This window comes from Podarcis melisellensis, assembly GCF_964234715.1.
Source record: "Podarcis melisellensis genome assembly, chromosome: 14".
NCBI lineage: Eukaryota > Metazoa > Chordata > Lepidosauria > Squamata > Lacertidae > Podarcis > Podarcis melisellensis.
In genome coordinates, this window is record NC_138546.1 from 19,022,037 (window position 1) to 19,124,157 (window position 102,121).

At 44.4% G+C, this 102,121-nt stretch overlaps 2 protein-coding genes across 4 annotated transcripts; both read left to right on the forward strand.

Moving 5' to 3' along the window:
* The first annotated feature begins 462 nt into the window (after positions 1-462).
* Positions 463-59,173, forward strand: LOC309356658 (syntaxin-binding protein 4-like). 2 transcript variants are annotated; one of them, XM_081888217.1, is made up of 22 exons: positions 463-925; positions 21,775-21,848; positions 32,349-32,444; positions 32,912-32,981; positions 33,178-33,252; positions 39,246-39,331; positions 40,108-40,234; positions 41,719-41,860; positions 42,556-42,662; positions 43,144-43,297; positions 45,012-45,084; positions 46,548-46,645; positions 46,887-46,983; positions 48,452-48,579; positions 49,061-49,153; positions 49,458-49,523; positions 50,834-51,022; positions 51,303-51,419; positions 51,927-51,976; positions 52,426-52,565; positions 55,145-55,202; positions 58,286-59,173. In XM_081888217.1, the coding sequence occupies exons 1-22, from the start codon at positions 861-863 to the stop codon at positions 58,392-58,394; spliced, it is 2,214 nt and encodes a 737-aa protein (XP_081744343.1). In that variant the 5' UTR covers positions 463-860; the 3' UTR covers positions 58,395-59,173. The 2 variants fall into 2 exon arrangements, with proteins under 2 accessions (XP_081744343.1, XP_081744344.1); XM_081888218.1 differs by lacking the exon at positions 463-925 and adding an exon at positions 20,976-21,091.
* A 2,936-nt stretch (positions 59,174-62,109) lies between these two features.
* SEC14L5 (SEC14 like lipid binding 5) lies at positions 62,110-101,338 on the forward strand. Of its 2 annotated transcripts, XM_081888181.1 has the most exons (17): positions 62,110-62,311; positions 72,044-72,178; positions 73,193-73,268; positions 84,884-85,033; positions 85,142-85,273; positions 87,637-87,765; positions 89,471-89,687; positions 90,719-90,831; positions 91,794-91,983; positions 92,432-92,520; positions 93,027-93,097; positions 93,917-94,088; positions 95,163-95,297; positions 96,971-97,108; positions 97,731-97,976; positions 99,085-99,263; positions 99,860-101,338. In XM_081888181.1, exons 3-17 carry the CDS (start codon positions 73,206-73,208, stop codon positions 99,963-99,965), a joined length of 2,130 nt encoding a protein of 709 aa, XP_081744307.1. In that variant the 5' UTR covers positions 62,110-62,311; positions 72,044-72,178; positions 73,193-73,205; the 3' UTR covers positions 99,966-101,338. The 2 variants fall into 2 exon arrangements, with proteins under 2 accessions (XP_081744307.1, XP_081744308.1); XM_081888182.1 differs by lacking the exon at positions 72,044-72,178.
* Positions 101,339-102,121: the final 783 nt, after the last annotated feature.

A 102,121-nucleotide genomic window follows, 5' to 3' on the forward strand; every position in this document is an offset into this window, starting at 1 on the left:
ATAAAATCTTCTTTTCCTTGATCTGCTCTTGGGCAAAGGATATTTTATCAACTGAGTGGAAGGGAAGGGCTGCCGACTTGATTGGCAGCATCTGTAAGTCTGGAACGCGGGGAGCAATGAAAAGGCTTCGTGCCAATCTGCCGTTTATTGCGTCCCCAGTGTGATTCCCAAGGATACCTTGCAGAGAGCTCCTGGTGCGCCTTGCTTGTCTCCCCAACGCATGAAACAGATTCATGACCCACTAACAGCAGCATCCACGATGCTCCCGGGAGCTCTCCTTCATGCAGGAGGGAAAAGGAGACAGGGAGGGGGGGTTCCTCTGATCCTAGCTGTCCCTTCCAGGAGGTTTTTACAGCCACCCTCTTGTTGTTATGTCTGGAGCCAGAGCTAAAACCTTTGGAAGCCCTTCGGAATGATTCTGCCCTTGACGGACCTGCCACTTAGGATTAACAAAGAGTCACAACATCTGTTCCTCGCACGCTGTGCCCGAAAGGCTGCCAGAATGAAATGCTCAGGCCAAGACCGCGGCGCCAGCCCACCTTTGTTAGCCGACGCAGGAGGGAGTTGAGGGCATTGCCCTTTTGCAAATTATTCCTCAAATCAATTTGCACTGAGAGCCAAGAGGCCTCCAACTCTGGGGAGCCCGTCGCATGTCGCGTATTTTCCTTGGAATTAGAGGCATCGGATCCCACCCCTCAAACGTTCCTGTGATTCTGTAGGTGTTTGGATTGTCGGGGAAAGTGCTTGCCGTCGGGTCGCTGACATATGGCTTTGCAACTGAGCGACCAGATTTGTTGCACGGTCTTATTCCATCGCTGGGGACAATAGGAGGGAGCCAGGCATTCCGGGGCCACGAGAGAATGTCCTATCTTAAGCCGACTGGCAGGGAACTTGAACGCTTTGACGGACTCTCTCTGATTTATTGGTAAGAGGGGCTGCTTGTGGTCTGGGGAGTGGGGAGGAAGCTTAAGTGTCTTCCTGCACAACTGCTTGTCTTTTGCACATCAGTGGAGATGTTTCGGGGTTTTTAGAAGCATGAGCAGAACCCTGCCAAGGCAGGGCGGGGGTGTGTGTTTTTGTGTGGTGTTGTGTACTTTGGAATGTTCGCCCAAGAGATTTGTGAGGCCGGACCAAGTTGCAGATCAGAATGTCTTTTCATAAAGCTTCTTGAAAGGAGGGTAAATGCCAAGATGCTGGTACACAGCCAAAAGACTGAATCAGAGGATACCCTGTTTTGGGAAAGGCGAGGATGTTCCTGGGCAGGTTTCCTTGGCATAAAATACTTGCAGGGAGATATAGTGAAGTTCCAAGCCTGTTAATGGACAAATTGGGAACCAGCTATCCTTTGAAAGCCACTCTTCTGAGAATTTTGCGGTGTAATTCTCCAGCTTAAAAATGGGCACAAACATGCATGCACTGGGGGGGGGGGTGTTATTTATAAAAATGCTCATATTAGTAGAAAATGACCCAGATTAAAACCATTATATTATGGGGAAATTATTGCGAAAATTTGTGTAGGAAGCAACGTTGCATGCAAGAAGTGTGTAGTTTAGAAGAAGCATTTACCGTAAATGCTGACAAATTAAATGCTGATGCAGAAATATGGTGAACAAGACTAGGGAAATGAGAAGTAGGGGGAGAAACAATTTTCACCCATCTTTACCTCTTCCAGTGTTGCATTGGTACCTCAGTCCACATATCCTTACACCATTCAAAGTGTGTGGCACGTGATGGGCTCGCACAAGAATTCATTGCACACGATGGCCCCAGATATGATTTCTGGTGGGTTGCCAGGTGGGGGAGAAGCAGCTTAGGGAACTCAGTACGTTTAAAGGGTTGTCTGGGTGACCAAAACATCAACAAAAAATCTTGAGGAACATTCCTCTCTAGGGACTCGTATCTAAAGATCTGTGGGAGAAATCAGTAATGTCTGGATTACAGTGCAGACATCTCTTTTAGATTGAACATTGGTTTGGGACAATGTTTTGAACCTTGTTGGCATCCCAAGGGAGACAAAATCCTTAAGTTCCCCTTGGCAATGCAGTTGTGGTACTTGCAGCCTACAGGTCAAGCCTAATCTGCGTGGAGCGTGTCCACCACCCACATGCCAACATCTTTAGGCAAGGCGTGGCTGTGTACGTATAGCACGGGCAACTAACTTGTATCCTTCCATGCATATGTATCCTCTTTTGTGCACACAGAGTTTCAGCAAGCGAGCCACGTGTGGGAGGGGAAAACGTTTTGTGCACACAATGGCCCCAGTTTGCATTCATGATTTTTTCCCCCCATGGGGCGTCTCCTCTGTTACATTGCAAGATACTTTTGTAGGAGAAGGAAAGCCCTGATGTGCACACATAACCCACTTTTGCATGTAGACATGACTGAAGGCTATCCTGGCTGATGGCTATTTTGCCTGTAGATTTGGGTATGTCCTGGATGGATGGGGTCTGCTTGGGAATATTGTTCATGCCTACCTGAATGCCTTTCAGTGATGTGCATGCAGTTGTAAAAACCCTGGGTCAGTCTACTTGACATGTTCGGTATGTGTTCCTTGAGTCTGTGTTTGCATAGATGCATTAGCCGTGGTTCGTGCAAGCTGAATGTAGAATGTGCACAAACACTGGCCGTTGCACAAGTTCCTGCAAATATATTGAACACGTAGTATTAACAGGGGATATTTTGCGGTCTCCAAGTGTAACTGGAGATTCTGCAGAAACAGACGTCAGTCAGGTAGTATGGACATCACTCTGATATTCTGAGCCTGACCAATAACTATTAATGGATTTTGTCTAAAGCAAGGGTGAAGAACTTAAGGTCTGGGATCCAAATGTCACCCCCTAGACCTCTTGATCTGGCTCTCAAGACTCTCCCTGGGGCACGCCCCCTCCCAGACCCCACACACCTCTGAAGGCAACCTCCCGCATTAGTCCTCCCTGCTCCTTGATCAGCATGCATGAATGCAGACATGTGTGTGGCATGTAAAACCCTGCCCCCCTCCTCCATGTGTTAAGATATTTGCCTAGTACACCTGGTAGAGACTGATATGCATAGGGTTGCCAACTGGAATTTCCCGGACATAGCCTGAATACGGCAGTCAGAAGTAGTGTCTGGGTGGAAATCCAAACATATGGCAACCCATATCAAAAGTCTAGATTTTGCTGAATTTCCTTTAGCTCAAAAACTTCTCTTTTTTTGAGATTTTGCAAAAGCGGTTTTGTGCCTGGGTTTTCACCTTTTGTTATATGGCACCCCTAGAGATGCAGGTACAATGGAGTCTGTGCGTTTGCTGCTTTTTGGTGGTAGCACAGTGTGGAAGGAGAAGGTTGGTGGTAGTCAGTTGTAGTAGGTTGTAAAAGGGAGCTGCTGTGCTGTAGTGGTTAGAGCAGGGGTCAGCAAACTTTTTCAGCAGGGGCCAGTCCACTGTCCCTCAGAACTGGTGGGGGGCCAGACTTTTTTGGGGGGGGAGAGAATGAACGAATTCCTATGCCCCACAAATAACCCAGAGATGCATTTGAAATAAAAGCACACATTCTACTCATGTAAAAACATGCTGATTCCCGGACTGTCCACAGGCCAGATTTAGAAGGCAATTGGGCCAGATCTGGCCCCTGGGCCTTAGTTTGCCTACCCATGGGTTAGAGTGTTGGACAGGGACCTGGGACACCAGGGTTCAAATCTGCCCTCAGCCATGAAGTTCATTAGGTGACCTCAGGCCAGTCACTGTCTTTCAGCTTAGCCTACTTCACAGGGTTGTCATGAGGATAAAAAGGGGGACATGGACTGATGAGCCAGTGTGATGAGCAGCAGGCTGTGAAAAGATCCAGAAGCAAAGGAATGACACCAGCCTACAGAAGAAATGGGAGGGAAACATCCAAAAGTATGGTTACCAGATGTCCCCGTTTCCCGGGGACAGTCCCCGAATTTACAAATATGTCCCCGGACAAAATCCGTCCCCGGAATGTCCCTGGATTAAATTTAATGTCCCCGGATTTATATTTTAAGTGTTGTAGATTTATTAGTAGGGAATGAATGTTGTGTGATTGGTTCAACGGCACAAGACACATCATATGGGGACTTCTGGCGAGGCAAAATGGCGGGTGCCATGCCAGCGAGCAGCTCCTGAAGCCAGCAAGAGCCAACTGCACTACCAGGCTGTCTCCGGGCTGCTGAGACTGCCACTGCTGAGGAGGAACTGGGGATGACCAGCGCATCAACTGGGGGAACCGCTGACCCTCCCAATGACCCAAATTGAGCCAGGTGCGAGAGCACCCGGCCACCTGGTTGACTGTCCAGCGGCGCTCCAGGGCCAGTAAAAACCCCAGAACCGACTCAGAGAAGGAGGAAAGGAGAAGGAGAAGGAGGAAAGAAGGAGAAGGAGAAGGAAGAGAGAGAAAGAGGAAACAGAAAAAAGAGGGGAGCCCCGACCTTGCCGTGCTGCTACTGCCACTGCTGCTGAGGAGGAGAGGTAGGAGAGCACTGGGAGGGCAAGGACATATGCCCGAGCTCAGGCCCGACCCAAGCCTACTCCACAGCAGGTAGCACTCCAAGAGATCAGGCCGGGGCCCAGAGGAAGGCCATGTGACAGAGGAGACGCAGAAGAGAAGATATTACTTCTTAATTTATTTATTTTTTAAAGTGTCCCCGGATTCTTTTGGGAAAAAATCTGGTAACCTTATCCAAAAGTGCTGCAAAAGAATATTATCCGGTGCATTGCTGCTCTTTTCAAGGGTATTATGTTTTTGCAGGAAAGGGATTCCTTTTACCTGTTGATTAGATCAGGGGTGGGGAGCCTCAGAACTGGGAGCCAAGAGCAGCCCTCCAAGCCTCTCTGTCTAGCATTCAAAACTCTCCCTACACCACAGCCCCTTCCCAACCACACTCCTTCTCCCCAAGCCACGCCCCTCAAAAATCCTGGTTTAAACACCCACTTGAGTGTTTTTGCCTGGATGGACTGTGCCCTTGAACTCTGATAATGCCTCTTGGTTGTCTGGATGGAGGACAGAGAGACTGCACTTGTTTGGTGCATTGCATGTTAATAACTGCATAAGTGTACAGCTCAGCTATCTGTGTCCGTACGTACACAGATTGTACACTTGTTGTGTGAATGCCCCATGGGAATAACAATCCAAGTGTACCGCTCAACTATTAGTGTATATAGACACACTGATTGTACACTCATTGAATGTAACATGTGAACACCTCTAGAATGTGCACAGTCTCAATGCTTTGGATGGGCAGCATGTTCACAGCCGCTGTCCCCAATCTCAACTCCCTTGCTTTGAGTGACTCTAGAATGCACAGGGCCTTTAGCTTGTCTGTGTACAGGCACTGCACCCAAACTTAATTCTGTACCCTGCAAAATGCAGCAACCCCAACGGCATTATGTGCTGGAGCTACAAGTGAGATCAGCAGGTGCAATATCTGTTCTCGCTCTGGGCAATGAGCCTACACAGTCTAAATATGTGGAAATAATTCCTGCCCCCTTAACTTACTTTCTGTCTTTGTATCAAAAGGAATATATTATTATACTATCTGATGACTGGGCAGGAGGACTCTCCCAGACAGTCTGTTTATTGAGTGTCTCTCCTCATTTGTTTGTACAAGATTTGCATGGTAGTCACACAAAGTTGCTGTCCATTGGGTGCTCGTTGCAATTGGTTCGTGCGGAGGTTATTAGTGAGCTGCTCAGCATCGACATTATCCCACCCTTTCCCAGGGCATTTGCGCATCGCTATCCTTGAGGCAAAAAAACCTTGAATTTTGCGCAGTCTAAATATGCTGGTATAAAATGGAATCATACCTGGAAAAGTCTGGAGGCAGCTGGAGTCTGAGTTTGGACAGAGAATAACCAATGGGTCTGAAGTGCCTTTTAAAAAGTGCATTACTAGCCATTTATACTACTGCCAACCACATCATTGGTTAGGGAAATTACAACTATAATGGGGCCAGAAGAGTAGAAAGTAGCTACTAGTAACATGGCGGGGTGGTGATGCTTGCCTGAGATCTCTGCAGCTTATCAGGAGAGAGATTGGGAGGGATGGCACAGCAGCAATGCACCAGCAGAGCCAAAATAGTGCTCCCACCAAGGTGTCTACAGCACACTGAACTCACTAACACCTTGACCCTCTTCTGCCCAGTTAGCTGCTGTGATACTGCTGATGGGAGGTCAGGTAAACACCCCCTGCAACACTTACTACTTTGGGTAGCTGCTAGAGATGCTTCTGAAAAGGGGGAGCTTTCCTTAGAGTTGGTCTCCTAGGCTGCAAAGGTGGGGATGTGCTATCTTCACACTCACAGGGGTGGGGCAGGAGAAATCCAGATGACTTTCGCAGTCAAAAGATCATTGCATAGTTGAAGATCTCTCCCCCCCCCCCCAAGCTCCTCCTTAGTTGCTTGCCTGAAACAGTTTTTGCCACAATTTTCCTGTTACACCTGCATTCCTCATGTATTTCAGATGACCTGCAGTTTAGGGAACATACTTTTTTGCAGTCAGAGACCTGTGATGGGGAAGAAGTTGGCTTCGGATTGTGTTGTAATGCAGACCTGTTTAATTCACAATCCATGAATCTATTTGTGAACTGAAGCACAACTATCCTTTGAAGTTCGCTCTTCTCTAAATTTTGCAGTGAAATTCTCTGATCCCCAAATTCTTATATTAGGAGAAAGTGTGTACAAGAATGCATGCATTGGTGAACATAACAGGCAAAAAAATGCGTCTTCTTGCACAAAAATGCATACAAAACTGTGAATATTAGGAGAAAATCAGATCAAGATGTTGGTGAACTTTCATGAGGACTTTAAAAATATATATATATTAGAAAAATGAGAAACTGAAGAAACTGAAATGGACAGATTCTTGGAAAATGAGAAAGTGAAGTAGGCAGATTCTTTGAAAATGAGAAACCAACATTGACGGGTTCCTCCATCCCTATTAGAGACAGTAGCATAGTCACCAGCTTCTTCTTTTTAAACTTCCCCTCCATCTTTCCTTTTAAACAGTTTAGGCTGCCACTTTCCCAGGGCATCAGTGACCTGTTCTGAAAAATGTGTGTATTATTTACTAACTCCTTGAAGGAGAAAAACAATCTGCTGGTAAACAGCTTCCTTCAGCTGCTCCTCCAGCTGCTGCCCTGTGGGTGCAGCAGTGTGGTAATGGTGCTGGTGGCAACCAGCAATGGCGGCTGCTGCAGTCGGCAGTGGGGGCAGCTGGCAGTGGCAATGCTAGCAGCTGGTCATGGCCTGCCACCTGAGGCAACCACCCATCTATGCATCATGAACACACCAGCCCTGCCAGATGTTTTGTGGGACAGATGCCACAGGTGCTGGCCCCAGCCTTGGCTGATTCCCTGTTTCCCTGGTCCCTGTTGTGGACCCCTTCCTGCTGTACTAGACCTCCAGGCCCCCTAGGCACAGTGCATGGAGCAGATGCCCCACTGTCTCAACTACTTCTTCCATCACCATGGCCAGCACCTTCCCCTTTCTCTTCAAACCTCTTCCAGCTGGTGCAGAGTGCCCGAATCACTGCTGCTGGCACAATGAGCATCAGGGAAAGGGCTGCAGCTCAGTGGCAGCACACCTGCTTTGCCTGCAGAAGGTCCCTGGTACTTCCAGGTACAGCTCTGAAACCCCGGAGAGTCACTGTGTAGACAATACTGGACTAGATGAACCAGTGGTCTGACTCAGTATAAGCCCCTTCATGTTCTTCTAGGAGAAGAGCTGCAGCTCAGCGCTAGTGCATCTGCCTTGCATGCAGAAGGCACCGGGTTCAATCCCAAGCATCCCCAGCTAGGGCTGGGAGGGGCACCTGCCCAAAATCCTGGAGAGCCCCTGCCTGATGGCACTGAACTAAATGGGCCAATGGGCTGACTTGGTGTAAAGTAGCTTGCTATGTTGCACTGCATCATGGCATAACAACAACAACAACAACAACAACAATTTATTATTTATACCCCGCCCATCTGGGCCGCTTCCACAAAACACTAAAATACAATAACCTATTAAACATTAAAAGCTTTCCTAAACAGGGCTGCCTTCAGATGTCTTCTAAAAGTCTGGTAGTTGTTCTTCTCTTTGACATCTGGTGGGAGGGCATTCCACAGGGTGGGTGCCACTACCGCGAAGGCCCTCTGCCTGGTTCCCTTTAACTTGGCTTCTCGCAGCAAGGGAACCGTCAGAAGGCCCTCAGCGTTAGAACCTGAGTGTCTGGGCAGAACAATGGGGGTGGAGACGCTCTTTCAGGTATACTGGACCAAGGCTGTTTAGGGCTTTAAAGGTCAGCATCAACACTTTGAATTGCACTTGGAAACGTACTGGGAGCCAGTGTAGGTCTCTCAAGACCGGCGTTATATGGTCTTGGCAGCCGCTCCCAGTCACCAGTCTAGCTGCCACATTCAGAATTAGTTGTAGTTTCTGGGTCACCTTCAAAGGTAGCCCCATATAGAGCTCATTGCAGTAGTCCAAGCGAGAGATAACTAGAGCATGCACCACTCTGGCAAGACAGTCCGCGACCAGGTAGGGTCTTAGCCTGCGTACCAGATGAAGCTTATAAACAGCTGCCCTGGACACAGATTTGACCTGTGCCTCCATGGACAGCTGTGAGTCCAGAATGACTCCCAGGCTGCGCACCTGGTCCTTCAGGGGCACAATTACCCCATTCAGGACCACGGAGTCCTCCACACCCGCCTACCTCCTGTCCCCCAGAAACAGTACTTCTGTCTTGTCAGGATTCAACCTCAATCTGTTAGCCGCTTTGTGGTCTTTAAGGCCTTCTAGCAAGGAGAAGGTACACACTTACACTGCATTGAGACTATGTAGTCTTTAATGCCACTCAGCACCGGGTGGTTCTGGGAGGTGCTGGGAAGGGTGAAGGAAATCTTAGCGGACTCAGCAGCTTGCCTGCTTCTGGGGGGGAAAGCAGGGGGCAGCCATGGTTGACAGTGAGCCTTCTGTCAGAGTGTGGACCCCAGCAGATGCCAGGCCCATTCCAACCCTAGCCAGAAAAAGAGAATAAGAAATGGCAGCCCTCCCGGCAGAGGCTGCTCTGTTTGTTCTCCAATATGGGGATGATTAGTTCTGGTGACGCATCAGCGGCAAGTTGCCCGCCCTGAGCAAAAGCCGGAGCTCTATGGCCAGAGCGGCCCCCTGCGTGTGAAAAGGGCCAGCTGTGCGGCCTGATGTTCAGCTGTCCTTACACTTTTATTAGGATTTTGTCCAGCAAGCCAGCTTTGGAGGGCAGCAAACAGATGGCCGGGGAGATAATGTGTCCCCATCACTTTGATAAATATGGCCCAACTCAGTGACTGATTAAAAGATTAATTTGTTAGAGAGTTTGGGGATGTGAGGGGGAGGAGGAGAAGGAGATGGAGAAACAGAAGGAGAAGGAGAAGGAGAAGGAGAAAGAGAAGAAGGAACAAGATCTGGCCTGGTACTTTTCCAGCCTCCACATGTGGCAGAATTTGATACGGAAAGGTAGGAGATAATGCCCCATTATCCTCTCTTTCTCTCTCTCCCCAGAAGGGAGCGTGCCGAGCCAAGTTCTCCTCCGCCTTCTCCTCACCATTTCAAATAAACAAGGAAATTCAAGGATCCAATATGATGCCATTATATACTGTATGGTGCATTTTTACAATAGGGCAAAAAATGTTGTACGGATGAATATTATCATGGATTCCGATGATGATAATGATGATGATGTAAATGCATAGGATTGCATCCAATGTTAATTTTACTCGGAGTAGGTTCATTGAAATGAATGAACATGACTTAGGTCTATTATTCTCAATGGGGTTTTTTGTGTAGCAAACAGGGATGGGGGAGAAATTTGGCCCAGTTCACATTTAAAGGCCAATCTACGCAATTCTTGCCTTTTGAAACTATAAGTGAACCAAAACATAGCCATCCTGCAAAAATTCTCATTTTTCTGAATTTTGCAACAGTTTTCCAGCCAAGTTGTGCACCTTCACTAGGGTATTAGAATCTAAAAGAATATAAAAATGCATTATATTAGAGGAAATTGCTTTGCAAAAAAATTGTGTACATTAGGAAAAATTGGATACAAAGATGAGTAGAGAAATTCGCAATAAATGCAAATAAATTTCATGAGGGGGCACACACAGACACACTGCCAACTGAAAAATGAGAAACAAAGATATACACCAAAATTGACATATTCACCCATCCCTAATAGCAAGTGACTAAACCACTCTATTGTTGTGGTGGTGGTGGTGGTGATGTTATGACTTCCTTAATCTTAATTGCACAAGGAGTACTTTTTTTACTCTGTGGTAAGAAAGAAATACACTCTGTACATGCTCAGCATCTTCCGCTCCTCTCACATCACTTCTCATTTCCTGCAAGGGCTCTGGAAACAAGGTTCGGGTCTTAGGCCTAGTTAAAATTAAGCCCTGTTTAAAATGGATCTAAAATGGACAGCGAGTAAGACTAAAGCTTGCCAGGAACAAAAGCCATCATCACAGAAAAGTTCTTCCCCCCATTCTCAGATGGGAAATGCACTCTGCACATGTTTACAGATACCTTTGTCTTGCTTATTATGTCAGATGTTCCTAATTGAGCCAAGGGGGCATGATTACTACATGTCTTCTAATGCTAACATTTGGAGAGGGGCGGAATGAAGGTGTACTTCTTTAAGCCAAGTCTGTGCTAAAGTGGCTGGTTTTCCTTCCTTGTGCTTTTGGAAAGACAAATATATCATATGCTCCAACATTCTAGGACATTTTAGCGATTTCTGCCTGGACACTGTTTCTGACTTCCATATTCCGACTATGTCCAGGAAATTCAGGAGGTATGGCAACCCTATTACACCCACCCACACCACCACACCAACCACACCACCCATCTGACTGGGTTGCCACAGCCACTCTAGGCAGCTTCCAACATATATAAAAAAAATACAGTCATACCTCGGGTTGAAGTAGCTTCAAATTAAGTATTTTCAGATTGCGCTCCGCAGCGACCCAGAAGTAACAGAGCGCGTTACTTCCGGGTTTCGACACTCGCGCATGCACAGATGCTCAAAATGATGTCATGCGCATGCGTGGAAGCAGCAAAACGTGACCTGCGCACGTGCAGACGCACAGTCACATGTTACGTTTACTTCAGGATGTAAACAGGACTCCGGAACGGATCCCATTCATATCCAGAGGTACCACTGTAATAAAACTTGAAACATTTTTAAAAACTCCCCTATACAAAGCTACCTTCAGATGTCTTCTAAAGGCTGCTTAATTGCTTATCTCCTTGGTTCAGGGGCTGCATAACTCCATGCCCTTTGATAAAATTAGGGACATCCTACCATACCCACCAACATTTCTCCAATGAAAATAGGGACGTCCTAAGGCAAAGCTGGACATTCTAGGATCAAATCAGAAACCGGGACAGCTTCTCTAAATCTGAGGCTGTCCCTGGAGAATAGGGACACTTGGAGGGGCAGATCTATCTCTCTCCCTTTGCATTGCCAGCTTAAAAATTTTCAGTTGAACTACCTCAAATTTTGGGGAGAAGGGACAGCTAAGAACACAGTCAGTGAATTAGTCATTTTTCTTATTGTTACTTATTAAAAATATAAACAGAGTGCTACTCACTCAGGTTCCATGGTGTGTTTTTAGGAAATGTAACGTAACAGTGAAATGTTACTTTCACAATTCTGTTTTGAAATCACATTTTTGTTCATATCAGGGAGAAATGGCATGGAAGCCTATTCTTTCTTTTTAAGAGTGTGTTAAAACTGTCCATTTTTATTTTTGACCCCTGATCCAAAACATGCTTCCACTCCCAGTATGGATCACAGGGCCGTGTGCCAATTTTCTTCTGAAAATAACCTCTTCTGACAGCTATTTCCCCCCCCCCCCGAAGGTGATGCCTGTTGCAAGCTGAATCTTCAGAAGCAAATGGTGGGGGGTGGAGTGGGGGGTGGACATGATCCTGGGTGAGAAAAAAATGTGGGGCTTTAACCCAGATTGATTCACTCTCCATGCTACCCAAGTGCCAACTTTGGTGATGCTGCCATTCTGTTTAGAAGTCAAAATTGATGGGTTCAAAAGTAATCAGATGTCTACTGGGTCTGGAGCTTTCTCTAGCAAACAATAATATTCTTGTAATTCAAATCAAGATCAATTAGGAGTCGATTTGTGCACAAATGCATTGAGCATGGCTAACTCAAGGGCTGACTTCCTGTCTTTTTCCCAAGTGACTGGTTTGGTGCCACCAAGTAGGAATTCGCCTGTGCTCAGTGGGTTGCCTCAAACTCAGAGCAGGCCACTGGAATTAACAGGCCTGTTGTTGTTGTCCGACTCTTCGTGACCCCATGGACCAGAGCACGCCAGGCACTCCTGTCTTCCACTGCCTCCCGCAGTTTGGTCAAACTCATGCTGGTAGCTTCGAGAACACTATCCAACCATCTCGTCCTCTGTCGTCCCCTTCTCCTTGTGACCTCAATCTTTCCCAAAATCAGGGTCTTTTCCAGGGAATCTTCTCTTCTCTTGGGGTGGCCAAAGTATTGTCAATGCCTCTACTTTCAGCAGGACTAGCAATGAATGCATGGGGCATATATTGAGCCCATGATAGTCTCCTAAGGCCACCATTCCCAAAGAAACACTTTCTAGGGAATAAATCCCATGGAAACAGAGGGATTTAATTCCAATCGCACACACATGCCCTTCCTCCCAGGGCTATCTGCTCAAATACAGCAGCAACACGTAGCTAATGAATGTAATAAATGTATTATTACTGGTAGCAGAATGTCATCCAAAATTAATGATTTCCAAGTAATATATATGGCAGTCCATAACCAAAGAGTAGTCAACCTAATGAGTTACTGGCGAGGAAGACCACGATGCAGGCAGGATGCCTTTCAATGTCCAAGAAGTATTGTAGTGGGTGCTCCAATGTAACGAATTCAATTGCAATCAGCAAACAGGCAGAACAGTATAACTGGATTGGATCAACTGTTTCGAAGATGAATCTTCGTCAGCAAGTAATTTTTTAGAATATCCATACAGTTTATAAGTTCTTACATTGGTTTTATCAGCATCCATAAGCTACACTGGTTCATGAGCTCTGATCCACAAGTATTATATGTACCTGTATGGATATTCTAAAAATCACTTGTGTTCCTCGCCAGTAACTCATTACGTTGACTACTCTTTGGTTATGGACTGACATATGTATTATTTGGATATTATTCGGAAATTGTTAATTTTGGATGACATTCTGCTACCAATACAGTGGTACCTTGGGATACATACGCTTCAGGTTACAGACGCTTCAGGTTACAGACTCTGTTAACCCAGAAATACTACCTTGGGTTAAGAACTTTGCTTCAGGATGAGAACAGAAATCATGTTCCAGCGGCGCGGTGGCAGTGGGAGGCCCCATTAGCTAAAGTGGTGCTTCAGGTTAAGAATAGTTTCAGGTTAAGAACGGACCTCTGCAACGAATTAAGTACTTAACCCGAGGTACCACTGTACATTTATTACATTCATTAGCTATGTGTTGCAGCTGTATTTGAGCAGATATCTCTGTATTGCAACACAGGGGTTTGTTTTTCTTCCTTCCAGGGTGGCAAACAACAAAATCACAAAACAATGCATACATTAAAAACATTTTTTTAAGCTACCTAAACTAAAGTACCCATGGATGGGAGGAGGGAAGTCTGAGATTCGGAAGAACTCTGTGTGATTATGTGTGTGAACGAATTTGTAAAATCAAATAGAAAATATTTTAATTTTTTTCAAAAAAATTTTTAGAGGCATTAAACATGTAGAAACATCAAAGCACAGCCATATGTCCTCATAACTAATAATTTCAAGGTTGCCAAGAACAGTAGCTTTCATCTATGAAAGGCCTGGCTGAAAATGAATGTTCACCAGAGAGGGTGTTCCACAAATGTGGAAGCAATACCAAGAAGGCCCTGCCATAGGGTCAGTATCGACTGAGAGCCAGGGTGGTGTAGTGGTTAAGAGCGTTAGTCTCATAATCTGGGGAACCGGGTTCGCATCTCCGATCCTCCACATGCAGCTGCTGGGTGACCTTGGGCTAGTCACACTTCTCTGAAGTCTCTCAGCCCCACTCACCTCACAGAGTGTTTCTTGTGGGGGAAGAAGGGAAAGGAGAATGTTAGCTGCTTTGAGACTCCTTAGGGTAGTGATAAAGTGGGATATCAAATCCAAACTCTTCTTCTTCTCCTCCTTCTTCTTCTTCAGCAACAGCAGGGCTGGATCCTCTCCTATGTAAAGAACACCCTGCATTTAGAAAACTATCGCTACAGAGAGTGAAATAGGGCTAGAACCCTATGGCCAGTGTTGTTGTTGTTTAAACTTTGTGGGGAGGTTGTTTTTCCAAGGGGGCACATTAAAAAATGACACCCCTCCATTTGCAGCTTCAAGTGGGTGCTGTCCACCCCACCCCCCACATCAGGATGCAACCATCTCCTTCTGCCACAGCAGACCAAGCCAGACCACAAGTTAGGCATAGAGGGCTTTGAAGTGGTCCATAGATATAATCAGTCGTGCCTTCCACCCACACCCAAAAAAGGAATGCTTGGTATATCTTTTTCACTTCGGAGCTTCCATGAAATCAGCTTTTCAAAACTGTCACAAAACGGCACAGCTCGGTCTGCCAGCTTCTAGTGGGATGAGGATAAAGCAAATGAGATTTTAAGCGCCTGTCAAAATTGGAAGCTCCTCTCTCATGAGGGAGGGAGGGAGGGAGGGAGGGAGGGAGGGAGGGAGGGAGGGAGGAAGTTTGCAAGAGCTGCTGGTGGGGAAGCACTGGGCATGGCTGAGATTGCTTCTTGACGCAGCCCAGCTCCACAGGCAAGCAAACACAGGGCCTCGTGGACTGGGATTTTATTTTATTTTTTATCCCCATGCCAAGGGCACAAATATGCTTGCAGAAGACAGAAATGTGATCGAGTTTGCCATGACCACATTCCAAGGGTGCTCCCCCCCGAAGGTTTGGCTGGTGCCTTCATTATACACCTTTAGGAGCCACGCAAAAATGTTCCTCTTCTTTGGCTGATTGACATTTGATGACCTTTTAAATGTGTTGTAGGAGGAGGGATTATTGGTTTGTTCTTTTTTTAATGTATTCTGTGGTCTTTATATTGTAATTTTCATGTTGCAAACTGTCCTGAGATCTACAGGTATAGTGTGGTACAGAGGTACCTCGGGTTACAGATGCTTCAGGTTACAGACTCCGCTAACCCAGAAATAGTACCTTGGGTTAAGAACTTTGCTTCAGGATGGGAACAGAAATCGGGCTCTGGCGGTGCGGCGGCAGCAGGAGGCCCCATTAGCTAAAGTGGTGCTTCAGGTTAAGAAGAGACCTCCAGAACGAATTAAGTACTTAACCCGAGGTACCACTGTATACAAATTTCAACAACAACAACAACTTCCATTACTTTATGTGGTAATATCCAGTGGTGATTTTTCCATTCCTTTGTTGAAGCAGTGACATATTATTATTATTATTATTATTATTAAAAATAATTTAATTTCTCTACTGCAGCTGAGCAGGTTAGCTTAAGGAATGCAGGGCAGATGGGGAATTACAGGGTGAGTTGCTTTAGAGAGTGCAGGGCAAGCCAACTTAGCTTAGGGTTAGTTTAGGCAGGGCAGGGTGGGCCACAGAGCACATAAAACTCCGCAACTCCAACCTCACTGCTGCTTGAGGCATATGCCTTACTCTGTATAAAGGTAGGGATGGCCCTACACACTCCTGGCAAGCTTCCCTCCACCATCCTGCAGTCCCGAGTCATGAGCCCATATGACCTTGAAGGCAAGTCCTCATTTGTCATATCCAGACACATGCAAATCCCACCCCCACCTCAATCCCCACAAGGACATCATTTTTGCAATGGCTTCTCCACTTCCTTCCCACCCACTATAGTCCTTCAGCCAGTTTCCTGAGCCCCGCACGATCTGGCGAGGTCAGCTCTGGGATAGACAGTCTAGAGACGGGCGTATCGGACCACCTGCTTCTGTTAATAAGTTTATAACCGGTAAAATCCTACAGACTGGGGGTGGGGGGTGGGGTGGAGAGTTGTGGAGGGATTTAGAAATGTCAGAAGACGGATAATCATGTTAACCCTTAATATGTTTGACTTACTAGTGGAGTGCAAGGAAAATGATTTCAGCGAGGACTCCAACTCTCCCCCTCCCTTAATATTATAGAATCAGATGTGGAGTTATTATAGACTCATTCTCCTGAATGGAAAGGATTTATGAAGGGCAGGCTTGCATCATGTTCAGTGATTCAATTCTCACATAATACCAAACCATGATTTGGCACTCACGATGGTTCAGAACCCAAGCCTTTGCCTGTTGAAAATACTTCCGGTGACTTTCCAGCATCTCTTCAGCTGGGATAAAGCAATGGCTGCTCCTTTCGGAATTGTTCCCCTACTGAAAAGAAAAGAAAAAAGTCTTGCAGAGCTCCTACATGAGAGCAAGTATTCATCTTTTGAGTTGGGGGTTTTTTTAAAGGAATTGTAAATAAGGGCTTTTGTCAATGTCCGTCTTAAAATGTGGTGTCCATAACTGGACATGGTACTCCAGATGCAAATTGGCTAGTGCAAAACAGAGTGGGGCTATTACAGGATGGATTTGCATTCAGTTTAGCTGGATCCCCACTCACATCTGGTGATTTGTGCTGAAGTAGATGTCAGAATGTACAGTTCTCTCCCATTTAGATACACGGTTTTATCTCAGAACTGCTGTAACCTGTTTAACCATTCACCATATTTTGTAGAAGGGAAAAGAAATCCTCACTTTTCCAGCCTGCCCTTTTTTTTTTGTTTTGTTTTGTTTTCAGTGATGTCAGCCAGTAGTCAAATGTAATTAGCTCCACAGCACATTTTATCACACCCCATTTTCTTCAGGTTACCTGATCGTCTGGAATCACCAGTGTGACTCCTCTAGGAAGCATTATCCTAATCCACAATTGCATTCATTTGCTCCTGGTGATGTCACCACAGTCAAACCTGATTGGTTCCATGATGACATCATCAAATCCATCGAATGGTTTCTTGATGGAACCATTTCCTTTGGAACCATTTTCCTGGTTCTTTCTCTTTGCCTCTGATATTTCTGAGATAAAGTTCGTACTCTGAAATGCCTGCTGTACTTTGTGAAAGATTGGAGGGCCACATTCTTAAGAGGGGTGACAATGAAGGACTTCAAAGACATTGGTGGGTGGAGGAGATGCCCTTTGACTGTATATCCAGGGGAACTGAATACAAAAAATGTGCATGATAGGGAAAAAATGCAGTAAAATTTTGATGCTTTTTTGCAATATAAAAAGAAAGAAAGAAAGTGAATTTAAGAAGGGGGAAAAAATGAGACACTGATATTGACAGTTTCATCCATCTCACCCTTTGGTTGAGCCCTGCACGGGCAACTGATCTTCAGAGGGCTCAGCCTATTGCAACAGCTACTTGCTCAAGGGATTCTTTACTCCTTTTGCCCACAAAGCTGCTTCCTGCTATCTACTGCTATCTGCACTAAGCACACCTCTGTGGTGCATGGCCTTTCTCCCCCGTTGCTATGGCTACAGCCATTTTGCATCATCCAGCTCTCTAATCACCCTATTCCAGCACACAGTGGGCCCTTGATCAGATTAGGTGGCCGACTCAGCAGAGGGGAAAACAGGATGAGATGACGTAGCTCTTTGGCAGCTGAGGATTTAACTCTCTGTGGGAGACGGAGACGGAGGAATGGCAGCAGTAGGGGGAAATGGAGGCCTTCCATGGATGGTGCCCAGAAGGTTGCCTAGAAGAGAAGGATGAGGGGGGAGACAACATTTATTCAGTTCACATTTAACAGCTAGTCTGCATCACTCACATTTCCCCAGAGTGTGCAAACCAAAAAAAGTTATCTTTTGAAACTGGAACTTCTCTGAATTTTTCAATGCAGCCAAGTAATGTGCAGAAAAACACATTTGCATCTATTAAGTGAAAATAATTTGCACAAATGCATTATGTTAGAGGAAATTGCTTTACAAAAAATGTGTCGATTAGGTAAAACTGAATACAAAAATTTGTTTATTGGGATAAATTTACAGTAAAATGCGGATGAATTTCCATGAGGTCCCCCCCGTACCAGAAGGGAACATGACTTCTAAAGAGTTGTTTTCATCAAGACTGCTGCAGCATAGGAAAGAGCTAAACTCCTGTTGTCTACCTGCTGCTTCCCTGATTATGACGATGCTATATATACAGTATAGATAGATATAGGCTTCTAAGTGGTTTATAAGATCAATTGTAAAATCCATGCATAGTTAAAACACACAATAAACCATTCAATCAAAGCATTAAAACAGTAGTAATTTTAAAAATACAAGAAATTATGCCAGTTTAAAAGCATAGCAATTAAAATAGTGAAAAATAATTAGAACAATAGGACCAGAAGGTCATGCTCGGGGGAATGCTTGCCTAAACAGGTGTATCTCCAAGAGCCGGTGGAATGCCAATGCAGATGGGATTTCTCATATTTCAGGAGGGAGGGCATTCCACAACACTGATGCCACCAGGTAAAAAGCCTGCCTCCACGTTACCACAAGCTTATAATAATCAGTCTCCCTCTCTTTGAAAAAACTACTGCACATAAGGTGCATTGAGCACCACATCTAGGGCTCTGAACCAGCGGCTGTTGGAGCTCATTTGCAAACAGACATTTATTTGCTATCTCACAGCTTTTGTTTTATGCAGCCAAAAGTCACTGTCTCATCCCAAATCCTCTAATGCACCAGTGACCTTGTAGACCTCAATATTCAGAATAATGATCAGAGAAAAATAAATAGGCCACCATCCTGCCCCTTATATAGCTGCATTAGGGCATGGCTCAGTTTTTTACGTTGTCAGCAGATCCCTTGAAACACAAGACCAAATTAGGCCCGGCTGGCCATTGTAAAAAACAAACAAATCTGAAATGCAGCCAGGAGAGGCCGTCTATTTGACAGGAGCAGCGATAGGTGGTATTTGGGGGAGAAGGGTGGGTTATGTAATCCTTTTCGTGCAGGCCATTTTCCAGTCAAAATTGCCTTTCCTCCAGCCATTTTCCTATTCAGATGTGGGGAAAATGCACAGGAACAACGAGAGATTTTGATCAGAAAAACACAATGTTGATAATGGGTCACTCATCATCCACACCAACTCTGGTTCACCCTCAGCTTAAAAACAATATTATTTTTTTGTCATTTGTGGACCAGTTTCTCAGTTGGAACATTATAGGTTTGAGCAGAGGTGACTAACCATTTCAACCTGATGGCTGCATTCACTTCTTGCCAACTCCCTGGAGGCTGAACGCCAGTGGTGGGTGTGCCCAACCCACACTCTCACATGCTCACACACAGGACTCTGGTATTTACATAGCCAGATAGTCCCCCTCCCCACTTCCTGCAGATCAGCTGAGGAGGATGGATGGGGGAATGGATTCTTGCATCTCTCTGCTCATCAAAGGGAGAGTGGTCATTTGCATCTCCAGTGTAACATGCAAACCCTAAACTGTGGTTCATCTTAGCTAAACCATAGCTTGTTAAAGTGTTTTATTGACGCTCAGGTGATACAGAAAAGCACTTCCAAATTGCAGCATGGCAAATGTTTGTGTAAGGCACATTGTATGGAAATGGTGGTGTTGAAGCCTAATCAGTATGCACAACAGCTGGGTTGCTTTTTAATGTTCAGTCTTGGATTACACCCGCTCCATACATTCTGTGAGACTACCTTAACAGGCATGGCTTCCTGCACAGACTCCAGAGAGCTGTGGTTTGTTAAGAGTCCTGACAGCTGTTAGGAGACTCCTATTCCCCCTCACAGATCTACAGTTCCCAGAATTCTCTGGGAAGAAGCAGGATTGACTGTTAGACCACTCTTCGAATTATAGTTCTGTGGAGGGGGATAGGAGTCCATACCATCCAACCTTTGGAGACCCCCAAACCAGCATGTGCGTCTTCCGATTATATGATGTCATGTCTAGGCAGCAGCAAATCCATCCAGAGGGTGTCCTTGTTGTGACAGGGGACTTTAATCAGGCCTGTCTGAAGACGGTCTTTCCTTTAGGGCTCCCTCCATTTGTTTGTGTGTCTCCAAACCTTGGGTTCTACCCCTTGGTCCGCTGATACCTCCCTGCGGTGTGTGTGAATTCTGGGCAACCTTCCAGGGGACACCTGCCAGGGGTGGGAGGGGCAAAAAATAAAAGTGGGCGGAGCAAAAATGCAAATTTTACCTTTGCACAGTAGGCTATGTACTCAACACACACAAACAAACAAACAAACAAACACACACCTCTGTCCTCCATCCAGGTGAGAGAGAAGCCTCACCAGAGTTCAAGGACAAATCCCTGCCAGGCAAAAGAATTCAGGGGTCAAAGGAGGACCAGTGAGAATCATGGCTTAGGGAGAGGGTGTGTGGCCCAGATAGAGATCTGGGGCCAGACAGAGATGTTTTGAGGGCCACATTTGGCTCCCAAATTTGAGGTTTCCCATCACTGTTATATAGGGCAGCAAAAGAAATGGGGTGACGTTAACGAGAAATTTGGCAACAAGTTATTACAATGAGGGGCTTTCCATGGATCTCAACATACTCTGGGCAACATCAAGGTTACCTGACTTCATCTGAATGGCGTCCTTCCCTTGATGCCTGTTTCAAACCAGGGCACCTGGCAAACAATAAAAACACATCAGAATAATTACTCTGCTGCTCTAATTATGCGTGAGCAACGATGATTTAAGAGCAAGGGGAGGGAACGTCCAGAGGATTTATTTCAGTCTAATTGAATTGTTTTGCCCCCTCTCTTCTGCCGAATCCCTCTGCGATAGGCCGAGGCTGCATCCGTAAAAGCCTTGCGTAAGCTTTAATCTTAAGAGAGCGATGGTTTCCCAGTGATCTGTGTTAATGTTTGGGGTGGACCTGACGTGCCATGGGGATGGTCACATGAGCCGCTCCCCATCTCCGCCACTTTTTGCCGGATCTCGGCCAAAGCAGACCGCTTACGGGCCAGGCAGCGGACTGGACATCTCCGGCACGCAAGATGCCAGCCATTTCGGTCCTCTACAAGGGAGCTGTCATTATTAGCAGGTAACGGCTCAGAAACAGGGCTTGAAGGGGGGTCAGGCAAGCGCCGGCACATCATTGGGTCATGTAGAGAACTTGAGGGACACACATAAGAACGCAGGCTCCCCCTGTGCCCCCATGGCAGAGGCTCCGCTTTGCATGCAGAGGGTCCCAGGTTCAGTCGGGCTGCCTCAGTGGGACAGACGGGAAGCAGAGCTTCCTCCATCAGCTTTGCTGAAAGCCAGGCTTCACCAGGCACTTCCTACCCCTGAACTGTGCCAGCTGGTCATTATAAGAACACATGTTTAAGAATTGGTTCCCCCCCCTTCCCTCCCTGTCCTTTGCCCCTTGTGTGCTGTGGTTGGTGGGTTATTGTTGGTTTTTTTAGCTTGTAACCCTACAGGCAGAGGCTGCCTTGTTTTAATTGATTGTATATAAGCCGCTGTGGTAACTTTCCTAACTCAAGAGCAGGGTACAAATGCTCTAAATAAACACATAACGTCAAATTTGTTCTCCATCTCTAGGACTCTGTTTAGTGCTAGGGCTGATTGGAGTGGTAGTCCAAAACATTGGGGGGCCGTGAGGGTAGTCTAGGCTGTCCTAGAAGGACCATAGGCCTGATGCAGTATAACAGTTCTTCTCTTTAGAATCAGGATGCCCCCGGTGTCCACAAACAGTTTCCTTTTCATCCTGGTTTCTGCTTTCAGGACACTAATGGGACCATACGGAATGGATAGGACTGTCCATTGCATTGACTTCTACGACTGCGCCAATGGGCTGGGTGAGTGTGTCTTTTTCTGGTGTCTGTGGTATTGTGGAGGGGTGAAAAAAGGGGACTGAGAAGGGGTCTGGAGCTTTGAAGGGTGCTTTCCCTGTTTTACTTTGCTTTCCAGAAGTCCCTAATGCCAAGATTCACTCTATCTGCTGCAGGCAGTCTATTGCTAATTGTCTGTCTGGGGGAAACATTAGGAAGGCTACGTACCTTAAATTAACATTTTGTTAAAGTCGACACCTATGATCGTTTGACACCCTTTTTGTACAGCAGGACTGAGACCGTTCAGGCCCGGAGGCTGAATGTGGTCCTCACAACTCTGCCTTAATCACAGCCACTCCCCAAACCACACCCCGTCACTGGCCCTGCTCCCTGCCCTCTATCAGCGCATTTGCAGTGATGCCTCTTGCTTGCCTGGATGGAAGATAGAGACTTGTGGGTGTGCAGAAAACTCTGGGTTGTATGTGGCTGGCATGTAGCTTACTGAAGTTGCACCCATCACCCTGGCCACGTTTGCCTCTGGCCCTGCCCACCAGGGGCATGTGGTACCCAAGGGGATGTGAGCCTTTGGCTGGAAACTGCCCCCCCCCATCCCTGTTAAACAGCATTGTAAAACACCAGACATCCTTGCTTGTTGCATTATGACTATCCATTACAGCCTTTCTCAACCTGTGGGTCCCCAGATGTTGTTAAACTACAACTCCCATCACCCCTAGCTAGCAAGGCCAGAGCTCAGGGATGATAGGAGTTGTAGTCCAACAACATCTGGGGACCCCCAGGTTGAGAACCGCTGATCCATTACCAGTGGCAGAAGAAGGGGGGTGCGGTGGGTGTGGGCCACCCCGGGTGTCATCACTGAGGTGTGTGTGACAAAAATATGAGTTTTTTGTTTATGGGCTCACGAAATTTTTTAGTTCAGTCAAGAAATGTAACGAAACACGGCTGGTACTGGGTGCTACACCATGGCACTTACCCACACGGCCTGCAGTGTGCCTGAGCCACACATCTCTACTGGGAGTGACCTGGTGGCTTGGGCGCCTACAGAGTCCGCGCTGCCTGAAACGGCAGTGTGGGGCTTATGTCTGCTCACCACCTCTCCCTCAGCTGCCCTACAGCTGAGGGGGAGGCGGTGGAGAGGCTCCACGCAGTGCGCCCCACCCCCATGGCTGGCTCACCCTGCCCCTGGCTGCAGGACACATGCGCCGCACCGGGCATCCAAGTGGCTAGCTACGCCACTGTCCATTACCCAAACATGGTGGAGGAATCGACAGGGTGTAAACATGTATGGAGATTGGCTATATCTGAGAAAGTAACTCATAATGTAATGGAGCTGAAAGGAAAGGGGTCTGTGTGTATTTGGTGGCAGTTTATTTTATAAACTACTGGAAAGCACTTATGTGTTATCAGCCACATCACTGCAAATGTGGATGTCATGACTATGCATACTTGTGAATACTTTAGTTGGAGAAGGTGATCTCACTGGGGATGGGTGTTTTCATACAATGTTTTTGAACAACGTAGGATAATTTTGTATAAAAACTACAGGGTATCATAAAGACATGAATACTTTTTCAGTCACTGGCAAGCTTGGGAGGAGGGCAGGCTTTGTTTGTGCTATTGCTTATGTTTACACCTAATTTGTCGAGTTATATATTTGTGGAAGCCAGTAAAAATTACTTTAAAACGAAACATCCTAGAAATTCCTCCAGAGGAAGGACCAAAGCTCCATGGCAGAGTATCTGCTTTGCCTGCAGAAGCTCCCAGGTTCAATCCTTTGCATCTCCAGGTAGGGTCGGGAACGTTCTTTGCCTGAGACTCTTGGGAGAAACTGCCAGTAGACAATAGTGAGCTAGATGGACCAATGACCTGACTCAGTGTGAAGCAGCTTCCGATGTTGCACTGCATTATGGCTTTGTAGTCTTTGATGCCTTCTGGTCCTGGACGAAGGGAAGGCACACCACTTGCGGGTCAGCAGCATCTCCTGTCCTCAGCACTGGTTCGTTCTTGGAGATGCTAGGGCAGGTGAAGGAGATGTCAGAAAAATCAGCATCTCCAGGTAGGGCTGGATATGATCCCTGCCTGACACACCTGAGAAGCACTGCCAGTCAGTTAAAATAAATACTGAATTAAATAGGCCAGTGGTCTGGCTCAGTATATATTAAGACACTTCCTTATATTTCTGTGCAGCTGCTATGTTTTGAGTAGTGTCAATGACGACATGCCAAAGTCTGGAAGTAGTGCACCCTGACTACTGGGCATGGTGCTGTCATTCACACAACCACTCACTCTTGGCACGGCACTTTTAAAGCACACACTGAGTTTAAAACATGGTTGCTGTGTCCACAGACTTAGTAGGACAGACCAGGATATTATATCTACTCTCTGTTGTGCAGAGTGCAGCTGGTAATCTGGAATTAACTCCCTGAACCTAAATTCCACGAGTGTCTTAGAGATCTGCGCTGATCATTTAATTGGAAATTAGTTACCATAGAGAGGTGCCAGTTAAACAATGTTTTTTTCTGAAAAGCTGAGATCCAATTATCCTAACCTTCATCTTCTTAGATCTAAGCTTAACTTCATTTCACCTATAGCCAAATCCTCACCCCAGGCGAAGGAAAAGATGCTACAGAGACTGGAAAGCAAAACAAAGAGATTAAGCCAAATGTAATTAAATATAGTTGTCTTAGTCACAGATCTGGGTTGCTGTTCCAGAGTGCAAGAGGACAATTCTAGTGCATGAAATAAACAGACCAAAATATTGTGTTGTGTGTGTATGTGTTGCAATTGCATGCAAGCAATGGAGGTAAACGGCAAAACCTGGAATTGAGCACAGCATTTTGGAAATCTCAGTTCTATTTTTATTTTTTAAGTTTCTAGTCTTTATAAGTGTGCAAGCAGCATCTGCTGAAATATTAAGTGGGAAGGGATGGGTGACTAAGGACCACTTGGCACGTTATGATAGTTGTGGAAATGCCAGGGTTGCACTAGCCTAGTCCTATGGAAAATATGCACCTTGCAAGCATCATGCACTTCTCACAGCTGTGTGTTTCCATCTTTAAAATACAGGTGTGCACACACATCTGGGAACTCCACCAGGCTTGCCCCAATATATAAAGAGAAGGTGGTATCCCACAAACTCATTCCATCCGTGCAAGGATTTATGCTTGCACCATGGAACTTCCCCTCCTCCTCCTTCCCCAGTGAGTCCACTAAATCTGTTCTGGGAGTTCCCCAACCCTCAGAGCAGATCTGGGAAGAGAATAGGAGAACTTCCATTGTACAAGGGCAAACCCTTATGCTGGCATAATGTGTACTGCCTTGGATACAACCCTGACTGTTGTTGCTCTATACCCATTGGTCTGCAAACGTCATTCAGGTGCTCTGCAGGCACTCCACTCACCTCCTGGCAGTTCAGTATGCTGCTGCCATCGTAGTTGCTGGGCTGCAGTGTGCACAGGACAGGTGCCCCCCTGGGGAATGCTGCTTCTGCCACCGGTAGCCAAATATGTAGCCAGCCTGAGTTTCCCACTGCCCTTCTACCAACGCATCATCTGGAAAGGCAAACCTCAAAAAGGGTGGTGGTGAGCGGAGCTATTAATGTCAAGCTCTCCCTTTGTGGGAAACCTCCTTGCTTTCCTGGCCTGAAATCCCTGAAGTCTCCCCTTTCCCCACAGCTGGGAGAGTGCCCAGTTTAGAGGATGAGAAGGTGGAGTTGCCATCACAGGCTTTTCCCATGCAGTGGTAAGGCCAAGCAGCTCATAGGCCACCTGCTGCTGCTGTTGCAATGTCTTGAAGGGCAAGGGACATGGCTGGTACCCTCCTGGCCCTGGGCCACATTGCTATGGCGATCTCCCAGCAGATGACCAGAATGGAAGAGGAGTTCCAGCAGCATCCTGGCAAATTGCAGAACATGGGTGACGTAGACCAGCTTGCCCTGCCAGGGCTGCTCAGTTGGGTGGAAGATGCTGGGTGTGGCCAGCCAACCAGGGAAGGAGAGCAGGGGGAACCAGCATTCCAGCTGCCCTTCACTAAGTCCCATCAAATGGCTCTGGCTCCACACCCTCTTCCTTGAGGACATCCCTTTCCTTTCCCACAGGCTTCCTTCCTTTTCTGTGAAAATGGGTGTTTGTGCAAAGGGGGTACAGAACAGAGGGGAAGGATGCATGGATATGGGAGCAAAGGTGAAAACGGGGGTGCCAAGTGGAGCATCAGAACGGAAGAGAGAAGTGGCTTCAGAAAGTGAAACTTAGTGCTTACATTGGGTGGGAGGGAGAAGTTCTGGGGCACTGTTTCCCAAAATGGGGTGTGCCACCCATTGGGGGGCACTGGAATTATCTAGGGGGACATTAAGAGGCAACCGGGTGGCAAGAGGCACTGGAAGTGTAACCGACTAACCGACTTTGAGTGGCTGGGATCACTGAATGAAGTTCATCAATTTGGTTGACTTAATTAGATTAGATAGTTTTAATTGGAATTTGAATAAATGTGCAATTGATAGTATGTTTGTTGTTTTTGCATTATTATCTTTCTTAATGGGTTGTGCAAACTGCTATTCTGAATAATGTTTTTTTAAGGAACCAAGGGGGAAGTGGTCAAAGAAAGTTTGGGAGCCACCACTCTAGGGGGGAAATATGGGGGAAATAGCAGGGACGCGGGTGGCACTGTGGGTTAAACCACAGAGCCTAGGACTTGCTGATCAGAAGGTTGGCAGTTCGAATCCCCGCGACGGGGTGAGCTCCCGTTGTTTGGTCCCTGCTCCTGCCAACCTAGCAGTTCGAAAGCACATCATAGTGCAAGTAGATAAATAGGTACCACTCCGGCGGGAAGGTAAACGGTGTTTCCGTTTCTGGTTCGCCAGAAGTGGCTTAGTCATGCTGGCCACATGACCGGGAAGCTGTATGCCAGCTCCCTCGGCTAATAAAGCGAGATGAGCGCCACAACCCCAGAGTCAGCCACGACTGGACCTAATGGTCAGGGGTCCCTTTACCTTTACCTTTAGCAGGGTGTTGGCAAGTGGGGTGAGCAAGGGGCTCTGTTGTGTGTGTTTGTGTTTCCATCATTTCAGTTCAAAATTGGGCTATTGCAGAGTAAAGGAAGATAGCAGACAAAGCAGACCCTTCCATAATGTGTAAATGGGAAGGGTTGTAGTTCAGTGGTATATCATCTGATTTGCGTTCCCCAATTCAATCCACAACAACTAGGAGAGAGCCATACCTGAAATTCTGGAGAGCAGCTGCCAGTCGTATAGGAGGGTCTTGTTGGCTCACCCTGTGGGAACGCCCTCCCATCAGATATCAAACAGATAAATAACTTTACGAAGACACCTGAAGGCAGCTCTGTATAGGGAAGCTTTTAATGGCTGATGTTTTATTGTGTTTTTAATATTTTGTTGGGAGCCACCCAGAGGGGCTGGGGCAGCCCAGTCATATCGGTGGCATAAAAATAATAAAATTGTTATTGTTATTGAGCACAACCAAGCTAGGTGAACCAGGAGTCTTGACTCCAGGTGAGTTCTTTCCTAGGTGGCTCAGACTGAAACTTTCTGTACCCCAACAAGAGCAATTCAATAAGCATGTTCCTATATTTGTTAGGCGTGAGAAGATCAGTTGCTTTGATCTTGGCTTCGCAGAATACCTCCAAGCAAAGCATGTTTGTCAATGGGGTGGATTCCTTGGTTCAGTTGCCTCTCATGCTGTGTGTGTTGTGTGTGGTTGCAACAGACAGATGCTCAGCATCTGTGGGCTTCCTCCCGTCTGTTAACACATCTATTTGTGTCTTGGATTGATAGCAAGGAAGTCTGATCTCGCTGGCTCTCACTGACTGGCTGATTTGTTAATTAAAACCAGCATTCATAATCCCACAGCCTTCAGCCCAGACTCCAAGAAATTAGAATTTAATGAGCCTTTGATAAATTGCATTTTTGCCCTTTTCCTGCTAGGCATTTCTGTGTCAAATCTCATGTTTTTAGTTTATCCATTCACCAACAGAGATCTCAGGGCAGCTTACACATCCAAACAATCAGAACCACAAATTCCACATTAAATAGTAAAATATAAAACAAATTAAAAAAACAACAACCAGTAGAGAGTTCATTTCATTGAAACAGTCCAATTGGTTAAAAAAAAATCACCAGAAATTCTAAATGACCAAAAGCCAAGTTGTGTCAGTTGTACCCAAAGGCTAAGGACATACCATATGCTTAAAGCACATTTTTATTGCTGCAAGAAGGGGGATGTACTTGTTACCCAGAGTGATTCAACAATCAATCCCTCTTCAGAAGGAACTCTGGGAATTGTAGCTCTGTGAGGGGAAGAGGGGTCTGCTGACAGTTCTCAGCATCCTTACCACAGTTCCCATAATACTTTGAGGGAAGACATGGCTGTTTAAAGTGGGATCATGGTGCTTTAAAAGTATGGTGTGAATGTGGTCTCAGTTTGTCATTTTTCTCATTGTTCTCTTCTCCACATTTCCACATCAGTTTGTGAATCTTTTTTTAAAATTCCTAATCAAAATTCAGCACTTTAGTGTAGATTTCTCCTAATACACATTGTTGTATGCAATTTTGCCTAATATACACATTTGTGCAAAGAAGCTTTTCCTGATATACTGCATTTCTGCATGTTATTTTCATGACTATGTGCATTTTTATGTACACATGCATTTTCGTACACAGTATTTGAGCACAGTTGTGCTGCAAAATTCAGAGAAGATTGAATCTGAAAAGATGCATATTGTTTTTGAAAGTTTTGAAAGCTGTTTTAAAATGTGAACCAAACCAAATTTCTACTCCATCCATAATTCCAGTCATGACAGCGGATTCTGGGTAAGGGTTTGGATTTGGGTTATGATGAGGCAATAATAATAATAATAATAATAATAATAATAATAATAATTTATTTATACCCCGCCCATCTGGCTGAGTTTCCCCAGCCACTCTGGGCGGCTCCCAATCAGTGTTAAAAACAGTACAGCATTACATATTAAAAACAAAGGTATCCAGCAAGCAAAGTTCTATCTCCCAGTAGCACCCTGGAGAGCTCCACATGGAGCTGAGACTGGAAATTCCGCATGCATGTTTCAGCCGATTTTTTGCCTGATTCTAAACTAGAGTTCTGTTTCGGATTTAGCACCAGTCCTTATATATTACCGCCAGAGGGCACTGTGGGTGTGCAACAACAGGCACTTGAAAAATTGTTTGCGGGAAGGGATCCTCTTCCTATTATTTGTGTTCAATCAGTCGCCCTTGGCTACGTGTGTGTGTTTAATAAGGATGAGATGTGACTATCTGACACGCTTTCTAATAGGATTGCATGAGAAAGAGGTGAGAGCCAGCCAAGAAAACTGAAACTGGAAGAATTTGCCTTACTCTTACATTATGCATGAATTTACATTTTTCAAAATCCTGTTTGGCTCTGGGTTTCCTGACCTCTTGGGAGCTGGGGACACATTTGGAACTGTGCTGTAGGCACCACAATATACCCATTTCACAAAAGGAACAATGGCAATGCTGAGAATGCCTTTCCCTTAAACCAACACACAAAAAAACCTACACATACCCCAAAACCAATAAAATGCAGGCTGAAGAAGAAACAGGCAACTCTTCCCAAGCAACCCCCTAAAACAAAAACAAAAAACACCCTAAAAATTGGGAGGGGCAGGAAAACTTAAAGGGCACCAAGGAAGATGCCTGCCCACTTACCATGTTGGAGACCCCATATCTAATTGGGTTCTAACACGGGTACAATTAATCTGAATTCAAGTGACTGATGCATTACTGAGCCCCTTGAGGAAGGATATTTAATATTGTGTGAACATATGCAAAGATTAAGAAATACTGAATTTCTCTATTGACAGATATTAAAAGAGTTATTGGGCATGACTTACCAAAAGTCCATAAGGACATGAGAAGAGCCTACTGAATCCCCCCTCCCCCCGCCGACCATTTCATCCCCACAACAATTCTGTGAGGTTGGTTAGGGGCTGGCTCCAAGGTCACCCAGTGAACTTCATGGATGAATGGGGATTTCAGTCCTCGTCTCCTAGATCCTAACCACTCTAACCATTACAGCACACTTCATCCAGTATGATGAAGTAAACCACGGAAATCAATGGACATGACTAGCCTACACCTATTAATTTAAATGAAACTACTCTGAGTGAAAGGGACGCGGGTGGCACTGTGGGTTAAACCACAGAGCCTAGGACTTGCTGATCAGCAGTTCGAATCCCCGCGACGGGGTGAGCTCCTGTTGCTCGGTTCCTGCTCCTGCCAACCTAGCAGTTCAAAAGCACGTCAAAGTGCAAGTAGATAAATAGGTACTGCTCCAGCAGGAAGGTAAACGGCATTTCCGTGCGCTGCTCTGGTTCGCCAGAAGCGGCTTAGTCATGCTGGCCACATGACCCGGAAGCTGTATGCCGGCTCCCTCGGCCAATAAAGCGAGATGAGTGCCGCAACCCCAGAGTCGGCCACGACTGGACCTAATGGTCAGGGGTCCCTTTACCTTTTTACTGTGAGTGAAATTTAGATGGCTGCAGCCCCCTGCTTTTATAAAGCTATTTTACCATTTTTATTATGCTATTTGATTCTGTTTTATGTTATTTTTATATACCGCGGAGGGATAAAAACCATTTATGTGGTTTAGCTTTTAAATAAATAAACAGCAATCAAAACTGACCTATTTTCCTTCCTCTCCCTCCCCAATGAACTTTTCACCCCAGCTGTTTTTGGCTTGGAATCCTCCTCAGCCGTGCACTAGAAATACAGCGTACAGGCATTCTGTGTCACAACAGAGATGTTGTGGCACTAGGCATTCTGGGCAGGTATCCAGCACATGCCCCAAGCAAGGCATAAGAGACAGAAGACTTTGAGCAAAGCGAGGACATGTAAAAGGGTACAGTTTGATTTGCAGAACTGTGTTTGCCTTGAAATCTTCCTACCCCTCGGGCTTGAAGCAGTGTGCATGCACACAAAAGCTTACACCCAGAACATACTTAGTTGGTCTCTAAGGTGCTACTGGGCATTTTTATTTATTTATTCCAGTTCATTAGGATTAGGAAGACTGCAATCCTATGCACAGTTTTCTGGGAGTATCAGTTGTGTTACTTCCAACCCAATAGGTTCATCTTGCAAAACACACTGATGTATAACGAAGCTTCCCTGATGGAGTTCCATATCCTCAAGGCCACTATTGAGGTTGCTCACTTCACTCTCATTCTCTATACCTCAAGTGGAATATATGGATTTCAGTGGTAAGGACTGATACATAAGGACCTAAGAAGAAGAAGCTGGATTAGGCCAGTGGTCCCTCAGATCCAGCATTCTGTTCCAACAGGACCTGAGCACAACAGCCATTCTTACCACTTGCAACGCCAGGCAAATGAAATTCAGAAGCATTACTGCATCTAACAGTGGGGGGAAGAACATCGTCATGATGGCTAGTATCCATTGTCATAGCCTTACCCCCCAAGAGTATTTGTATTTGCCTCATACTCTTTAAAGCCATCCATGTCAGTGGCCCTTGCTCCTTCTGGGGGGGAGGGAAAGAGCTCCATAGTCCAGCTATGCTCTGTGTGAAGAAGTCCTCCCTCCCCCCCCCACCCCCTGTCCTGAATCTCCCATCATTCAGTTGTTGTTTTTTTAAAAAAAAATATTTTTATTGATCAATTTCCACATAACAAATTATCAAACCATATAATCACATACATTATTTTCCCCTCCCCCCTCCCCCCACCAAGGAGTTCCCTCAGCTCCTCTCCCTGATTTCTCTTCGCATATTTTCTCTGCATATTATAAAATTGTTATCAACCATTCAATTTGTACGGTATATGTTTATTCAAAACCTGCCAAGGAGTCCAAGTTCATTTTGTTGTCTCTTTAAATAGTTTGTAAAAAGTTCCCATTCTTCCTTGAAGTCGCAGTTGTCCTCGTGTCGCAATTTGTAAGTCAATTTGGGCAGTTCTGCATAAGTCATCAATTTCTCTTGCCACTGTTCTTTCGTCGGGATTTCCTCATTCTTCCATCCTTGTGCTATCAAGACTCTTGCCGCTGCTGTAGCATACATAAATAAATTATTTGCTTTTCTTGGCCGGTCTTGTCCTACAATCCCTAACAAAAATGCTTCTGGTTTTTTTTTACAAATGTCATTTTAAACATTTTTTTCAATTCATTGTATATCATTTCCCAATTTTTTTTTAACATTCAGCTTAATTGGATGCCTCTGAATTCTAATATTATCTATCCACTTTCTACCTGAAATCCTTGAGAGCTGCTGCCAGTCAGTGTTGACAATACTGAGGTAGGTGGGCCAACAGCCCAACTTGGTATGAGGCAACTTTCTTTGTTGACATATCAATGTTTAGTAAGCCCTTCCAGGCCCCTCACCAGGCCAACAATTCTCAGCATTCCCATGTCTTTTAAACTAGTGTACAAGGTGGGTGTGCCTTCAGAGGATGGGGTAGCAGTTGCTTCTTAGTAAGGAAATGTTATGTTATGTCATATTTTCTTGATAGGCATTAAAGTGATTGGAGGCATTAAAGAATTTACTGGAGAGGAATATGGGGTTTACGTTAAGAGAATCCTACCAGGAGGTGTTGCTCATGCTGATGGTAAGTGCCATTTATTGCTTCTGTATCTGACCTAAAGGCCTTGTGATGCTGACCCTGTGAAGAGATTCCCATTTGTTGAATACGCTGGCAGCATTAAGATAAATTCAACAGTGTAAATAAGTTTTGATGGATGTAACTATGGAATACTGAATGGTTTAGTTTATGTAAAATATGTGATGCGAAATGAACTGCGGAAAGAGAAGAAGGGGTGTAAATTGATATTTTAGGGTTATTTAAATGAATACTCTAAATTGCAAAACAGAAAAGTTAATAAATGAGAGAGAGATTCCCATCTGACAGAGAGCCACTGCCAGTCAGTGCAGACAGTATGGAGCTAGATGGACCAAATGATCCAGCTCAGGATAAGGCAGCTGCTGGTGTTCCTATTGTCCCCATGCAATTATGGATAGGGAGTATGTTCTTTTTCCATATGTGTGACACTTCTCTTGCCTGTTTGCTTGATTTAGGCCGCCTGCAACCAGGGGACCAGATCTTAGAAGTTAACGGAGACAGTTTGCTTGGCGTTACAAGTGAAAGGTATAGCATTCTGGATCAGGGCTCTGAATTTGTTTCAGGATGTTGGACTTGATGGGCCTCTGGCCTGATCCACCAGGCTCTTCTTATGTTCTTAACATCTGGAGACCCAAGTCTGAAGATGCTTCGCAGGCCGAAAAGGCCTCTTGGTGAGTGTCAGTCACCTACCGCGTATCACTCTCTTTCCTCTTCCTTGCAGAGCGGTGGATATCCTCAGGACGGCTTCTGCCACCAGCCACATGCGCCTTCTTATTGCCCGAGATGACGATGCCCGGTAAGGACTGACTTTTTCTCTCACCTGGGGCAGGGAGGAATGCATGATGGACAGCAGAGACGGACTAGAGCAGGCACGTCCAACAGGTAGATCGTGACCTACCAGTAGATCACTGAGCGTTTGTGGTAGATCACTGGTAGATCACTGGCTCCCTGCAAATAAGCTCAACAAGCTTGGCTCCCCTGAAAAAAACTCAACCATTTTGCGCTGCACTCCCCCCAAATGTGTCTTTCCCCCTCCCTAAAAACAGCTCAACAACTTTGACCTGAATCCCCCAAAAGGGGGTAGATCACTGCCAGTTTTTAACTCCGTGAGTAGATCGCAGTCTCTTGGGAGTTGGCCACCCCTGGACTAGAGCATGGGTAGACAAACTAAGGCCCGGGGGCCAGATCCAGCCCAATCACCTTTTAAATCCGGCCCATGTACGATCCGGGAATCAGCGTGTTTTTACATGAGTAGAATGTGTCCTTTTATTTAAAATGCATCTCTGAGTTATTTGTGGGGCCTGCCTGGTGTTTTTACATGAGTAAAACGTGTGCTTTTATTTAAAATGCATCTCTGGGTTATTTGTGGGGTATTGGGTTGCGCACCGCGCCAAATCCAGAAGTACCGGAATGGGTTACTTCTGGGTTTCGGTGCTTGCACATGTGCAGAAGTACTATATCATGCTCTGCGCAAGAGCAGAAGCACCAAATCGCAACCTGCGCGTGCGCAGACGTGGTGCTGCGGGTTGCGAACATGCCTCCCGCACGGATCACATTCGCAACCCGAGCGTCCACTGTATATAATCTGGCCCCCCACAAGGTCTGAGGGACAGTGGACTGGCCCCCTGCTGAAAATGTTTGTTGACCCCTGGACTAGAGTCTGGTGTCGCAGTTCCTCTGAAACTCCACCAGAGTGCTGGAGCCTCTCACTACAGTCAGCTAGCCACAGAAGGGGAAGAAACAGCACTTTGGGTGAGGGGAGAATAAAAGGAGCAGTTTCTAGGTGGGAGAGAGTTAGACAGGGCTGGATTTAAAATGAGAGATAGGGTTTGATTTTGCGAAGGGGCAGAGATAGGGTTTGATTTTGCGAAGGGGCAAAGGTTCAGGTTAAGAGATAGGGTTTGATTGGAGTTGGGAGTTTGGAGTGTGGTAAGAAGAACTGGTTCTGAGTGACGTTAAACATACACACTGAGGAGACTATCCATAGCGAGACGACAGAGCCTTGCAGCTTGGATAGGGAGACCAGGTCAAGGGTCTGGGGAAGGTATACAGATAGGAGTTTTCTGGGAGGGCTGACTCTGAGCCAGGAGAGGTAGATCTTGTGGGAATTCAGGCTACCTGGGTCTCCGTATAGCCAGGAGGGGAGAGTTCTTCTAGGTACTGAAGACTCCCAACCCAGTAACAAGGGGTGAGGTGATCTCTTGGGTCTGTTATACCATTTAGAAGACCTCAGGTATGGCATTGTTAAAAGAGTGAGTGCCTGAGGAGAAGTGCCCCTCACTCATGAATCAAAATATTAAGCTGTGAAGGAAACTGTACCATGTTGAAATTATTTAATTGTAATATCTAAGTGACAGAAACTGAGTTGAACATTTTACCATCTATTCTAGAAACCTGAACATCTACCACCTGAAGTGTAACAACTGGTTTTTAGTAACTGGAGTTTAAGAAGAGCTGTGCCTATAGTGTTGTGTTTAAGCCTGAGGCATCTTAAGTTAGTTAAAGTAAACAAGTTAACTTCTACCTGAAAGAACGCAGTTCCTGACCCACTTTGTTTCATAAACCTCTTTTGTTTAATTAAACTTTACTTGTTTGTTCAATCAACTCCTGCCTGAGACTCACACAAGTCCCTGCCACTAGATAATCTGGGGTATATTGTAGAAATCTGTGTAACTGGTGTATCGTGAGATGGGTGCAGTATATTTAATTGAGATGGGCACAGATCTGCCGCATTATTAATGGATGGTATTAAGTGGTGGTTCCACTACAGAATGCTAGTGCAATTATGTGTATATTTACTCTGAAGTGAGCCTATTCGTGGGGCTTACTCCCATGTAAGGGTGCTCTGGATTGCAGCTTCACTGTGCAGGTTTGGCATTTTGCTGCCAGGACAAAGGACAATGTTCCTCCTTCGCACATTCCATATACAGAAGCCAGCTGGGCTGGCATTGACTCTTCCTTCAAAACTGGCAGTGGACTAGCATACTCTACTGCACCTAAGGCAATGCTGGCTGGTGCCCATTGGGACTGGGGGGGTGGAAGGCAAGGAACCCAACAGTAAGTGGAGTAAGTGGAGTAAGTGTCAATGACAGGCAGAGCTAATTTCCCCCCACCTCCTGCTTCCTCTTCTCTGCTGAGTTCCACACTGAGGTTAGCAGAAGGAAGGCAGTGCCACCTCATGGACAGGTTGCAATAAGAAGAAAGGCAGATGGGGGCTGGCTAAGGTTGGCAGGGCAGTGTTCCATTTGCCTGAATGGATCAACCTTCACCGACCTGAGGGTAGCGGGCTAGCTGAGTGCAGGGCAGGCCATATTCTTCTGCCCTGCCCAGCATATTCCACCTGAGGCAGCTACCACACTCTACCTAATGGTGAAGCTAGCCTTATAAAGTTTGTGCATTTCAGCTTAGAGTTTACTGCTTTTACATAAGCAGACCCTCCAAGTGTCCCTCTTTTCCAGGGACAGTCCCAGATTTACAGAAGCTGTCCCAGTTTCTGATTTGATCCCGGAACATCCTGCTTTTCCTTAGGGTGTCCCTATTTTCATCTGAGAAATGTTGGAGGGCATGGAGTTATCTGACCCCCAAGCCATCTGAAGGCAGCCTTGTATAGGGGAAGTTTTTTTTTTTTAAAGGAGCGTCTCCACTTCCATCGTTCTGCCCAGACACTGAGGTCCAGCACCGAGGGCCTTCTGGCGGTTCCCTCGCTGCGAGAAGCCAAGTTACAGGGAACCAGGCAGAGGGCCTTCTCGGTAGTGGCACCCACCCTGTGGAACACCCTCCCACCAGATGTCAAAGAGAAAAACAACTACCAGACATTGAGAAGCCCTGTTTAGGGAAGCTTTTAATGTTTAATAGGTTGTTGTATTTTAATATTCTGTTGGAAGCCTCCCAGAGTGGCTGGGGAAACCCAGCCAGATGGGCAGGGTATAAATTCTTATTATTATTATTATTATTATTATTATTATTATTATTATTATTTTATATATGTTGGAAGCCGCCCAGAGTGGCTGGGGCAACCCAGCCAGATGGGTGGGGTATAAATTGTAAAATTATTATTACGGAATGAGATGTCCCTATTTTCACTGGAGAAATGTTGGGGGGCATGTAAGTGCTGTCAGAGGAGGAGCTGGCTCTCATCTTATCTGTTGGCTGCACAGGACCTCCCCCAATCATGGCATATAGAGAGCCTCCCTCTTCAGAATTGGTGTCCCCCTGAATTGGGGTCCTGCCTGAGGATAAATAAGAGGAGAAGGCTCTTGCCTTGTCGGCTTCTGAGAAGCACTTGGCTGCTGTAAGGAAACAGGATGCTCTTCTAGATAGACTCAGGGCGATTTACATATACGATAATTAAAAGTTAAAAACAGCAAATATATTTAAAACCCAAGCAAATGGACACTTGTGGTAAAGACCCATTTATCCAGCTGGGAAAGCCAGTCAAAGCAAAAATGTTTTCAGTGGTTTCTAGAGTGTGCAGATCATGGGCTGCTGTCATACGTCAACATGAAGGGTATTCCGCAGAACAGGGGCAGCCCCACTAAAAGCCTCACAGAGTTACTGTGCAAGGGGCTTCTGAGATCTTTGGAATTTCAGGAGAAACTCTCTTGCAGACCACAGCAGTCCACTGGGTGTATAAGGGATAAGGTGGTCTCTCAAATGACCTGGTCCTGAACTGTCTTCCTCTTCTTCTTTGGCAGTCACTTGTAACCGAGTAAGATTGTCTTCCATAAACACAGTTTTAACAGTGAGTGTGGAGGCCAATTCTGAATCCACACAGCCTTCCACAGTGGGGACATAGGTTTCTGGGCGGGAGTTGATCATGGTAAGGGTTTGCCAAGTGTGCCTTCCTCTTAGCACGTTTCTCCCTTTCGTCCTGAGTTCAAGTGTCTTCAAAGCCCATGACCCCTTTGGTAATGGCTGTTCTCCAATTGGAGTGCTCGCAGGCCAGAGTTTCCCAGTTGTCGGTGTTTCTGCTACATTTTTTTAGATTTGCCTTGAGAGAGTCTTTAAACCTCTTTTGTTGACCGCCAGCATTATGCTTTCCATTTTTAAGTTCAGAATAGAGTAGTTGCTTTGGAAGACAATAACTGTATACTAGCTAAAACATAATACCCTGGTAGCTCTGACTGCAGTCTCCTATCTTTGATTTTATTTCAAAGCAGTTGGCCTTGGAGGGCACATGCCATCTGAGATTAGATTTCCCTACCTAAACAATCCTTTCACTAATAATGGAGATTCCTGTCTTCATCACTAGCAAGATCCTGGGAAGGAGAATCGAGATCACAGTGTGTGTATTATCTAAGCATTAATGGGGCAGAATACATTGGCAAAAGAGACTGGTCCTCCTTTCCAGCAACTGAGATTTCCTTGTTCCACTCTGCCCAGTCATATCTTCCTAAAGTCACATCTTTTAAGCTGCAGCATATGTCTGCTAATATAAAGAGGCTTTCCTGCCCCTCAATGGCCAGGAAATTAAATCATATACAACATACCGAGCCCAAGGAAAGGTGGTCAAACTTTGAGCAACATTTACAGCCATCCTTTGCTATCAGTTATGCACTAAATCTGCAAAAGATCATCCCGAGGGGGAGTTGGCCTGTAAGCTTTTGGGAGGGGGAAAGATTTGTAGAGATTTCACTTACATAATCATCTCACAAAATGTTTAATACACCAATACATATCTCCAAGATTAAGACGAAGGGGAGAGGAAGCGAGAGTGAGAAGGTGGTTTTATGCCGGCCTTTTTAGCATTATTATTTTATTTTATTTATCCCTTATTATCTTTCAGCCAAGCCCTTGAGCTTGAAGGAATAATCATCCTTGTCTCCACCTTAGGGTCAGAGGTGCGTTTCTGACGCAGATCACGTGACCTGGGTTGGTGAGGTGCCCAGATCGCCCCTTCCCTGTCCCACCCGCTCTGTTCTTTTGAGGTCAGCTGTTTGAGCATCATGAATGACTCAGTGATCCTGTCAGTGGTCAGCCTGGCCAATCTTTGCCCAGCCCTTACATCCTATAGGTCTCCATGGCATGATCAAACATCCATATTGTAAATGTGATTTCTCATTGCATCAAGACTGATTTGTCCCTGGTCTTGATAGTGTTTAGGGATGGGGAAGAAATCTGATTCAGGTCACATTTTTGAAGGTTGAACCAACTTAATTTCCACTTTCCTAAACAATGCACAAAACAAAAAAGAGCTTTTCATTGAAATCCATGCTGCTCCGAATTTGGCATCACAGTTTTACAGTCAAGTAATGTATAGGTAAATGCATATACCAGGGGAGAGTGTCCCCCCGCCCTCCAAAACCTGGCAAATGCAAACCTTTCTGAAAATAACAGAACAATACGTTGAGTTAGCAGAAGCTTGCGTTGCAAAAATGTGTGTGTGAGGCAAACTTGTAGAGGAAAATGTGCATAGTACGATCAATTTGCACTGAAATGAGAATGAATTTCATGACACGAGGACTTAAAATTAAATAAATTTCCAAACTGATGTGGAAATGTGGAGAACTGAATTTAGGGTGCAAAATACTGAAGTTATTAATTTTAACATTGTTGCCTTTACAATATGTCAGCCAGATATAAGACTCCATGTGATGAGGGTTTTTTGAGGGTGGGGGGAAGTGCCACAGAAAACCTAACTTTAGAAAGGAAGAATAATTATGAAAAGTTCACCTTTGTTTCAGATAGGTGTAGTTTTGAAACATCACAACAATCCATGTGTGATACACACTCACACACTATACTTGGGGGTAGACAGTTGTACTAATTAGCATTCTTCTTGTTGTCCAGGAGAGAATTTGCAGAACTGCTGGAAAAATTCGGATCTCATAGCAACACAGGTTCGGCACGCAGCTCACCGGTTCTCCATGGTGGGGGTCAGTATTTATTATCTTGAGTGAACTGAACTAGCAGTGGAACTAGGGAAAAAAGAGGACAAAAACCCAAAACAGTACATACTTAGGGGTGTAAGCTATTGTCATTTTCCATTCCACCCTCTCTTAGTCATTGTTTCTCTTCCACTGCAGGTCAGCTTCTGCCTGAAACTATTTTAACCATCTCACTAACCACTATGACCTCAGAACCTCTACAAGTTCAGACTCTGTGTCTGAATTGCTGCTGGACTGAGTGGCCATCCCCCCCCTTCAAATGAAGTTTTATTAAAAACCAATAAAAATGATTTTTTATTAAATTTTGCACACTGTCCACCTTATCACAGCCCTTGTTGCTGCAGTCAAATGGCTCAACAACTCTTTATGCTTCAAGCAATTCAGACACAGAGTCAGAAATTGTAGAGGCAACAGCTTAGGAGCTGGCTCAAACTCAGGGCTCTAAAATGATGGCTGGAGATCAGGAGACAGCAGCATCTGGGGCTGTCAGACAGAAGCATCCAGGAGAAACTCCTGGACCACCAGAGCCTATAGGGCTAGAGTCCCCACCCTCATGGGCACCCGAGGAACCAGATGCCTCCCACTGCATGCCACTGCTCCCCTGGTGCAGGGAGCGCACTTGGAGGGTGGCTGTGGGATGGGGGAGGAAGCAGGAGTGCCCAACCTCAGGCCCTTCCTCTATTCTTAGTCTGACTTCAAGCTTGTTGATGTCCAGGGAAGTCTCTCATTCACCTCCAAACAGTGTCCTCGGCTTTGTTCTTCAGGCAGGTATTTGGAGAGTACATCCTCGGGGTCTTCGTCTCGTTCCCAGAGCCCTTTGTTGCTGAGCCCGGCAAATTCCCACGGACCACTGATTGGGAATGCAGGACACTCGCCACACCCACCATCGCAGTATGTACTTCATTACTCCTGAGAGGTGTCAATGGTTGGCTGCAATCCTGTTGGATCACCTGTATGTGCTCGTGTGCCCCATCACGTGTGGAGCATCCTGGCGGATGAGAGTGTGAATGCGCACACACCCTCCTCGTGCAAGCTGTGCAGCCGTTTGTGTGTCAGACGCACCTCCCGTAAGAATGGATGGGCCACATTCATTCAAAAGAATAACCAGCATGTTAGGATAAAGGACTTTCACTTAGCCTTTTCCCTGAGGGGTTAACTTTCCATACGCACGGAGTTCTGTCTTTGTTTCACACTGCAGAGCTTTGAAACACATCGACTTGCTCTGCAGTGTGGCAAGGCAAAGCCTAGCCAGGGTGTAAGACCAGGGGAAGTTCTGGCAGGAGACAAGGCAAGGTGGGATGGAGTTCCAGCAGAACACAAGATGGATACCGGGGGGAACAGGGTTCAGGCTGGATACCCAGCTCAGGTGGTGCAGTGGGGAACACAGAGCTCTGAAGTTCCTCCAGCAAGGAACCAGCTGCAAGTGAGCCCTATTATAGCAGGAGAACCAGAAGTGCCCTCGTTGTTGGTACCACACACCCATTTTCAGTAATCTACTGTGATGGAGTGGGTGAGCCTCAGGTCTTCCCGGGTCTTCTACAGTCCTCCAAGTCGGACAATGGCAGTGTCACCTTCTTGAGCCAAGAAGGGGCAATGACCCTGTGGGTTCATCTGATAGCTGTGCTTCTAGGGTAGCCCCATGCTGCCTTCCCCCTTCAGGTTCACAGTCCTCACCTCTCTTTGTCTCCTGGTCCCTGACAATTGTACTCTTTCCACTAGCCACCTTAAATGGAAAACAGTCCAGGAAAGGCTATCTTAACTCTTATTTTCCTGAGGTTTGGATGGGCCTATCATAGAGCAATAGTGAGGGTAGTTTGAGATAGGGATATGTGGAAGATTCTACCTTGTGGACATAGCAGGGATTATCTTTGATGGAGCTTTTGGGTTCTTTATGCACCATGAGACTATGGGATTCCAAAGGTCATTAGGTGAATTTGCAGACTGAATGTGATTTGCCTCCTGCTGATAGCTATGATGGCTAGCCATAGAACCTCCATGTTCAATGGTAGTCTACTGCTGAATCCCAGACGCTGTGGAGAAACACTGTGGATGGGCTATTGCCATCATATTCTGCTTGTGTGCCTCTAAGAGGTGTAAATCGGAAGGGTAATAGCACCATGACAGAACATCAGTTTTGCATGTAGAAGGACCTGGGTTCCATGGTGTCTCCATGTAGGGTTGGGCAATATAATATCTGAAATCTGGGAGAGCCACAGTAGACACTACTGAGCTTATATGGACCGGTGGTATGACTCTTTGTAAGGCCTCTCCCTACGTTTCTCATGGCTGGTTGCTGTTGGATACAAATTCCTTGCCTGATTCAGCTGGGTTCTTCTTAACATCTTCCACTAACCTGCTACCTTCTTCCCTTGCAGTTGCGCCATCGAATCTGGGATCCAGAGCATCTCTATAGCAAAATCCTCTGGGCTGGGTGTGACCATCGGAGGAGGGGCCAACCGGCCGGATGGACCCATGGTTTACATTCAAGAGGTGCAACCAGAAGGCGACTGTTACAGGGTGAGCCGAGCATTTGAACAGCCTAGGCTGGCACTCTCCATCCAGCCCTTGAGACTCTTCTGAGTCCACAGCCCCTCAGCAAGGAGTGTGCAAGTGTGTGTGTGTAGAAACTAGCCAACCACACAAAGGAAAACTCACATCCATTGCTCCACCCACTTTTTCTTCTGACTCCACTCACCACTGAGTGAGTGTTAAGCAGATTGAACAGCAATAGCTAACTCCTGTCATCAGGGACTGGACCAAGTACCCTCCCAGAAGATAGTTCTGGTCCCTCACCAATTTGGGGGGGGGGTGGTAAAAGGGGGGAAAGACACAATGCTGTGATGAGCAGAGCAGTTTAAACCTCTTCACCCTGGTAGTGATACAAATCTCCACCTCCCAGATCATCAGATTGATCATGTGATGAGTGAAGTAGGCAACAATAGCCTCTCTCCTCAGCTGAGCCATCTCTACATGTGTGTGATATGTGTGCTGCATGTGCAAATGTGTGGGTCGGTGTGGCCACATCCACCACTGACATGCAGCCACCAGATAGTTGGTCAAGGGTGAGTGTGACCCTCAGGCCAATAAAGGTTAACTACTCCTAGCGAAGGATGACTGATAAATCTGAAATAATGTGGTCCTGATTCACCTCACTCCTCCATGTTCGATGAAGCTTGATCTCACAGAGATATTCTTCTCTGGCGCTCTTACAGGATGGCCGTCTCCGGGTAGGCGACCAGCTCATCGCTGTCAATAAAGACTCTCTGGTGGGGGCCACATATGAAGAGGCCAAAAGGATTCTTGCAAAAACAAAATTCAGGTAAAGGAGACTTTCTGAAAGCCCTTTGGATGCTAATGATGTGCTGCTGGAAGAACTGCAGAATTGAGATAGCCAAAGCTGCCTTAATTCCCACTTCCAGATCAAAATGTCGATCTCAGTACCCCTTTTTAAAAGTGCACTGCATTTAAAACTGTGTCTACAACGAGGTTGGCTCCAGGCAACTGAAGCATGTTCCCCTTGCAAGCTTATGCTTGTCCAACCTCGTTTTTGACAATATTCCAAGGAACAGAAATTCCACAGCCCTTCAGACTGCAATGTCCACACACATGTTCACACAGCCACATGGGGATAACCACAGGGAAGAGGGTTTTTTGTTTGGCTATGTTTGGCTACAACTGGCCACGATTTTGAATCAAGATGGCAGACGGAACCTTTCAAAACTGTACCGATATTTTGGCACCTCAGAATTCCCGGGTATGAGGCTGTTTAATTCTAAATTGGTTTCTCATTTGTTTTTAAGACATGAGGGAAACACTGAAGTGGCCTTTATTTCCGGAAGAGGACGGTTCCATCCCGGACTCTCAGCTCACAACAGCACCCATTCCTTGCCAACGAAAGCTGTGGGGAACGGCCTGGGCACTTGCAGGTTGAAAGTCCACGTGAGGTCCCCTGAGGTAAGGTGGTGAGACTCAATGAACTCATGAAGATCTCGCCCAAATGTTCTCCATTTCCAACAGGATTTGATCTTGGTCCATGATCTTGATCATGGATTACTTGTTTGGGGAAAGAGGTGGCATATAGCAGCTTGGGCCCACTTGCCCTCTCCTTGTTCAGGGTGAGGGTGCTGTCTAGAGCTTTCCATATGATGTCTCTTCTAGTTAAAAATAGCCAGCTTGTTGTTTTTGCAGTGGGGTCTTTCTGAGCTGTCTGGAGCACACTCCTGTTGACAGAAGGGTCCTAGACAGGGCAGGGAATTTCTGGTTGTATTGCTAGCAAGCTTTCCTCTCCCCAACCCCACTCCTTGGATAGCAGGGATGTTACTATGAAAAGCACCAAGTCTATGCCACAAAATATTCCCTCCCTCCCCATAAATTTAGGAGCTGTGATTCCGAGTGAGGAAAAGAGAAGAGTTTTGAAACAAAATTCTCCAATAGTCCTTTGAGGCTGCAGTTCCCAGGATGCTATGGACAAATGTTGTGACAAACTGGTCTGTGGTTGTAGTCAGAAGCGGCTGTTTTGAAGCAGAGCTGTTTTGCTGGCTCTCTGGAAAGTGGGCTGCTGTGGCTTACCAGGAAGAACAAGGCAGTGGCAAAGGTGACATGGTGCCAGCACAGTGATGCAGCCAATCCAATGCTCCTACCTGTGAGCTTGCAGAATGCAACCTCACCCCTCCTCCACCTTTCTCCTAGTAAGCAGCAGTGATACCCCTGATGGCATGCTATCATAGCCCCACCTCATCTGGTGAGCCACTTCTAGTGTCGTGTATTCAGGGTCCACAACCAAAGTCAACATGACATTTTCTTCTGCTTGCCCTTATGATCACAAACACATTTGCTCTTCTGCTTGTTTCTCTTAGGTCATTCCACTAAAATATTGCAAGTGCAAATGCTCACATGATGTTTGAGAGTGGCAAAGGCTGCTTGAAAGATCCTTCTCTTCTCTGCAAACAGACTCAACTTGTTTTTGGTCTTTTAGCAAGCTCTGGTGTGTGTGGTGGTGGTGGTGGGGAAATATTCCACATCTTCAATGTGGTTTACCATTGTGGCAGTGCCTATTGGCTACTGTCCATGCCATCACCCATATACTTCCTTCCTTCCCAACCCACAGCACGCATTTGGTGAGGGGAAAGAAATAGATCATGCAAGCAAACTTGGACAGCCCACCCGAAGAATGACAGGGTGGGCAAAACCTTAGGCCCAACCTTAGTCAGTGTGCACATTTGCAGACTGAAGGAACTGTTGTGGGCACCATTCAGAGAGAGAATGCTTCTTTCCGCTAGCATTTCAGGGGGGTCAGGTGGCTCTGTGGACCTCAGAGTTGACCTCAGGGTTGTCCTCTGTGTGTACTTTTGTGCCCTTGGGCACCGTGTTTGCAATCCCCACTGTAGGTAGATTCACTTGCCTATTCAGTTTGCTGGACTGTATGGAATGTATCCGACTCAGAGTAGAGCCATGGAAATTAATGAACCTGTTAGTCGTGTTCAGTAATTTTAATAAATCTACTCTGAATAGGACTAGCATTGAATACAGACCTGTTTCCACACCAAGAGTTGTGAAGCTGAATAACCTTTATGGCTGAGCCACCTTTATTGTGGCTCAAAGGGAGCCTTTCAGGCTCTCAGCTTTTCCCCAGTCCAACATGTCTTCTGTTGCATTTCTTCTTTTCCAGAGCAGACACGACAGTCCCTTCCCTGTGCCTTCTCCATCTCCAGACATCTGTCCGCCAGAGCTCACCGTTTCCGGTAGGGGGACTTCCTCAATGGCATGTTGAACCGGTGGAATAAATCCGCCCATCACTCCTCCAGTGTGCTAAAATAAGCCACTGAAGTCCTTCCTGGACTGTACCACTGCAGACCTCAGGGGGACAGGGGGCAGGCTGCACATAGTAGATTGTTTTCCTGTACTGTTCTTACCTACACATGGAAATCTAGCTTGTAAGGAGAAGGCTAGGCAACAGGCCAAACTAGATGTGATCAGGGAAACACAGAATGTCTTTCTAAGCTGCTGGTGGATTTTCTAGAGGACTTTTTAATTTTTTTAAAAAAAATTGCAAACTGCAGTGAAAATGTGGAGAACTGAAGTGGGGGGGGCGAGAAACTAAAATAAACTAAACTTTACTAATATGTCCATCCCTACCTCCTGAAGGTGGCCCTTCCCAGGTTCCTCTGAACAGTGTTAAGTGCCTGGATCTGGCTGCCCATTTTGTTTCCCAACCTGACCCTTTCTTCATGTGACTGCAGCCCACAACAGAGAAAGGCACCGCTAGTTCAAAGAAAGGTTGAGTTGTATTGGTTGAGTTATATTCGGAGTGATCTCTGCCACAGTCAGGGCAGGACTCCACCTCAGTCTAGCCACAGACAGAAGTGGGCTATCTGAGAGAGAAAGAGGGGGGGGGAAATGGGGCCCGGCTGGCCTTTAGGTGCACCTGGGAAATCTGTGTTCTGATCTAATGAGCAAAACCCCTGGTTAATCCCGATTAGCAAGGAGGCAGAGGGAGAGTTGCTCTGTCCTTGAACCCGCCTGGGCTGAATAGTGGGTGACAAATCCTGCAAACCCTGTCAGTTCCCTCAGGCCACATACAAAGCCCTTCTGTGCTTGGCAGGGACTGGCGGAGCTCAGGATTTAGCTGGATTATGCTTGTGAGGGTGGCTCCTCTGCCGCTTCTTCCAACCTTCCTGTGAAACACCCTCCTCCTCACCTGAGAGGTGCAGCGGGGTGGCCATCAGGAGCTGCCTTCAGGGTGACCTTCCGCCAGGCAGCTCCACAATGGGAGATAATCAGTCACACACAAGTGCCCAACAGCAGGGCCGGCTGGTGTTCATAGCCCCCTGGCAGGGCCCATTGCTCTGCTTAACCTCTAGATTGCAAGCAGAAACTCTTCCATTAACTTTGTAGTGCTGTTGGGTTTAGGTTTGACTTGGAATGCAAAGAAGAACTGCAGTAACAATACAACCATTACCAATGCCACTTCCATCCCAGCCCAAATCTTCCTGGATCCTGTCCTTCATCCTTCTCTCTGCCTGCCTGCCTCCCCACATACCCCCAGCATGTGGAAGCAAGTGAGGTTTTAATTCTGCCCCACAGGAAAGGGGGGGGGAGAGAAAGCAGAGTGCAAACAGACTTTTATTTTTTTTTGGTACCCAATGCAAGGAGCAGGCATCCTTGCATTGCTAGTGTAGATGAACAGTGATTTCTTGTCTTACAGCTCCTGTTTCCTCTTCAAACCAGCGAGCGGCTCCAGCCACCAAGCCAAAAGTGGCCCTGGATCCTCACATTCGCCTCAAGGACGGCAAACTTGAACTGGTGAGTCTGACGAGAAAGTCCCACTCAAAACAGAGGCCACATTCACACCGTACCCTATGATGCAGATTTGGACAGTCATGGCTCCCCCATCAAATTACGGAAGCTGTGGTTTGCTAAGGGTTCTGACCATTCTTAGCGGATCACCTCCCAGATCTACAGTTCCCAGAGTTGTTTAATAATCAATCCCTCTCCCCATGGAATTCTGCATTGCAAAATTCGCTGCTTCTTTCCCCGAAATCAGATGCTGCAATATTTAAGTCTCGATGTGAATGAGGAGAAGAAGAGGCAGTTGCGGCAAAGTTTGACAACTGACTCGCAGGGGACAGTAGCCTATGGAGGTGAGTTTCAGCAGCATGGACTTGATACAGTATTTATTTTATTTTTCTTCCACTCCCATGAAGAAATGGGGGGGGGGGAGGCAGGTGGCACTGAAAGCACCTAGATGGAATTAGCTGGAGCAGTAGAAAGCATTGCTGGCCCAAACTGTAGCCAGAAAAAGTAGGCAAGGGACATACTATCTGAGAAAAGCTTTGCTCAGCAGCTAGCGAAAAGTAGAGAGGTGCTGCCCTCTGTAGTTCAGTTTTGTAAATGGCTCTTTCAAGGTTCATGCAATTCTGGAAGTTTCCCTCGTTAATATAGCACCTCCTGGATCAGGGAGTCACTCCCTCCCCCAAGGAAACACATTATAAAAAAAGGACAAGATCGCAGCAGGGGGCATGTATGGCTTAAAACCACTATTTTTGGCGATTTTAAAAGCTCAACAATTGTGGGGCCTCCTAAAAAAAGTTCAATAACTTTGTGGGTGTAAGGAATTTTACTTTATGTAATATGGCAACCCTAATTGAGTGGGCATGCTCAGCCAGCGAGGGAAGCATGGGAAGCCCTGAGTGAGCTCCCCTGTAGGGCAAGTGGGAAGAGCGAATGAGTGGGCAGGCAGGTGGCCCAGGCAGGCCTTTCTGCACTCCTGCAGTTGTGATCGCAGCCACTGGCAGGGGGAAGAGGAATGAAAGGGGGGAAAGTCACCAAACCAACACCGTCCAACAAAACAAGGTGATGGTGTATGAGCTGTGAGCGAGCATGTCCAATAACCAGGATCTGAGACTGAAATATACTCGGAGTCGAGTGTGAATTTCATGCTCTTTATTCAGCTCATAGTAGCAATGAATGAAACTTTTCCCCAAAACATCTAGCTATATATACATTATTTATACAATGGGCCCCGCGTGATTGGCTAATTCCGGGCTGCTCCTGTAGGCCAATCAGGTTGCGGATTCACCTCCTCCAGAAGCCTGATTGGCTGCTCCTGCAGGCCAATCAGGTTGTTGAGTCACTTCCTCCAGAAGCCTGATTGGCTGCTCCTGCAGGCCAATCAGGTCGTTGATTCACTTCCACTTGGAGCTGGATTGGGTGGCTCCTGCGGACCAATCAGACTGCTGCATTCTGGATCCTATTGTTCTAGGATTCAGCTCAGGACATAACAGAGACCATAGTTTGAGGCTTTGCTCCTGTCTCATGGTTTGGGGACATGGCTCCTATGGTTTGGGACATTTCTCTACTCTCAGATGCCACTGTTTGGGACAGCATCAGGGAAGGTGATGAAGGAAAGGATCTGGCAGCTCATGGTTGGTCCTTATGCCTGCTATAGAACTCATCCCTTAGAGTCTAAACTTCAGCTTTTGAAAACCATAGTTTAGATTTGTTTCTGAAATAACCTACTGTGGGTACCAGAGTTACTGCTGCACCAAGAGATCTCATTGGTGCCTCGCCGCTGTGCACCTCTTCTAACCCTTTCCTTTTCCATCGCAGACTTCCTCCAAGCCCTGAGGGATCTGCTGCCAGAGGAGCTCGAGGAAGCCGGCCTCAATTCCAACTCAGTGCTCTTCACTCAGCATGAAGTGGCCACCCTACTGGACACATCAGCTTTCCATTCTCTGGTCAGCCTTGGGCTAGTCCAAAGTCTCTTCCTTTTCCAGGCTGGGGAACTGTGCCCATCTTCTGAAGTGTGTGGGCTTACTTAATGATAGCCAGCAGTGCAGTGGCAAATTAAGACATGCATAGTCTTTTCGTCATAGTCACACCCCCTCACAGCCATACACCCTTTGAACATTATACAATAGCTTTATAATTATGCAGTACAGTAATCATAATTGGGGGTACATTGCAATGATTGGTGCTGTGTCCCACCTGAAAATAGTAGCAAACAAAAAAATTATGGCACAAGTTTTTGCCAACCACAGTCATTGGTTGCATGAAGTGTTATTTCGAGTTACATGATCATGTACACGATTTGGGGGATGAGATCAGAAGGAAATGAAACACCCATAATGAATGTGTTAGTCTTTAAGGTGCCACAAGACTCTTTGTGACTTTCATTGCAACAAGACTAACACAACTGCTGGAAATCCTTACTTACAGACTTTCGACTCCGTCAGTTGCAATGACAGTGAAGAGTTGGAGCAGCTACAGCTGGAAATGACAGACCTGCGGCAAGAAGTCCGGAGGTTAAAGGTGAGAGGCTCACCCAGGTGGGTTTGATTCCAAGCATGTTGATGCCATGCTCACAAAAGCTGAAAGATGCCACAAGCTGCCATATACTAAGAAACACCACCTAATTCAGTATTGTCTGGCGGTTTCATACGGGGGACTATTCTCATTCTTACCTGGAAATGCAGTTGAACCTGAGGATTTCTGCATGCATTTTTTAAATGGATGGTGAAGTTGCAGATCTGTCCAGGGCAGTGTTTTTCTTTGGGGTTGGGCAGTATTGCCTGGCTGGCTGGGTGAGTTTGTGACATTGCTATTTGTCTCCTAGTCTCTCCTGAAGGAGGTAGAAAGCAACAAGAAGTCCATGGAAGATGAGCTCCAGAGACTGAACCAGGTCAGTGAAAAGCTGGGTGATGGATTACACTCTTGATTTTTTCATTGGCATTTTTTGTGCAGGTAATTAACAAGAACGCAGGAAGCTGCCTTATACTGAATCAGACCATGGGTCCTACTATCTCATTATTATCTGCATTGACTGGCAGCGACTCTCTTGGGTACCAGACTGGGGACTTTCCCAGCTGTTGCTGGAGATGGATGCTATACTACTTAGCTGTGGTCCTTCCTCAGATGGGTAGAATTACAGTCACAGGTCACAATGCAGAAATCCAGATGAAAGATGCAACTAAAACCTAACTATCTAACTAAAACATATATCTTGCAATAAAAATAACTTGAAAATACTTTATTAATTCTTCCTTAGCATATATCAAAAGCAGATCAGTTGTTTCTGCACAGATTTATAAGCACAATGTGACAAATAATGTTGTAGCAATTACATATTGCTACTCATCACCCCAGTGGTGAGAGATTCCTGGAATTCCAGGGCTTACCCAGGGTTTGGTTTCCTGGAATGAGAGACAGCAGAGACTGTGGTGTCCTTAGGATATATGGCTTTACTTACACATATATAGAACCTGAGCATAAGATTTGGAGTGGGGTGCTCACACCATTAACGCCCGAACAGATCTTGCTTCTCCATTAGTCAAAGCTGTGGATCCATCACAGATCAAGTATATCTTTGTGTCCAGCTTCCAGCCTGCTTTTTGCACAGCGCTCTCTCTCTCTCAATCTCTCTCTCTCTCTCTCACACTCACACACACACTGTAGCAGCTGGGTGAGTGCAGTGGAGAAAAGGCATTAGCCTGGAGGGAACCATCTCTTAGCTGTATCTCTTGCAACTTAGCTAATCTTTTTGGGATGCAGATGAGGAGACTTAAGTGGCCCGCTAAGGTCATTGTCTTACAAAGAAACTTGTCTGACTAGTATTCCTAATAGAATCCTACCTTGAGATTCAAACCCTGACTAGGTACTGGACCCCAAGAACTGGAAGGGAATCAAGGCATCATTCAGATTGATAGCCCCCTCCCCACCCGACAAAAGAATAATTCTGCCACATTGATAATGTCTGTTTTCCCTTGTCTCTTTTTAGACCAGTTGTGTAAAACTTGAAATTTAGTCTTTGTGGGATTCTTAAAATTTATTCAGAAGTCCTAAGCTGTAGATTACTTAGTTTGGGGATAAATCTGGCCCTCGTGATGGGGAGTTTTATTGATGGACATGTAAAGGATATGGTTTCAGGAAAAGGGAAGGGACTGATTGTTGCACTTTGGGAGTAACATCCCGCTTCTGTTCCCCCATTCCCAGAAGGCACTGGGCTTCCTCTCAGAGAACCGAACCCTGCATAACAAGCTGCAGGTAGCAGAGGTGTCCCAGCGGCAAGCCCACAGCGCGGAGCAAGATTATGAAGAAGTGATCCATTTGCTGGAGGCTGAGATCACAGAGCTGAAGACTCAGCTGGTGGGGAAGAAGACGAAACAGGTTTCAGAAGCAGAGGTCAGTCTGCAGTGGGAGGAGGTAATAGAAAATGTAATTTTCTGGAGTGTGGGGGCAGATGGAGTTGGTGAAGCGAGCCTATATGGGGCAAGACAATCCTGGCAGTCATGACGTTTTTACTGGGAAAAATGAGGAGAGGGATGGCAGCCCATCCTGCTGGCTGTCAAGTGAAGTCCTTGCCTAAACTCCCATGCTTTCTCCCATGGGAGAGCCTATTTTCCCAAGACATCTTCTTCTGTCTCAATCTTTCTACCCTCTTCTGCTTCTCTCTCCAAAACAGAGTGATGTCCTAGAGCTGAAAAGGCGCTTGTCCCTGGTTGACGGGCAGTTGAGAAAGTCTGAGGTCACGCGGAAACGCCTGGAGCTCCACAATAGGAAGCTGCTCTTATTTGTGCAGGTGATGTGGCAGTGCCGCCCGCTCTCGGCCAACCCACCCCCTAAACAGTGCCCCAGCCCAAAAATCTGTTCAGCAGTCTCGGCTTTTGTAGCTGGAGTCAGTCAGGGCCCTGCCCTCTCAGGCCAAGTGGAAAATGCCTACAAGGCAGGAAGCAGGTCTTCCAGGATTGACCGCAAAATGGTCTCTGGCCCCTTCAGCAGACTCAGCTTTCGTAGCTGGAGCTTTCCTGGTACTGTACTGACATCAAGCTGACCGGTCAGTAGTTGCCTGGGTCTTCTCACCTCCCCACCCTTTTTGAAGATGGGGACAACATTAAATGGCTGTGACTGACTTATATAGATTGTTTATTTTGCCGTGGATTGACTACTTGGGATCAGAAGTCAGGGCACTGACTTGACAATGAGCTCAGCAAAATAAATAAAAAACTGCACCGTGATTGGTGTGAGATTAGTTCCTGTAATTCTGAAAGCCATTCCCCCCCCCCACTCCATTTCTATTTTCACACAGAATGCCCATAAGCTGTTGAGCACATCTAGCACATTACCAGAGGAGAAGAGGTAAGAATGGCGTGTGGGAATTGTTCTTCTTCAGTTGCTTGTGTCAGGTGTCTTTGAATTGTGGGCATGCCTCCTGTTTGCCTGGATGGAGGGGTAGGGATGTTTGTGCATGCATAAAAACCTCTGGCTTTTGTGTGACTGGGATGTAGCTGACTGTACAAAGCTAAGAATCACATTCATTGATCTGGCCACTTTTTTTGCTTCTTGCCCTGCCCACCAACGACATGTGTCCACCCCACGATGTTGTGCATGGGGGGCATGCAGCCCTTGGACCGCAAAAGGCCCTCCCACCCCCCTTAGTGTGGTGGCCTGCTTAAGGCAGCCTAGTGAGTTTGTGGCTCAGATGAGAGTGAAACCAGGTCAGGGTGGTGGGGGCACTTCCCTTGCTTGTTTAGCATGTCCATCATAAAGAAAAATGGAAAATAATATCTTTTTTTTTCTCTTGTAAGAGCTGACAGTCAAGCAGATGAGGATAAAACAGGAAGAACAACAGAAGCTCCTCTTCCACCTCCAGATCTTGCAGGCTTGTTGATAGCAGAGGCAAAAGAACTCTTGGAGCCAATCTCATCATCTAATGCCACAAAGGAAGGTGAGTTCCTTGCAGCTTGGTGCTGGTTTATCTCATTGACGAAGAATTGGTACTGGCTGCCAACATGCTGCTGGCACTGGTGGCCCATTGGAACTGGTACTGCAGAAGCTAAGAGCCAATGGCACGTGTAGCCGACTAACTCTAGGTTGCTCCACATCCTCCTCGGTCCTGAGTTCTACAAGACACCAGCCCATAAACCGGTAGTAAGTGAGAATGGGGGTAGGTGAGGGTTGGCTGGGGGCAATTGGAGGCTGGTGGAGTAGTGTCATCTTAGCCCTGATGGACCAGTCTCCACTGGCTACTAGGTCAAATTTATGGTGTTCCTGCCTGTTCTTTGAGATCTTCTGGAGTAGCGTTGCAAACGGTCCCATATAACATCAATTTGGCAGGTGCAATGAAAGCAGCCCTGTTATTGTGGATTTTGGTGGCTTTGTACGTTATGCAGGTGTCCTCTGGGTTCAGGTTCAGGCACTAGCTTAAAGCATTTTTATTTACACAAACTTAGCCTGCCATGTGACCCAGCTTTCTGTTCTGTCAATCTTTGACTTTTTATGTTTTTAACCTTTGATTTTATGAACCCTGCTTTGGTTAGAACTTTTCTTTGATATGGTGGTATAGAAATTTATGTATAAATTCAAAAGTCTCTCCCTAGAGCAGGGGTGGGGAATCCCAGGCATGGGGGTCAAATATGACTCTCTGAGCCTCTCTATATGGCCCTCAGAACTGCTTCCTACGCCCAATGTTTTTGCGTGGCTGGTGCTGTGTCCCTTGAACTCTGATCACGCCTCCTGCTTCTCTGGATGGAGAACAGAGAAACTAGTCTACTCTAAAAGGGTAAAATTTACATTTGTTGCTACACCCACTTTTGCCTCTGGCCCCACCCAGCACTGGCATATGTCACCTCACCAGAAACTTTCCCAGAAGGGAATGTGGCCCATGGACTGAAAAAGGTTGCCCATCCAAACCCAAGAGAGGAAGCAGCTGAGATGATTGATGAATGGGCAGCCCATGCAATAGACATGGGGCTGTTAAACATGAGACACACATCTCTATAGGCAATTTTGCACAGGGGTCTTTTCCAAGGTCACTTCCATACAACTTGTTTATTAACCATTCATCCCAATTATTTTGGGGGGAGGGAGGTTTCAATGACATCAGCTGTTTATTGAACATTCATTCTTAATTGTTTGGGGGGAGGTTATATGATGCTGCATCCACCAATTGTTATCTCACAATTTTCTAATGCATTTCCCATACCTTATGAATAAGAGAGAAAAAAATATTTTGGAGGGGAGGAAGAGGGTTTGTTGTAAATGTATGCCAAACCAACTTGAATTGTGCAACTTGAATTTGCTAGTATGCGATTGAATTACCCACTGGAAACTAGTAACAGTCTGGAAGCACCCCAAGATTAAGTTGTAGCTGATTAAGACCAGAAGATCCCTCCCAGCCTTTAATCAAGGGTGCCCTGTCCAAGGTGCTGAAGCTATGCTCATAGCCGCTGAAAGCCCTGCCCTTTCACCAGTTGCTGCATACATCTTTTGAAGTGGTTCTCCATACCTAGGACTTGAAAGCTGCTTTAGAGACAAAGAAGGAACACCCCAAACCAAGTTGTACAAAACTTCACAGCACATGTTATGCCCTGTTCTACAAAAGACGAATCATACAAATTGACTCAATTTGTAGGCAATGCACTCAAAAGTCCACTTTTAGAAAACTTAGTTACATCACTGGGGTTCATGTATTTGGGGTGAGTTGAGATTTAATTGATAAGCCAATAAATTTGAGGACTTAATGCTGTTCTGAAAGTATTCAGCTTCCTACTCAAAAGTCAGCCTCCCTTTGAACCCTCTTTGTGGAAGTTCCTTCCCTGTAATGCAGTTCAATGCCACTTGGGGGAGTGTTTGTGTATGAACACTGAAGTCACACTGGAATATGTGTTTGCACGGTTCTTTCCTTCAGTTAAAATCCTCCCACTCAGCTGACGCAGGATAAGAAAGTAGCTGCTCCGTTGCTCCATGTGTACACACACACACACACACACACAGGAAGCCTGCGTCTCAGATGTATGAGTGTTGATGACTTTGGCTAGTGGTGCAGCAAAGGTACTCTACACATGCTCAGGGGCATCCATTCTTTGTTTCCACACATATTCCAGGAGTCAGCTCAGGTGCTGAGCCCTAGTTCTACCTAAGGTTTGAGAATAGGTGGTTACAGAACAATACTCACACACCTGCTTCATGGACATGAACACAACTGTACAATGGAAAATATATTCCCAACTTTGACACCCTGGTGGAGCTTGAGAAGGGGCTTAGAGCCAAGTGGGAGAGTGGGCCAGTGGGTTGGTAAGAGAGTGGGGTTGAGTTCTTCTGTGGCTTAGATTAAAATCTGAGCAGGAGAAGAACTTTGGGGGTGTGGCTATGTGTGCACCATGTTGCTGGTCACCTGACTAGATCCTAATTTATGATGTTCGGCTGTTGATTTAAGAACTGATAACATTTAATACCACATTAGACCTGTTGTATATTGATGTGACTGTGCTTTCTGAACTTTTACTCTTTCACTTGGGTTGGCAGCTTTTCTGTATGACTGGGATGACTGTACAGCTGGTGACAGCACCCCTGACTACAAAGAGTGAGTATCTTGGCGCCTTTTCTTCAACAGGAAGCTTGTGAGCCATCTCTGGTTTATGCAGCTTCTTTAAATCACCTATCAGAGTCTCTGCCTCTCTTATTCTCCTGTCTCTCCAAAGCATATGTATCTGTTGCATGAATGGTGTCATAAAGAAATGTAGCAGCCAAGACTGACTTCTGAAATTTCACCAGGAACTCTAAAGCCAGATGGACTAGAAACTTACTCCCCCTTCCCCATTTTAAATCCTGTGCTTGCATAGTCTAGTTATGGAAATGAAGAAGAAATACTACCATTTGCATTGGACCATCTGTGTATATGGAGTTTTACAGCATAATACTTACAAATTTTGCTGTTCATTTATAACTGTTTTCTGCTGTTGAAGGTCTGCTGTTTAGCTGGATTTGTTGATGGTCTTTGTAATTGTATTATTGAAATGTGTTGTTTTTGGTTTCTATGCTATGCCTTCGGCTTAGTGGCTCCTTTGTAGTGAGTGACTAATGCCCAAATAATATAGATAGATAGATAGATAGATAGATAGATGATAGATAGATAGATAGATAGATAGATAGATAGATAGATAGATGATAGATAGATATAGATAGATAGATATAGATATATAGATAGATAGATATAGTAATGGTGAGAGGGTAGAAAGGGAAGAGAGGCAAAGGTAACATGAAGTAAATGTGAGCTCAGTGCAGTTACATATATTTAGATTCTTGCCATTGGAAATGAAGACCAGGGATTAGGTAATGGCATAACAAACCTGAGATTTCAAAGCACCAGGTAATGATCCTACAACCAATGGTGCTACATGGCAAGATTTCAGGCAGATGATGGGGGTCCCACTCAGCAGAATGACCAGAGAGGCTCCCAAATGCAACAATGCCAGCTCACCACATTTTGAAGTAAGTATTGCTACCAAGAGACAACATAGCAATCTGCCTTGTGCTGAGACAGAACATTGGTCCATCTATCTCAGTTACCCCTATTCTTACTGGCAGCAGCTCTCTAGGGTTTCAGATAGGAATCTGTCCCAGCCCTTTCTGCCAGAGATTGAACCCAGGACCTTCCACATGCAAGGCAGGTGCTCTATCGCCCAGCTAAACACCATCCCCTAATCTTAGTTCTAAGATGAAAGTCTGTTTCCCCATCCTGTACCCCCTGCTTGTTATCTGAATTGTTAAAGGCTCTTCGAAAATGTGGTTGAAAATGCATCCAGTTTATTAAAGATCAAACTCTTTAATCCTCTTCTTCTCATATCCGGATGATCTGCCAGACCCACCCACGGCTTCCTAAAACAGCACACCCATGTCATTTGTTCTGTCCCCTGAGACTTAGATCAGCTGCTTGCAGTTTGGACCTCTGAGGTGTTTGTTGAACAAAAATTTGATGTGTGGGTGTGTGTCACAGACTATTAGAAACTTTGCACACTTCCAGATCCAAGTTTGGGGTGGGGGCTTGGCCAAATGCTCTATACAGACCCTCCTATTCTTCCCAGGCCCCACTGACATACCTGCCCAGAGGGCAGAGAGACAGACAAGTGGAAGATACTGCTCCATCTTCCCTCATGCTTGCCACTGCTTGCTCTTTTGCAGATGGGAGGCGAATAGGCAGTGTCAGCAAGGAGGAGTGCTATGAACATAGGGAGCTGCCTCCCACTAGGTCAGATGGTAAGGCCAATAATGCTTCTAAATCCAGTTGGTGGAAGCCACAGGAAAGGAGAGTGCTCTTGTATTTGGGGCCTGCTTGAGGTTTCCCACTGTGTAAACAGGATGCTGGATTAGATGGGCCACCAGCCTTATCTAGCAGGACTCTTCTTATGTTCTTATGTTTATTGGTCCATGTAGCTCAGTATTGCCTACACTGACTGGCAGGGATTTCTCCAAACCCTACCTGGAGATGCCAGGGATTGAACCTGGAATCTTCTGTATGCAAAGCAGGTGATCTACCACTGATATATAGCCCTTTCCAATAATAATAATAATAATAATAATAATAATAATAATAATAATAATAATTTGTTATTTATACACTGCCCATCTGGCTGAGTTTCCCCAGCCACTCTGGGTGGCTTCCAATCAAGTGTTAAAAACAATACAGCATTAAATATTAAAAACTTCCCTAAACAGGGCTGCCTTCAGATGTCTCTTAAAGATAAGATAGCTGCTTGTTTCCTTCACATCTGAAGGGAGGGTGTTCCACAGGGCGGGCGCCACTACCGAGAAGGCCCTCTGTCTGGTTCCCTGTAACCTCGCTTCTTGCAATGAGGGAACTGCCAGAAGGCCCTCGACGCTGGATTTCAGTGTCCAGGCTGAATGATGGGGGTGGAGACGCTCCTTCAGGTATACAGGACTGAGGCCGTTTAGGGCTTTAAAGGTCAGCGCCAACACTTTGAATTGTGCTCTGATACATTGGATGGCGACTGGAGAGCTGTGGGCCTTGGAAGGTGCCTGTCCTAGTATGATCTGATTTCAGGGTGTAAGGCAAGAGTTGCCACACCATAGATAGTTCCAAGTAAGCAACTTCCTCCAACAAAGGTTGAGAGGAGAAAAACCTCTCACTACCTGGTTTCTTCCCTGAGTGACTGGATGTGCCCGGGTCACTTTTTCTTGCTGGGTTCCTACATGAGGTTCAGTGCACTGGGAAATCCTCCTGCCCCCAAATCCCATGTTAATTAGTTGGTGAAGCTGACATAAACTGTTCCTAGATCACTTGTGGTATGATTTGGTGTGCATGCTTTAAGATCTAATGTTCTCAATCTGTTTTACATTGTTTTGAATTCTTTTAAATAATTTTTATTGACTTAATATTATTGTGCTTTTAATTATGTCATTGCCTTTGAGACTATAAAGTGGAATGTGAAATCCCCATACTAAATAAATGAAACAAATAGTGCATCTGTAGAATCAGCAAAGATGCACGGAGGGGAAGCATCTCTTCCCATGAGGCCCATTCTCACATCAGGACTTCCTGGCTGTAATCTTAGGAGCTGAGTCAGGATCCCTTCCCGCTTCCTTTGTTCTTCCCACACTCCTGCCCCCAAACCCCGCCCTGGAGTGACGCCTGTTTTACTTTTCCAGCCATCTTCTCCAGAAGACAACGTGGCCTCCTCCTCCTCCGAGTGAAAGCACCAATGGCGATCCGCAGCCTCCAAGCACCTCCAAGGGTCCCTCTGAGAAGCCTGCATAAGCCTCCAGCCTCGGTCTGCTCCTCCTATTCCTCATTTTGTATATTCTGAGCCTGGACACTCTGCCTGGGAGGCAGAAAAGGAGCAGCGTGCAGCTGATGAGAAGAACCCCACAAATGTTTCTCTTCTTAAGACGACTGACTCTCCTAACCCAAACGTCCAAGGCTTTAAGTAACAATTCAGTCCTCTTGGTGGCTACCTCTGGATTGCTGCACATGAGGCTATTCCCCCTGGATTTGAAGCTTCAGAACAAGAAAGAATACCTGGGGGAAAGTGTTGCCATAGGATGTCTGAATTTCCCAGGCAGAGGGCTGAAGAACCAGTAGCCTATAGCAACAAGAGCAGCAGCCTGCTGCTGAGGGGCTACCCAGAGGCCGTTTGCATTTCTTATGAAAAACTAAAGTACATTTTTCAGGCTGTAGGGTGTTGTAGTCATTTGTATTAGGTCTGCATAGCTGTCTTTGGATGAATCTCTTGTCGATTGTAAAGACTTATATGAACTGTGTCCTTTGATTAAGGAGAAGACAACCAGATGGTTGTATGGTATTTGTCCCTGAAACAAGACGATGTACAAAATACTGAAAGCAACACGGAACATCAAATGCTGTATTATGACTGAGGAAGACTTCCCAGCTGGCCCATCTCAACAGCAATTCATTGTAAAAAGAATAAAAATTGCAGGGGCAGGCTTGGGAGACGGGGGGAGAGAATAAAAATTAGGCAGTGGTTTTTATGTGATTAGCAAATAATATGGTAGAGCTATAATGTGAGAACACAGTTCTGGCAAATAAAATGACGATACAGCTTTTGAGATTGCTGAATTTGCAAATGGGTGTGCTGTTAGTTGGCTGAGAGTCTCAAGAAAAAATGCAAGAAAGCCTGGGGCAGGAGTTTCAAATGGCCCAGTTTGTAAGACCTTGATATTATATTTGTATTTTAATAGCTTATTTGTAAGATTCCTTCCCCACCCTTCACCACACAATCCCCGAGCAGCTTACAACATTACAGTATGTAGTTATAGAAACAGATAAACTCATTGCAATTTTTTTAAAATGTGTGAAAAAAATCAAAATGGAACAGAATAGAATGAAATTTAGCAAATCATGTGGGTCCTACAAATCAAAATACCTTAGCTGTTCAAGCCAGGGAAAGAGGTGCATCTTCAGCTGATGGTGAAAGTTGTATAGTGAGGATGCTAGATATAGCTTTGTGACAGTTTCTTAAATATAAGTCGTTGTGAATATTCAGAACTGTAGACTTAAAACTTCTGCATTTGAATATATCAAATCTTTTCTGGTGCACTTTTGCCACCAAAACATACGCCAACAGTTCACAGCTCAATCAATGGGAGTGCAATGCTGTTTCGTGTGTCCCTAGGCCACACAGCCTCTTGAGCCACACTCCCCATCAGCCCTGCTTCATATCCTCCTCCCCTTGGGTGCTCTTTCTCTTTCATGAGGGAGGAGCATTCACTGATTTAAGCCCCCATATCACATCTGCAAACATAAGACCAACCTGTTGAGTCAGGTCAATGGCCCATCTAGTCCAGCATCCTGTTATCACAGTGGCCAGCTAGACACCTGTGGGAAGCCTGCAAGCTTGACATACATTCAAGGGCAATCTGCCCACCTGTGATTCCCAGTGACTGGTATTCAGAGGCTTGATTCTTCTCACAGTGGAGGTAGAACTAGACTGGGATTAAGGTTGTATATATAAAGGAGTCTCAATTACCTGTAGTGTTTACACACCACCTTGTCCTTCTCCCTCCTAGGCTGGAGACAGTCAACAGTATTTAAGAAGGACAGAAGCATCATTTTCCATTGTGTACACACTCATTTCATTTGATCCATTGTTGCCCCTTGCAGGTTCTGCAGGGTTTGTCTGTTTTTAACCGGGGTTTCAAAAACCTGCAACATTTATTTGCAGACAAACAATAATGAGACAAAAGAAATAGAGTTGTATACAATGAGAAGCCATGCTACTATGCATTCAATCGAACTTCCTTCCCAGTACATAAAAACAAGTATTGTGGCACATGAATGGCCTGGTTCACACACAATGCCAAACCATGGTTTATTAAACTGTGGGTGAGCTATTTCGTCTTTGTTTTTGAAAGCCGCCATCATGTGATGATGACCTGGAAGCTGTACGCCGGCTCCCTCGGCCAATAAAGCAAGATGAGTGCCGCAACCCCAGAGTCGGTCACGACTGGACCTAATGGTCAGAGGTCCCTTTACCTTTACCTATCATTTGTTTGATCATCCAAACCTTGCCCCACAGGTGACTTGTGTTTTGTTTATAGTCAACAAACCACTATCTGAAATCATGGTTTGCTGTTGGTTTACAAACCATAGCTTTTTTATTTATTTCTTGGCATTATGTGTGAACCCAACCCCCTAACCATGGTTCGTTTGGCCACCCTACCCCAGATGCTCACCAACTACAAAATCATGAGTTAAGAACTGATTGAAAGTAGAAGAAAAGCCATAGTCTGTTTGATTGTTTGTGGGTCCACTTGAGGTTAGTATTGTGGATGAACCAGGACAAAGACTGACACATTTATTTCAGCATAAGCTTTGGTGGAAATGGACTGTAGCCCATGAAAGCCTATGTCATAATAAACTTTAGAGAGCTTATCTTTAATGTGCCACAAGATATGCTGTTCTTAAGTAGTTGTCTTTGTTGCAACAAAGGTTTAAATGGCTACCCCTCTGGAAATTCCTAAACAGTATGGTTTTTTTAGAAAGGACCTCTTCCGAGGAGCAGGAGTGCAGATGATTGTCCAGAAAACCACCATCCCACAACCACTGATAGCTTTTTCATAATTCAGCAAAGACATTTAAACACCAGCTCTAGGATTTCAGACAGGAAGTCTCTCTTAACCCTTACTGTAGATGTCTAGAACTGAACCCAGGGCCTTCCGCCTGAAAAAAGGAGTTGCTTTACTAGATAGCCAGCTGGGTGTGGTGGTTTGGGGGTATGAGGAGGACCTGACAGACCAGGGTTCAAATCCCCACTTGGCCATGAACCTCACTGGGTGATGTTGAGCCGATCGCACCCTTTCAGCCTCACCTACCACACAGTATTGTTATGGGGATTAAATGAGCATAGGACCCTTTGGCCCCTCAATAAAATATTTGAGGGGGTCACCCCAAGTTGATAGACATTGCCATTCAAATGTTGTGCGTGTGCCGTTTCGTGTAATCGATTGTGTGACTCACCTGCCTCCCCGCCCCCACCTCCCTGAATATTTTATTCAAGTTGGCATATGAGCCATGTATGCCCACGTTGAGGTCCTTGGGAGAAAAATGTGGGTCACAAACGCAAGAAAATAAATAAGTACATCCTCCTACTGAGCTGTGCCCCTTCCCAAGCAAGCTCGCTCTGGATTGCGAACCTTCCGATCGTTATATTTGTTTATCACACGCAGCGCTACGGCTGCTCGATCTAATTCTAACCTACCACCTTCCCCTGGACAGAGGAGAAGGGGCGGGCTTTCTCGGAAGATTGGCAGCCGGTGGGCGGAGTCCGCCAACCCGCCTTCGCTCCTTGTTCTTCTCCTCTCGCAGGTGGGCGTGGCCCGGCCGCGCGCAGTGGGCGTGGCGCTGAGCCTCGGCGGCGAAGGGGAGTCAGTTGTTCAAGAAATCGCAGGGGCGCGGGAGCCCGCAGCGCGTGCGAGCTTGGCGGGCTCTTGATTGGCTGAGGCGCGCCGGCCGGCCTTTTCGCCGCCTTACCCCCTCCCCCCCCTCGATCCTCTCTCCGCTTTTCCTTCATTTGAGGGGAACCGTCGCGCTGAGGTAAACTGCACCTTCCCACGCTTCTGGGCAGGACCAGGAGGATGGCGGCGGCGCTGGCAGAAGCGCTGGGTCTGGGTCTGCTTGCGGGCTTTTCTTTCGGCTTCTCCTTGGTGTGAATGATGGTGAGTATCCTCTGAGAGGGGGTGGGAACCGGGAGGCCGGATCTCTTTCCTTTTCCTTCCATGGCTCTGGTTGAGGGTGCTGCCGCCCCCCCTTTTAAAAAAAAACCAAGCCTTGTGTGCTGCCGACCCCTCCCATTTTGACAGGCCCATACTGCTCCCCACCACCACCTTGACAAGCTGAGGGCGCTACCCCCCGATTTTGACAGGGCCACCTCTACCCCACCCCCCTTAGCGACACCTCCTTCCCCCTCGCTTTTAGGGCGGAAGAGGGGGGTTGAAATATTCGAAATATGCAAGAAATAATCCCGAATAGAAATACAATTCCAACTACAGAAGACGGGCATTTTCTCTTATCTCAACTCACCCCCCATTATCCCTTCACCCCAGCCACCAATGGGGCCCAATACATTTTGAGAGCACATTTAAAGCCCCTTTACACACACACACACACACACACAGTGTGACAAAAACTATAGTTTGCTGGGAATTGTAGCCACAACCCCAGATTCGGCCAGGACTGGACCTAATGGTCAGGGGTCCCTTTACCTTTACCAAATGGGGTAAACTCCCCCCCCCCCGGATTCCTTAAAAGCAGGGGTGTGCTTTGAAATTATGGTGTGTATGCAACCTCAAAAGGCTTCAGAAGGATGAGGAAGAACCATTGGGAGCTTCACTCCACCTTAGCAGTTACTAGTTTGTAAAACTGCAGGTTGCCCCTGTAGCGAATCTTCTATGAGGCTACTAATAAATGCAATAAATAATCTCCTCCCTTTCCCAATCAGAGAACCATAGGAAAGTGCAGTGCTTTTTTCCCTAAAAAAATGTTTAGGGGTACTCTCATTTTGACCCAAGAAAATCACCATTTTATAGTTCAGATTGGGAAAAATAAATACAGTAAATGGACAAAAGTACAAAGGTTCACAAAATATTTAGAGGTATGTGTACCCCTGCGTGTCCCCAGAGAAAAGCACCGGGAAGGTGCCTTATACTCTGTTAGACTATTGGTCCAAGTAGCTCAAGTACTATCTACAGTGACTGGCAGCAGTTCTCTGGGGATTTCAGGCAGGGGACATTCCCAGCTCTACCTGCAGATGCTACCTGTTGAACCAGGGGCTTTCTGCATGCAAAGCAATTGCTTTGCCGCTCGGTTATGGGTGCTCCTGATGAACACAGGAATCTGCCTGATATTGACTCAGACTCATTGGTCCATCTAGCTCTATATTGTCTACAATGACTGGCAGCAGCTTCCCAAGATTTCAGGCAGGGCTTTCTTCCAGCTCTTCCTGGAGATGTTGGGGATTGAACCCCAGGATCTTCTGCATGCAAGGAAGGTGTTCTGCCACTCAGCTGCAAAAAGCCCTTCCCCATCTCCCTATGAAAAGAGGTTCTGTGTGTGTTTTGAGGCACCATTCAAAGCTGGCCACCTGTCAGATTCTTAGTGGAACAAGGAATTTGACAGTTGGCTGGCTTTGAATGATGCCTCTTGCACGAATACATGTGCTCTCACCCACCCACAAACCATCACTCTTCTCTTTCTACCTCTCCTACGGGGTGGGTCTCAGTGGTAGAGCACCTGCTTTGCCTGTAGAAGGTTCCAGGTTGAATCCCCAGCATCTCCACTTAAATTGTTCAGTGGCAGTTTTGTGGTAATGTTATTAATATTATTAATAGTTAAAAGAATTTGACAGATGGCCAGTTTTGAATGGTGTCTCTCTCTCTCTCTCTCTCTCACACACACACAGGCTCTTCTCAGGGCTAAAAATACTTGTCAATAGCTTGGTGCCCCTAACAATAACAAACAATCAAGCCTCATCCTTGATGCTGCTCCTTGCAGTAGGCACTAAATATATGTTATATAGGCAATTTCTGTTCAATCTCAGTTCTTTCTCGGGGGGGTGGGAGGTATGCAGGGTATATTATTTTCTGCTTGGTAACTACTGAGTTCCTTGAACTTTAGGAACATCAAATGGAGTTGGAAAGAGCTTCCAGACTTGATACTGTCAAGTTTGAACTCTTGCATCTCTTTTTATAGAAGTTAAGCACTTAGCCCTTCTTCCTCTTAATACATGCTCTTCCCAAGCAACTTAACTTCACAGGGTTGCTAGAAAGATGAACTGAACATTTAATAAACACTATTTGAATCCCTAGGTTCCCTTCTCAGTCCCCCTAATTCTTAAACTGGTTGTCTCTTACTGATGCAGAGTAAAAATGTTCTAATAAATAAACATATCCCAAAATTCAGGTATAAAATTGTAAGTTGTTGATTAGAAAGAAACTTAAAACATGCTTGTTCTTTCTAGTATATATAGTATACTGGTTCAGGACAATTAGTTTTGTTGATAGTGAAGCTTTCTGGATTTGATCAAAGGTCCATCTTGTCCTCCATTCTGTTTCCAACAGTGATCACTTGGAAAGTTCTAGAAAGCTTTCAGAGCACAATGGTGGTGGCAATAATCTACACTGTTGGGAGCATGCACAACTGTTTCATGATGCATGTCTAAGAGTCTAGTATGGTTATGAAGTTTTGCTCAATAGTCAAATCCACACTTAGTCCTTATGCTATCTGTTGATTACATAATGAGGGCATGTATGGGATGTTGGGGAGGGGCAGCACCTCTGGTGGGGCACAAGTTGTGCTCCTACTGGAGTAGTTTGTCCACCTTTGAGCCCTACCCTGCAACAGCAGCCATATCTTGGGAATAGCTTCAACTGACCATCTATACCAGGTGAGGATAGCTGATGGGTCTCAACCCCTTGGTGAGTTAGGGAGTTCTGCATGTGAAGACCGGCTCTGGCAGATTGAGTGGATGAGGCTAATTGTGGGTCCAATGATCAAGACGACAGTTTCTGTAGAGGGAAATGAGGAGCAGATGGGGCTTGTTAACCTGGTTAGCCCATCTAGGAGAACCTCCACTGCCTTGTGGGATGTCTTTGGGACAAGAAAAGGCTAAGGGGTAAACCATACACAAATCTTGGGTCGAGTCCCTCGGGTGGTTGGGTGATACCTTGTACGTCTCCTTCTGGCAACTCCTGCAGCCAAGCTGGTGCCAAATGTGCTGCTCTATTTACATTTTGACCACATCAGCAAGGCTGAGTGTGGGGTCTTGTTGTTTGGGCAGCTCAAGACCTCCATACACACTGCCCAAGCTTGCACTCCAGGGAGGCCATTTCAATGCTGCTAACACAGCGATTTGACTCCTACCACCACCCAGAGGTGCACTCTATTGTCTCTCGAGACAGACAGATGCTAACAACATAATAGGGACATACATTAATGAGCATTTTACTAGATACTGAAGAGATTCATCATTTTATACACAATGCTGTTGAGTTTACAAGTACTTAAGCCAAAGTAGTGCAACCTTTTGTTTGTATGATAGTTTGCTTTAACAGCTTTTTCCTGTTAATTGGCATAACATTTTTTAAGGTGCAGCAGCTTGCAGCTCCACCTCTAATCTTAGGTATACTTATAATAACTGTTTGAATAAAAACAATATGAAAGGCACTATTTTGAATGCTAAAAATATATGTAAGCCTTGCTATGTATTTGAGTTAGCAAATAAAGTTTAAGCTTAATGAGCAAGTATTACATATATATATCCATTTTCATTTCTTCCAGATCATATATATTTTTCTGTGTAACACAGAAAGGTCCAAAAAATAGTCATCTTTACCTATGGGCTCACTTACTGTCCTCAGTTCTTTGAATTATAAATGTGCATATACATATGATGGATTCCTTTATGTACCACATCACTGTTGCCTGTGTTTATTTAATTAGAATTGTTATCCCTCTGCAGTAGGCTGCTGATGCCTAACTGAAAAGCAGACTCGACACTCTCATTCACATGTACCTCTTCCATTGTTGTATGTGTTGTAGTGGCAGTAATTTCTCAAAATCTGTGCCTTGTTCAAACACTGCTCCCCAAGTACAGCCTGAATCAGGGGTCAGCAGACTTTTTCAGCAGAGGGCCGGTCCACTGTCCCTCAGACCTTGTGGGGGACCGGACTATATTTTTTTAAATAAAAATGAACGAATTCCTATACCCCACAAATAACCCAGAGATGCATTTTAAATAAATGCACATACTTTTCTCATGTAAAAACACCAGGCAGGCCCCACAAATAACCCAGAGATGCATTTTAAATAAAAGGACACATTCTACTCATGTAAAAACACGCTGATTCCAGGACCGTCCGCATGCGGGATTGAGAAGGCGATTGGGCCTGATCTGGTCCCCGGGCCTTAGTTTGCCTACCCGTGGCCTAAATCAACATATGAAGCTGCTTTATACCAAGTCAGTCCATTGGTCCATCTAGCTTTATATTGCCTTCAGTGTCTGCCAACAGCTTTCTAGAGTATCCAACAGAGGTTTGCCCCCACCATGTACTGCTGAGACTACAGAAGCTGCCATACAGTCATAGCCAGTTGTGTAATTTACTTCTTCTTCCTGAATCAGTAGGATATTTTACAGGATAAGTTAAGCCTGGAAAGTACATTGAGTTTGTTTCTGACATTATTGCTACGTACCAAGGGAAAAATTACTGTGCAGTTAAATGATGGGTCTGGCATATCAGGTTAAAGATACAGCTAATCCAGGTTAAGGATTCAGCTCTCAAACTTGCTTGCTTTAAATAGCTGCTGCTGCTGCTACAGAGTAAACATACACACTGAAGCAGTCTTCCCATCGAGAAGATTAACTCTTCTCTTTCAAGGAAGACAAACCTTTATACTGGAGTAGAAAACCATTTTTCTATTGGGGGAATATTGATCCACAGAATGATGTCAACTGGGGGCCCTATTGTCAGCTATTGGCTGTCCATCCATGTTTTCAAAGGCATTCCTCCTTGGGCAGGAGGCTGCCCAGTATTGGACAGCCTCCTGCCTTAGTAGAGCTTTGAAAGTGGATTGGGCTGGCAGACAACAGTGTGACCTGTGTATCCAGTGAACTAGATGAAATTAAGCAACTGGGTTGTAGGGTTTCCACCCCTGCATTATGCAGCATACAGAGAGATAATTTAGAATAGCTTTGCTGCTGGTGGTGCTGGTGATAACAACAGTAATACATTAATTTAGGGAGTTACCTGCTGCATTTGCCTTATGACTATCTATCTCCGCTTGCTGCTGTTGCAACTCACTTTCTGTCTTTAGGTTTCCAGGCTTGTTTCCTCAGGTCAGTAGGTAGAGAGAGAGTCTGCTTACTGGCCCGAGAAGAGAGGTAGTTGTTATAGCATTGCACCATGGGAGTGCAGTGAAGCAATAGGTTAACTATTCTTGTGGGTCCCTGCCTGCTGTCTTGGCTTGCCAAAAGGAACTGTGATAGGCTGGATCACCCCTAGCCTGGGTATGCTCTGTCTTTGCTATCTGGGAGAGGGGTAGACAGGAGATGAAGCATATTTTTGTGTCATTTTGGAAGTGGGTCTGTGGTTGGTATTCTGGATGTAATATATGTTTGCTTCAGGCAGCACAGCTGGTGCTCCAGATTAGTTGACCTATTTCTGCATGTCATACATTTGATTTTATTTCATCTAGCCTTTAAGGTATGTCTGGGGAACCTGGGACCTGGATGCCTCCCTGCCTGGCCCTTGGAACTTTGCCCAGACCAAGCCCCCTTCCTAGGCCACACCCCTTCTGCCCAGCACACAGCTCCCACTGACCCTGCTCAATGCCCTCTGGCTGTGTTTCTCTGGCTGGATAGTGTTCTGAAACTGTAATTATGTATTTTGCTTGCTTGGTTGGGGAACAAAAATATATGTGTGTGTTGGAGTGTGCATAGAAAACCCAGAGTTTGTGGTGGTTGAAATATACCCTTTTGTACAAGGTTAGAGTCCCATCCATTGCTCTGCCCACTTTTGCTTCTGGTCCTGCCCACCACTGGCATGTGGCCTGGAAAGCTGCCCTTGAGGGAATGCGACCCTCCATCTGAAAAAGGTACGCAAGACTCTGCTGGTGCTAGTCATAGGAATTCAGTAATTATTGAGAAAAAGTGATGAGAAAACATGAACTTTTTTCAAACATAGCAACTGGGTTAGTTTGGAAGTGGATACATAGTTCTGCTGTCTTGGCTGCATTGATTAAGAACTCCTGCTGGGTAGGATCAGTGTCATTTGTGTTGAGTAGGCTTAACAACTTTCATGCTGATATAAATGCCAAGGCCTTGTTTCCATGTGAGCTCCCAGTGGTGAGGCCAAATGGGTATATTCAGTAGTGGGATTTCCACTTGCTGCTGCCATGTAGGCAAGACTTCTTAAATAATAATAAAAAGCTTATATAACTATAGGGGCTAGGCCTTGAAAAAAGGAGAGTGTGGGTGGGAAAGAATTGCTGTGCTTTTAAATGTGTAAAGTTGGGAGAAGACTTAGTCATGAGCCTTAGGGAAGCAAAACTGGAAGTAAAACTTTAAAGATGGTGACAAGTGACTGATAATCTTAAGTGACTTCTTGTCACAAAGTAAATCGCTTATGTGGCAATTACCTGTTCCTCCTTTTTAATGTCCTTAGGTCACCAACCAATCTCTAGGTATTTTTAAAAGCAATCTTTAATGTTTCTGCCTTGTAGACTCAAAATCACAGGGTAACATAATGCCTCTTGTGTATTCAGACATAATTGGTAAGCACAGTCTCTTTTGAACAAGGCTCCAATAGGGAGTTACATACATTCTACTTTGAGGGAATACTTTCCGTATTGACTTATTTACTGAGGAATCTTTGCAGAGGATTCTGGGAGTTTGCTGTCAAGCCATGTGAATTATGTCACTTCAGAATCAAGTGGGGGCTCATAAGATTGAATGCTTCTTCAGGCAACCCCCCCCCCATTCTCTGCATATAGGAAGCTAGCATCTTAGGGAGGATGCTTGGTTAGAACCCTTCTTCCAGTCCCTACCACCTAGCTTTAGTGTGCAGGCATTTTTATGAGTAGGAGTACTCTGTAATGGTGAGCCTTCAATCTGCAGTGTGGAATATATATCACAGCTGCAGCTATACTTATCTGCAGTTTCTGTGAACTGTAGTTTTCATAGCATGGTCTAGGCCCTAGAATCTACCTGCACATTGCATGGGAACATTGGTAGTAAGCAGGGAAGTGCTTCTCAGTGACAAGCCCCTCCTAAGATTACAGGGAACCCCATAATTGGAAAGTGGTCAATTTAAAGTCGGATGAAGCTGACTGAGAAGATAGCAGGCCAGTAGCTCCGTGTCTACTTAAGGAAAAGATGATGACATAGCTGCAAAGTTAGACTTAGGAAGGATGGGCATTTTTGTTCCTTGTTATTGTATTATTAGTTTTTCATTAAATTAATAAAAATATGTTCTCACACAGCCTTCCACACATACAGTTGTTCAATGAATTGCTTTTCCAATACAGCCCTGTTAGCTAAGGGCTGCGAACTCAATTTGCTGTTTTAAGAAACACATTAGAGAAACAAGACACAGATGGTGATGCAGAGTCTCTGGATTTTTGAATGGGTACTTAAACTTTAAGGGGTTTGGACACATGAAATATGCTTTTGTCTATGAAAGGTTCTTGCCTGTGGAAGGCTATTCCACAGAAATCAGTTTGAGGCCTAATCACCATCAGTGGTTAAGCCATTTATATGAAGTGGTTCTCTTCTTCTGTTGTGATTTGAACCAAACCATTGTAAAACTTCTTGCAGCATATTGCAAGGGACTGTGAGATTCTGAGTAGGAAGCTGAAGGAACTTGGAGCACAGGTGGTCATTTTATCACTCCTTCCTATTGAAGGTCATGGCCCAGGAAAAGAACAAGATACTAGAAGTAAACAACTGGCTGTGCAGATAATGTCATTGGAAAACAGAGGTTGGATGTCCATTTTACAGATTATTTAGTAGCAATTTTTGCATTGCAGGGGTTGTAAGTGAGTGCCCGGTGCTGCCCAGATTTTGTAGAAACCAGAAAAAATGTGATATTTAAATTGATAGTGTAGTTTGTGACTTTGAACCACTAACATAAAAAATCAGGTGATTCAAAATGGCAGCATGCATCCAAACCACGATGAAGAGTGCCACCATCAGCTCTGGAGCCCTCATGCTGCATTTGGCAACAATATCTTGAGCGACAGCTGAACCTAAGCCAAAAAATGGGCAAAGTAATTTCAGTCATGTTTCGGTCTACCATATTGATGCCCAAAATGATGCCCAGCATCCAGACCTTGATGAAGACTGCTGCCCCCAGCTTGTGAACCCTTGTACTAAGTTGGGCAACAATATTTCATGAGGTGGCCATTTTTTTTCCAAACCATGGGCAAAGCCATGCCAAAGTCACCTTTTGGTCCACCAGCTTGATTGAAAGTGACATCCAAACATCAACATAGACCCCCACCTGAGGATCCCTCATGCCAAGTTTGGCAATGATATCTTAAGGTGTGACTGGGCCTATGTCAAAAAACAGGCAATGTATTGTCAAACTGAAGTTTGGTGCGCAATGTCCAAACAGCAATGATGTTTTCTGCCCCTCTTCGGAACCTCTCATGCTGAGTTTGGTGATAGTATCTCGAGAGGTGGCCAAACATATGCCAGAAAATAGGTCATGCCAAAGTCATGCTTCAGTTTCACCATATTGGTTCAAAATGGTGACAATCATCAAGACAGTGATGAACACCTACCCCCCTTTGGAAATTATTAGGCTGAGTTTGGGAATGGTATCTCAAGAAGTGTCCAGATGTATAGAGAGCAAACAAATGGACATGCAAACAGCCAAATCATGTTCCAAAATATATAGCAGATTTTAATTCTAAAAAAAATTTCATGTGCCTTGAATCTTGTTGTCCTCATTAGCAGATGTTCCTGGCTTTTGAAGCTCTTTGTTAAAGCGGTAGTTAGGGGTGCTGGGGCAACAATAACATAAAAAGTCATCTCTTTTGTGCTTGTTGTTGCCTGACCAGGTCTGCAGTTGCCACAGGGAAATAGGATCCCCTTCCCTAGAACAGTGTTACCAAGCACAAGGCCTGAGTAATACATTTCATTCTTATCCAATGAAGGCAGGAGCCTCTTCTTACCTGGGCAGATGGTAAATTGGGGGTTTTGTCCCTAGAAAGCTGAAGGGAAATGTGATCATGCTGTTGTGAACAAAAACAAGGGGATAATTTACTCCACAAGCTTGCCTCCATTGGTAGGTACTGTATGTGTGTATGAGAGGGGGGGGGGGGAGAGAGAGAGAGAGAGAGAGAGAGAGAGAGAGAGAGAGAGAGAGAGAGAGAGAGGAAAGCAAGCAAGAAAGGAATCTGTGATAATCTGCTTGGTACAATGCAAGCAAAATATTAAAAGATTAGAGTAGTTATCTTATGAAATACACTTGTATGAATTTACTTGTTGCATTATCCCAAAGTGCAGTAAAGTGCAAATGCTGGCTTATGCCTATACTTTCCCATCATTTTAGCAGCTACTGGTAGCTGCTTGATAGCCCAGGGCAGGTCAAGGCTTCCTTAGAATGCTGAACCTCCTGCAGAATGTAACATGAATTTCTTAGATGGTAGGTCAGCAAGTGCAAGGCAGACTACAGTTAAATTTATTTTGCAGATAATATTCCTTCACTTTGTTAGCACCTGCTCATATGTCCCCTGTGCACTCCAAGTACTGGACTTACATCCTTATGTTGTAAGGTACCCTGCACTTTTTGTAGCTTGGGTGTCTGTTATATGATATCAGCAAAGCTTTCTGCAGCTTGACTGTCCTGTTAGCGCTCACCAACACTGGCTTTATGTGCTCTGTCTTTTAGATATTCCTATCGGTGTAGTACCAGTGATAACTCTTGTCCAGGACTTCACAATTCGCAGATGGTTGCTTAGTGGACTTGAAGTGTTGAGACCTTCTGAAAATTAATGGACTGATTAAAGCAATTTGCAAACACCAGGTATTGTTAAGGCCATGAATGGCCATGTTCTCTTTTCCTCTCTTTTATCAGAGAACTTAATTGTACAAGTAGTTCTTAAGAACATTAAATGGCTTTTAGGTGGAGAGCTTCCTGAAGGTGGGTGTAGAGAACCTATGTGTTTTTAACTCTTTCATTTCCCACAGTTGACTCAAGCTGTTTTTGATTAGCTCTTTGTTCCCAGTGTTGATTTCACTGCTTGTATGGTGGCTTGCCTTTTCAGTCCTAGAATATTTGTGAGAAAAGTTAAACCTAGAGGCCTTCTGGACTTCTAGCATTCCTGGGCATTTAGTATTAATAATGGAGGCAGCATATCCTACAGTGTTTGCAGAATGGAACTCAATGAGCTTTTTGTTAGAGTGCATTCATTATTTCTCAGGGTTCTTGTAACTGGCATGCGTGTGCGGGCTAAAAGCTGTTGATGGGGGCAGATGGAGGAATTCCAGTGGTTCGGGTAACTGAACTGCAGAGATGGGTATTGTCAATCCCACAGGGCTTTTTTGTTCATTTCAAGGTAACCAGCTGGTTTTGAGTCACTTGTCGGAATGGTGTAATTTCCCCAACTGTGCATAGAACATTTTATAAAAGTATGCTAGCTTGCATCTGGATTTTCTCTCCCCCCCCCCTTTCTATTAAAAATCAAATGACTTTAGCACAGCTGGGCACAAATTTGAATGTGGTTGGTTTAAACAGCCTTTAAAATCAAAAGCATTAGTCTCAGGGTGGTGATATGATGACATCAAACATAAGATAAAAGGAAAGGGTTATAATATTTGGGGACTCACATACAAACGGCTTCTTTTTCTTGGGTACCCATATTCGAAATCTGTCCCATCTTAGTTGAACCTCTGCTTCTGTTCTGTCTCCTGGCTTTGATCACCAAGGGACAAATAGCAGTTCTACTGCAGAGTCTAAAGTGCATATGTTTAGGCTTGCTGTGTGATGTTCAGAGTAGATTTCTTTTTTAAAACAGGTTTCTGTTATCTTTCATTACAGGTGTGAAGTAAAAATGGTGCAAAAATATCAGTCTCCTGTTAGGGTCTACAAATACCCATTTGAGCTGGTCATGGCGGTAAGTGGTATTTCTCATTACTTCTCTGGTGTCTTTCATAGCTTTAGAGGCTCAAAAAAATATTCAGAAGCCTCTGATTTGTGTGGTATTCTGAGTTAGGATATGTTGATTTGCAGTATATGAAAGGTTATATCTGTTCTTTTGGTTAAATTTTCTGTAGGATCAACTTGTAATTGGGTTTCTTGTCATAAGGTACCATAATTTCACAACTTCACAAAAAATATTTCTAACTTCTTTGTCATCCAGTGCTGAATTTATTTGTAGTAATTATCAGAAAGGAATGTAAAAAATTAGATTTGGCAAGTTTAGCAGTCATAAGATTAAAAGGCAGGTACTGTTATGGATTAGTAACTGGTTAGAGAACAGGAAGCTGAGAGTAGGAATAAATGGAATGTTTTCACCATGAATATAGGTAAGAAGTGGTTCTCCCAAGGATTTGTATTGGGACCACTTCTTTTTAACGTTTTCATTAATAATTTGGAGTTAGGAGTGAGCAGTGAGGTAGTCAAGTTTACTAATGATGTAAACTTGTGGTAAAAGTTACAGTGGTAAAAAGAAAAAAGGGACTGCTAGGAGCTCCAAAATAATCTCTCCAAACTGGGTTAATGGGTAGTAAAATGGCAGATGTGGTTCAGTGCAAGGTGTAAAATGATGTATATTGGGGCAAAAATTGTAACTTCACATTTACATGAAATGGGGTGTGAACTGATGACTGGGCAGGAAATAATTATTGGATAATGGTGAATAGTTTGATGAAAATGTTAATCCAGTGTGTGGTAGCTGTGAAAAAGGCACATCACATTTTAGGGGCCATTAGGAAAGGGGCTGGAAATAATTTATTATTTATGGTGCAACTGCCCTTGGAATACAGTTCACAGTTCTGGTTGCTGCCCCTCAAAAGATATTGTAGAGCTGGTAAAAATGTAAAAAGAGCAACCAAAATGATGAAGAGGCTGGAGCAACTCCCAAATGAGCAATAGTAACAGGTTACAAGTCTTAATTTTTTTTAAAAAGGTGAATAAGGGCTGGGAAGGAACATAAGTGTATAACATTATATATGATGTGGAGAATATGGATAGAGGTAATTTTTTTCTTCATAATACTAGAACCTGGGGTTAGTCAATGAAACTGAATTTTGGAATTTACAAGAACTATAAAATAAAGTACTTCTCCATACAGTGCCTTGCTAAACAATGAAATTTGTTCTGGCACGATGTAGTGAGGCCCCCAACTAACAGATTTAAAAGGGGATTAGACAGATTCATGTCGCTATATATCACTATCAACCATGAGGGCTGTATTCTACCTCCCCTGTTAGAGACAATACATCTCTGGATACCAGTTGCAGGAGATTACAAGTAGGAAAGTGCTATTGCTGTCATATCCTTCTTGTGAGCTGCCTATAGCCATCTTCTTGGCTACTGTGAGAACAGAATGCTGGAATAGAAGGATGTTTGTCTGATTCAACAGGACTCTTCTTATGTCCTTATGGTACAAATTGGCTTCCACCTTTTGCCTTATTTAGGGGTCCTTCGAAAACTGTGACCTTTGAGATCTTGCTGCCTCCTCCGTATCCGTATCTGGTGTAGAAATACACTGTGCCAATGTTGGTGGTGATTTTGAATGCCTCTGAGAGCAGCTCTCATTTTTTAATTAAAATAAGCAAGTGACTTCAGGAAACTTAGCAGTTCCTCTCCCCACTTCATTTGCACTCAGGTCTGGCATCCCTGGCCTCTCTAAATATTTGCTTTTTGAAAATCCCAGTATATTGTGCATCTTGCTTCAGATCTTGTTGAAAAACAAAGTTGGAGGGAGAGTCTTAAAAACTGTGGCTAAGTCTATTCTGCTAACGTCATCTATCTTTACCAGATCTATCTGACTCGCACCAGGGGGAAGAGACATATGTTCCTGTATCCCTTGTGAGTTATGGCTAATGGCTTTTGGCATTTAGTACTTTTGTCTGCAGAATTAGTCCATTTAAAGTTCTCTGCAAGCTTCAGTTCAGAGAGAGAGGCAGGCAAGCATATGAACTATTTTCTATTAACATGTGGAGTTGTGGATGACAAAAGCAGTTGTCATTGCACTGAAAGTTTCCAAGTACATTTGGTATCTCAAGTGACAGTTCCCTGACTTCCTTCTGTAGAGTGTTTTGCAGTATTCAACACAAAGGCACTGGTAAACAGAACAAGCACCTATGTGCACTTCAGCTCCATTAGACACAGATGGTTGATGTCAGGTGGTTGTCAGTAAATTGGCTGTTAATACAGGAGGGTTGCAGCTAGACAAATCTGTTGTAAGTTTGGTAGCATATATCTTCTAAAGACCAAATATTGATGCATTTCTTTTTGTTGCATTTTTTATTTCAGAATTTTTCTCTACTTGACAAAATGTCTTAGGCAATCTTATGTACTGTTGTAACCCCTTGGCTTTATAGAAAGTGAAACTAACATGCTAAATGAATTCTGCTCTGGTAAAAACAAAACTGAATCCTGAATGTTTTGAATCCTCAGCTATATCTTAAATCACGTGTGTGAACTCAAGAGCTTCTAGAAAAACATGGTGCAGTCTGTCCACGATGCCTAGGTTGCAAAAAGATTGCTACTTACAAGAAAGTGTAACTGCCAAAATGAAATTTGATTACATTATACAGTTAAGCATAAATATGTTGCTTAAATGGTTTAACTTAAGGCAACACCTAGCACTAGCTTTTGTTTTTAGTGCTAGGATTTAGCCCGAGAACATTTTTGTAATAGCAATAATGTGATTCTGAGCATAACAATATCAAAGGGCCAATATCAAAGAGCATAAGAATATCAAAGGAACAATATCAAAGGGCTTGGCTTCTAGGCAAGTGGAGCCCTGGATCTCTATGTTGTTTTGGTTTGGAATTCACCAATTCCTCGCCAGCATAAACAGATGGATCATTAAAGCCTGTTCTTATGAAGAATACAATAAATGCACTTGAGGAATGTGCAGACGGGTAGACAGAAACTTTGAGTGGAGATTTTGCTTTAGGAAGTGACTGTAGAAAATGTCAACTCGTGAGGACGACTACAAAAAAGTTGGGGTGCTGCCGAAGAGCAGGATCATCTTTTGTATCTTTGGGAATATTTTGCCAAAGTGTTGGTTGATCATATTATCTCTACCTTCTGGAAGCTTTTACTTTAAATAATTTTAATGAGGTATTCCTCATTAAATAAATAAAAAAGATCCTTATAAAGAATGAACTCTTTGAGTGCTGGACCTCTGGGTTCAGTCAACACACACTTTTAGATTGCTGTTCTGAGGTTCACCTTAATGTTTCTGTTAGTATTAACAGTCTTCACCGCAGTTTTCACCATCTGTGTGCCAAGTGTTGCAACTTCTCAATCTGATGATTCAAAATCTGCTAATGTGTGAAATGCATCTCTTGGAGAAAGATTTGAAGGAACAGTATGATAATCTTGTGGGTATTGTATAGATGCTTTTGCTCAGAGGAGATGAGGCTTTGATTTATAGGAAGCGTGTTTCTTTTAATGAATATTTTCCTCCAGAAGACTGGAATAGGGCATTCAGGATATTAAGGTAAAGGTAAAGGTACCCCTGCCCGTACGGGCCAGTCTTGACAGACTCTGGGGTTGTGCGCCCATCTCACTTAAGAGGCCAGGGGCCAGCGCTGTCCGGAGACACTTCCGGGTCACATGGCCAGTGTGACATCGCTGCTCTGGCGAGCCAGAGCTGCACACGGAAACGCCGTTTACCTTCCCGCTGGTAAGCGGTCCCTATTTATCTACTTGCACCCAGAGGTGCTTTCGAACTGCTAGGTTGGCAGGCGCTGGGACCGAGCAGCGGGAGCGCACCCCGCAGCAGGGATTCGAACCGCCGACCTTTCGATCAGCAAGTCCTAGGCGCTGAGGCTTTAACCCACAGCGCCACCTATGTCCCAGATTCAGGATATTACTGTACTTAATTGGGTTCATTATTTAGTTTAGTTGTCTTTCATTGTAAAAATGAACTCAAACGTAACTTACACATGTTAAACGAATGTAATTAAATTAAATTAAAGTAGCACTACTTTATAATTAAATTATACAACTCCAAAATCAAGCAACAATATCATGTTTTTCGTTGTACCGGTACAATGTTCCATATGTGGTGGCTATGTAAAAAAATTAAGCCGAGAATTTTAACTGCGAGGAATTCGAAAAGTGACAAAGCCCCTTCGAGGTCAGAATGATTACAGAAATTAGTTGAATATGCAGAGTTAGCCAAATTATTTGAAAGAATGAAGGATAAGTCAAAACAATTATTTACTGTAAAATGAGAACCTCTTGAAACATATCTTAAGAATAACTGGAAGTCTGAATTCCGTTGCTGCTTTTGAATAACCCCTGTAGTTGTACTAAGTAAGAAATAAGGATACAGCATAAATAATGTTTTTTTGTAAAATGAATAGATAGATTTATGCAAAAAGTTAGTAAACTAGAAATGAAGTATGGAGAAGACGGGAAGTCGTTGTATTTCAAGAAGATTTATTGGCAATTATACAAATTTATTCTTTTTGGTTAACGGTGTAATTTGTAACAAATGACATAAATATTTTCTTTTTATGTATGTTGTTGGTGTGTAAGCATAACAAATCATATAAAAAACAAAACAATATCATGTTTTTCAACAGTACACACTCCATAGGTAACAGAGATGCTATAGTCTCTGCTACACTACATGTGGTTTGATAGTTTTTCTGAAGACACTGTGCTTAAAGGGGTGGTATGCAGACCCACTGTGATAGTTTGCAAATACTTTGTGCTTTCCATGGGGTTGAGTTTGATGAATTTACTGGATTAGTTTCCCCATACTTATCTCAACATCAGGTACTGATCCATCCTATGAGAAGTTGTCACCGTATCTAGGTCAAACATAATCTAGTTCCTTGAAACAGCCACTTCCTAATATATAGACCCCAGAGGCCCTAATATTTTAATTTTTATTTAAAGTTTCTCAAATCAGAATCTTAACTCGGATATGCATAATGTGACAGACTTTTACTCCCTCAAGCTTTGCATTTGTTAGAGGATTCTCCCTGCAGCAAAGAGCAGTTCCTTAGTGACTGAATTTCCTTTGAAGCAGTTAGGAGACTTGAGCTGATGATTTCAGAGGTTTGTGGAGAGCAGCTAAAGTGGTTTGACAGAGCTCTGTCCCTATCCGAATGTCAAAATGGCAGACTTGTCCCCAGTGGCCTACCGTATCCTTGGATGGCTCTGCACATGAGATGCACCGTAGGCCCTCCAGCCACATAGGAAATACATCTGCAATGGAACATGACTTTGTGTGGTTTGTGAATGTACTGTTGCTTAGGGATGTATTTTGTAATTGTAGATTCAGACACAATATGGGGCTAGCTTACAGTATTCATTGCCCCCTTCGTATGTGGCCCGGCAGCTGTACTGTCATGGAATGTGTGTGGTGGTGTTGAGGGGAGTTATGGCAGATACATAGATAGGCTAATCCATTTCCAGACTCTCATACATTGTGTCTGACTCATCATTGGTTTGTAACTGCTTGCCAGTTTATGATTTTTCTTAAGGACTAACTTTCAAATGCATTTCCCTGAAGAAAAAATAACTAGGAAGTAGCCATAAGACTGACCAAAAAGAAGACTAGGAAAAGGGTTTCTGAGCAAGCACTGAGGTCCAGTGCCGTGGGCCTTCTGGCAGTTCCCTCACTGCGAGAAGCGAAGTTACAGGGAACCAGGCAGAGGGCCTTCTCGGTAGTGGCGCCTGCCCTGTGGAATTCCCTCCCACCAGATGTCAAAGAAATAAACAACTATCTGACTTTTAGAAGACATCTAAAGGCAGCCCTGTTTCGGGAAGCTTTTAATATTTGATGAATTGTTGTATTTTAATATTTTGCTGGAAGCTGCCCAGAGTGGCTGGGGAAGAAACACAGCCAGATGGGCAGGGTATAAATGTATTATTATTATTATTATTATTATTATTATTATTATTATTATTATTTTAATTTTTTTGCATTGAACATTTGCAATTTCTCTTTTGCTATGCTGTGTGCGAAAACATATGTTTGAATTTTTCTTCTAATGCCCACGTTTCTTCTTCTTCATAGAATAATAAGGAAAACCAGCAGCCACTCTGATCCTAACTTTACTTTAATCTGGGCTGTTAATCATTACTATTTGCTATATAGTAGAAATAACTTTTCCACAAGTAGAATGCATAGGAAACAACTTCATCCTGCCCATAAGATAGAGATATTGTGACAGTGCACTCTGTCACTGTGGGTATTGCGGAACAGGTGCCAGGCTTTGTCCAGTTTCTTTGCTGCTCCTCTCATTATCCTGCAGTCGGGGGGGGGGGGACTTCACATTTGTGATTGGTATCAGGACTGTTGATCAGACAGCTTCATTTATAGTCAGGTTGATCCTCATATACAGATATGGGAAGTTCCTAGTTATGCTGAGAGCAAAATGCTGATATATGGGACTCTGGATAGGCACATGCCCATTCCATCTGAATGCCCTAGCTAGCATAACTTGCAGAACACACAATTATTTTCTACCATCTGCTAAAATTAAAACCAAGCATTTTGTACTGACTTACGGCTATAGCTGACGTCTGTTTGCTTAGAAACTTTTCCCTGAATAACTTGAAGGAACAGTCCCCATAGCATTCCTGTTGTGTAGCTCTTCCGTTGTACAATATTCATTTGAGCATTGTGCTTCGTCCTGAAATATGCATTTAGTCACAACTTTTTCCTCCTTGTTAGGCCTACAGCTAAATCTCCATGTGTTGTGATAATATGGTATTGCACAAAGCAGGTTCAGGCTAGGTCACAGCTTCAACAAGGAAGCTATAAGGAACCTGATAGCGGCTATACATATACACTTGTGTCTATGTTGAATTTGTGTACTAACAGTGTTGCCTAGTTATACATTTGCAGCCAGGTGTTTTATAGTGCTGAGATTCTGGGAGGAAGATGTTTTGTGTCATGGCTAGGTCTGCTACATAGCGAATCAAAAAGTGTCAAGGTTCCGAAGCCGTCACCCAAGCATTCCAGATACTTTACAAAAGTGCACCATTGATACAGTTGCAGCCATGACAATTTTATGCCTTTTGTCTTTGCCACCAGCTCCTATTTTGCGATTGCTTTAGCTCTTACAAACTTATCTCTAATTCAATAGAAACCATTTGTTTCGAAATCTAGGAGTTGCTTATATTTATCTGCATGTTTTAATGAGGAGTGATCTAACAGAGGCATCCACGGTGAAAGCCTAGGAGCCAAAACTGAGTTCCAATTCCACCACACCATCAATGTTACTTTTAAGAATGGATTTCCCACCTTTTCTTGTTCTGTGAGACAACCACAGGAAGGGCAGAGCATGTACCAATAGTCTTGTATGGGTGCTTTCTGTTTGTACCCATGAAATATCCACTTTGCCTTTAATGAGGGTGCCAATGATTTAATTTAGAAAGCTGCATAGTATTGTTTGAGACTGGGTATTCCTAGCCCTCCTTTGTTCCTGTGCCTAAAAAAATATTTTTTGACTGAATCGGCTTCTTTTTCCTAAAATAAAAGAAAAGAAATAAATTTAAATTGCCATTTTTAAGCATAACAGGAGAAATATATATTGGAAAAACCTGAAATAGGAAAGAGAATTTTCATAGAATTGGTATTTCTATTTTTGTAAGTTGGTTTGGATCACATTTTTGAAGAAAGTGACTTTATCAGCAACAGCAGCAACTACAACAACAACAATGTAGAACACAGAATCTTTGAAGTAGTGTCCTATTTCAGACATACAAAACTCAGTCCTTGGACCCCATGTGATTAAATAACCTAGCCATGGCCTTTTGAATAGATGCAAATCAGGTAACTATAAAACTCTGACCGAGGACTTGGTTTTGATTACGTATTCCAGTTAATGAAATTTCACTGCAGTCCCTGGCAAGTGGAAACTGTCTTGTCAAACACCGAGTGACACATACATTGCTGTTCTCAGCCAGCTGTCCTCATTGGCTGAACTTGTTCTTTTCCTTTGCTTGACAACAAGGTTTGCCTAGTTTGCTGTCCTTGATACTGCCTCTGTGCTTTGTTCCCTCATTGTCCTACCTGGCATGCAAAAATAGACCATGATAATATGAAAGAATAGCTTGTGTAGTAGTCCTCTGATGGTAGAATCGGTGCTGATATCCCTCCACCTGCTGCCTTCTAGATGTTTAGGATTGCAATTTCTGTTGGCCCCCGTCAGCATGGTCCAAAGGTCAGGGAAGATGGAACTTGAAGTCCAAAGCATCTGGAGGGCACCAGGTTGGGGAAGACTGGCCTAGATACTTAAATGCTGGCTAAAAGAAAGCTAGTGTGGTGCATTGGCTGCAGGTTTGGAATACTCAGGTTCAAATCCCTGCTTGGCTGCAAATTTCATTAGATGACTTTGGGCAAATGGCCACCTTTCACAGGATGGCTGTAAGGCTTAAGTGCCACTCTTAAGCTCCTTGACATAGTGGCAGGATGCAAGAACTAATAAGAACCTAATGTCCTCCTTTGTTAATTTGTGTTTCAGTTTTTACCAAACAAAATGATTGCTTTTTTGTCATTGCAGTCACTTTTCTGATAAAAAAATACACTTCTGATTTTTTGTTAGGATCCATAGAAGTCTCACATGTAGGGCTTGTTACTTTGTGAAAATTATGCAGATGCAATTTGGCTCTGTTAGCCTTTACTGAGTTTGCTCTGCCATGTGATATGTTTGACATCTAAAATCAGCCAGAATACAGTTGGGTCTCTTTGCTCCGCTCCACAATTTCAGCAGGACTCCAAATCTTGTTTTAAAATCACATATATTGAGAGAATTGCTGGGTTAATGTGTATCTTTTTAGAACCTTTTCTAGGAATACATCTTATTTTATAGAAAGGGTTTGCATCTATTCCTAATGCCATTTCCTTCTCAAGTTCCAGCTGAAACAACTTTCATCTATCTTTTGAAGATTTTCATCCCTAAATGTATTATTATTATCATCATTTCCCCTAGCAAATCCTGAGTAATAAACCTATACAGACCTTACCTACAGTATTCTCCCCTTATTTGATCCATGCAGGAATTTTGCACCACACAAAGTTGAGAGGTCATGGTAACTTGTGCATCATCAAATGTAATTTAATCCTTAGCAAAGTTGTCATGTTAAAGGTGAACCATGTTAAATATAACATCAGCTGTTCACTGCTTGCCTGAGTTGTGATCAGCGACTGTGCTGCAAAATATCTCGATTGTTTAATGTCTTGGATATAGAAGTCCAAAGGCGTGTTCTAAAATCTAGCATAATTGAGTTTTTCAGTATAAGCCATTCCACACTTGCCAGAGCCCCCAATTGGCCTGAAACAGACTATTGTGTATTTCTTAAAATGCTCCATTGTTCTGTTTTTGGGATTCTGCCCAAAATAGTAGCTCTGCATAGCATTGTCTCTGGAGATCTTCACTGTAGATCCTTTACTACTGTGACATATCTATTGGTCAACTTCTGCCACATAGCAACTGATTTTCGTATGAGGCAGTCTAACAACAACTGCTCAAAAAACAATAACAGTAGTTGTGTGTTTCCCATAGTCTGTATTGATTTCCAAGAGCCAGTTGGGGACAGGGCATCTTACATAACACAAGGGCTTTGTGTTTTAGCTAGAAAATGACGATTGATTTATTATGATTTATTAAATTTGTATACCAACCTTCATTCATAGATCTCAGGGAAGTACACAGCATAAAAATACAAAATACATAATAAACAATAATAAGAACAAAACAATACCCCCAAAGGATGGGATAGGAACTTGGGGGCAACAGGGGAGTCATTGCTACTTGAAACTAAAAGTTGATCTAAAAAATGAGGAGGAAAGAAATGCATTTTTTTTTACTAAAAATATCCTTTATACAAATAAAAAGTAATTAAACAGTCTTCAAAAGTTCTTGTTATGAGTTAGTTGGGGGAACAGGTGAGCTGACTTTGAGCTTGTTTTTCTGCCAGATAGAGGGGCAGATGGAGATAATGGCCCTGCCATTAAAAAGGTAAAAGGTAAAGGGACCCCTGACCATTAAGTCCAGTCGCAGATGACTCTGGGATTGCGGCGCTTATCTCGCATTACTGGCTGAGGGAGCCGGCGTTTGTCCGCAGACAGCTTCCAGGTCATGTGGCCAGGATGATTAAGCTGCTTCTGGCAAACCAGAGCAGCGCATGGTAAGGCCATTTACCTTCCTGCCAGAGTGGTACCTATTTATCTACTTGCACTTTGATGTGCTTTCGAACTGCTAGCTTGGCAGGAGCAGGACCAAGCAACGGGAGCTCACCACGCTGCAGGGATATGAACTGCCGACCTTCTGATCGGCAAGCCCTAGGCTCTGTGGTTTGAAAAAGCCATCCACAAGACAAAAGACCTTATGGGAGGTTGCCAGGGCAGTATGGGTGTGATGTTACAGGAAAACAAGTTGTCCTCTTACACAGAGGTTTTTGGCAAGGTGTTCTGGAAATTAGGGAGAACTCCATGCGCACTGGCTAGGAGAGGCTGCACTGAGAAACCAGGGGGCATAACTGGCTGTTGCTTTGGACCCAAGCTTGCAAAAGCTATGAAAGGAGCAACAAAGGACACTCTTGGGGTGTAATGTTTTGCACTCTCTCTCCATTGAAGGCTTCAGGTGTAGATATGTATGAATAAACCATATTTCTAAGACACTACAGACTCCTCTGTGCCTTGATTTTCCAATGGAAACACAACCCTGGGTGAGTGCCTGGAACCCTCTAAAATCTTAACTACTACTCAGCAGAGATTGGGCATGGCATGTAACATTCTTATATCTTATTACTATTTTTAATAGCTATCCAGGGTTTTTCTGTCCTGACTTTTCATATTGTGTTTGGGCAGTGGGTACAGCTCAATGGTAGGTCACATCCTCTGCATGCAGAGAATCTTGGCTTCAATCTTTGGTACCACCAGGAAAAGAAAGAAGGGTCAGGTAGCAAGTAGTGGGAAACTTCCTCTGCGTCCTGGAGAGCTGCTGCCAGTCAAAGTAGATGAAGAATGTGGTACCTGTGGCCATTAAGATATTGTTGGACTCCAGTTTCTATCACCCCTGACCACTGTGCATGCTGAACCCTAGTGTCCCAGGTCCTAGTCCAACACTCTGTTACACCACTCTGAAGTCTGAGTATAACACCCATGATATAACACTTCCACTGACCTCTACCATGGTTTCACCTCAGCCCAAATTACATCATAATCATTTTATTCAATATTATTTTAATATTTAATAATCAAACACAGCTGCACAGGCATTCAGTGAGCAAAGGCACAGCAGATTCCATGTGTGTGTTACTGTTCAGGTTCACAGGCATTCATCCACCTTTTTTTTAAAAAAAACAACAACTTTCAAACACCATCCATTTTCATTCATTACAGTGATGTGTGCTGCAGAGTTGTGTGATAAAGAACAAGAAGATTCCAAGAACAGAAGAATGGCCTTTACAGCATTAACATATTCTCTCTCTCTCTCTCTCTCTCTCTCTCTCTCTCTCTCTCTCTCTCTCCCTCCCTCCCTCCCTCTGGGTGTGTGTGTGTGTGTGTGTGTGTTTCAGGCTTATGAGAAGCGCTTCCCCACTTGCCCAGAGATCCCTGTTTTCCTGGGCAGTGAGATCCTTAGTGAATCCAAGAGTGATGATGGAGCCATTCACATAATTGAACGCAGCTGTAAATTGAATGTAGATGCACCTCGGTTACTGAAGAAGGTGAGAGCTAAAATTCCCCATAGACATGTACTCTTAAGGCTGCCTGGGCTGTGCTCATAATATATTCCATTGTAGTCCTTACATGCTAATCTTATTTCTCTTTTTCAGATTGCTGGAGTAGAGTATGTCTTTTTCATACAAAAAAACACGGTCAACTGGAAGGAGCGAACTCTTGTGATTGAAGCTCATAATGAGACTTTTGCCAACCGTGTCATTGTCCTGGAGACATGTAACTATTCAGTAAGCATTCTGTCTATCAGATTTCCCTTCTCTTCAAAGTGCATTGGGTGGGTTTGAATCCTGGTGGCTCTAGTAGTGCTTTCTGTCTTATTGTTACTAGGAATAACATTCTCAGGCTTGTACAGTAGGCTGTAACTGAATGCAGATTTTACTGGTTTGGATGTGCATCTCTGTATGTTTGTTTGAAAGGTTGTAACCCTTATACCGGCAAAGAAAATAAGTTATCTCTGCTTGCTGCATTTGGAGGTGTCCTAAACTGAAAAAAAGGAAAGTGCTCTGGGGATTGTAGTTGGCTGCTGAATGGTGAGGCATACATTTCAGATGGGATTGTGTTGTTGTTTTTTCGTTTTTTCACATGGCCTGGCCATCCCCTACATTGGTTCCCATTGAAACAACAATAAAAAAGCAGCAGGTGGATAGGGAGAAACATTCTCTCCCACTCCGCTCCCACTAGGAGTGGCCGAGATGGCGTGGTACAAGGGGAGCAGGGGTGGCAGTAGCTAGAGGAGGAAATGAAACGGCCTGAAGCCTAGTGGAGCCGCATAAGTTACCCTGCGACTATTATGTGGGGAATGCTCTGGGGCCATTTCGGGGGTCCAGAAAAGGGGAGGTGCAACTATTATGCGGTGGCGACCAGTATGCATGAAATACGGTGTTGTGTTGATAAGCAGAGGGCTACTAGGACAGTTATAAGGCTGTCTGTGTTTGTGGTTTTCACTTGAGTTGAACGTACATTTGTGTTCTGCCAATGCTTAACTGACCAGCCTGACACACATGTTACCAAGCTGCAATATCTAACATTAGATTAGCAGACTGCCTGCTGTTATCTTGGTCCCAGGGATTGTAAGGTAGGGAGAGCTGAATTTGGTACAGGGCTGTTCTGGTCTATACTATCGATTGTCTTAATATAGCTGTGCACTTCAAAACTCTCATAATTAGAGCAGCAGAAACCAGAAGGAACAACTGTACCCTAAGTGAACATAAGTGCCTAGATTCCCTGCCTCATGTTCTTTCTTCCTTATGTCTCCCACTTATTTTTTTGTTAGTGATATTTGCTGCAACCCCACCACTATGTAGCCAGGTAGCTGTTATAACAATGGTGTGTCATCTGCCATGTAAGCCTATATTTGGTGCAGCAGAGGTTTATGGCTTGGTTCTACCAGTGACATTTAAGAACAGCTTAGTCTATCTCGGAAAGCAATTAAATACCCTTTTGTGTTTGATAAACAAAAGCTCAGATTGTGTTACCTTACTTATCTGCTTTGTTGGCATATATTCAAGACAGCAGCTTCTTGAAAGCTGAGAGACTTTGGGTGACCTTTTGTGACTAAAGCCTACAGGTCTCTTAAATTTCAGTCTATTTCTCTACAGCTAAGAACAAATGTGTTGTGTGCAGCTGCTTAAAAATACAGTGGCACTTCTCTTCTGCTGTCTCTTTGGCTTTATCTCAGGTGCTGCCTGAGGATGGAATGAGACATGAAGGAAGCAGACCTTTGTCTTCAAATATAGGTCACTACCCTAATTCTGAAAAGCTAGGCAGGTGATTTCAAGTGGGAAAATGGTGGGTGATGTGGTGCTGAATCCTTCCAACTGTCGCGTCCCCCTCCACACTATTTTTCTACTAGCTGGCATATTTCAGATCTTCAAGCTTGAAGAAAAATGGCATGAAGGAACCATCAGAAGGGTTCAGCAACCCCCCTGCCCACAGCTTTTTACTTGGAGATTGTGTTCTCTCCCCTACTTTACAGCTGTTCAGCACATGGGTTTCCCACCATCACATCTAGTTCTTGACCTGACTTGAGTTCTGAAAGAGGGTGACTTCATGGAATATCACTATAATTTGCATACCAATTGTTGTTTCTGATGAGTGGGAGAGGGAAAGAGGAATATTTTATGGAGCCTGAGCTTTATGAGTTCATTCTCAGCTTGGCTTTAATTCTATATTTTCCTCAGTCAATTTATTTTGCTGAGAATCTTCCCCCCATTCTCACTGGGTGGATAGCCTATCTACTGCTACAGTGACTGGAACAGAAACTACAAACTCCCTGAAGTGTCAGGAAAACTTTGTGACTTGAGGCAAAGCAGTTCAAATGCCACGCTAACCCTGTTTCCAACAGGTAGGAACACTAGGCAATAGATGTCCTTATAAACCAGTTTTCAAGGTGAGTCATCATTTCAGCTGCCAACTGCACACTTTATTCCTTTTTGACAATTACACCAGAAGCAATGTTCAGTTTTCTTAGAAGGAGAACAGACAAAAAGAAAGTACATTTGAGAACTGGTTTCATTGCCTTTATCATGAACAGCCTTTTTAGAGTATGCTGCACTTATTCTAACTGTGACATATCTGTGTCTGAGTTTAGGTTCACCCTGAGAATGAAGACTGGACATGCTTTGAACAATCTGCATCTCTTGACATCAAGTCATTCTTTGGCTTTGAAAACACAGTGGAGAAAATTGCAATGAAACAGTACACAGCCAACATCAAGCGGGTGAGCTGTGATTGGTTGAATAAATAAAATAAATGAATTACTTTAGACAAAACTTGCTGTAAGATACTGCCCAAGCATAACTCCAAGCACTTTATTGTCTTGACCTGCTCTGCCTGCAAGCCAGCAGAACTAGAGAATGTTGTTGGCTGGGCCATCAAAAAGAAAGCAGGTTTAAATCAGCCCACAATTCAGGAGAGCAGATTGGATTGGACTCAAGCAGTTGGACCTTGCACAGCTCCAAGGTCACAACGTGTTTTGATAAGTTGTGGTGCCCAAATGAGACCTGATGTCCTTCCTAGGCTCTGCCTTTTCTGGGATGGATCTATCAGGTTTAAGACACTAGCTCTTGATGTTCTCCTAAGTGGGAATGCAAATATTTTTAACAGAATTAACCATCTTTCTATTCCTGGTTTACTTTGTTTATTTCTCACATTGTAACATATTAAATATAGAGAATATGAGATAATGTTTATACAGTGGTGCCTCGCAAGACGAAATTAATTCGTTCCGCAAGTCTTTTCGTCTTGCGAGTTTTTCGTCTTGCGAAGCACGGTTTCCCATAGGAATGCATTGAAAATCAATCAATGCATTCCTATGGAAACCGCCTTCAGACCAGGTCCGGGGACAGTCTGTCCCCCGACCTCTTCTGAAGGCCGGCGGGGGGGGGCGAAAGTCTTTGCTCCCCCCCCCCCCCGCCTGCCTTCCCGGGACAGCGGAGACTTCTCCGCTGTCACGGGGCGATCTTAAAATGCTGGCAGGCGGCAGCGAAGGTTTCGCTGCCGCCCCCAGCATTTTAAAAACCCCGGGACAGGGGAGGACTTCTCCGCTGTCCGGGGCGATCTTAAAATGCTGGTGGGCGGAAGCCTTCAGGACAGGTCCAGGAACAGAGGAGAAGTGCTGCGCACCTTCCCCTCTGTTCCCGGACCTGTCCTGAATTCTCACCGCAAGCCTTCAGGACAGGTCCAGGAACAGAGGAGAAGCACTGCGCACCTTCCCCTCTGTTCCCGGACCTGTCCTGAAGGCTTGCGGTGGGAGGAGGGCTTTCCTCCCCACCGCCAACATTCAGAATGCTGTTCTGAAGGCTGGCGGTGGGGAGGAAAAACCCTCCTCCCACTGCAAGCCCCGGGAACAAAGGAGAAGCCCTTCGCACCTTGTCCTCTGTTCCCGGACCTCCCACCGCAAGCCTTAGGACAGGTCCGGGAACAGAGGAGAAGGCGCGCTGCGCTTCCCCGCTGTCCCCGGAGATTTCCCTATGGGCTTTCGTCTTGCGAAGCAAGCCCATAGGGAAATTCGTCTTGCGAAGCCGCTAAAAATCGGAAAACCCTTTCGTCTTGCGGGTTTTTCGTTTAGCGAGGCATTCGTCTTGCGGGGCACCACTGTACATCCAAATGTGTTTGTGTGTTTGCTGCATAGATGTCTCCAAATGATAGAACACTTGGACTTGCCAGATTATTTTTGTTAAAGGGAATATAGGCAATACTGCAAGTGTGTGGGGTGTGGGTGTGTTGGCGTTGGCGTTGGCCTGAGAGGGTACGGCTGGGGTATGACAGTTCACAGATAAAACTGGATTTTAACCTAGATTCACACCTAGAACTCCATCCACTAACTAGGCAAACATTGCATTTGCATGTGAATATCCTTCATTGACAAATCTGTATAGGCCATATAGACTGAGAATATGAGTAATAAATCATTTAATTTTCAGGGCAAAGAAGTGATAGAGCATTATCTAAAGGAACTGATTTCCCAGGGGATCACTTTTATCCCCCGATGGACTCCTCCAGCAGTCAGAGGGAAAACAGCTAAGAGGCCTTCATCAGGATGTGAGAGTGGCACTGTACCAGCAGCAGCCCCCCCACACGGAAGTGACAAAGAACAGCGAGGCAGCACCTGCTCCTCTGTGGAGGCATCAACCCCCGATGGTATGTGCTTGTAAGCCAGTCAGCAGTTCCTTGCTATCTCACTAGGATGCTTTCAGCATTTTTCAGCTTGAAACCTGCCACAGTTTACCCTCCTTTCTTTTTTCATGCCTGACCAATAGTTTGCAATCCTGTCTCTAGATATCTTTATAATAAAAAAAATTCCTTCCCGTGGCACTTTAGAGACCAACTAAGTTTGTTATTGGTATGAGCTTTCATGTGCATACCTGAAGAAGTGTGCATGTACACGGAAGCTCATTCCAGTAACAAACTTAGTTGGTCTCTAAGGTGCTACGGGAAGGAATTATTTTATTTTGTTTTGACTACAGTAGACCAACATGGCTACCTACCTGTAACTAGATATCTTTATGTTCTGGATAATTTGGGGGAGAGCCTAATTTTGACTATGGCATTCCTGCTGTCTGGCAGCTGCTTATCCTAAGACATTTCATCAGGTCTGCTCTGAACTACTGAGGTCAGGAACAAAAAAATTATATGGAGCCGATCCAGAAAATCCTTCCCCTCCTTGTTTGTTCCCATTTGCTCCCAGCACAGCTGCAGTCCCAGGATATTTTTCTCCTGTTACAGAGTCCCCTTTGCTAGAGGTTGGCTGTGCATGCCTGTTGGTGCATATCTGCCTCACTGCTCCAAATGTTTCTACTTATCTCTTGTTCCAGTACCTTGCACTATTATATCCAGAGAATGTCCACATAGCAAAGGGTTTGTGTTTTGTCCTGCTGTGGTTCCCTTTGTGAGCACTGATGGAATATCCTTTTCCCCCTTGTAAAAATAGTGCCTTTAGCTGCTTTGTAATAAAAGTGATATTCCACTCCAGTTCATCTAGGTATTTTGCATTTATTGTTATTTTGATTTTTTAAAATTTTTATTTTATTGCAACTATATTCCACCATTTTTTGTATAAGACTGAAGCAGTTTTGCAGTGTTGCTGTTGGAAGCAATAATAATTGGCAGAAATATGTCCCTGGTCTTATTGAATTGCTTCCTTATGGGACTGTTTTCTTCCCCCTCCTCAGCTGACAAACTAGATGCTGATTACATAGAAAGGTACCTAGGGCAATTGACTCCCATGCAGGAAAGCTGCCTGATCAGACTCCGTCAGTGGTTGCAAGAAACACACAAAGGCAAGGTAAGCACCTGTGGCTAAGGCTCTCTGTTTGGTGAAAGTAAATATTAATCAGACTAAGCAATCAGGTAGTCTTAATTGCTTTATTATAGAACTAGTATCCTTGTACCTACTGTATATTTTTATATTTAAGGGACCCTGCCTTTCCTCTATTTTACATTGCTGAAATTGTTCAAGGCTTTTGTTTAGACCATTTCTATATCACTTAATATATATAAATATCTCTAAGCAGTGAACACTAAAAACAATGACAAATGTTACAGAAACACACAATAAAACCATTATGGGCAGTCACCAAGGTTGATGGAGCCCAATCAGGCTGCCCACAGCTGTGTCTCATTCAGCTACTCTCCACACACCCAGCACCCCGCTACAGCAGCTTAGGTTGGGTAAGTTTCCCCGGGGGTCTAAATTGTGGCAAATATAAAACCCCTCTACTCGCAGTTCTTTCTAGGGTCTCCACACATCTCTCCTCCAGCAGCTCTTTTGCAAGTTGTCCACCTGTGTTGGTGCTGCCTGATTTGGGTGATTAAAATGCAGCAGTCGCTAGACAGAACAGAAGAAACAGATAACTTGGGCCTAAACTTAGTTGTACAGTGGAACCTCAGGTTACATACCATCCTCCTTACGAACGCTTTGGGTTATGAGCTCCGCTAACCTGGAAGTAGGTGTTCTGGGTAGCGAACTTTGCTCCAGGATGCGAGCGGAAGTTGCACGCCAGCGGTGCGGCGCCTCAGGTTAAGAACGGTTTCGGGTTAAGAATGGACCTCCGGAATGAATTAAGTTCATAAATGGAGGTACCACTATATTCTAGATTGTTAGTGAGGACACTAGTTTGTTTGTTTGTTTGTTTGTTTGTTTGTGTTTTCAAAATTTGACATATGAGCTGTTCTTCTGCAGGAATTATTTAAAGGGTCATGCCTTTGACAATAGGATGAGCCTTGCCTTCTTCTTCTTTTGCTCAGATACCCAAAGATGAACATATCCTCCGTTTTTTGAGGGCTCGTGACTTCAACATTGACAAGGCTCGAGAAATGCTGTGCCAGTCACTGACCTGGCGCAAGCAGTACCAAGTAGACTACATCCTGCAAACATGGAGACCACCTTCTCTTCTGGAAGAATACTATACTGGTGGTTGGCATTATCATGACAAAGGTGGGAAGCTCACTTTAAGCCAGCGTACTGTGCCCTGTCTGTCACCTAAGGACACCTCTGAGTACTTCTGTGCTTAATTTCTGAAAGTGTGCAAGCAAGAAACCAAGAAGTGTTATTGTAACACAGGAATGGTCAGATGTAATCAGTAAAGTTTAGTAGAATCCATCCCCTGTTCTTCTGTGTTGCATCTCTAAACTTCTTACCTATTGCTGTTCTATGTTTACCTCCCTGCATGCATTTTCAGAGTTGATAAATTTCACATTTCACAAGTTGGCAAATGTAGCGAAGCAGCCTGAGATGTTCTCTGTGTTCCAAAAAGAAATTGGATGGGGACATACTTGGGCAATCATGCCTTTAATTTTTTAATATTCCCAGTTAAGTACAGTAGGACACAAACAGGGCAAAAACATATTCATTCAGCTGCTTTGTTTATTTTTTCTCTTTAAAGATGGAAGGCCACTTTACATACTTCGCCTTGGTCAGATGGACACCAAAGGTCTTGTGAAAGCACTGGGAGAGGAGTCACTCCTTCGTCATGTAAGGAGATGCTGCCTTTGTATTATCTATGCATGGTTTCTCTAGAAAAGCTTCAGGCTTCAGTAGGTCCCGTACTCAATAAGGCAGTTTCTGCATGTGCTTTAGAGGGAAGTAAGGGGCAGATGGGGCTTATCAATCTGGGAACGTAGCCCAGGTTTGGAGAAGGAAAACCCTGCTCTGTTTTCTTTTGGACCACATCAGCGGAATGCCTTGTTGTCTGGGCACCCCATGATTTTCATACACAGTGCCCAGGCTTGTGCCCTGAGAAGGTCCCTTTGGTTTGACATCACCCCCAGGGGCACTCCATTGTCTCTGAAGACAGACTGATGCCAACAATACACAATGGGCAGATTTTATCATTTATAACCTGAAATATTACAACAGGGTCTTAACTGGTCTTGCTATGTTCTAAGTAAAATTTTGTCATAACTTCCAAAGCCTAAAATTTAGAGAAGGTATGAGGATGTTCCTTAGTAACTGAAGTCATTCCTTTGTTCTCCTTTCAGGTACTGTCAATTAACGAGGAAGGACAAAGGAGGTGTGAGGAAAACACCAATCTATTTGGCCGCCCAATCACGTTAGTATCCACCCAGTTATGCAATGACCCCTCTCTTCTTTTGCTTCATGTAAACATTGGCAATAAGAGAACATTTTTTTAAAGCGTTGATGCCTTGTCCTCAGAGCAGAATTATTTTCACAGCTAGTGCTCAGGATGCATTTTAATCTGGAACCTGTCACTTCTATAGTGCTGTGGTCTAAGCCACTGAGCCTATTGGGCTTGCCAATCGGAAGGCTGGCGGTTTGAATCCCTGCAACGGGGTGAGCTCCCATTGCTCTGTCCCAGCTCCTGCCAACCTAGCAGTTCAAAAGCATGCCAGTGCAAGTAGATAAATAGGTACCGCTGCGGTGGGAAGGTAAGTGACATTTCTGTGCACTCTGGTTTCCGTCACGGTGTCCCGTTGTGCCAGAAGTGGTTCAGTCCTGCTGGCTACATAACCCGGAAAGCTGTCTGTGGACAAATGCTGGCTCCCTCGGCCTGAAAGCGAGTTTAGTGCCGCAACACCTTAGTTGCCTTTGACTGGACTTAACCGTCCAGGGGTCCTTTCCCATATCTCTCTCTCTCTCTCTCTCTCTCTCTGTGTATGTATATGTATATGTATGTGTATATATATATATATATATATATATATATATATATATATATACGGAAATGTTCATTGTAGCTTTTTTCACACTTTACAAATTTGTGGGAGTGTCATTTACAGGTGCACTGTTCTGTGCAGCACTTGTGAAAACACCGTTAAGCCTCATACAGGAAGATTGTATTTGTTGCTTCTGGTTTTGAATGCCAAATGCATAGCTTGAGAAACAGCTTTGTGGATTTCACCTCTTTCAGATCTTGGACCTGTCTCGTTGACCTTGAAGGGCTGAACATGCGCCACCTCTGGCGCCCTGGAGTAAAAGCGCTCCTTAGGATTATTGAAGTGGTTGAAGAAAACTACCCAGAGACCTTGGGAAGGCTTCTGATTGTGCGAGCACCCAGAGTGTTCCCTGTTCTATGGACTCTGGTGAGTGATGGTGCTGGGGAGAGGCTACCTACTCTTGGCTCTGGCCTTAACGAGAAGATATTACTAGTCTGTTGGGTCCCACCAAGGAATGAAAATGGCAAACCTATGAGTTCTGTTTTGACAGACAAGGATATGTCTTTTCTGGGTTCAGGTTCCGGTCCAGGTAGTAGCAACTTATTTATTGCAGAATTTATATTTTGGTGCCACAATGAAGATAACCGTAAGCTGTAAAACACCTTTACAGTGAGAGTTACTGTATTACTGTATTACAGGTAATAATGCCATATCTTGTTTGGGATAGTCCTTGGGTTCAAAAATGCAAGGTCTGCGCTGATTAACTTTGGCACTGTTGATTTGTTTATGTAACTTTCTAGTCTTCCTCTAAAATACCCAGTGCTTTTTTCTGGGGGTATTCAAGGGTACCGACATCTTTTTTTCTAGAAGTAAAGCACTGGTTAAAAATGTGGCACTTACTGTAACAACTTCATGATGAGTACCAGCACCTTTATTTCCTAGAAGAGAAACACTGAATATACCTCCTGGTGATGCACAAAAAAACATCCAGCACATTTGCAAAACTAATCAGGGACCGGCATGGTTTCAAATTGGATGAGGGACTGTGTTGAGATTCCTGCATTGCATGGGGTTGGACTAGATGAACCCCAGGATCCTTTCCAACTGTACAGTTCTATGATTCTGTGGAGCACATCTTCCTCCAGTATCTTTACTTTTCCCTTTTATTCAATTATAGGAGAAACTTTAACTGGTAAAGTGTTACATGGTATAACCCCAACATTAAAGCCTGCCTCTTCACTCATCACATTTTATGGTTTCTAAGTTCAACAGAGAGTGCTTTTTTAACATCACTAGGTCTAGATTTCAAGCATTTACAAAGAGTTCTTCAAGTCCACCCCACCACAAGAAAATATTCCTCCAGTTATAGACTTGCTAAAGACCAAGAGTGACTTGTTTGGACTGGCTTGCAGGTTGAGTTTTTAAAATGCTTTTTGGTGGGACTTGACCATTCTTTTTTTAATGTGTCCTGAGAAGAATAGCTTTTACATTCTATTTCAGGTGAGTCCCTTTATCAATGAGAACACTAGGCAGAAGTTCCTCATTTACAGTGGCAACAATTATCAGGGACCTGGAGGGCTCGTGGATTATCTTGACAAAGATGTGATTCCAGACTTCCTTGGAGGAGAATGTGTGGTAAGTTTGGAGAAAGTGTGTAGTACAAAATTCTTAGGTGAGACTTAATCTTGCTTACATTACATCCTTATTAAATGTTTAGTTCTATTAGTGTGCTGTGTGCAATTGAGATACAAGCTCCTGTTGGTGCTGAGCTCTGTATGAACATCAGGGTATAACCTTCACTCTTAGTTTTGGAGAGAAGGCTAGAGAAGTTTTAATAACTGTATACAAATATGGCATGGCAGTCTGCACTTTTGCTATTATTAGTACTTGCTGTACAGTATTACTTGGGTTGTTACACAGTGGAGGAGGACAGTATGTGGGCCTTTGGATAAAGTCAAAATATTTCTGTTGGAAAGATTACTTATTTTAACAAAAATGTTTTCAGTAGCCTGCAGAGACATTACTGTCTCTGTGTCCTTCGTTTGCCAAAAGAAAAATGCTGTCTATATCCTTGATGTAAGATCCATTCAATTGTCAATGTTGTAATTTGCAATCTCTATCCTGCCTCAGGGGGCACCCTGTTTAGAGCAGAATTAGTGATTTATTTCTAAAATTTGTAGAATTCAAGATGCTTTGGTGAGTTATTTTTTCCCCTTCAGGCAGTTGGCAAAAAAACTGCTTGGTTTGCCTTATGAATCGTTTATCATAGTTCAGATAACACTTGTATTGTTTATGGCAATTGGCAAAACTATTGTAAAAATTCAGACTGGATGGTTTATCATAGTACAGATTCAATTATAAATGAGTAAGTGACCTCTTCAACATACGTGTTATTAAATGTTGTTGCATTGTTTTGTTAATTGCTTGGAGATTATTTATTGATTTGATTTCTTGCCTGCCTTTCTCCCTAAGGTCACAGGGCAGGTTACAGCAATTTAAAATTCAAACTTAGACAATTTAAAAATATGCTATTTTTAAATGCTATGCTATTTTAGGTACATATTTTTAATAAACAAGCAGAAAATTCACTGAGCAGCATATTTATTCACAGTGCATTCTAGCTCATCTAGCAGCATACAGACACACTCTACCAAATTGAAGATCCAAACTCCCTGTTATTCTTCAGAATCTGCCTTTTTGCTCTTTAACCATAATCCCCAAAATGAGCCTTGCAAATTAATGTTTGCATACATTCATACAAACTGCATAACTGCATTGTCCCATTTTCTGCTATGTTCCGTCTTGAAGGAGCAGCAGACAGACTGCAGTGTCTGTCTTAAATATGTAGAATATGCTTCCATGATTTTTTGCTGTCTGGCTTCTAGGCTGGACTAGGCTTCCTACTATTTACAGTAGACCCTCTTACCTTCTTAGTTTGGCAAAGCCTTTTTATCAGCCAGCCTTCTACTTCATTGACAGCAAGATTGAGGACATGTGAGTCCGAATAATGGTCATTCTCTAAAGTATATATATGTATATGTGGATGAATGAGTGAGATTGAAATAATAAAAGTGCTTTCAGAATTCATCTGGTTGCTATATCTATTCTTGTTTGTATCTAGTTAAAAGGTGCTTTAGTGGGCAGGGTGGGGGATGAGATTGTTTCTGTTCTCTCACTTTACTTGCTAAATAGTAGGAAGGTGAGGCTGTGCTGTATGAAATGGTAGGGAATATTCTGTCAGTTGGCATTGTTTTAAAGTGTTGATCTGCATTTTGAAATTCACTCTCCATCTCTCCCTCATCCCACAGTGTAATGTGCCTGAAGGTGGCCTTGTTCCCAAATCACTCTATCAAACAGATGAAGAGCCTGAAATCTCTGATCATATCCGCCTCTGGACAGAAACCATCTATCACTCTGCAAATATATTCAAAGGTGCTCCTCATGAGGTAGGATGAGGAAGTTATTCTGGTCAAGAGAAGTGTTGAAAGTAGTAGACCAAAACGTATGTGTGTGTGGTGAATGCTCTGTGCTCTTCTAGATTTGGCAGTTAGGTTTAGGTGGGGTTTTGGAGATGCTGTAAAGGAAAGGAACATTGCCTGGGGTCTAGAAGCATTTCTTCAAATTCCTGATGTATATGCTCCAAATACCTAATTCTTGGAAGAATTAAAACTCTACTCTTCCTACTTATAGTTATTCTGAGTCTCTGTAAGAATTCTCAGGCTGGTATTGGTAGGAGTGCTGGTGGATGGCTGTGACTTAAGATCTCCCTAAGCCCTATTACCCAACTAATATACACTCTGAACCGGGGCACCCCATGGAGGAACTGTTGTCCACAAATGCAGAGCTAGTGTGTGAGGCTTGGCATCTTGTGCTTAGGTTCTTCACAGTCAGGAGAAAATTGGAATAATTTTTAAAATATATTTATTGAGTTTGCTAGTTCCTCCCAAAAAGGAGAATCATTTCTGTGTTGCTTACAGCCAGATGTTGCTGCACTAGTTAATTGATTTTGGGGGCAACACCAGCACTGAATTGAACAGGATGGATGCTGTCATTTTTTATCTAATCTAGATAGTTGTGGAAATCTTGGAAGGTGAATCGGTGATCACCTGGGACTTCGACATTCTGAAAGGAGATGTCGTGTTCAGCCTCTTCCATTCCAAGAGAGCACCTGAGATTTGCCGCAAGGAACCTACAGTGCCAAATGCTTTGACTGCGGGGGATAATATACAGCTAATAGGCAAGAGCTGGGTCCTGGGGGTGGACTATAGCCGTGTGGAGTCCCAGCTGGTGTGTCGTGAAGGCGAGAGCATCCAGGTCAGTTGCGGTTCCGTGCCTAAGATCTCATGCTGGGCCTTTGGGGTTTGATTGTCATAAATATTTGGGAACTTCCTTTTTCATTTTTAAAATTACATTAATGTAGGTACCCATCATTAAATATTCCCAGGGTGGCTTACAAACTCAAAACAGTTTTGGAAATAAGGCCATTTCATTGTTCTGTGAAATTCCAACATGGGTGAGGAGCTTCTTGATATCAACTGCTAGTGAGCATATTTGATCCACCAACTGTCCTGTGAAAAAAAGCTTCCTGTGGCACTTAGTTCTGGGATGTTACACATTTTATAATATATTAAATGTGCAGTGAAGTGCCCCCTCTCACTGCATTTTATTTTTGTTGCTGCTGTTTACCTTTTATAGATGGAAAACTGAACCAGAGAGAGTAGTGAATTGCCAAAAGCCCTCTAACATGTTAATGGCTGGACATGAACCCAGGCTTCTCATATTAAAGCCCAGTATACTTTATCCAGTAGAATGCCCTGGTTATTACTGTTGACTAAACACAGGGGGAAAACCTATTGCACAGAATTAAGTTCTATGTCTCAGAGAAATGGGTTTCAAAATTTCTTCCTTTTAAGATCTTTCCATATCAATATCTACCAAGGAATCCCTGCAAATCTGCAATGGAATCCTGGCATGTTGTAGTGGAACTTGTTTATGTCACATGCTCAATTCATGAAGGGCCCTGGCTAAGCTTCACCATTGCCCTGTATGAACTGAAGGTGCATTCCTGTGCACACCCAATATTCTTCTTTGACTGCACACTGCAGGGAAAGATTGGTATTGGCCCAGCAAGCTCCTCTACCATTACGAAGCTTGTCATTGAGGAGCCCCTGATAAACTTGCAAGGAACCTCAGATTATGTGCATTTGGATCACACTTTGCAAATCCCTGTTTCAGCTAAAAAGACCCAGTTAGTTGGAAAGTATTAATGACTCTACCTGTTGACTTCCCCTGGCCTGCATCAGTTTTACTTCAATTTTTGGGCTTTGTTTCAAGATGCCAAGATGGCTTTGAAACAAAGCCAAACAAACATAAATCCTTTATGTTTACCTGATTGGTTTTCTCACTATCTATCACTTTTCAGGGTTCTCATGTGACTCGTTGGCCTGGCTTTTATATCCTCCAGTGGAAAATGCACAGCCCAACTCCCTGTGCTGGGACCAGCCTCTCTCGGGTTGATGATGTCTTGGCTACACTCCAGGTCTCCAACCACAAGTGCAAGATTATGTATTACTATGAGGTGCTTGCATCCAAGGAATTCAGGTAGGAGGGATGCAGGAGGAGCCATTGCATGACTTGTTATATGTGGGGATGACGGGCATCACTCAGTGCTTGGTACGGTTCTTGAAAGCTATCAGCAGGAGTTCTAATAACTGCCTTGCTGCTTTCTTTGATCTACTTCTTTGTCCTTTAATCCAATATAATGTTTTGCTCAATTAATAAGATAATAAGCTTGCAACACACCTGTAGTTCACAAGTGCCAATAATGTGAATGCATTCCCAAATTGTTTAATCCTGCTTTGGAGCATCACTATGTGAACTCAGTTCTCCAGGACAACAGAGCTCTGCCATCAGTCTCTTTCCACTGTTGGTATGTGTCTTCCAGGTGATCCAGTTAAGCATATCTGGATAACTGTAAGCATGGAAAATGGTGATGGTATTAATCTTGCTACCAGTTTCTGCTTTCATAGGATTTATCAGGATCGCCACTTAAAATGTTTTCTTTCAAGATGGAATTAGATTTTTGGCAGCAAATGAGAGATTACCAGTCCTGTTGGGGTTTTCATGGAAGAAGTGAAGGTGAATTGGTTGTTGACCCTTCCCCAACCCACTAAATTTCATCTTTCTTTCTATTCCAGGGGGTCCATGACAAGTCTGGAATCCTGCAACAGTGGATTTTCACAGCTCAGTGGAGCAACAACATCTTCCAACCAATCGCAGAGCAGCTCTCTGATTTCTAGATAACATCATCTAGGAACTTGCTGAACACTGATCAATGAACTGCTCAGCTGAGATGCTTTCCTCAGGTCTGCTCCATAGAACGAGCCAAAGAATCCTGTGGCGGAATGCTAGTGCCTAGGGATGGCCTTCTAGGGGAACACAAGTAACAGCAGTTTGGACACCAAGATGTTTCTAGGGAGCCGCTTGAAATCCTTGCTTTTTCGGGAATAGACTTGCAGCTTCTAAACCTTGAAGACTGTTTTTCCTGGACCGTGTATTAACAAATCTGTGCATTAGACTGCATATCACTTTTGCATGAATTTTACGTGATTCCTATGGTTTAAAGGGCTCTTTCCAGTCAACTTAACTCTACGTAAATGTAGAGCTATCTGGTGTTGCCTTACCTATTAGGACCTGTAGAGCTGTCTCTTATGTGTAGCAAAAACTAGTCTAGTTTCACCGGGGCATCAGCCAGTGCCATTTGTGTTTTAACAAGATGCAGAAGGTGCCTCGGTAGCAGGGATTACATGCAAACTGCTAATATGTACATAAATAGATGGGGTGGGGGGTGGGTGGGAGGAAACAAGGTTTCCAGGTTACTTCAAGTAGGAAACATATCTGAGGTTAGATACCTAGATTTAGCTAGCTTAACATGCTTTGGCATCCCTGAGAGACCCCAAAAATGTACATAAGTTTCTCCTGCAGTGCACAGAAACGCCTTCTTTCTTAAAGGAGTAAGCACTGATACTCCCCCCACCCCCATTTTTTTCTCAGGTCTATGAGCAATAAATGAGTAGATCTCTGCCCCATCCCTCTCTCAGGGTAGGAAGTGAATTCCATTACAAAGGGCTAAGCAAAGCAATATTTAATTTCTACAGGCACAAAACAACTCCACAGTGTTGACGAAGCTCTTATTTTTGAAAGCAGGCACAAATTCAAGTTGGGGTGGGCACTTTAAGAGTGTGTGTGTGTGTGTGTGTGTGCGCGCGTGTGTGCGTGTGTGTGTGGCTGTGCATGAATATATGAAAATTCCTCTTTATTCAAACAAGATTAAGACTTAAATTAATAACTTATTTGTATCATTTTATAGGTACAACTCAAGTATGTATTATGAAATATGCCCCTCCCTTTTGGTGTGTTGATCTTTTGGGGCCAGAAGGAGGAATTCTGATCATATTCAGCTTTGTAAGGCTGTTTCACTGAGACATGGTTTCATAACTGGATATTTTTGGAGCACAGGACTGCATTATACAGAATGACCTGCACAGGTCTCCATTTAATCTTTTGAGTTTGATAAGGTTGTGGCCTACATTGTAACTGGAAAACTGCTCTGGTAATATGGCCCTGAATAATTAAGGACCTTGATTTTGTAAAATTTATATGCCCTGGAACGATAACACCTGGGACTGCACAAACTTCACTGTGGGGTGGTCATGGTTTATTGATAATAAGATTGTTGTGAAGTTACATAGAAAGGGAAGAAAAGGAGAGATGAATGTTGAGATACTTCTGAGTATGCATGAAACACGAGTTCTCCTTGGCAAGGTTTATTTTTACTTCCTGTAATTAAGGGATAAGTAAGAAGACAAATCAGCTGAGATTCCAGCTGCCTTCGCTTGCCTGTGTGTTTGTTCAAAGGTGCACTGCAGTGCTAGGGAGAGAAAAGGGAAGCAAGGAGGACCAGTCACTACAGCAAAGTGCGTCAGTGTTGCTGTTTCTCTGTGCAGAGGGACTGCAGGGAATTAGCTGCCCAAGCTTGCCTTAGAAGCCTAATTCCAAGCAATCCTTTTGAGGAAATAGCTGTAATGTGTAAGTAACACTTTCGGTTGCTTTATCTTAGTGCAAGGCTGAATGTTGCATGCAATCTCCTGAGAGGAGATTTAATGAAAAGCAGCTTGGGGCAGGGAACAGGTAGGGGGCAATTTTGAGCTGAAAAACCAGATGGTGGAGAGGAAGAGTTACCGGTAACTGCATGCATAAACATTAGTGTTCTTCCAGTTCCTGTCATAGCCTTCTGAGGCTGCTTTTTCTTAATATTTTGGGTGTAACATCTACTTTAATCCTTAAAGCAAATTCCAACTTTGCTGGAATAATACCCAGTCTAAGATGGTTCCAGTTCTCTTTTTAAAGGAAAATTATGGCTGCTTTCTCTCTCTTGGACTGTATTGGGAATGGCATGT

Coding starts and splice junctions, on each gene's coding strand:
- LOC309356658 (XM_081888217.1), top strand. CDS start 861: ATGTCCTATCTTAAGCCGACTGGCAGGGAACTTGAACGCTTTGACGGA. Junction 51,023..51,302: donor AACAGGTTTCAGAAGCAGAG/GTCAGTCTGCAG, acceptor TCTCCAAAACAG/AGTGATGTCCTAGAGCTGAA. Junction 52,566..55,144: donor ATCTAATGCCACAAAGGAAG/GTGAGTTCCTTG, acceptor TTGGGTTGGCAG/CTTTTCTGTATGACTGGGAT.
- SEC14L5 (XM_081888181.1), top strand. CDS start 73,206: ATGGTGCAAAAATATCAGTCTCCTGTTAGGGTCTACAAATACCCATTT. Junction 87,766..89,470: donor ACACAGCCAACATCAAGCGG/GTGAGCTGTGAT, acceptor TTTAATTTTCAG/GGCAAAGAAGTGATAGAGCA. Junction 94,089..95,162: donor TCCCTGTTCTATGGACTCTG/GTGAGTGATGGT, acceptor ATTCTATTTCAG/GTGAGTCCCTTTATCAATGA.